The 132963-nt window shown below is 50.9% G+C and overlaps 1 protein-coding gene, 1 long non-coding RNA gene and 1 other non-coding gene across 6 annotated transcripts; all 3 read left to right on the forward strand.

Annotated features, from left to right (window-relative positions):
- The first annotated feature begins 17774 nt into the window (after window positions 1-17774).
- Window positions 17775-20118, forward strand: LOC142859810 (uncharacterized). The gene is made up of 2 exons (XR_012912256.1): window positions 17775-18183; window positions 19982-20118. It is a non-coding gene; the product is annotated as an uncharacterized LOC142859810 (long non-coding RNA).
- On the forward strand, window positions 18220-18406 carry LOC142832058 (small Cajal body-specific RNA 16). The gene has a single exon (XR_012907149.1).
- Window positions 20119-56897: 36779 nt separating the features above from the next.
- On the forward strand, window positions 56898-100227 carry Sec14l1 (SEC14 like lipid binding 1). Of its 4 annotated transcripts, XM_075990203.1 has the most exons (18): window positions 56958-57065; window positions 57306-57454; window positions 58911-59003; window positions 82012-82161; window positions 82251-82382; window positions 84216-84344; window positions 84733-84970; window positions 85805-85914; window positions 87348-87537; window positions 89462-89550; window positions 90411-90481; window positions 91412-91583; window positions 91878-92012; window positions 94183-94317; window positions 96212-96463; window positions 97376-97554; window positions 97806-97907; window positions 99760-100227. In XM_075990203.1, the coding sequence occupies exons 3-18, from the start codon at window positions 58941-58943 to the stop codon at window positions 99773-99775; spliced, it is 2163 nt and encodes a 720-aa protein (XP_075846318.1). In that variant the 5' UTR covers window positions 56958-57065; window positions 57306-57454; window positions 58911-58940; the 3' UTR covers window positions 99776-100227. The 4 variants fall into 4 exon arrangements, with proteins under 4 accessions (XP_075846319.1, XP_075846317.1, XP_075846318.1 ...); XM_075990204.1 differs by lacking the exon at window positions 57306-57454 and having other exon boundaries at window positions 56898-57065; window positions 98253-100227; XM_075990202.1 differs by lacking the exon at window positions 57306-57454 and having other exon boundaries at window positions 56898-57065.
- Window positions 100228-132963: the final 32736 nt, after the last annotated feature.

The following is a 132963-nucleotide window of genomic DNA, read 5'->3' on the forward strand; positions in this document are numbered from 1 at the left end:
TTAGTTTTTAATTGTGTTTATTTTTATTTTATGTGTGTGAGTGTTTCGCCTGCATGTATGCCGGTGTGCCTGGTGCTCACGGAGACCAGCAGAGGGCATCGGAACCATATCGGTTACATGTGGCTGAGTCTCCATGTGGGTGCTGGGAACCAAGCCCAGGTCCTCTGTAAGCACAGCAATGCTCTTAAAGACTGAGCCATCTCTCCAGTCCCTAATTTTATTACTTTTTAGGGGATTAGGGGTGGGTATGTACCCTTGAGCGCCGTGCCCTCAGTGTCCAGAAGGGGGCATTAGATCCCCAGGAGAGGAAGTTACAGGTTGTTACAGTCACCAGCCTGAAGAGGGTGCCGGGAGCTGAACTCGGGTCTTCTGCAAGAACGGTAGAGGCTCTTGGCTGCTGAGCCATCTCCCCAGCTGAAGCCCCAGGCCTTGCACTTTTAAAGGCTTCCCTGATGATTCTAATATTCAGCTAAGAACCAGGAGCCACTCTCCCAGATTTGACTGGAATCCAGGTCGGTAGAGGGCATCAGACCCTGTGCGACTGTCAGAGAGACTATGACAAGCATAGAAGACATCTGCCAGGGAGTGAGAGCCAGGCCGTGAGAACCACACACAGAGAGGCGGCGGGACTGAACCCAAGGCCAGGGCTAACTCCTACCTGAGCCCATGCTTCCTAAGGGCCCGTTCTGTCCCTCGCACTCAGGGCCAGTGATTTCAGCAACATGGTTCAGCTGGTCAAGACACTCGCCATCAAGCCTGACAGACTGAGTGGATCCCTGGAATCTGCACTGCGGGAGGAGAGAGCTGACTCCCACTGGTCCTCGGTCTTCACATGAACACTGTGGCACAAGCATGCCCACACACAGACCCACGCATGCACATAAAAATAGATAGATAAATGGAAAAATGATCTTAAATTTTTCAGCATGAGTATGTGGCACACGCCTTTAATCTCAGCACTCAGGAGGCAGAGACAGGCAGATGTCCGTGAGTTCTAGCCCCCTGATCTACCTAAAGAGTTCTGGGCTAGCCAAGGGTGCTCTGTAAGAACCTGTCACTAAAGAACAAGCAAAAACCAAAACCAAAGCACAAGCAAATTGTATTTTTTCCACCTGCCTGTCGAGTGCTGCCTAGGGCCTATTGTCTGAATGCCTGTCCTAGCCCTCAGGACTGATGGTGGAAATGCCCCACCCCCACCCCGGTTGCCGTGGTCCATCCTACATGATGCAGCATTGAGCCAGACTCCCTGTATGCACAGGCCCTCATCAGACCCCACAGTGGTACCGTGATTGCCTGGAACATGGAAAGCCCTGGATTCTACCCAGAACACAGTGAAGGAGAGGAGCGGGGAGGAAGAAGAGAAGGAGGGAGAGGAGAAAAATCAAAGGCAGAATCTCTCTCTCTCTTTTTTTTTGGTTTTCGAGACAGGCAGAATCTCTTGTCTGGGCGCAGGCTCTGGGCTCTGGCCAGGGATGAGTGGGGACCAGCTGGAGGCCTTCTTCTACTTCCTCCTCATTTTTCTCTTCCCCCTCAGCGACAGGTCCATGAACTTCCTGCACCTCAGGGCCCCTTGCAGCTGGAGGTCAACAGAAATGGACTGATGTCTGTCCAATGCTTTGAACCCCAAAGAGGAGCCTCCTGGACATGTCGCCTGGAGGCGGGGGGGGGGACATCTGCCTCCTTAGCAGGTGATTGTTCACACGGATCAATGTTTCTTTTCCTAAGTATTTATTTATTTCAGTTTTTTAAAGACTCTCTGTGTACTCCTAACTGCCCTGGGATTAAAAGATTGAGTCACCACTTCCTGGCAATATTTATTTTTTCTTATCTTAATGTGCTTTATTTGTTTGCGACAGGGTCTCCTGTAGCCCAGGCTGGCCTCCCTCCACCTCCTCGGCGCTGAGATTACAGCTGTACACTTCACACCCAGTTTGTGTGTGGAACCGGGGGTTGTGCACAAGAGGCGAGCTCCCTATCGACAGAGCCACATCCCCTAAGACATGGCTGAAGCGCACAGTCTGACGGGGTTCGACAAAGGCTTATCCCCATTGTATCCCTCACCTCTTTTGAAATGCAGGCTGCTTCTCTCATCCTGGAAAGTTCTCTCTTGCCTCCTCCCACTGGGGCTTCACCAGCACCTCAGAGCAAACACCCGTCCACGCTCAGTCACCACAGTTTACCATTGTAACCGTGTGTTGTCGTTTGTAGAACTCCACTGAATGGAAGCGTGCAGAATGCGCTCCTCTGTGCCTGGCTTCCTTAACTCAACATAATGCCTAATAATTATCTTTAAGCGAATCTGATTTTCCAGGAAACCTGCCTGCACTGAGGAGGCTTCTAGATTTGGGATCTTCGTATTTCTGCCCTGGCCTAGCACATCTTCTGTGCCTGCCTCCTCTTCCAATTGATACAGAGAACTTCAAAAGGACATCTGTGGGCGTGGGGAGGCGGCTCAGCAGGTAAAATGCTTGCTGGGTAAGCATGCAAACCTGAGCTCAGATCCCAGAACCCATAGTGGCACAGGTCTGTAACTCCGGCTTGGGGTGTGGGGAGAGACAGGCAGATCCCAGGCGTTAGCCTGCTTATCTAGCTGAATGAATGAGTTATCTGTTCAGTGAGAGACCCTGGAGCCGGGTATGGTGCTGCACTCAGAGGCAATGGCAGGCGATCTCTGTGAATATTGAGACAACAACAGAAATAATAGTAACGTGGACAGCTATATAAATATTGACCTCTGTGCTGGCTAGTTTATGCCAACTGGACACAAACTAGAGTTATCTGAAAAGAGAGAACCTCAACTGAGAAAATGCCTCCATAAGATCCAGCTGTAGCCGCTGGAGAGACCATGGCTCAGTGGTTAGGAGCACCGGGGTTCCATTCCCATCACCCACATGGCAGTTCACAACTGTCTGCAACTCCAATCCCCGGGGATCTGACACCTTCACATAGACATATATGCAAGCGAAACACCAATGCACATATGATAAAAATAATTTTTTTTTAAAAAAAAGCCAGCTGGAAGGCATTTTCTCAATTAGTGATCGATGGGGGAGAGCCCAGCCCATTGTGGGTGGTGCACATGCATACACTCGCACCAACACACACACCCGTGCACAGAGCCTCTTGGACCCTTAATCCTCACCACTGATCCTGGGGCCACACAAAAGGCTTAGGCCTCTCTAGGCAAGATGAGTCCAGACTGCAGACCCTGTAGCTAACCTAATGTGAGTTCCCAGATTGGGGTGGGAATTCACAGTGAGAATTGGTCTTCGGGGGCTTACAGAGCAGCACTTCCCGAAGTGTATTCTTTGGAACCTACACTGTAGTGATATTTGTGTTTTAACAAACAGAGCCTGCCTGAAGATCAGAGTGCAGAGCTAAGCCACTAGAGGCCAGGTGGTGGTAGTTTACACCTTTAATCCCAGTATTTGGGAGTGCCACACCTTTAATCCCAGCACTAGGGAGGTGGAGACAAGAAGGGATGTGGCTGAACAGAGAGAGGAATGTAAGGCAGGAGAAGACAGGAGCTCAGATGCAGTCTGAGGATGCGGTCTGAGGATGCGGTCTGAGGATGCGGTCAGAGGATGCAGTCTGAGGATGCAGTCTGAGGATACAGTCTGAGGATGCGGTCAGAGGATGCAGTCTGAGGATGCGGTCTGAGGATGCGGTCTGAGGATGCAGTCTGAGGATGCGGTCTGAGGATGCAGTCTGAGGATGCGGTCAGAGGCAGCAGTCTGAGGTGCAGTCTAAGGATGCGGTCTGAGGATGCAATCAGAGGCAGCAGTCTGAAGCAGTCAGAGGACGCAATCTGAGGAGGCCTTCTGAGGATTCAGCAGAGGCAAAAGGTCTCTCTAGTGACTGGCTCCACAGCTTCTCTGACCTCTCAGGACGGCTTTACTTGTTAAAACACAAACAACCACCACGCTACACCTCATCAGATGCGTGACTCTGAGAGAGGTCTGTGGTCCAGCATCTCCCAGAACCATCGTCCCTCACCACCTTTTATCTCAGAGGACAAGAACTCTGTCACACTGGGCTCAACCCAGCATTTCCCAGGCTCTTTCAGACGAGGGCATCCTTTTGTCCTGCAATTTTTCTAAAACTCGATAGAACATTTCGGGGGAAGGGATGAACTTGAAATTGAGCAATGTTTGTAGCCCCTAAATCTTCTCGTTTCTTCACATTTTTAGCTGAGCTTTGTTTTTACCTTTAATTATGCATATACATACACAGATGGGGGTACGTGCATGTGAGTGCTGTTCCCCACAGAGGCCAGGAGAAGGGGGGGTCCTCAGGAGCTGGGTTACAGGCTGCTGTGAGTTGCTGGGTGCTGGAGCTGAACCCCAGTCCTCCCAAGATCAATGTAGCTCCTCCCTCCTGGGCCATCTCTCCAGCCCCTCGTATCTTGTCACACTGAGATTCTGGACATTTCCTAAGCATCTTTCTAATCCTCAGTGGGTTCCATTAACGCCAGGACTTGCTCTGAGCCCTGACTCTGGAGGACTAGTTTACAATACCCCCACCCCAGTTTGAGTCTCTGAACCTCGGTTTCTTCTCCCCTGGCTTCCTACCTCGGAGACGTAAATTTGATGAGGAGCACAAGAATGCCTGCCCCACAAATGCCCTTGATGACGGAGCTATTGTCAGTAATTATCTGTTTAAGAACTAGAAAACCTTCTCTAACACATCCCCTTTAGTTTTGTCTCACTGTCGGCTCCAAAAGCCCCTGAACCTCATCTGACGGTGTTGATTCTGTCTCAAGGAAACTCAGGCTTGTGAGTCAACAGCAATAGAGGATTCTCCCAAAGTAACAAAACCTGGCCTAACAAGCCTGGGAGGTTCCTGTCTGAGCAAAAAGGATGCAGTATCAGTGACCAGGCCGACTGAATTACTGCAACCCTACCCCCCAGGCACAGAGAAAGCCTCTCAGAGAAGAGACACAAACAAGGAAAGAGAGAAAAAGGAAGGACACACAGGCTTCCATCCTAACCCAATAAATGCTCGTCCTCGACCCCCAGAGGACCCATGGCGACCTGCTGCTCTCTTTCCTCCTTCCGCTCCTCCACCAGTGAACGCCCCTAGCTAGGTAACCATGCCCCACCTCCCTCCCTGGTAAAATGCTTAGGGCTCTGGAAAACTGCCAGATTCACAAATGGTACACTGTAATGGTGAGCTGTCATGGTGAGCTTGACGCCATCAGGTTGGCCTGTGGGCATGCATGGGGGGGGGGCGCTGCCTTAATTAAGCTAATTGACGGAGGAGACCCAGCTCACTGTGGGTGCCCCCATTCCCTAGGCAAAGGATCCCAAACTGCCTAAAAGTGGAGAAACCAGGCTGAGTGCAGGCAAGCGAGCAAGCACGTGTGTGTTTATTTCTCTCCACTCTTAGCCGGGAATGGGATGCAAGGAGCCGTTTGAAATTCCTGCCTCCTCGACTTCCCCACAGTGGTAACTGCAACCTGGAATCACAGGATACAACCCCCTTTCTCTCCTAAGTTGTGTACTGTCAGTGTATTTTATCACCAGAAATGAAACTGGGACAGGAACAGAGATGATCCCTTATCCCTTCAAGAAACTCTATTCCCCTTTATGTGCACCAGGACCTGAACCCAGGGGTCTGCACACACTCAGATGCCTTCTCGCTATGGGTCAGAGCCAGCTAAGATACACCAAGATTTCAGATCTCCAGCCAGGTTCCCAGTCATCCTGACCACGACTTTGTGGTCCCTCTGCCTAGGGCCCTGGGAGTGTGCTAGCCTTGGCATCCTGGTCTTCCTTCCCCAAGGACAGCACCACCTGTACCCCGGAGTTTTCATGTCTTCAGCCCACCCCAATGGTACCCACTGCCCCTTAGAGGCTCAGACCGCTACAGCCTCAGTCTTTACTGCCATCTAGTGGCTCCAAGGCTCCCTGCAGGGAGGAGGGTTCTGAGCAGCGAGACCAGCATTCGAGGCAGCAGAGTGGGTGTGCAAACCTAACTTAGAAACTAGTTCAGCCTTCACAGCCCAGTCTCAGGGCCTCTGGGCAGGCAGCCAGGGGCTTTGTTTCCCCATAGTGCCTGCTCTAACCCTCTGTGGGTTTATACCCACAGTGTCAAGTCTGCTGTGCCTTTAGTATCCAACACTCCAGGGAAGGACATAATCCTGTCCCCACAGAGGAGAAATGGGTTTGGGAGCCAGTGAGCGAATCAGACCGTTCGTGCAGCCATCCATTCAGAAGGTTTTATGCTGGGACCCGGAAAAATGGCTCCGTCCGTAAAGTATTAGCTGAACAAACACGAGGACCTGGATTTGAACCCAGCAGCCGTGCACAAAGCCAGCCGTGTCAGCAGCTTTGTGAATGCAAACACCTGGCTTGTGGTTGCCGCCGAGTTTGTCTCCCGGTGCTCGCTGTCTTACCAGAAGATATAGCAGAACAGCTTAAAGCAACAGAACGTATCGTCCCATCGTCCTGGGGACCAGAAGTCCAGATTCGTGGTGCCAGCAGGGTGGTACCATCTGGACACAGTGGTGGGGGCGTGCTGAGTTTCTACCGCTGGTGGCGATCCTAGGTCTCCTTGTAGGTGTCTTGGTCTGGTACCGTCGTCACATACGCGTCTACACGTGTCTGTTTCTTCTTGGTGGATGCCCGTGACGTCTGGTTGGAGCCCACCCACTTTGACATATGGCCTCCTGCCCTGGGGAGTTCTGTGTCAGCTGGACACAGCTACAGTCATCTGAAAGGAAGGAACCTCAGTTGAGAAAACATCTCCGATAAGATCAGGCTATAGGCAGGCCAGTAGGCATTTTCTTAACTAGTGATTGGTGGGGGAGAGCCCAGTTCATTGTGGGTGGTGCCGTCCCTGGGCTGGTGGTCCTGGGTTCTATAAGAAAGCAGGAGTGTGAGATCCTGTGGGCCAATCACATCGATCTCCAGATCAGCTGTGCCTGCTCGTGAAGCCCGTGAAGCCCGTCAGCATGGACCAGGAGGCTGCTGGCATTCCCTCGCAGAAAGGAGAGCACTGTATGTAATTCTGCCCTAACTGATGTGGAGGAAGATCTCTCTCAGGAGCCACTAGAAGGTCTAGGCTTTAGAACGTTAGCTGAAGGAGTCTCCATGTGCGTGGCTGTGGGGACTCCACCATTCGTGCTGGGGGGAGACTGCCCAGTGTGGCTGCTTTGGGGTTACCCGTGCCTCACCTGTGCGCTGGAAGTTCAGTAGACTCTCCGGTTCACCAGGGAGAGCTCCGGTTTGTCCTGGGGGCCCCTCAAGGAGAGACTTCTCACAGATATGAAGGCCGAGTAGGGCGGACCTTGTTTCAGCCTTCTCTGCTGCTTCATCCATGGTCAGCTAAGCTGGGGAAACTGAGGCAGCCTTCTGCTCTCTTTGTCCCAGCAGCTTTTCCAGTGACTGTTTTGGTGTCCTATGCTTGTTAAGCAAGTCTCATGATGATTGACTTTAAACAATGGATTCTCATTTTCTCAGGATTCTAGGGTCTGGCCTCTCTCTCTTCGTGGCTTGCAGATGGCTGTCTTCACCTGTCTCTTCAGTGTGCCCCGGTGTCTGCCCACACTCCCTCTCTAGTTTGACGTGTGGCTCTCTCATGGGTCCTGGCCTCTCTGAGGGGGGCCCGGCTGCCTGGCCAGGAAGCCTTGGAGACCCACTTGCCTCTATCTCCCTCCTGCTGAGATTGGGGATGTACATGGCTGCCTTCTCTTTTCTATGGGTTCTGGGAATTGAACTCAGGTCAGCATCTTACTGACTGAGCCATCTCCCCAAACCCATCACATTCCCACTTTCTAAGAACACAGTTATTGGATGATTCTTCCTCTTCATTGGATCGCCTCTGTAAAGGCTCCACTTCCAAGCTGCTGTGGGTGGCGGCTGTGGTGGCGCACGCCTTTAATCCCAGCACTCAGGAGGCAGAGGCAGGTGGATCCCTGTGAGTTCGAGGCCAGCCTGGTCCACAAGAGCTAGTTCCAGGACAGCTAGAGCTGTAGTTACACACCGAAACCCTGCCCCAAAAAACAAAAAAAATAAATATATAAATAAAAAACAAAAAGGAAAAACTAGACTCCACTTCCAGGGCTGGAGAGATGGCTCAGCGGTTAAGAGCACAAGGCAGAGGACCCGAGATCAGTTCCAGCACCTATGGCGGGCAGCTCACAATCCCGGAACTCCAGCTCCAGGGCCACCCAGGGCCTCGAGCGCCTATTCTCATACACACACTCATGAGCACACACAGAACTGAAGATAAAATAAGCCCCTATTTCTAAACGAGGTCACAAATCAGGGGTACTGGCGATTAGGACTTCAACCTATGCATGTTTGTCACAGTCGGTGACATCTTTTGCCTAAAGCCAGGAAGGTGCAGTTGGAGCTCCCTGGCGGATCACCATGCCCGCGGTCACGACCGCCTCCCTCTGCCACCACACAAGGGTCTCTGGAATTGCTGGTGTTGCAAAAACATCAAGAACATTGCAGTCCAGTGAAACACACAGCATCCTAGAAGCCAAGTGGCTTGGAAAATGTGTTTAGGCTTCAACAAAAGACAGCAATTAGGCAAGCCAGCAAGACATGGTGCTAACTGGCGGCCACACTCTGTTTCCTCCCTCCAGCTGCCTCTCAGAATCAGAAAACAACCATATACGTATGGAAGCCATGAAGTTAAACGTTTTAAAAAATGGGCTAATGTTCTCCGAGCCCATGTTTCTAAGGCAGCCTTTGTTCCGTATTCCCAGCTTTCTCATCAGCAGCAAACACCGTCTCGGATTGACAGGGGCACAGGAAGATAAGCGCCAGGAGCAGCCCTGAACACGTCTCCAGCAATTTTCTCTTCTATCTTATCGCAACCTCCAAGACACATTATTTCATCTGAAGCGTGGTTCCAATTTTGGAGGGAAAAAGGCCTTTCATCTCTTCCATCCCATTTTTTTTCTCTCCGTCTCCCGGTCCTGAGGGAAGCTTTAGGGATGAACATTCCGCCGCTTGCCAGGGCTTTGGATTCCCACACTCACGCCGCGAGCAGTGTTGAGGATCAATCATCCCCTTCCCGGCTGAAGCAAGGCTCCAGCACAAGCGGAAATTACAGTGGGGTCTAGGGCCATTGTGGCTTGACAGGAAGCAGGTGGGGGATGCAGAGACGTAGGAAGGACCCCTCTCTGTTACCCACTTCCACCTAAAAGTGCCAGGGTGAGGAACAGTGATGGCCCTACATAGCACTTAGCGTCTGAGAGCTGCACTTGAACTGTGCTCCGGTGCAGTCTCTGTCGGCCTCTCAGGGCTAAGGCTGCAATTGTGTCTCTGCTCACCCGCGACCGAAGGCTTTGTCAGGCTGTCTCACAGCTGTGATTAAGAGGCCCCTTCAGTGTGGAGATTGATGGCCCTGAGGCTAAGCTGTCCTGTCCCTGCCGAATCCTCACAGCAATCTGACGGGTGACAGTGGTAGCTAGCCTCGGGGACAGTCTAAGCCACTGAGACCTCGGGTTATCAAGGCCATTTAAGCAAGAAAAGATCTGCAAACACCTTGTAGCCCAGCAAACACCTTAAGGAAACAGTGACTTGCTATCAGCCTGCCTTCATTCGGCTGAGCTGTCGAGAGCTGGAGAGAGGGCTCAGGGGTTCAGAGCACTGACTTCTTTTACACAGGACCCTGGTTCAGTTCCCAACAGCCACACAGCCGCTCACAACAATCTATAACTCCAGTTCCAGGGGATCCAACACCCTCTTCTGGCTGTGGACACTAACCACACATGTAGACGCGCATGCAGACATAACAGTCATACACATAAAATAAAAATAAAATCTGCATTTGTATTTTAATAAATAAAGCTTGCCTGAAGTTCAGAGTAAAACAGCCACACTGGCCAGCCTTACAGACCAGGTCACAATAACACACACCTTAATCCCAGTAGCCACACAAGTTGCCACAGAAACTGGGTGGTGCACACCTTTAATGCCAGTGGTTCATGCCTTTAATCCCAGCCCTAGAGAGGATTATAAACTGGGAGGAGACAGCTCTCAGTCAGCTTCTAAGATTCCTGGAGGCAGAATCGCCATTCCGGTCACGGGAAGAGCCAGCGGCAACCGAATCGCCATTCCAGTCACGGTAAGAGCCAGCGGCTGACCAAATCGCCATTCCGGTCACGGGAAGAGCCAGCGGCTGACCGCTTTGTTTTCCAGATCTTCAGGTTGAACTCCAATTTCACTCCTTGAATTTTTATTTTTATTTTTTTTTTAAATTTTTTTTCAAAATATTTATTTATTTATTTGTTATGTATACTATTGTATGTATGCCTACAGGCCAGAAGAGGGCACCAGACCCCATTACAGATGGTTGTGAGCCACCATGTGGTTGCTGGGAATTGAACTCAGACCTTTGGAAGAGCAGGCAATGCTCTTAACCACTGAGCCATCTCTCCAGCCCTCCTTGAATTTTTATTAATCATGCTTCAACTTTCCCCAAGGGCTCAAACATTAAATCCAGTCCCTAAAACCCAAGTAAAAAGCATGGTGGTGCACGCCTGCCTTCCCTGCGCTGGGGAGGCAGAGAAAACCAGGCCCCTGGGGCTCCCAGTACCTGGCCAGTGAGGGACCCTGCTCAAGCAAAGTTGATGGTGTTTCCAAAGATGTCGTCTCAGGCTGTCCTTTGTCCTACACAAGCACACACATGCACAATAGCATACATGTGCACACATGTACACAGATGCTCATGCAATGCATTCACAAATGCACATATATTCTCATGCACAGTACAAACACATGCGCACACAAGCTCATGCACATGTATACACGAATGCACACACATGCACATAGACATGCACACACATGCTCACGCAATGCAACATATACTTGCACACACACATGCTCACATGAATGCACAACATGCACATACACAAGCACACACACATGCTCATGCACATATGAAAGCACACATGAATACATGCACATATACAGGCATACACATATTCATGCACACACATGCTCACACAATGCAACATATACATGCACATATGCATGCTCACATGAATGCACACACATGCTCATGCACACACACAGATGCACACACCTGGACATGCATATATACACTCACATGCACAAACATGCTCATGAACATGTACAAACACATACACACACGTGCACATGCACGCATGGATGCGCACACATGCACACACACACCTCTTCCCAACCCTCGTGGAGTCTGACTCCTCCAAAGGTAGCAATTAACAAATATGTACGTGATTCCTGCGCACCGCCATGCTGGGTTGTGTCTCCACAGGTTTGTGTGTTGGAAGTTATAAGTGGTCATGCCTGCTGGGAGGTGTTCAGAACACCAGGATATACTCACCGGCGGGATTGTGGAACCCCAGGGTCCTTCTGGCTTCCTGTTTGCCAATGCAATCTCTCCCTGTACCCCATGAGGCCCTTACCAGAGCCAAGTCGATGCCAGAGCTCTGGGACAGGGGGCTAAGTGAACCTCTTTTCTTTACCACAGTACTCACCTCTGGAATTTTGTTATGACAACAATAACAAAAAACGACCCCTCTCAGCGGCCCGTCAGCAAGGTGTCCTACGGGGACAGCGTTAGAGCAGAGTAGACACTGGTGTTCCGTTGACATTTTACCTCTACTCTATCCTGCAGAGGATACTGATGTGGCCTCTTGTAGCATCTCTCCCACTGGGTGCTCAGGTAGAGAACCCTGGTCCAGGTGGGGTGACCTTTAGTGACCCGTGTCCGGATTCGGTGGCTCTCCTTTTCCCCAGCTCCACAGGACTTTCCTCACAGGCCTTCCCAGGAGCCAGAGGAAATGGCGTGTACCAGGACTGTGGTCTCAATCACCCTCTTCCTTCCGACCGTCACTTATGTGAGGAGACCTCGTGAGAGCAGAAAGCCGGGTGACATGCCATCTTCACACACCAACTGCCACCAGCCCCTGACTGCTGAGTCTGCCTGAGCACTGGCATTCACCAACATCCCTGCTGAAGCCTGAAAAATGGGAGCCTCTGGGGAGAGAAGAATGGAACCTTAAATGATTTCAACTGTCTGCAGAGTCTCTCTCTGGCCTCCTTCCACCCCCCTCCCCGTGAGAACGCCCCTGAGTCCTAGCCTGTCACCCGTGTCTATCTGCTCATCCCTGCCTGAGCTCACGGGCTGTATCACCGTGTGACCGCCATGTAACCGCCGTGTGACCCATGTGACCACTGTCCATCAGGTGCTGGGCAAAGGTGACTCAGGGGACACCGCCCAAATTAGTTCCATTTGTATGTCAACATGAAATCGAAACCGGTCTAATCCTGGAATGATTTCAGGGTAAATATTGTGATGTTCTTGAAGTAGAGAAAGCTGTGTGCAAGAATAGGTCTCCTTTTGTGCCTATGACTTAATTTGCATTCTAAGCAGGCTGTGGGGCCTCCGCTAGGCCTTAACTCCTGAGCTCTGGGAGAGAGCTGGCAGAGAGTGGTGGGTCTGGGGTGCCGGGTCTGGAAGACCCCTCTCTTAGCATCACCCCAGCAGCCAGATCCCACCTAGCTCTCTCTCCCCACCCCCACCCTCATGGACCTGATCTGCCAAGGCCTCTTTCCTGGTTGCGTTCTCTTACTGTGCCAAACACCATGGCCAGCAGCAACTTAGGAGACAGAGGTTGGCTTAGACTTTTAGGTCACAATTCGTTGTTGAGAGGAGCCTGAGGGCGGGCCTGCGAGTTGTTACACACAGCGTTGCTTCTGAGCAGGGAACTCATAGCAGAAGTTTACACCATCTATGATGGAGGAACACTGCCTGCTGGTTCCCTCAGAGACCCATGCTTAGCTAGCCCAGCACCACCTGCCCAGGGAATGGGGCTGCCCACGGTGGGCTGGGCCCTTCTGCACCTGTCCTGTAGCCACACCTGCTGGTCAGTCAGCTCTGAGCACTCCCTCAAGTGAGACTCCCTTCCCAGGTGACTCTAGGTTGTCGCTGAGTGACAGCTAAGGCTCACTAGGACAGCAGGGTGTGGTGGCCACACCTTGAATCCCAGCACTTGGGAGGCAGAGGCAGGAGGGTCTCTGTGAGTTTGAGGCTGGCCTGGTCTGGACAGCCAGGGATACATAAAGAGATTATGTCTTGAAAAATCCAAAGACTGGGACACCTCCTCTGCCAAGATGGACTGTAACTTCATCGTAACTTCAGAAGCTGTGAGCCAAACACCACTCTTAGGTTCCTCACCAGCCCATCAGACCCTCCACTGGGCAGCCTCTGTCCTAAAATGGAGATGGGAATATGAATTGTTTGTTTCGACTTTAGACTAACAATGCACTAATGTAAATGTACTCACAAATGTCACCCCACCCGTGATTAATGTAAACACACACGCAAATGTCACCCCACCCCTGATTAATGTAAACACATACACAAATGTCACCCCACTTGTGATTAATGTAAACACACATGCAAGTGCCACCCCACCCGTGATTGTTTAACTGAAATGCAGATTTAATTGAGCTTCCTGTATTTTATCTAGCATGCCTATTCCATTAAGGATGGCTGGAAGAAAAAAAAAAAAACAAAGCTGCACACCTCTTCTCTCGCCCAAAGCAGCAATAAAATGTGGGCAGGAGAACCACTGATCCAGGAAGCAGAAAAAGTACTTGCTTTCCTCCCAGGCAACCATTCTGGGGCACATGATCTCGAAACTATCAGGTCTTCCAAGGTATGTCTTGCTCTGATTGGCTCAGGCCTGGGCAAGTGAGGCTCTGATTGGCTGAGACCCTCCCTGAGTTAATTCTTCCAAAGGAGGGAGCGTGGTTTCTCTAAAGAGGACCTAATATGGGGGCTGGAGAGATAGCTCAGGAGTTAAGAGCACTAGCTGCTTTTCCAGAGGACACGGATTCGGTTTCCAGTACCCACATCACTACTCAGAATCACCTGTAACTGCAGTGCCAGGAGACCTGACGCCCTCTTCTGGCCCCCATGGGTACTGCACACGAGTAGTACACATACATATAAACAAATAAATCTAAGTTGGGCGTGGTGGTGCATGCCTTTAATCCCAACACTTGGTAGGCAGAGGCAGATAAGAGTTCTTTGAGTTCAAGCCCAGTCTGGTCTACATAGTTCCAGGACAGACAAAACTACATAATGAGGCCCTATCTCAAAAGTAAATGACTAGATAAATCTAAAAATATTTAAAGAGAACATAATGACCATGTCTCTGTCTAGCAAAATTCCTCTATGTTGCCTTCTCAAATGGAAGCTACTGGCTCTCCAGGCCCGACTGTCTCTAGCCCTTAGCCCCTTCCTCATTCCCTCTGTCAGTCCCCTGGGCATCTTGCTGGGCTCCCTCAGTGGTTTCCTGCTACCTGGGAAGACCCCTCCCACTTTCCCTAGGACCTGGTTCAGGCCCCCTTCCTCCCAGGCTCCCTTCTCTGGCCTCCCTCTGCTGCCCTAGGATCTCCCTGAACAAACCCTATGGGGGGCTCCAGGCACAGATCTGGAGGTTATTTGTGGACAGGAATTGTTTAGTTGGGAAAATTAGAGTCTGTTGAAAAGGAATTATGTGAAAGAAAGTGCTCAGCTGCAGAGGTTCCTCCTCCTTCTGGCTTCCTTCTCCCAAAGATTAGCACATCCTAGCCAAGCAGGAAGCAGAGGATGAAGGGATAGAGAACTGCCCCCTGTAATCTACTTCTTCCAGTAAGGTTCCACCTCCCAAAATTTTTAGAACCTGAAATTGAACCAGTGTTTGGAGACCAAGCATTAAAACCACAAGCCTACATGGGACTTTTCACATTCAAGCCATAGCAATGGGAAAGGACCCAGACAGCTCCCTTTCAAAGGAGATCAGACTCCAGTCGTTAGTCTTGGCAACAAGCACCTTTTCCTGCAGGGCCATCTCATCCACCTACTCGGATATTTTGTTTTAAAATTGGGCAGAAGGTCTAGGGATGCAGCTCAGCACAGGAGTGCTTGATTCAAATGCCAAGGCCCCAGGTCCTATTCCAGTACAATAAATAAATATATAATATAATATAATAGGAAAGGAGCCCTAATCACAGTGGTGCAAGCCCTACACAGCCAAGCAGTGAGGATTCAAGATCAGTAACTGAGCCCATGACGCCCGAATCCTGCCCTGTGCAGGGTCCTCAGTACACACAGCAGCGACATTCTGAAGAAGCACCCATCCCCCCTCCTGCAGACAGTGCTCCACCACTGCAGGGCACCCCGCAGCCTCCCCTGTGCACCCTGCATCTGCAGTAGAGACACAGACACCTGCAGCAGCCCCTCCCCTTCTGGAGATAGGAACTCACTTCTGCCATGTTTAGGAATGAACCCACCACCTTGCGCGTGAGCCACATCACCAACCTAAATCCCTCAAACTCCTATGTAAACTCTCCAGCCTTTCCACTGCTCATGGGCACACCTGGACAGAATGCCTCTTCCTAGGACCAACTGGACTGCAGCTGAAGTCAGCTAAAACCCAAGCAGCCGACTGCACCTGTGAGGGGGCTTTTGCTTGCCCATTTGAGGCGAGAAGACCCACCCTAACCCTGGGCCACACCTGGTGGCAGCCCACATAAAGTGACGTGGACGAAGGAAGCTCTTGCTTTTTGCCTGCTTGCCCTCATTCTCCCCGGCAAGTTCATCTATCCTGCCGCCAAGGCTTTCCTGTGCCGGTGTTAGAACCTGAGCCTTCAGGATTCCGGTGTGTGCTGATGACCAGCTGGGCCATCCAGCCTCATGGACTGAACCGTTGGACTCTTGGCCTTTCCATCGGGAAACAGCCATTGTGGGACCAGCTGAACCACAGCCTCTAGGCCACTGTAATTGAGCCCCCTTTTGATACATAGAGACCCGTTCTCTGCTCTCCCTCTGAGAACCCTAACCAACACACGGTTCCTATGTCAGCTCCCCTCATAGTGATTTGGTTGATCTACCCTGGCTCTCAGGGCTCTTTTCTTGGGAGTTCCCGCTGACCCCGTCAGGATATTTTAAGGCCACTCTCTTGCCATTGCTTTTGGGGTGTCTCTAGCCTGGCTTCACCTGGAGCCCCAGTTAAAAGGCTTGATTTGCCAATTCCCTCGTAGCTAGTTGTGATCAAGCAGGTGTTGGCTGCCCTCTGGTCGCTGCTTTTAGCCTCACTGGGCTGCCAGAGCTCCTTGCTCTGTGGCTCGTTCCTCCACTTTCAAACCCAGCAGCTGGATGTCGTCAAATATTTCCCTCTCTTCTAAGCTGGGAAACTCCACACTCTTCGTCCTCACACACCTCTCCGTGGGCTATTTAATGCATTTCTGTGAGAAGAGGCGAGCCGGGTTTTTTGTTGTTGTTGTTGTTGTTTTTCTAATGAGGCTGAAAGGGGAAAGTAGGAGGGAAGAGAGTCATAGGCCAGGACAGAGGTCTGGTCCATTTCTGACCTCGAAAGGTACGGTCTGACAGGCTGCACTTCTCAGAGGCACCACCAGGGGGCACACGGGACCGTGGAATGCATCTTGTGTTCCGCGGCGTTCTCCGCTTATGCTTGCCCGGCCCTGCTAACGTTGAGAACTGTCCTTCTCTGCCTCCAAGTGGCAGAAACAGCTCAGCTGGTCCACATGTCGCCATCACAGGGCACCTGTAGCCCGTGACCTGGGAGGTTCAGACAGGAGAATCGTTTGAGCCAGCCTGGGCAACACAGGGTAGGAAGCCCGTCCCTCAAGTGGAGCTCACTGACTGGTGTGTTCCTAGCCTAAGGACACAGGGGACTGGAGACTCCTCCCGGGGACCCAACTTCTACTCCCACCACAAAGGGGCCGATGCCAGCCGCCGAAAGCCACTGTTCCCAAACCTGTTAGTGCTGCTGAACTTGTCCTAATAACATTTTCAATGATCAAGTAAGCTGATAACTGGAGAAAAACCAAACAAAGTTGTTCCAGCAGCAAAACCAGACAACCAAAGCTAAGTGAGGAGCAGACGAAACTAAAACAATAGGGCAGAGAAGGGGGGTGGGCTGTACTGGAAACCTCCCGGACTTTCTCTCACAATAGTTTCCAAGTGTCTTCAAGACTATCCGATGGATAGACTCATACCAAGAATCAACAGCAGCCAAATAGGATGCTACAACACTTGAAATCCCAGCACTGGGACGCAGAGGCAGGAGAATCAGGAGTTCAAAGTCATCCTCAACTACCTATGAAGTTCCAGGTCAGCCTGGGCTCCATGCGACTGTGAAAGAGAATTCCTGGAAAGAAGGTGTCCCTGCACAGACAGACTGACTGGACACATCCCCATTCACACACACACACACACACACACACACACACACACACACACACACACCGTTGAAGGCTTGTTTCCAGATCCACTCCCGTTTCAGAGGTGCGACTTTGGGGGAGTCATCGGAGCAGGAGGGAGGGTGCTGACTTCATGGACGGTCAATTGATCCCAATGAGGGGTTCATGCTGTGATGGAGGGTTACAGGTTTGCAGCAGGATCGGCTGGGATTCAACCCGGTTTGCCACACCCGGGATGGTTTGCAGAGTTCAGAAAAAGCTACTTGACCCCTCGGGAACTTCAGCTTTTAGGAATGTACCATCGGCCCAATGTCCTGTACAGGGCTGAGGGAGAGGTAAAGGAACAGCGGCCAGCTCCTGGTGCCCACGGGTAGGACGTCCCTCCCGCTTGTGCCCCTCTAGACGAGGCCCGGCAGCCTCGGGGTCTCTAGCTGCTGGGACCCCGGTCGGACCGCGCGGCTCCTTTAAGGCGTCTTTGGATGACCGAAAGGCCAGAGCGACCCTCTAGCGGCAGTCTCGATGGTAAGTCTTCACTTCCGGTCGGAAGTGCGTTTGGGGAGCTGCTTCCGCCGGGGGAGAGGAACCCGCGCGCTTCGTATTGAGGGGGAGCTAATCTCTGTGTCGCGGCGTGGAGGCGCCGTGGGTCCTGCAGTCGGGGCTCCGGAAATCCCTCCTGGGGCTCGAGAAGCCGCTCCGTCTGCGGAAGCCGCTTCCGGGAGGAGCCTGACCCTGGCTGGGCGCGCAGGCGGCCGCGGGATGGGCGGCGGGTGGCAGGGCTGCGCGGTGCCCGGGCGTCTCCAGTGTGCCTGCCACACACACGAGGCCATCCACTTAAACTCAGTTGTATGCCTCTTTTTCCCCACCTAGAAAGCGAACTATCCAGCCCCCCGCGACTGAACGAAGTCATGCAGTAACGCTTTTCTCCTCCGAGGAGTTTCAGGTGACCTCAGCGTGGGTGACCCAGGTATGTCAGCCCCGCAGCTCCAATGTCCTGAACTGGACGGTCTGGGGAAAGGCTCCTGTGTGGCTGAACCTGCCCGAGGTGGGTGCAGCCTTGTACCAGACAGCCCGACCTTGACCTAAAGAAAATCCCCAGAGGAACACGTTCCCTGGGGTTGGAATTTGCAGTAACAGGTGTGAGCATCCTAGCAGCAGTTTGGTGATCATGTATGATACTGCAAACAGGACCCTTGCTAGCACCGTCGGATGTCGCTTATTTCCTTCAAAAGTAAAGATGTGATCCATTGTTCCAGCCCTCCTTATAGATTTAGCTTTTTAACATGTATGAATGTTTGCCCGGCGCCCTCAGAGGTTAAAGGAGGTGTACCAAAATCCCCTGGAAGTGGGATTACAGACGTGAGCCCCAGTGTAGAACTGAACCCAGGTCCTCTGTAGAAGCAGCAAGTGCTCTTAACTGTTGAGCCAGCCCTCCAGCGATAGCATCGCTACACTCTAAGATAGGGTCTCATTTAACCCAGGCTGCCCTGGAACTTGTTATATAGCCAAGGATAGCCTTTAAACTTCTGATCCTCCCTCCTCCACACCCAGATTGTTGGGTTGCAGGCACCCTCTACCACACCTGGTTCATGTGCTGGGGATCAAACCCAGGGCTCCCCCCCCCACACACACACACACAGGGTTTCTCTGTAGTTTTTGGTGCCTGTCCTGGAACTAGCTCTTGTAGACCAGGCTGGTCTCAAACTCACAGACATCCGCCTGCCTCTGCCTCCCGAGTGCTGGGATTAAAGGTGTGCACCACCACCGCCCTGCAAACGCAAGGCTTTTTACATGCTAGGCAAGTACTCTACTTACTAGGTACATGCTCCGCTCCATGTCAAGTTTGAACAAAAAGACGTGTACATTTGTGAGTTCAGACATTACTCTATAAGACACAGTACGACCAGACAAATTCTGATGATAGAAATATTTCACCCAAAGCTGGGCGGTGATGGTGCACGCCTTTAATCCCAGCACTCAGGAGGCAGAGGCAGGCGGATCTCTGTGAGTTCGAGGCCAGCCTGGTCTAGAAGAGCTAGCTCCAGGACAGGAACCAAAAGCTACAGAGAAACCCTGTCTCGAAAATCAAAAAAAAAGAAAGAAAGAAAGAAATATTTCACCCGGACTCCCAGGCAACCAGGGGCCTCCCGTAGCTGTCTTTGTAGTGAGGGACTAGAATTTGTATTTTACATAGCTACATGGGACCAGTGGTCACCATGTTGGAGTTCCCGGGTCTGGCACACCTCCAAAAGCGTGGTGACAGGAATCTGCCGTAGTTAAGGCATGCTTCATGCTTTCAAGGGCCTTGTGGGCCTTGCTGGGGTGTGGCTCGGTGGTGGAGCATGTGCTTAGTATGTCTGAGTCCCATAGACCTCAGATGTCCAAGTAGACATCAATAAATAGTGTACGACAGCAGGAAAGAGACCACACGTGAGGACACGCCAGGACTGTGGTCCTGCCAGGGAGGTACAGACGGGACAGGAAGTACAAGCACTGAGGACAGGGATGGAGGGGAGGAGGAAAGTCAAAACTGGGATGAAACCACAGGGTCCTTTGTCACCAGAGGCCCTGCTCATGGCTGTCGACCCGCAGGATCCCCAGGAAGGCCCACAGTTAACCCTGAAGAGCGGAAGCTCGGGGGGTCACTGACCTGGGGAGTGGCCAGCCCTGGGTGCCAGTGGAAGCCTTGGCACCTCATACACCCACCTGGGATGAGGCGGTGTCCTGTGGGGTGAAGTCTGATGGCATCTGCTTTCTTGTTTCAGGTCATCCGACTGGAAGATTATAGTGTGCACTGAGTGAGAACCTGGGCCTGCTGCGTGCCCCTGAACCTGCTGGCGTGGTGCTCGCCAGCTGAAGACTGCTTTGTGTGGTGACTCTAAATAAATGGAGTTTGGCCACACTCTGTTTGGATTGCTTGTCTGACAGTGTCTCGCTGTGAAGCTGACTGGCCTGGCCACCTGCCACTGCCTCCCAGGTGCTGGGGTGAAAGGCATGCACCACCACCGCCCAGTTTCTGTGTCCAGTGTGGGTTTGTTTGGCCAACGCGTGTTAAGTGGCCCTGTTCCCAGCTGTTGGGGGTACAAAGCACACAGCTAAAAGTTTTATAGGGAGTGTAGGTGCTAGGGGCACAGTGTTGTCCAGGAAAGTAAGGTGTGAGGTTTCTGGGATCCACGCTCCTCTCATCTCCATAGGAGTTAGCAGACGGACTCTGCCCCCCGTGTGCCCTGGGGTTACTGAAACCCACTGGTATGCCTCTTTTTCTTTTCTTTTTTTTCCTTTTTTTGGTTTTTCGAGACAGGGTTTCTCTGTGGCTCTTGTAGACCAGGCTGGTCTCGAACTCACAGAGATCCGCCTGCCTCTGCCTCCCAAGTGCTGGGATTAAAGGCGTGCGCCACCACCGCCCAGCTCCTCTTTTTCTTTAAAGTATGTGTGCGTGGGTATTTCTTGCTGTCCTACCTTGCAGGTAGGTGGTAGGGACCCTGTATTTTCTGTAGGGTCAGGGTCATGGCATCTGGGGGTCATTCTTTTGTGTTTCCTCTGGCCCAGTGTCCAGCAGGATCAGAACTACCGTTGTCCCCACTCTGCCCGATTGCTCGTCTAGGGGACCGTGTCACAGACTGGGTACGCTGCTGGCAGTGGAGAGTTTGGTTGTTTACAGGAACAAAGCCAGTGTGGCTTGTCTCCACACTGTGCTCCGGCTGTTTGCCCGGTGTGGAAGATCAGCTTGCTGTGCCTGGGCCTGTTTGCAGTCTTTTCCCATTATCCAGCTAACTCCTGAGACCTACCCAGCTGTAAGGTTTTCAGCTTTTGCAACCAACCAACATGAAGGACTTAAAGCTAAGGTGGAGGCACCATGGGCGTTTCTGGTGTCCTGCAGCCCTTTAGGTGACCTAGGAAGGGCTCAGCATGGAGGCAGAAACACCTGGGTCTCTCTTCGTGTCCCAGCTCTGGCACCAGCCGCCCTGTGGGCCTGAGCATGTCCCCTCCCTGTGGACCGGGAGAGCCCAGATACAGGGATGTGACAGTGGGTCCCTCCCATGAAGGAGCCCAGTGCTTCCGAGACGGAGCTGCAGTAGCGGCAGACCCTGGCATGGCCTCAGTGTTCGCATTTGGCTCTCACTAAAGCATCCCGTTGGCTACGTGCTGTCGCTAGAAAAAGACTGTTTGCTGCCTAAATTAACGTGTCAAGATGCAATGTTCACTGGAAAAAATAGTTTGTGCTGATCTTTCTGGAGTAGACTGTTTGGTGGCATGTCCCTGACTCATCCTAGAGCAGGGTGTCTTTCCTGCCCACAGAATGTGGCGTCTTCATGGTGGCTCCAGTCTGCCCCCAGAACTTGTCTGGGCAGCTGGTCCTCAGGTGGCCAGTGCCATCCTGGTTTGCCAGTTTACTCAATATCAGCTCCTAGGCCCCTCTGAGCAGGGTGTCTGATTGATAGCCTGGGGAAGGCTGATGGGTGGAGCTACTCAAGAGCCCACGGTCCTTCCAGTTAGCCAAGGAAGGGATGCAGCAGACAGGTTCACTGGGCTGGGCTTTTGAGACAGGATCTCACATTCAGTTCTGGATGACTTATTCCAGGCTGAACTCCCCACCATCCTGCCACACCCTCCCCACTGCTGGGATTACAGGCACAGCCTCCAGACTATCCTGCTGGGTTTCTAAGACAAAACACTGTAGTCCAGACTGGCCTCAAACTCGTGGTCAGGCCTCAGCCACCACGCTGAGTGTCTTTGGGGATTCCTTAGGCAGAAGTTGGCCCAGAGCAGGGAAATGTGTAGTGGAGAGGCAGTCACGAGGCAGGGTGGCCTGAGCTGCAGTGCAAACCCTCCCGGAAGCACACTGCCCTGAGGTGGCCTCTTCCTCTGTTGTCAGTATTGAGTGCAGGGCGGTAGGCTCCCGTGACTAGCCTGCTGGCTGCCGTTGGGGCTCAGGGGAACACAGATTCCAGGAAGTTGGAACATTTCACGCAGCTGGAAGAGTTCCCAGCCACCCCCTGCTCCCCCAACCTTGGGCCTGCCTAGCCACTGACTAGTTGACACCAGACGACACAGGCATGCTTGAGATGAGGTCTCCGCCTCTCCTGGACAGGCCTGAATCTCTGGCCATCTCTGGATTCCATGAGGATTAGGGCCGGCCCGTGAAATCTGTGGTCAAGAAGGCCTTAGTGCTGAGAGATAGCTGAGTTGGCAACGCACTTGGTGAACCCAAGGACCTCTGTCTGATCCCACAACCCAAGTAAAAGCTGGACGTGGTGGCACGTGACAGAGGCAGGCAGGTCCCTAGAGTTCACTGGTCTCTGGAGTAACCTACTTGGTGAGTTCCCGACTGGTGGGGGAGGAGGGTGTGTCTCAAAAGCAAGGTGGACAGCACTTGAGGAAAAAAAAAACCTGTGACCCACAGGCAAAAAGAAGTCCTTAGATAGTTGAAATTGTTGGCGAAGTGGGATTTTTAGCTTCTCGTCTCGTCCACTAGAGGGCGCAATTGTACGCCGGGCACTCTTCGCAGCAGCTGATCCTTCAAAGCCCAGGGTTCTTTTTAAGCCAAGACTTTTTTCAGGAGAAAGCTACGTGGGAGCTGCAGCTGCAGGGAGGGGCCCTTGCTTAGGAATCCATCAGCTGGTCCCATTTGTGCTCAGTTCCTGGGAAATGCTTGTGTCCCGGAACAGCTGACCGCGGCCTGGGCTCGTACAGCTGGGGTCAAGGGCATATGCTAATGTGTGTCTCCACACAAAGACACTCCACTGTATCCTGTGTCGTGCGTACCAATGTGTGGATTCCCTGAGCCCTAAAGGTTAACAGTGGTTCTCAGCCCGTGGGTCACAATGCCTTCAGCAAAACTCTATCTCAAAAATTATTTACATTACCATTCATGACAGTAGCAAAATTACAGTTATGAAGTAGCAGGGAAAATAACTTTATGGTTGGGGTCACCACAACACGAGGAACTGTATTAAAGGGTCTCAGCGTTAGGAAGTTTGAGGACCGCTGGTTCAGAAACATCCGAAGCAAGAACACCCTGTACTTGACGTTGAAAGTATGAGAGGGAACCAGCGTGGTTTAGATTGCTGATTTCCGTTCCCCAGAAAAGGGATGTAGGAAAGTAGAGGCAGGATGAGGAAGTGTGGTCCTCTGAGCCTGGTTAACGCCTCTCTGATGTATCAAACACATTTAATTGAGCTTCCTGATGGATCCCAATGAAGTTTAATTGGACACTAACTGCTGGCCTCACCAGGCTACAGATGCCCTCTGGGAACTTCCGATCCCTGGGGGAAGATGGGAAAATCAGAAGAGAAGGTGTGGGAAAGGAAAGCCAGGAGGCTGGGGAGGGCGGGATTGGGGTTTCCAGGCCTAGATAGGGAAGCCAGGAAATGCCAGGGAGGTGACCTTTAGCAAAACCTAAGGTCAGAGAGTAAGTGGGGAAGGCAGGAAGAGCCCCTCTCAGACAGAAGGCCGGCTCTGTAGACAGACTAGAAGGGGTTTGGAAGTGCTGGGCCGGTCTCCTAAGGGCCAACACTCCAAAGAGGGAGGCTTTAGCTTCCTGGGAAATGGAGCTAAAATCTGTCCAAGCTTTCTTTAGAGGGTGCAGGAAAGCTCACCCCTCATGAAGGAGCTTTTGTGAGAAGCCTTTCTTCTTATCCTGAAGAACAATGCCCACTGAGAAGACCCCCAGTCTGTTCCTGAGGGATGTCAGGTAAAGTCAGTCAATGCCACACAAAGCCCTGTCCGTTCACCATATCTAGAAGCCTGCTGCCTCCAGCTTGCTGCTGCTGGGGTGTGTGTGTGTGTGTGTGTGTGTGTGTGTGTGTGTGGTGCCGCGCCTGCAGTTTTACTCTTTATTTTGAGATAATCTCGAGATGTCGCAGAGTTTGGCCTTCAGCTCACCGCTCTGTAGCCTAGACTGCCAGGCCTTGGACTTGTGAGTGACCTGCCATGTTCTCCAGGGGTAGCTGGGATCACAGGCCTGGGCCTCCGACCCCAGCTGGTGCCCTTGCTCCTTCCTACCCCTGCCTGCCCCTGTTGCTCATGGGTGGGAAGCCCTTAGGATTTAGCGTTTCAACGAAAACTGGATGTGCTTGTTTGGCTTGAGTCGCTGTTTAAAGTGCTACAGAAAACCACAGAAAGATTCTCTTAGAATCTGCACAAGTGGAGGCCTGTCTGGGCTCTGCGTGATCCACAAAGACTAACTATTTGTTCTGGGTTTTGTTTCCAGATCAATTATGCAGCAACAGCAGAAAACTAGCTCTGTCTTTGCATGTGTGTAAGTCATTGGAAGGTCATTTGTCCCCAGACTGTCAGCAGGGAGCATTACATAACTGTTAGGCAATACGGATAGAACGCAGCCCCCATCAGTCACCTTGGGCAAAGCAACTGTGTGACAGCGAGACCCTGACTTTCTCAAGTACGCTGTCTTGATGCGATGGGCTTAAACCGCCCCCGAGAATGCTAAGCAAGCTCTCCACCACCAAGCCCATCACTAGCCCTGGGATCCTTCCTGCCCAGATCGGAACGTGTGCTTTTGATCACTTTGTAGCCGTCCTGTCTTCTACAACCTCCTGGGAAGCTTAGCTGTCATAGGAACCCCCTCCTATGAATGTCCCGTCTTGGACCAGAGTCCTTCACCCTTTTGAAAGTTCATGGGGAGAACAGGAAAGAAATATGAGGAGGTCAAACTGACGTAAAATCCTCATTTCCAACATGGCCGCTCTTCTACGTGTTCAGGTCCCCTTTCTGTTTCCAAGGGAAGATGATAGGCTCATTGGATTCAGCTTGCCCTTGGCTGTTGATATCCTCACTGGCAGGCTTGGGGGAAGCCTTTGCTGACCACTGCCTCTTCCAAGAACCGCCGTTCTTAGGACTCTAGGCTTCCCCTAATCCGCTGAGTTAGCCACGGCAGTGGGACCTATGCTGTACCCTTTCCTTGGTTTTGCTCGCTGTCCCCTAGCCTGCTTTGTTCCTTGGGCCAGGAGGCCTTTGACCTTCTTGCTAAGCCTTCCCACACTTCCTCCTGGCCTCAGGGCACAACCTCCTTCTGGAACAATCAGGAAGCATGACTAGTCCCTCCCATTTCTTTTCTCTGAAGCTTAGAAACCCATTGAGATAATTTAGTTTAATGTGTGTTAAAATTCTGTGAGAGGAGCTGGAGGGAGCTGGAGAGAGCTCGGTGGCTCACAGCGCTTGCTGCTCTTCCAGAGGACTGGGTTGGGTTTCCAGTCCATATATTCTTACTTTGTTTTCACATTCCAGTCCATATATTGTTCAGCTCACAATCCCATGTAACTCCAGCTCTAGGGGATCCAGCACCCTCTTTTGGCCTCCACAGGTACCTGCACACACTCACACTCACACATTCACACACACGCACAATAATAATAAATTTTTTTCAAGACAACAAAAAGTATTCTGTGCCACTTTTGTACACCAGGGTCCCGGTCCTGAGGGACCAATTCGGAAATTTATGTTATTGTGGGTGTTTTGTGGGGAAATTTAGAGGCTGGATTATCATTCTCTGGCTAAGTGGAAAAGAAGCCTGGCTCACAGTGCCTGTATATTCTGATGAGCAGGTAACTAAGTGGTTTCCTTGGCAACTTCCACATCTTGCCAACCTCTTCCCAGAAGGAAGGTATGCATGCATTAGACCAGGTGCCAGCCAGGTAGGCTCTGTCACAAGCCTGCTTTAGACCAATGTAAAACCACTCTCTTGGTTAAATCTCTGTACTGGTCCTGAAGGCCTGACTTGTTGTAGTTTGGCAGAATGGACTAAGGTCTCCTTGGGACCTTATCAAAATACAAACATTTCCTTGTCCTTGGAGGAGGCCCGAGGCTCCCCTTCCTCCTGGGCCTGCCTAAGGATGAGAGGAGTCTGTTTTTCCAAGCTGGCTTCTCTTATTCAGAGGGGTACGCATAGGCCCTCCAGAGCCCTAGCCTTACTGTATATATGTGGATGCTCTGGCATTTTTAGATTTACTTATTTTTGTGTTTTAAGAGTTTTGTCTGCATCTATGTATGTGCACCATATGCATCCAGGAGCCCATGGAGGCCAGGAGAAGGCATTAGGTCCCCCGGAATTGAAATTACAGACAGTTGTGAACTGCCATGTGGATGCTGGGAACTGAACCCTGGTTCTCTCCAACAGGAACAAGTGCTCTTTCTTCTTTTCCTTCCTTCCTTCCTTCTTTCCTTCCTTTCTATTTATTTATTTATTATGTATACAGTATTTTGTCTGTGTGTATGCCTGCAGGCCAGAAGAGGGCACCAGACCCCCATTACAGATGGTTGTGAGCCACCATGTGGTTGCCGGGAATTGAACTCAGGACCTTTGGAAGAGCAGGCAATGCTCTTAACCACTGAGCCATCTCTCCAGCCCCCTCCTTCCTTTCTTTCTTCCTTTTTGTGGGGTCAGCTTTTCTAGACAGGGTTTCTCTGTGTAGCCTTGGCTGTCCTGGAACTCTCTCTGTAGACCAGACTGGCCTTGACCTCCCAGAGATCCACCTGCCTCGGCATTTTGCGCCACCACGGGCCACAAGTGCTCATAACTGTTCCGCCACCTCTCCAGCGTGGTGCGTGTTCAGGAAGGAAGGACTGGCTAGAACTGGCTGCTCACCTGGGCTTCTGCATGATTCAAGGTGGTTTCTCAGGCCTTGGTTTCTAGTGAAGTCACAAGAAGCCCTGTTGAACGGCCCAATGCCTGCGGTTGCTGAATAAAACCAGAGTCTTGTGGGGCGGGTAGAATTAGCAGAATCTCTTCCTAATCCACAAAGCCGGTCCACAAAGGTCACAGAGGAAAGGTTCTTTTTGCAACGTAAGCCAAAACCTCAGGGCACATGATAGGCGGCTGCTGATGGATGAGACAGTCTCCCTCTGCTGTGGTGTTGGTCAGAAGTGAGTCCAGCAACCACAGAAGCACAGTGTGGCTGGCCAGCAGACATGACTCTCAGTAGGTGGAGACACATAGCCCCGAAGGGAACAGTCTCCTGGATGGTGGCATTTGTGAGGGGGATCAAGGGTTCCGGGGAAACCGTACTGAGTGGGAACCTGGAAGAGACCTTCCTCAGCCCTGAAGAGATGTAAAGACATTAGGACAGACAAGTGAGTTAGGGGTGCCCTTCCCTTTTTCAACAGGGAGAATTATCTTTAATGTTGATTTCTTTACCCTCCCAGGCCAGCCAAATCGTTAGCTTCCGTCTGGACAGTCCTTCTAGAGGACATTAAGCAACAGTTGTGTCCTGAAGCGGCTTCTAGCTGCTTTGTAGCCTGTGCTCTCTGGGACCTTGAACCACAGACAGACTACATCACCCCAAACCACAGCTGGGCGGTCCTGCCGGATGTGATGTGACCGTATGTCCGGCCAGACTAAGTGGCTTCTCGTGGGAAGTACAGCCCTGTCCCCAAGTGACACTTCTGGCACGGACAAGATTATAGATTAGGTTTCCTTAACCGTATCCTGCTCGGAAGGAGGGCAGCTCTCGTGGGTCTGTGCAAATTGCTGTTTACCAGAAAGGGCAGAGAAACCCGAGGCCCGCGTGCCTCTGGTCTTCTTGGAGCAGTCTGTGGGCAGCACCAGATAGATGTGTTTTATTTTCACTAAACACAAAAGGCTCTGCTTCTTCTAAGCCCAAATCTTAGTTTTGCTATAGTTCTGGGTGGGAAACCCTGCGGTACCACTTCTCAATTTCTGTTTCCTTTTTTGTGAAGTGGATTCCCCAGCTCCTTTGCAGTTGTATCGAAGGGGGCATGAGATAAAATAGGAAGGATGCTTACTGAAGGGGGGGTGGCCAGGAAAGCAAAAGCAAGGTGGTGTGTGGCGTCTCTTAGGGGAGAGCAGGGCACTTGTTCAGATGCACAAGGTCCTGTGTTCCATCCCTGTCACACACACACACACACACACACACACACACACACACGTAGAGGGAGATATACTTCCCACCCACTAGTCCAATAAAGCCTGGCATGGAAGAGATGGCAAGATTTAAGAGTTCAAAGTCATCTTCCTTTACCTAGAACATTTCAGGCCAGTCTGGCAACGGGACACCTTATCTCAAAACAAAAACAAAACAAAACAGAAACAGAAAGTGTTTTCTTCCAGAAAGGAGTGGCAGTCACTCTCTGGCTTACGTAGGAAGTTATGAGAAAAGAGTACAGGGTTCAGAGGATGCGGAGAGGAGGAGCTGGGGGCCTGGAAGGTTTGGTGAGGCAGGGACAGCTAGTGGAGGGGATAGGGATACCCAGGGGAGGGGGCAGGGACAACCAGGGGAGGAGGAGGGTAGGGACAGCCAGTAGAGAAGGATATGGCTTTCAATTTTTAAAAAAAAGCAAAACAGTATGTTCGGGGAAATATTTTGAGGCCCGCATTCAGATCTAGCAACTACAGGTACGGGGTATGCAGTTGAACAATGAACAATATCACACACGGCAGGCTATGCTTAAAAAGTTTGAGAGTTCATGCATAATTGGTCGTGCCTGTGTTTCACCTGGCCTCCCTTACTCTGAAGACAAAAGAGTCTCAAGACGTCTGAGGGATGCGTCTTTGCCACCAACAGGTTCACAGCTGGCAAAGCTAGTTTTTTATCGGCAACTGAATTTCAGGAAGCCCTTGTATTAGATTCCCCATTGCTGTGATGGATAAGAGGCAGATTAGGGGCTGGCGCCTCAGGTGATGGCCCAGCAGCTAAGAGCACCTGCTGCTCCAGAGACCATGAATTCAGATGCCAACACCCATGTCACGTTGCTCACAACCACACCAGTTCCAGGGGGTCACACACATGCTTTTTATTATTATATTTTACAGAAACTTAAAGGTGGGAGGGTTTATTTGAGCTCACAATCTGAGGTCCTATCCACCAAGGCGGACAAGGTGGCAGGAGTGTGAAGTAGCTGGTCCCGTGACTCCTCAGTGCAGACAAGGACGAGCCTGGGAGCCCTTGACGTCCCGTTTCAGTCATTCAGGGTGGGTCTTCCCTGCCCTCGCCGAATCCAACCAGAAGTGTGTCTCCTGGGTGGGTCCGGATCTAACCAACAGCCACGAAGACCAGCCCTCCACCCTTTCTGAGCTCACAGTGGTGGAGTCGAGTTTAAAAGAGACCCTCCCTACCCTCAAGATGCCCTTTGTGTTTGTTTGCTTATGACTCTCCTCCACGTTCCTATTCTCGGTCGATTTATGGAGTTGCTTGTCCCCACCCATCACTGAGAGCAAAACATTTACCAGGGAAACGTGTGGGGGGTGGCTCTCCCTCCCCCAGGTCCCAAACTTGGGCCCAGCCTCCAAGGAGCCAGCACACAGACCGTTTGAGAGGCTCTGGCAAGAATGAGCCTCTCCCTCGGCCCCGGCTGACCCTCCAGCCTGAGATCTCCCTCTTCGGGTTCTCCAGCTACAGTCTTTCCAGCCCTTCTCACTTTTCTTCACCAAGAGGTCTTTTTCTAGGCTGAGTGTCGTGGTGTGCGCCTGTCAACTTCCTATACACAGCAAGTTGAAGGCCAGCCTGCTACTTTACTTTCTTTGTGTCTAAACCCAGAGGGACCAACCCTGGGATTTTTTAAAGAATAGTTTACTGGGCTGGAGAGATAGCTCAGAGGTTATATTTAAAAAAAAAAAAGAATAGTTTACTTTTCTGTGCATTGGTGTGAAGGTGTCAGACCTCCTGGAACTGGAGTTACAGACACGAGCTGCCATGTGGGCTCTGGGAATTGAACCCAGGTCCTCTGGGAAGAAGAGTCAATGCTCTTAACCACTGAGCCATCTCTCCAACCTAAAAACACTAGGCTTTTCATTCTTTGGGGTAGGGAGGCATCACAGGTGCTAGGGACAGAATCTAGGGCCTTGCACATCCTAGGCAAGCACCCTGCCTGAGCCATGCCCCAACCCTGTTTTCTAACTCTATTGTATGGTGGCCCCCACACTGGGCCAGGCAGCCTTCGGCTGGGGTCTGAGACTCCACAGCTCTGTAGCAGGGCAGGGGGCGGTGCTGGGAAGAGGCCACAAGGGCAACAGCAACCAGGAGAACCGGAGTGGTTTTCTCTGTGCAGGTCAAATCCCAGCAGCTTCCTGGTCCTGAGCTCTGGCTGGACTCAGCTTTTAGTTCTCGGTCCTCTGAGGGCCAGATAACAACTTCTCTTTGGCCTGGTGACAGGGAAACTTCACTGTAGGTGACTTGGGTTTCGTCTGGTCCTTTGGGGCAGAACACAAAGCCAAGACAGACCCAATGGTGTCCCTCTGTCTTACTTCCAGAAGGAAACCAATCCTGTGACAGCCGGAGCTGGGGCCTCATGGGACAAACTTTCTGCCTTTTGCTGTGCCTTTCTCTCTCTCTCTCTCTCTCTCTCTCTCTCTCTCTCTCTCTCTCTCTCTCTCTCTCTCTCTCCTTCTCTCCTCCTCTCCCCCTCCTCAGCTAGGAAGTCCACTCCAGGCTGTAGCAACCGTCTTATCCACTGATGAGTCCTTGGTACCCAGCACGGCCCCTGAGTGCTCATCACAGTCACAGTGTTTATTGATGAAGAGTGAGTGGCGGCCTGTGACCTTGGGCAGTCACTGGCCCCACATAAGCCCATTCTCCTAACACAGGATTCAAGTGGGAATGTTGGCGAACTCTTTGGTATTTCGTAGGCCTGTACTAAATTGTGGGCTGGCGGTGTGGTTCAGTTGGTAGAGTATTTGCCTAGTAATTACAGAGCCCTGTAACAGTGTCTAGCCCAATAAATAAATATGTTATGTTACTCTCTCTGTTCTCTTTCCGTTGCCTGGCTTTTCTCATGCTAGATTCTACAACCCCTTTAGACTGATTATCATGTCAAAAGGATGTGGGCTCCTTTGCCAAGAGAAAAGATAGTTTCCTTCTATATGATATTTCTAAAAACAGCGTCTCACTATGTAGCACTGGCTGTCCTAGAACTCTCTATGTAGACCAGGCTGGCTTTGAACCCATAGCAATCCTCCTGCTCCCAAGTGCTGAGATCAAAGGTGTGTGCCACCACATGGGCTTCTACGCTCATTTTCAGTAACCAGGGAGCAGCAGATCACACTGACAAAAAGCATAGATGAGCAAGAGAAAAGATGTGGTTTTTTTTAAAATATTTATTTATTTATCATGTATACAATGTTCTGTCTGTGTGTATGTCTGTAGGCCAGAAGAGGGCACCAGACCTCATTACAGATGGTTGTGAGCCACCATGTGGTTGCTGGGAATTGAACCCAGGACCTTTGGAAGAGCAGGCAATGCTCTTAACTAATGAGCCATCTCTCCAGCCCCAAGTTGTGTGTTTGTTTGAATGACTATTCAAGTATACAGGAACTCACAGAAAAATTTACCTTAAAACAATCATAATGTATCTAGGGCTTGTGGACCACTGAGCAAAGGAGGGGATTTTAGCTGAATATGGGAGATATTCTTCAGAAAGTCTCTTTAGGTGAATTGCTACATTTATTTCCCAATTTTTATTTATTATTATCAGTGCATATGTGTGTATGTATGTGTATGCATGTATTGTGTGTATGTATGTGTGTGCATGCACGTGTGTATGCACGTGTGTATGCATGTGTGTATGCACGTGTGTATGCATGTGTGTATGCATGTATGTAAATGCCTCACACCCCACCACCGCTACACACACACTATGTATCATAACACAAATACAAACGCACCACACACCACGCAATATACACTACACACATATACACACCCACACATAGACATATCACAAACACACGAACACATCACATACCACACACGTGCGCACAGTTTTTTCTATTGATTTCCATCCTGCTTTTTGCTCAGTTAATGAAGTCAAGGGAGTGAAAGAGAAACACTAAAAAAACCAAACCCACGAAGTGGAAACTAGTCCTTCTGCAGACCGCGTCAGAACAGAAGAGGGCAGAAGAGAGAACACTGAGAGCTGTGGGAAGGTCATGACCTTCTCACCTTAGGGGAGGGGCTGTCTCACAATCCCTGGGGTTTCAGCAGCCCACAGCGTTTTCTCAGGGGAGCAGGGCTAATGGCGCAGCGCCAACACCACCCACTACATCTGCAGGGGCCTTTGAGTGGCGGACTTGGTCGCTGGCCGCATCATGGTCTCTGAATGTGACCGTGTGGGCTTGACATTTGTGTTGTGGTTTATAGACACCTCAATTCCATCACACCTGGGTGCACACCTCTTCCATGGGGGGATCTATTCAGCAGCCATTTTCCAGCCTAGTGGTAAGTAGCCACTAAACAAGCTCTTTTTTTTTTTTTTTTTTTTTTTTGAGATAGTCTGGCTAGAATAGTCTAGGCTGGCCTCCAGCACTTGATCCTCGCGCCTCAGCCTCCTAGTACCGTGATCACAGGTGTGCACCATCACACGCTCTAGGATCACAGGCGTGCACATCATGCTCTCTGGGATCACGGGGGCGTGCACCATCAGTCTCTAGGATCACGGGCATGCACTGTCACAGTCTCTGGGATCACAGGTGTGCACAGTCACACTCTCTGGGATCACGGGTGTGCACCATCACAGTCTCTGCGATCATGGGTGTGCACCATCACAGTCTCTGCGATCACGGGTGTGCACCATCACAGTCTCTGCGATCATGGGTGTGCACCATCACAGTCTGGGATCATGGGCGTGCACCATCACAGTCTCTAACTACATCTGCTCAGTGAAGTCTCTGTCATGCTGGGCACAGCACTGTGAGCCCTTCCACTGTTCTCAGCCAGGGTCCTGTGATTTGTGTTAGAGTAGGTCACCACAACCCAAGTCAGGCATATGGGAGATCCTAGGCAAAGGAGCTTGGGCCAAGAGGCCTCCTTTAGGTTGGTGGGAGGGTCCCTGACCCAGGTGCACCCAAGTCCTTCCTTCTTACGGATAAAATACAAAAGAGGGAGCCTGTTGTACAGACACATGACAGTTCATATCCCTGATGATCTCTCATCTTAGCTCTGTTTAAGTGGTTGTTAGCCACACCTGTAATCTCAGCACTCAAGAGGCTGAGGCAGGAGGGCCACAGGTTTGAGGCCCACCTGGACTAGATAGAAACACACCGTTATACAATTTTTGTTTGTTTGTTTTTCGAGACAGGGTTTCTCTGTGGTTTTGGAGCCTGTCCTGGCACTGGCTCTTGTAGACCAGGCTGGCCTCCAACTCCCAGAGATCCGCCTGCCTCTGCTTCCCGAGTGCTGGGATTAAAGGCGTGCACCACCACTGCCCGGCCATTATATAATTTTTGATGTTGTTGTTTTGTTTTGAGACAGAGTTTCTCTGTGTAGCCTTGGCTGTCCTGGAACTCTGTAGACCAGGTTGGCCCCGAACTCACAGAGATCTGCCTGCCTCTGCCTCCCGAGTGCTGGGATTAAAGGCGTGCACCACCACTGCCCGATGGTAAAAAGTTATTTATTACTGCTATATATGTGCATGTTGGGGGGATGCAAGGGCCAGAGCACACACGTGGAGGTCAGAGGACACCCCCTGTGGAGCCAGTTTTCTCCTTCTGCCTTTATATGGATTCCCAAGATCAAACTCAGATTGTCGCACCTGTGTGACAAGCACCTTGGCCCACACAGCCATCTTGCTAGTTCCTACAGTCACTGCTTCTGTTAGGGGAGACCTGAGGGTTAGGGGAGACCTGAGGGATGCCTCGGATTGTCTGGGGAAGCCAGGCTTACTCTCAACAGACAGAAATTCTCAGCTCTTTCCTGGGAAAGATCTTTCTTTTGTGTTAAAGATAGGGTCTAGATAGCCAGGCTGGCCCTGAACTTGCCATGCAGTTGAGGATGACTTTGAATCCCTGATCTTCCTGCCTCCACCTCCCTAGTTCTGGGGTGGTAGGTGTTGACCTTGTTTGGCGAGAAAGATATCTTCAAGGTCACTGGCTCTGGTCCTGGCCCTCCTCCAGTGTTGGAACACGTGTGCCGAGTGTTTCACACAGTGCCTCTTATCGCTTTCCACTTGGCGCGTGACTTGGAGATTGACCAGGTCTTTGGGAGCTTTTGCACCCTGGGACCCCCAGTGAGGCTGGCAGCGTCACCCGGTCGCCTGACCATAAGCGGCTCGGAAAGGGGCTGGAGAAGATCGCGTCCACACAGCGCCAGAAGGCAAAGTGCCCGTCTCTTAACAAAACAAAGCAAGCTAATGTCCTACCAGGGCTCTTTTAAGGAAGTGACGTCATCACACCTCAGGATGTGTAGGCTCCGGAACATTTTCCTTGGAATAAACTGTGTCCCTGGGGCTTCTTAATGAGTCCTTTCTGTCTAGACTGCACAATGGTTGGAACCAGCTGCCCGGTTTCACTCGGTCCTGTTATCCAGAGCAAAGGTGTGGCTTGTTTACTTGATTTTTGCTGGGGGACATTCTTTGTTCTCCAAGGGACACAGAAGAGTTCCTATCTTAGAACGTGTGAAGACCTGAAAAGTGGCTTTTCCACGGAAGTCATCAGGCTGAATCACTGAGCTCTGCTCAGAAGAGGAAATGGATTCTTGACTGCCAGGCCACGGAGGCATCGAGTGCGCTATACTTGGGACTGAGATGGACGGAGCTCTTTCTGTAGCCCAGGGCCCTGCACCTCTTGTGAGAGCCTTGGTGGCTCAGTGGTGGCTTGGTGGCTGTTGGACGTGGCAAGGGACACTTGCCTGGGGGTGATAATGACACCCAAGGAGCCAGCCAGTAGGCTGTAGATGGATTTTTCCCCTTTGGCAGACCCACAGCTATGACTAAAGGAAGTTGGATGCATCTTGGATATTTAATTCTCCAAAAAGCCCCAACTGGAAGCAACCAAAGATAATTAAAGAAATCTGGATACAGTTGTACAGTGGGAAGATGCTCAAGCTATTTTGATGACCGAGGGGCGAAAGGTTTCAATATACTCTATGATTCTATTTATAGAACAACAGAATATGTTGGTTTTTTTGGGGAGAGAAACTTAATTGAAAAGATACTCCCATCAAATTGACCTGCAGGTCTACAGGGCATTTTCTTGATCAATGATTGACATGGGAGGGTCTAGCCCACGGTGGGCAGCGATACCCCTGGGCAGGTAGTCCTGGGCTATATGAGGAAGCAGGCTGAGTATGTCACAGGGAGCGAGGCAGTAAGCAACACTTCTGCTAGGCCTCTGCTTGGTTCCCGCCCTGGCTTCCCTCAGTGATGGACTGTAATGGGGGGAGCATAAGCCAAATAAACCTTTTCTTGCCCAAGTTGCTTTTGGTCGTGGTCTTTATCACAGGACACAGAATCAGGCTACAGTAGCCCCTTCCATAGTGCTAGAAGTCAGAAAAACAATGGTGTTGGGGAAGGTTACAGCCTAGGGGGACGTTTTTTGGGACCTGCGCTTGTTAGGAAGCCACAGAGCAGCACAACTGGGTGGGTGTTTAGGCACACACACACAACCTGTGCACCCCACTGAACATAAATTCTAGAAGAGGAAACATACTGGGACTGCCTCACGTGATCCCATTTGTGAAGTCTAAGGGCAATAAACCAAAGCTCTGGAGGCAGGGGCTGCAACTCCGGTGGCATCGCCATGGAAACAAGACGCGGTGCCACAGGCGAGTCATCCAAGCACTCAGGAGGTGAAGGCAGGAGGAGCTGGTGTTCAAGGTCATCTTCAGCTATCGAGTGAGTTCGAGGACAGCCTGGGCAACAGGAGATCCTGCAGCAAAGAAACCCCTTTCTAGGCACTCTGTCGTCCCCTGAGAGCCCACGTTAACAACTGACCACGCATTTAATGGTAAACAACACATTGATTATCTTGCCATTTTGGAGGCGGGACGTCTGACTCGGGTGTCCGTGAGTCATGGTCTAGGTACAGGTAGAAATGAGGGACTGTCTGGGTCCCCTCATCATCCACGTGGGTGAGTTCCTCAGAGCCTCAACTGAGTCATGAGTTCCGAGGGTTAGGAAGCATCTTTGGTGGATGGTCAGTAAAAGTTACAGGGGGCCACTGTTTAGACTTCCACGCTGGACCCCCAGACGACAAGACTCAAATTCGAAATGGAGTCACTGGCTCTAAAGTCTCACATCACCAAGTCAGAGGAGTGAGACAAAGGGACTTCTCAGCAGCGGCAATAGGACACTGGAGATCCTCCAGCTGCATTCCAGACTCCCGCCAGTCCTTACAGGTGGCAGCCTGCTGAGCCACCACGCGCGTTTATGGTGCTCTGACGGTTTGGTTGTTGGTTTTTGGTGTTGTTTGTTTGTTTGCTGTTCTTGTTGTATTGAGATAAGAGTGTCTCTTTGTAGCCCTGGAACTCTCTCTCTCTGTAGACCAGGCTGGCCTCAAACCCACAGAGATCCTCATGTCTCTGCTCATACTAAAAGAACCACCCGGGTTCTTGTTTCTGTGTTAGAAGAGAAGTAACTTTGATGGTGTTCTCGTTTTGTTTGGTGCCTGAGCAGTTTTGCTGGCAGGTGCGTATGTGCACCACTTTTGTGCCTGGTTCCCCACGAAGCTCAGAAGAAAGTGTCGGATCCCCTGGCACTGGAGTTACAGATGGCTCTGAGACTCCATGTGGGTGCTAGGGACTGAGCCTGGGTCTTTTACAAAAGCAGCCAGTGCTCTTAACCCGTAAGCCATCTCTCCAGCCAGAGAAAGTAGCTTTGAAATGATCGTTTTCACAGGCACCTGTGCAAGCCTGAGACCTCTGAACATTATCCTCCCTTCGGTGTCTTTTTCTGCCTTCTTTCACCTATCTCTGTCTGTAAAGCCCTCATCCTGGGCTCGGCTCACTGTAATGTTCCTGCTGCCTTTGAAGGGCAGTGCTATGGGAATTCACACCTGCTGCGTAGAAAAGCTGGTGCAAGCTGTGCACTTGAGCATGGGGGCATACACCTCCAGCGTTCAGGAGGATGAGGCAGGAGGATTGCTGTGAGATGGAGACCAATCTGGTCCACATGAGACCCTGTCTCAAAAACAAACAGCCCCTTCCCCCAAAGAACCCTTTGACTATTTGGTTGTGACTTTTGTCCTTGGGAGAGGACATTATTCTGCAGACCACAGAAAGGTGTACAATAAGCTAAGAATGATAATCTCTAACTGGTCATATTTTTCCATATCTTCCCTTTTTTTATTTTCAGAAGTTTTCCTGGAAGCTTTAGAGATGAAAACGTGACTCTCGGTTACGCACACTGGTGATGTCTATGGAGTGCGTTGGTGTGCCTCTCTAGCAGCGAGTGGTGAACCTGGCAACTGTGTAAGGCCTAGAATGCCCTTGAGGGATCAGAGAAAGAATGTTTACTCAGCATGCCCAGGACCGTAGGCTTATCCTGGCGCTTCAGACAGTAATACTAAACAAAAGTAAGCCTCTAGGCTTGAACGGGTAGACCGTTGCCATCCTGAGAAACTGGTTCCAGGAATTAAGGGCCTTCTCCACCACCACCCTGTCCCCTTCGAGACAGGGTCTCTCTCTCTCTCTCTTTCTCTCTCTCTGTTTATTTTTATTTATTTATTATGTATATATACAGTATGCCTGCATATATGCTTGCATACTGGAAGAAGGCACCAGATCTCATTACAGATGGTTGTGAGCCACCATGTGGTTGCTGGGACTTGAACTCAGGACCTCTGAAAGAGCAACCAGTGCTCTTAACCTCTGAGCCATCTGTTCAGCACCCTCTCTCTCTTTCTCTGTGCAACAGTCCCGGCAGTCCTGGAACTCATTCTGTAGACCAGGCTGGCCTCAAACTCACTGAGATTCACCTGTCTTTGCCTCCCAAGTGCTGGGATTAAAGGCGTGTGCCACCACTGCCCGGCCATTACCATCTTTTTAGTCCCTCCAAAACTAACAATCTGTTTCAAATCATCAACTTTAAATTATAAAAAATTTAAGGTAAAAGATAAGAGATAAAAGGATGAGGCAGATGGATCTCTGTGAGTTCAACACCTCCACCCCCAAAAAGGATGATTTATGATAGAAGAGTAAAATTAGGTAAAACATATCAATTCTATTTGGGGACAGAATATGGGTTATCTGTTGATTTTTTTGTTTTTGTTTTGAGACAGAATCTCATGTAGCCGAGGCTGGCCTCTAGGTTACTGAGAATGACCTTAAACTTCTGACCATCCTGCCTCCACCCCAGAGCATTGGATCCCTGAACCCAAGGCAGCCTGAACCTATAACCCCAGCAGTGGGAGAAGTTCCTGGGGTTCGTTGGCCGGCCAGTCTAGCCAAATCTGTGTGCTCCAGGTTCAGTGAGAGATCTTGTCTCAAAAGATAAGGTGGACAGGGGCAGAAGGACCCAAAGCTGACCTACGGCCTTCATATGCACACCAAAAAGTAAAGACTGTGGTTCAGAAGAAACATCGGCAAAGCTGAGTGTCCCTTCCCAACCCTGAGGGCTGCAGTCTAAGTGTGTTTGTGCCGAGCTATTCCAGGCAGGGGTGAGAGCCTCCAGGCTCCAGCCTTCCACAGTTAAACACACCATAGTCAGTATTTTTCCACCCTGCGCATTTGTTCCTGCTTCTGCTGGGAGCACCAAGTCTCCTCCCACTCACAGGCCTCAGAACTTCCCTGTTCTTCTCAGTGCTCCTCGGCGCCCTCAGTGCTCCTCGGTGTCCTTAGTGCTCCTTGGTGCCCTCAGTGTTCCTCTGCCAGCGCCCTCCGTGCTCGTCGGTGCTCCTCCGTGCTCCTGGTGCCCCTCAGGATCCCCGAGACATATATACTGACTGCTAAGAACACGTGCAGAAAGAGCAAAGGCAGGCAGGGAGGAAGAAGGCAAGGTGGGTCTACTGGCCTCTACCAGATCCCCTTTCGAGTGGAGATCTTTCCTACAGTATTAATCACATGGCCACATGCCCTACTCTTCTAGAGTTCAAAGCCTTCCTCAGTCTTGACGGTGTTTCTCAAGAGCTCACAGTGGTACAGGGGTGTTGTGTTAGGAGTGGCGGGGCTGCGTCCCCAGCACCCCGCTGCCTGCAAGGCTAGCTTTACCCGAAATAACAACACACAAACTGTATTCATTTAAACACTGCTTGGCCCATTTCTATCTAGCCTCTTCTAGGCTAATTCTCACATATTAATTTAGCCCATTTCTAATCATCTGTGTTGCACCCCAAGGTGCGCTTACCAGGAAGATTCTAGCCTACGTCCATCCTGGGTCAGAGCTGAATCGCGTCTGCCCGGGAGAGCGGAGCATGGCGTCTCTGTCTGAGGCATCTTACCTCACTTCCTCTTCCTCCCAGCATTCTGTTCTGTTTACTCCACCCACCTATGTTCTAAGCTATGAGCCCAAGCAGTTTGTTTATTACTTAACCAATGAAATCAACAGATTGATATATGACACTCCCACATCACAGGGGAAGCACCCTGTTTCTCACTACCCTTTTTCTCTCCGTTTCCGGCGGTAGAGGTTTTTCTTGTTTTGTCTCCATTCATTGAAAATGTGCTGTACAGACACTGCACCCTTTCCTGCTCCTCTGAGAGCTGACAGCCCAGCTTGCACATACACCGGTGAGCCTAGGCATGGGTCATTCTTTGCAAACCCCAGCGGTAGGTGGATATGTCTTTTTAAGTTCTGGATTGAGCCCCTAGCAGCTAACTGTACTGGGGCCAGGGTGTTCTTGTTGGTGACTGTATTTGGTCTAGACCCTTTGAGGGGCAGGCCCTTTGTTTTCATTTATGTGGAGTAAAGGCAAGGGTCTGTGTTTTCCATCCCAGATGGCTCCTTCCTGAAGCCGCCTACCTCCTGGAAAGAGATACCAGCTCAAGTGTCCCTGGGTGTCACCAGAACCAAAGCAGCATGTTCTTCGGCCTCAAAACACAGGAAAGAAATTGTTGTTTCCAAAATGGAAAGGCACAAAATCAGCCTGGCGGAGGTTGTTCGTGGGAGACACTTCCCAAGTGCCTCAGAGTCTTTGGCAGATGAAGCAAGAACATTCATGTTTAAATATGCCTTCTCAAGGCTCATTTGGTAGTTAGATTGTTGTGTGGCAATGGAGATATTTGACAGCCTACGAAAATAAATACCACACCAAGACTTGGGAGTGTGCGTATTGATAAAGCACTGTCATAGAATGCCCAAGGCCCAGGGTTCCATTGCCAACAACCACAGGAGAAATCACTTCCCTTGAAGCACGGGGTGGTGGATTCTAGTTGTCAAGATAAACTAGTTTGCCAGAGGAACGTTACTCCACAGGGTGAGCCTTGCCAGACCCCCAGCCAGCCTCAGAGGGAGGAGGCGCTCACCTCCCTTAGCTTTGGATGCTGAAGGAGCTTTGGGAGAGACTTCAGGCAGCGGAGAGGGGAGAACCAGGGAACCGGGGCTCTGAGCTGGCTGCAGCCTGGGCACTGGAGGGTGGCGTGTGGCTAAAATCTCAGAGTTGTAGCATCTTTTCATAGCGAGCCCTGTCTGTGTAACAACGGACAGAAACTACTGGAAACCTGGGACTTTTGAGCTAAGATTTGAAGGAATCTTTCTCTCCCCACCAGCCCCCATTATCTTTCCCCCCTCCTTCCCCCTTTCTCTCCCTCCTTCTCTCCCCATCCCTTTCCTTCCATCTCCTCCCTCTCTCTGCCCTCTCTCCCATCTCTTTCCCTCTTCCCCCTCCCTTCCCTATCTACCTCGCTTTTGGGCTGCCAGGGATTCTAGGACTAAGTCCACACACACTATCTCAGGCACACCGCAGTCCAATGAGGGCCATTAGTTGTTATTTGTTTGTTTATTTATTTATTATCTATGCAATCAATAACAGGATGTTTCAGCAATCTCAGATTTCACAGGCTCTCCCAGCAGCCTCCTCTCATCCCTCCTGGGACCCACCTTGCAGGATGCTTAGTGGATGATTACAGGCATGAATGGGGTATGGGCTATGAGTGAACTTTAGAATGTGATCCTATCCCTCTCCCATAGCTCCCTCCTCCCCACTTTGGGTAGCTAGACTTGGACCCAGGACCACGCCCACATTTAATCTTTGCCACACCCAGTTCAGTAAGGGGATATTTGCTTTTTATTTACTATCCCATACAGAGTGTGCGTGCGTGCTTGTGCATGTATTTGTCTCTCTCTGTGTGTACATGTGTGTATGTGTGCATGCATGTATGTATGTGTATGTATGTGTGCGTGTGTTTGTGTGTATATGTGGTGTATGTATGCATGTGTGTGCGTGTGTTTATGTGTATATATGGGTGTATATATGGATGTGTGTATGTGTGTATACGGGGTGTGCGTGTATGTGTACCTGCACGTATGTATGTGTGAATATGTTTGTGTGTATGTATGGGTGTGTGTATGTGTAACTCTAGGCCTTGGCCATGCTAAGCAAGTGCTCAGCTGCTGAGCCAGTCACATTCCTAATGAGAGGCTTGTTTTGTGGGTTTGTGTGTCTGTGCCTGTTCATGTACGTGGAGGTCACAGTTCAGAGGTCAGGTGTCTTCCTTTATAGCTCGCCACCTCTTTTTATTTTCCTTTTCTGAGACAGGGTCTCCCTCTGTAGACCAGGCTGGTCTGGAACTCATGGCAATCCTCTTGCCTCAGCCTCCCGAGTGTTGAGACTGCACATGTGCACCACATACCCTACTCCTTCACTCCACCTTTACAAATTCAAGCCGAAGCATCCTGTCTTGTGTGTGCTAAGGGATCCACCCAATGACTTTCCTGGGGTAGGGATCTTGAAGTCGTCTGTATGTGGGGACACTCTGGAAGGCTTGCAGAGATCCAGCTGACACCTCCATCAGACACGGTGGGTTTGTGGTCATCGTGTGGTGGTGAGGATGCTTCTCTGTTAATTTATTAGTTTGTGTCTTTTACGCAGTCTCACTGTTCCCCAGGCCAACCTGGAGCTAACTCACTGTGAAGGTAACATTCAGTGTCCACACAAGCTGTCCACACAAGCTGTCCACACAACCTGTCCACACAAGCTGTCCACACAGTGTCCACACAGTGTCCACACAACCTGTCCACACAGTGTCCACACAAGCTGTCCACACAATGTCCACACAGTGTCCACACAGTGTCCACACAACCTGTCCACACAGTGTCCACACAAGCTGTCCACACAGTGTCCACACAGTATCCACACAAGCAGCATGGTTGACTGGTGAGAGTCACCACTTTCAGCAGAGCTGATGAACTATCAAGAACTTCTCGGGTCAAGCCTGACACCAGCGCTTTCCCCATGGAGCGTGCCTGTCTCAAGTGAATTACTCAAGAGAGCTGGCTTCTTAGTGACCCTGGATATCTCCTTCCGAAAGAAACACTGCAGAGATCTGGGGAATGTCAAAGACTTCGGTTACTACAGAGCTGGGGGAGAGGGCCTGGCTGGAGGGTGCGCAGTTAATATCCACTGGTCAAGATGACCAGGTTTAGAATTTCTTAGAAGGCCGGGCGGTAGTGGCACACGCCTTTAATCCCAGCACTCGGGAGGCAGAGGCAGGCGGATCTCTGTGAGTTCGAGACCAGCCTGGTCTATAGAGCTAGTTCCAGGACAGGAACCAAAGCTACAGAGAAACCCTGTCTCAAAAAACTAAAAAAAAAAAAAAGAATTTCTTAGAAGGTGGAGGCTCATCTGAGCTGTACTGGAAGACATTGCCACTGAATTAGCAGGGAAAGACTCACCCAGAGTATAAGCAACATGGCTCCATGGGGTAGAGGCAGGGCAGGAGGGGATGGAGGGGAGAAAGCCAGCTGTGATGGTTAATGTCTGATTGTCCATTTAACAGGATCTACAGTCACCTAGGGGACAAACCTCTGGGCACTGGGTTGACTGAGATGGGAGGCCCCTCTGGCACCATCCCATGGGCTGGCTCCTGTCCTCCACGGGGCCTTCTTCCCGTCCACCATGGCAGGTTTTCTGCCCGACACTGCCACGTGTTCTGCCAACTACACAGAGCCAATGGAGAGCAGCAAACCCTCCAAAACAGTGAGACAGAATGAACCCTTCCTCCCCCGAGGCATTCTGTCAGGAATGGCAATAGCCTTTCATCCCGCTCTCTGCGCCCTCCCTAGACTGCAGGATTCTCACCCTAGAGTTGGCAAGATGCAGAGAAGGGAAAAACAGTTTGGCTTTCCACAGTGGTGCCAGGAGGGCACAGCCTAGCAAGACCCTAAGCACAAAACCGCTCTGATGCTGACCGACCCTGCACAACGCCGACCCTAAAGCTCCTTTCGGCCTAGAACCAGGAACCAAAGGCTTGGAAGTTGGAGGCAAACTGTGTGTCATTGGGGGTGGCTGACGGCAGGAATAACCTGATTGTTCCAGTCTGGGTTCATGACAGTCATGCCAGTGCCCATGTGGCTGGAGGCGTGCGTGCGGCACCTGGAGCCATGAAGGATGAGGGCAGCAAGCAGCTGCTAGAGACCCAAGAGAAAGTTTGTTTTCCCAGTGTCCTCTCCTCCACTGGCTTCTCTCTCAGCACAGCACCCCAAAATTTGTCTCTCTTCTCCTCCACGAAGATTACCCACGAGCTCAGTCAGCTTCAGCTGTACATCCGACCAGCTCCCTCTGAATAAATGCCTTCAGTGGGCAGGCAGACAGCGAGGCTGTTCCATGCCAACAGGACTGAATGCCACCCTAATTACAAGGGGTGGCAGAGGAAGGCAGGTGACTCACATCTCCGCCCCGCGTGGGGACCATCCTCTGTGTCTCCCACGTCCTCAGTGAGAATGGGCACTTTCTGGTCTGTAATATGATCCCGGGTGCCACCAAGCGCGAAGGTAACAAAAGCTCAGGGCATTTCCAGCTTCGGGTCCAGGAATGCCACTGGACCTAGGGAGAGCCTGGGCCCCAGCAGAGTCTGAGATAAGACGGGATTCCTAAGTCAAGGTGATAATTATGCCCCTTCCTATAATTGTACTAATGCGTGTGATGGCACGCCTACGGGCCGGCCACCTAAAGCTGCCACCTGTATTTGGTCTGTAACACACATGCCACTCCGCAGGGAGTACAGGCTTCGATAGACGTTAATTCCGGGGGGCTTCAAATAGGACAGAAATAACTATCACCTCCCAAGAACCATCCCCTTGCTGACAGCAAGTGGGGGCAGTCTGGCTTTGCCAACTTACCAAGCAGGGTCCCCATGACCTAGCTCACTGAAAAGAACCCAGCACTATCTACATGGAGACAGGCGGGAGAATCCAGAGGCCGCCTGTCTTTAGAGTCACAGATGAACGCATGGGAAGAACACCCGTGCTCTGAGGAGTCGGGAGGATGAGTCTCAAATGCTCAGCACAGAACAAGAAAGTGAGCCCAGAGGACAGTCTCTCGGAGCTGGGAGCTGCCTGGGAAAATAGACTAGGAAGCAAGCATTGGGCCAGCAAGAGGGCTCAGCTTTTACCACCAAACCAGATTACCTATATTCAATGCTCAGGACCTGCATGGTGAAAATAAAGAACCAAGTCCTTCAACTTGTCTTCAGACCTCTGTGTGTGCGCACGCGCGCACACACGATCAATAAAATATAATAAAAGGTTGAACATTATGTCTCAAGTATGGCAATGATTAACATTCTTTTACCCACTTCTGGGATTTTTTTTAAAGTGTGTATTTGATGACATAATGCAAGCTGAGGGCACAGGAAAGTACCTCCCAGAACATAATTGCAGGCCACTAATGGTGTCTTCATCCAAACACGCCCTGACGTTCCAGAAGCACATACTTCTGCTGTGTACGTCATCCTGGATTACATAAACTGGCAGGCTCACACCTACAGGTGTCACCCACCCCTGCAAGGCTGTGACAATCCCAGAGACGAAAGGCTCTGCAGACACATTCTGATCCCACGCCAAGGAAAAGGCAGAAGCTCCAAACGTGAGGAGTCTGACCTTGGCCTGACCTTCCCTCCGAGTCAGCCAGTCCTGACAGTGTCCTTCATAAAACATTCATTTTCCTGTCCAGAGGGTCATCAGTCAGGTACCCATTCTGAAAAACATCTTGAAAAGTGAGCTTCAAAGGGCCCTGGAGAAGGGAACCACTGGGGAGGGACTGTTGAATGCCCCTGCCCCCTGAGTGCTGGGATTAAAGGTGTGTGACACCATGCCCCGGTGTTTTAGTTTTGACCCAGGGTCCTAGGGACTCCTGGCTGTCCCTGAACTGGTTATGTAGCCAAGGGTGACCCTGACTTCTTTCTGCTCTTTCTGTCTCTACCTCCTGGGCTGGGATTACAGGCACACACCCTGGGTTCACGTGCAGTTGAGAAAGGACCCGGGGCTTCACGCTCGGCAAGTAAGCACTTCACCAACGGAGCCACGCCCCCAGTCCGTTTCATTTGATTCTTCTATTTTACCTGTTGAGGAAGAAACCTCAGGGCCTCCTACCTGCTAGGCAAACCCCCTACACTGAGCTACCTTCCCAGCCTCTGCCCCAGAGTTCTTAGACGGTCCCACCAAATTCTTATTTTATTATAAGTATTACTTTACAGCGTGGAAAGCTGAAACCTGCTTGTCACCCAATGTGAGGCATAGAGTCAAGGGATCACGTGTTCCTGCAGGAGACTCCGTCTGGGAGCATATTTCCGAGAGGAGGCGGCTGGGACGAGGAGTCAGTTGGGCTGGCACAGACAGTGGTATAGGGAGCTGGGTCCTGAAGAGGTGCTGAGGCAGGTCTTGGCAGCTTTCGGGGTAAGCCAAAAGTTCCTCAGTGTGACTGGACCAGTGGTTGATCCTGGCTTGAACACAATTCTACGAGCTTTGCCTTCCATTATCAACCCCTTGCTTGATTTAGCTGGAGTGGACTATGTTGATTGCATTTTCTGCCCTGCCCCCAGCCCCCTGGCTGCGACAGACAGAACACGGGTATCTGAAGGCAGGGAGAACAGACTTCTGGAAATGAAGGAAGAATGAATGAAGAAGTTGGCAAAGATTTTTGGCTAGTGGCCACCATTTGTCGAGGTCCATGGTATATATTATCTTCACCCCTTCCTTCCACAACTGTAATAGAGACCTTAGCATTCCCATGTATTGGGGAAGGAAAAGAGCCCAGAATGATTGAGTAGCTCAAGGCCACATAGCCCCTAATGGTGACCCAGGGTTCCGGATCCTCCCTCAGTGCTCAGAGTCTGTTCTCCCCACCGCAGCTCCGCACAGCCTGAGCCTGCCTGCAGGAAGGGTGGGGAGCTGCTTTTCTGCTCTCAGACATCCATCCAGCTAGACTAGAGACGCCACAGTTCACTTGAGTGTGGCTTAGCAAGTTAAGACGCTTGATAGCCATATCCTTAGAAAACAGAGAGCCTGGGCATGTTGCCCACAAGCGGTGGCGAACTGCAGAGACTCCATCAGAGATGGCTTAGGGGCGCTACTTACCGCGTGCATGCAAACACTGTGCTAGTTGGTGCTTTTGTTTTGTTTTGCTTTTTTTTTTTTACCCTAGCAAAAGTAGGTGTGTTGCTTTTTGTACTGAGGAATCTCATTCTGTGCCTCTGTAATTGCCTTGTTTAAAAAAGATGGAAAAGCAAGCCAGTCTGACTGCCTGGGAGGCTGTGGGTGGCTTTTGTTCTCTCCTCCATGGCTTTCTGCAAGGAGCCTGCACACATGTTGCTTCTTGCTGCAAGGAACAGAAAACCTGGACTCTGAGTGGGTTGCCCAGAAATTCTAGACTCCAAGTGGGTTGCACATTAAGGGCCTGACAGTTCGCATGACAGAAAGCCTAGTGACAGAGGGCCCCTGGCACAGTGGGAGTGGCCCTGTCGCTAAAGACATCCTTTGTTCCGCTGGGCCTCCCTGTGGACAAGCCTGGCTGTGGCGAGCAGGGAATCAGAGTCCATGCAGCACAACGGGGCCTTCCTTCTGGTGTTTCTCTTTTTGTTCTGTTTTGTGTTTCCTAAGAGTCCTGGGCACCCCCATACTGGGTCACATGCTCTCCAGGCGAGTCCTGCAGCAGGCTTTTTCTCTTGGGCCACTGACCAGCTCTCAAATCATGACTTAATATTAGTTATGGATGCTTGACCTTGTCTTATGCTCATTTCTTGCTAACTCATAACCTGTTTCTTTGCATCTATGTTTTGTCTCTTTTTACCTTCCTTTCCTTCTGTATGTCCTACTCCATATAACTGCTGGCCCCAGGCAAATTGCTTCCCTCTCTTTCTCCCTCATTCTCTTCTTCTTCTCTCCTGTTTATTCTCTCTGGCCAACAGCCCCACCCATTCCTCTTCTGCCTAGCTATTGGCCATTCAACTTTTTATTAGACCAATTGGGTGCCTTGGGCAGGCAAGATGAAACAGATGCAACACATCTTTACATAATTAACAGAGGCAGCAGAAACAATCACACACCTCACGGAGTTAAAGCAATATTCCACAGCACAAGCAAATGTAACACATCTTTACCTAGCTAAAGTAACACGCCACCATAGAAGCCCTGGAAGGAGATACTTTAGACCCTGGGCTCCCCGCTGGAGTCACTCACAGGTGAATGCCTGACCAAAATTATAGCCTTGCAAGAAAGCTGTGGGTGAGGAAATGCCTTGTGGAGGATCCGTGCTCCTGCCATGATGCGTCTGGTTGTTGCTTTTGAGACGGGATGACCTTGAACTTCTGATCCTCCTGCTTCCATCTCCCTAGTGCTTGCTTAACATCCATAGGGCCCTGAGTTCTCTTCTCAGCACCACAGACGCTGAACATGGCGGAGCACACCTGTAGGCCCAGTACTTAGGAAGAAGCCTAAGAACCGGAAGTGTTAAGGTATCTCAACTACATAGTAGGTTCAAAGGCAGCCTAGTATACCTGAGTCTCTATCTCAAATGAAAAAAAAAAAAAGAATATTAGGAGCTGGATAGTGGTGACACATGCCTTAAACTCACCACTCAGGAGGCAGAGGCAGGCGGATCTCTGTGAGTTCGAGGCCAGCCTGGTCTACAGAGTGAGTTCCAGGACTGCTAGAGCTACACAGAGAAACCCTGTCTTGAAACCCCTCCCCCACAAAAAAAAGTTTATAAAATAGATAAATAATAAAAGAAAAGTACATTAAGAAAAAAAGCTTTGAAAAAGCTCATTGCTCGTTGTGGTGTAATAATTATAACCGTCTGAATGTCACATGTGGACTGGGAAGCTCCAGCTGACTCCAAAGTTCCAAATTACCTACAGGGACTAACAACCAGAGCTCTCTGGTCCCCAGTATCCCTGGGCGTGGCATGGGCTCAACGTCCTTGCTGATTGCTGACTGCAGCCCTGCGCTGCTCAGAGGCTGACCTCTAGCCAAGCCTCTACCCTAGCCTGTCGTGAGGCGAGGGTCCTTCTTCACTGCATTGTGGGGGCATCAAGAACAAGCGGAAATGTGTCCTGTTCCTTTAGCACTGTGGCCAAGAGAAAGACGCGCCCAGCTCCTAAGGTCAGTACCTGGGAAGTCACCCAAAAGACCTCCAGATCATTGTGGATTTAGGAGCCAGGTGTGGTGGCCCAGTTCAGATGACCAGTGGTCTTATCAGAGAAAAGAGGCAGAGAGGTAGACATTGAAGTGGTGTGGCCACTTGCCAAGGAATGCTGGGGAGCGGCAGAAACTAGTCAAGGTTACTCCAGAAGCAAGCCCCTCAAGGCCTTAGAAGGGAATGTATTTCTCCTTCTCCAAACCTTCAGGTTTGTGGCTCTCTGTCAAGCAGCAGGACAAAACTGGTTCACCCACCCAAGGCTCTGAAGCTGAGCTGCCTGCTGTGTGTGAAGTTCAAAGCGGTCCTCTGTGTCCTGGGGGCATGGAGGAAGGTCAGGAAGGCTCTTGGTTTTACGTCAGTGAGGTTACACAGTTCTGGGCTACAGTGGAGCCCCCAGGTAATGAACATCCCACAGGACACTGGCGGTCACAGATTAGTAGCCGGGTAGCACTGGACCAGAGGCTCTGAGACCGTGATGTGCTATTTTAAAGTTGGGTGAGCTTTCTGACCTTGGAGAAACTGTGTACCCAGCCAGGCAAGAGAACACTCTCTTTGTGAGCCCAAGTTCCCTGTGAGTTCAGATAGCACACAGTTAATAGAAAGAGGCTTACAGAACACAGCCCCTGTACTTTCTTCCAACCTGTCTGGGTTGAGAGTCACACAGCAAGCACGAATCCTTGTTGGTCGCTGGAACAGTTTTTGTATTGTTTTCTGTTTGGGAGAAATTTAAGATGGAGAAAGGATTTATTTAAATGTAGAGGGTGTTGTTGGTAAGCAGCTAGAACAGTAGGCAGGGCGATAATAATAACCTCTGTGTACAGAACATTCTGGAGGCAGAAGTTGTAGGATGCGTGGATGTGGGAAGTATTTACAAAGTGGTTTTTGTGGGGTATATATATACACACACACACACAAATGTTTTCTTTTCTTTAAATCTTTTTTTGGTCTGGCTGGGCGGTGATGGTACATACCTCTAATTCCAGCACTTAGGAGACAGAGGCAGGTGGATTGCTATGAGTTCCAGGACAGCCTGGTCTACAGAGTGAATTCCAGGGCTACACAGAGAAACCGTGTCTTGAAAAACAAAAACAATTTTTCCCCCCTGTCTGAGATAGTTCTGGTCAATCCCAAGGACCAACACAGCAGAAGGCAATCACTGACTCCTGCAAGCCGTCTTCTGAACACCACAGGCTCACCGTGACACACATGTGCAGCACACACACAAATAAATACACAATGTGTACAAATTTTAAAATAGATACTGCAAATATATAAGAGGCCAGGTGACAGACTGTGGGAGCTGGACCTCTCCTTCTACCATGTAGGTCCTAGGGATTAAACGCACAATGTCAGGCTTGTTACCAGCTGAGCTATCCCTTTCTTTTCCTTCCTTCCTTCCTTCCTTCCTTCCTTCCTTCCTTCCTTCAGTTTTCTTCTTTAATTTATTTATTTTTATTTTATGTGCATTGTTGTTTTGCCATGGGTATCAGGTCCCTTGGAACTGGAATTCACCGACAGTTGTGAGCCGCCATGTGGGTTCTGGGAATTGAACCCAGGTCTTCTGGAAGAGTAGCCAGTGCTTTTAACCACTGAGTCATCTCTCCAACACCCCCCCCCTTCTTTCTTTTTACAATTAATTAATTATAAGCCCAGCAATGGTGGCACTCGCCTTTAATTCCAACACTTAGGAGGCAGAGGCAGTTCCAGGACGGGCAGGGCTACACAGAGAAATTTTGTCTCAACAAAACAAAACAATAGCAATAGTAATGGTTATTATTATTGGGTGAGGATGTGCGGATGCTATGGCGTACTTATGGAGGAGGTCAGAGGTCAACTTCGTGCGTTGGTTTTCTCCCTCTGTCTTTATGTGGGTCCTAGGAAGCAAACTCAGGTCCTCAGGCTGCGAGCCTTCACCGGCCAGTTTACCTCACCAGCCCAGCAAACACACTGAGGTAACACTTTGTAACACTTTTTGATGCCAGGCTACATCGTTTCATGAAAAGCTTTTCTCTTCTTTTCCTCTGGAGGAGAAAATCCCTAAATGCTGCCATGGGTTTCCCAGGCCCCGCCAGGGCCCCACCCAGGTCAGTGTGAAATGAATGAGTTGCTTTATTCTCTAAAAGCCACCCTGCGTGTAGGGAATCTTTCCAAGGCAACACAGAGGAGCCTGGCCACGCATAGCACACAGCGTGAGCCTCCAACACCCTGGACTGAACTCGTGTTTGGCCTGAGGTGCTCCGCCCACAGGCAACTTGCAATTTCTCGGAAGAGACAGACCCAAGTCTTTGACAGTCAGTCTCCACACGTAACAGGAATGCAAGGCTGGTGGGCCTGCGGGAAGAAGCCTTAGAAGGGGTTTTCAGGAAGAGGGAGTGGTCTAGGACTGTAGCAGAAACGGCAAGGTTCAACTGAGTGTCTGTCCTCGGGCAAAGACCCAACACCTTGAAGGAAATTATTTTATTTTTATGTTGCTGAGGGTCAAACTAAGAGCCTTATATAGGGCAAGCAATTTACTGATAGACTCCCCAAATCAGCGCTTTGGAAGCCTCTTCTTTCTCTCCTCTTTCATTTCATTTGTTTGTTTGCTTGCTTTTGAGCGAGGTTTTAGCCCTGGCTGGACTGGAATTTTCTCCGTAAAACAGGCTCTCCAGACAAGGTCTTTCCATCCCTGGCTCCAGCGTGCACAGATCACAGTGTGCACCATTGTGCCAGGCTAAGCACCCGGCCCACCCTCAACACCAGTGCTGAGCTGAGTGAATTCAGCTTTGGAATCCAGGTTTGCTGAATTAACAAAGGACTGAATGGGGAACTGATGAATGGAGAGGAGAGTGAAGTTATTCTGAACAAAGGACAGTGGGGGGCAGAATTCGCAGAGGGCCACCAAGGGCGCCTTTGTAGTGGGAGCTGCTTCCCCTAGTCCACAACCCTTTGAGCAGGAGAGTAGGGACGTTTGTGTGCTGGAAAAGGACTCCTGCCTGCAACACGAGGGCTGCCCTGAGAAAGGGCGGCGTCGATGGAGAGAACCCAATACAAGCGCTTTGCCTCTTTAGACCAAAAGGAAATATTTTAAAGCTATGCGAGGCTGGATGATGCCTTTTGCAGATCGGGCTTCTTGGCCCGAAGTTTTTGCAGCTTGGGAATGATGCAAGGCATTAGCTCAAGGCTGCTGGGTGGCTGCCAGGGCTCAATTAGGAAATTGTGCCTGTAGGGTAACCTATATTCACTGTATTTTTCCAGGCTGGAAAGTCTGCCGGATGGCCCGTGCCTTGCAAGGCTTCCTTTAACTCATTCACCACCAGGTGGGAACAGGGGCTCTTCTAGAAGTGGGTTCACCATCAACACAGGCGCAAACAGAAATGTTGGTCCTATGTGTAAGGACACCAGAATGGGAAATGATTATCCGGGGCCTCTCGGAGAAGCCTGGATCACAATGTGATCCTGATTCTTAGCAACCCAACACAGAATTGTTCAAGGGAATCTTGTTCTTTGGGCTGGGAAGAGGTTGGGCTCTGGAGGTTGACTAGTGTCTTTCCTGGGGTGACCCACCCCTAATCACAACCTCCAGTACTCTTGAGGCACCAACTCCTCTGCTTCCATTGAGAGGACTCCTAGCAAAGCACACGGAGATAGTGGCCTAGAAACCAGCATTCTTACCTCTGCGTGGGGAAGGCGTCACCTGCTGTGGTACTGAGATGCTGAGGCCCGTGAGGGTATGCATCCAGGATGTGAGCCAGAAGAGCCAAGGAATGATAGCCTCGTGCCCAGGCTTCTGATGGGGAGGGGGTTAGCGCAACAACTCAGCAGCCCAGAGGAGAAAGAACCTTGTTATGGTTGCTGGGACTTGGGTCATCCTCGGCCTTTGTCCCACGGGCACTTGTCAGCATCCAACAGGACACCTGAGATGTTTAGGAGTTCTCTCATGATGATAAGCCTCTGGTGAGAGGAAGAGAGGAGGTGTGTACAGACAAGAGCACAGAAGCAGCCCTCCTCTCCACAGTTGCTACCTGATGGAACTCACTGGCTGTGTGGTGGGACTAACACAGCATTAACCCACCCTTGTCAGCCCACGGGTGACATCATTCATTCATTCAGGGAATCTAAAGAAAGGAGAAGTGCCACTTGAGCAACCCTGGCAACCCATAAACACTTTGGGTGGTTCTCTTCTGTTTTTGTTTTTGTAAGAAGATGAAGTTTGGTCACATGACTTGAGTCTTTATATCATATCCTGATCCTTATTCCCTCTGCAACCCACTGAGGTCTGTCTTCTGTCCCTGAGTCCTGATGAATTCCTTACTACTGTGATGTTGGGGGAGCCTATGCTGGGGGAGCCTGTCATGTTGCATTTGTTTAACTCTGTGTTACTTTGCTTGTCTAAAACACCTGATTGATCTAATGAAGAGCTGAATGGTCAATGGGTAGGCAGGAGAAAGGATAGGTGGGGCTGGCAGCAGAGAATAAATAGGAGAAATTGTGGAAGAGAAGGTCGAGGGGCAAGAGAAGGAGGAGAGGAGGACATCAAGGGCCAGTGGGCCAGCTACACAGCCAGACACGGAGTAAGAAGGAAAGAAAGGTATATAGAATAGGGAAAGATAAAAATCCAGAAGCAAAAGGTTGCTGGATAATTTAAGAAAAACTGGCTAGAAACAAGCCAAGTCAAGGCTGGGCATTCCTAAGAAAGAATAAGCCTCTGTGTGATTTATTTGGGTGGTGGGCCCCACAGTGTGTGAAGAGTAAAAAAACCAACTGCACTCGTGTGTGTGTGTGTGTGTGTGTGTGTACACTCTTTGGGATAAAATACCCACATTGCTAACTTCATCTTGTCCTTTGATAATCCCTATTTCATCATGTTCCCTCAGTGAGGCCCCTCCTCAATGCTCAAGCTTGTTTCCGGGTCTATTTCTCCTATGACATATCTCTCTCTTTCTGAAGGTGTCTTAAGTAGCCCAAGCTGGCTTTGAACTTGGTACATAGCTAAGGATAAATAACCTTGAACTTCTGATCTTCCTGTCTCCACCTCCTGCATGGACACGTCTGGGCCACCACATCCAGTTTATGCAATGCCAGGGATGGAAATGGAACCCAAGGCTAGACAGGTACTCTATCATCTGAGCTACATCCCAGTCCTTCCTTCCTTTTTTTTGTTTTTCAAGACAGGGTTTCTCTATGTAACAGCCTTAGCACTCCAGGAACTAGCTCTGTAGACCAGGGTGGGCTCAAACTTAGAGAGTTTCACCTGCCTCTGCCTCCCGAGTGCTGGGATTAAAGGCAAGGCATGTGCCACCACTGCCCAGTCCTCCTTTCCTTTTATATCAAACATTTTCAGGCTCACATTCAAACTCAACCAGACTAGCTAGTTAACTTTCGTCGTTAACGAGAGACCGCCGGCTGCCCTCAGCACTCATTCTCAGCTCTTTTTAGCGAACAGAACTATTCATTTTTACCCTGATATGGAGCAACTTGGAGTGTAGGTTACACTGCATGACCAGCCTTCCTGCCCATTAAGTGTGCTCCTGTGAATGAATTCTGGCCAATGGAAAGTGTTATTTCAAGACAGGACGTTTGCTCTTCACTCCATCCTGCTGGTACTTGGAGGTGGCAGATTCCTTGTAGTGATGCCAAGCCACAAGTCAGTGGGGACAGATGTCCCTATGTCACTCCAATGAGACCCTTGCATCCACATGGCTTAGTCCTCAGGAATGAGACTTAGACTTCCTGTGCCAAAGTGACTTACCATTTTTATATCATGGAAATTCTTGTTACTTAATATGAGCATCAGCGTTGGTTTCACAAGATTTATATAGAATTTACTCTAACACAAGAGTCTCATTTTGGCAAATAATGGTGGGTCCCCCCCTCCATTCCCAGGACAGACTGCTCTTCTGAGCTAACAGTTCCCTCGCTGTTTGCTTTCACTTTCACTCAGCAAGACTGGGACCATTGCCTTAAACAATATGCCACAAACACAACCCAGTCCTATTAGATCTGTTAGACCTCAGTCCCGAGTTATGCCTTGAGTGAGTGGAAAGTCTTGAACCTGGAACCTTCCCTCCCACCCAGACACCTGTACCGTGTGACTGGTCCACCTGCAGGTTACTCGGACCTTTGTCTGAGGTGCTGACGGCTGGCTGGTCACAGAGTTAGAGGCCAGCTCTGGGCCTCATTCACACAAGCTGAGAAACCAGTGTCTCTGACTGCCACACTTTCCCTATCGGCTTTCGGTCATGGGCAGCCAAACGGGGTCACAGCACACTAGCACACTTCCCTCCGGTGAGAGTCGTCACCAGTGGACAGGGGGTGAGAACTCGGGGCTCGTGTGCAGAAGATCACAAGCCCCAGAGCCATTCATCAGGTCCCTGTGGATGTCTGGCACCTGAGCAGTCACGTGGATTTCCAAATAACCAAATGGGCTGGGTGTGTAAGCTGAGTGGCAAGCTATCTGCTTGGCCTATGTAAAACTTGGGTTGAACATTAGTGCCACAAAACAAACAGACAAAACCAGACCACACCCTCTCTCAAATATAGCATGTTCTACATCTAAACAAATGTTTTTATTTGGAATTGTTACTTTAGTGTAGCCTGGTGAGATGGCTCAGCTGGTTTTGTTTTATTTTGTTGGGTTTTGTTTGTTTTGGAGACAGGATCTCACTATGCAGCCTTGGCTGGCCTGGAACTTGCCACACAGCCCAGACTAGCCTCTAATTCATAGAAATCCACCTGCTTCTGCCTGACGATGAGATTAAAAACATGTACCACCACGCCCACTGAGGACCAATCTTATTTTATTAATGCTCTTATTCCTCCCTCTCTTCCCCTGGATTGTTTTATAGTTAATTCTAGATGTTAAATCATTTCAGGTAAAAATATCTCAGCATGTACCCCTGAAGGCATATTTCTCTCTTAATTTTTAAAAATTATTTTAATTTCTTTTTAGGTACACGGATGTTTTCGCCTGCAGGTTTGCTTGTGCACCACAGGCTTGCAGAGCCAGAGGAGGGCAGAAGAGGCTTCAGGACCCTGGAGACTGGAGCTATAGATGGTTATGAGCAGCCAAGTAGGTACTGAGAATCAAATCCATGTCCTCTGGAATAGCAGTCAGTGCAGTTAAGAGCATAAATTGTCTGGATAAGTGAATTTCCCAATTCCTCTTAATCTGTCAATTAGACTTGCCCTCATCTTTCTTTAGAGATTATTTGATAAAGAACGTTTGTTTGTATCCCTAAGGTCTGTGCTTTTCAGATTGTTCCCCACGGTGTCATTTAGCCCCACCCTCTATCCTCCATTTCCTGTAAATTTGTGGGTGTATCTGTAGACTAACTAGTCAGAACGGTGGGCTCTGGACAAAGCCATCTCAATAGGTGCTGGCCATTCACTCCTCCCAAGGGGCTCATTTTACCAACCTGTCTCTTCCAAAGTAAGGGGAATGATCCCTACATGAGGGACACGTCACCATCCGGTCTGAGTAACGTGGGTAGCAAAACTGGAAAATGATGGTTTGAGTTGGAAAACAGTGTGATCCAGCAATGAATGACAGGCCTGTGTGGTGGGTAAACAGGCCCTGAAGGAAATTCCCAAACTCCTCTATGCAAAGACAACCGCCCGGGGTGACGAATGTGAACGGAACAACACAGACATTGATGGAGAAATTGTGTGTTGCTTCTAAAACCAGCTTCGTAGTGTGGGTGGACGTGCCAGGAGTCCGCTTGTAGTCCCGTGTCCCTCCCCAGGACCCCTAAACTTTCCTGTGTGTCGTTCTCAAGTTTTAAAGTTGGCGATGCTGGAAAGTAAGACACACCGAGCACCCCACCGAGGGCCCTCACCTTAGCTCCATCCATCCCACAGCCCGACACTTCCCAGCCATCTGGATGGGTTGACAAGGGTGCTTGGGTTCCACCCAGATCTTCTCCGCCCGGTTTTGCTCCCGTCTCCATTACTAGACCAGAATGCGGTCAGGGTACCATAGGGGTGTAGGAGGATTCTGAAAAAAGGAAGCAACATGAGGGAAGCTCCACACGGAGCAGGAGCACAGCAGCCAAGATGGAGAACCGGCTGAGCTGACGACCCTCAGAGGTCCAAGTTCCAGCTCCGCGGAAGCACTCCAGTCTGGGTTCGCATTCGAATTTTCCACGCGGTTCGCGGCTGACAATTGCGAAGCCCCGCCCATCGCTATCGCCCCTCCCCTCCCCGTGACGCAAGGAGGAGGAGCCTCTGGGGCTCGCTTCGCCTCTGGGCAGATGACTTCCTGAGCTCCTCCTACGCACGCGCCGCTCGGGCACTCGCGCCGGCGCAGTTCGGCACCAGCCGGGCGGTCCCCTCCCCCCCACCCCCTCCCTAGCAACGGCCTCCCGCTCCCTCCTCCGCCCCTCGGCCTGGTGTGCGCACGCGCATTCCTTCCGGGGTTCGCCCCTCCCTCCCCGTCACCCGTAACAACCACTCGAGCCCTCGCCGCGCCCCTCGGCGCTCCCGCCCCGGCCCCCGTCCCCGGAACCGGCGGTCTAGCGGCGGCAGCCGAGCCTGTGGCACGGCTCTCTCCCCGCGGAGCCGCCGGCATGAACGCATCCCGCCGCCCCGCTTCCCCGACCCGGTCCTTTTGACAAGAGGTAAGCGCGCATCGTCGTGGAGACCTAGGAGCGCGGCCGGGTTCCCGCCCCCGTCCGGATCCCTTTGCCGAGGTGGCCGCGGGCGCTCGCCCTCTCCGGGACGGCAGAGCCGGCCGGGTCTTCAGCCGCTGCCGCCCCGATCTGGCCCGCCCCCTCCTCCGTCCAGCCCCGGCCTGCTGGGAGGCGCTCCCCCGGGGCCGACCCTGGGCTGATTTTCAAACACCAATCATCATGCAATAGAGGCAGCCCGGGCCTCCCGTGCCATTTGGCGGTGGTCAACTCCGGATGCCCGCGTGGGGAGCGGATCTGGACCAGGCTCCCCAAACCGAGAACCTGCCCGAATTCAGGGAGCTGGCGAGCAAGCTGGTCCTTCAGTGTAGTCACTTTGGGTAAGAGTTTCTTAATACAGGCATCATGCAGTGCTTGCATCCTCTCCCCTAACCGTCAGCACCTGGTAATCATCCTCCTTTTATTTGGGAGATAACCCGAAAACTAATTTTCTCAATTAAAAAAATGTAAACGATGATTAGATTCCCCAGCGAGCGACAGCATCGTAAGGTTTACGAGAGTGAGTGGAACGCGGTCTCCGCGCTCCAGGACGCGTCAGCGCCTGAATCAAGATTAATGAAGGCTTGAGTTTGGAGGAGAACCGAGGAGTTTGGCTCACGGCCTTATGGTTTGAAAGCCGGGAGTGTAAGATCATCTCACAGAGATGGAATCAGGAAAGGCGAATCGGGCATGCTTGAGGTCACCCAGAGTTACTAGCCTTTGTAGTTTTCCAACTGTTGGAAGGGTGGTTTTCCAGCTTAACCTGCTTGCTTCTTCCTAGTGCTGTGCCAAGCAAACCCGGAGTAGAGAAAGTTCCAGACCTGTTTAAAGCGTGTAAACATTGTAGAAGTGCAGCTATACCGATTGCAATTCTCTGAAATATATTAGCGTAGGCTTGTTGTTGTTTTTTTTTTTTTAACAGCTGGAAGTTGGGATAGTTAGATGCTCGGTTTTGAACTTTTGAAGGTCTTTACACCGTGTTTAGATAAAATAGCATCTTTACTGATTGAACCTTAGCAGGACTGGCGGTCTCTCTGGGTTTTTCTTTCTTTTTCTTTTCTCCCTCTCTTTTAAGTAGGTGAGCAAAATGCTCCAGCTGACTCTGAACACAAGGGTGTTTACTGAGAAAGTCACCCTTGCCAAGCCCTGGAGTGATTTTGTATGCAAAGGAGGGTTCCTTGACCTCAGGCTGGAGCCTGTAATTGATTACCTTTGCAGGGCCAAGGCTTTAGGAGGACTGAGGTTTTTGGAGCCCCTTCAGCTGAAGCTGGGCAGCTTCCTTGCTGTTTGAAGAGAGACTATGAAATTGGATCATAGAGTTAGGAAACAGGAAGCAACAGAAGTTCCCTTTAAAACCAGTTCTTAAGTATTCCAAAATTTGAGAAACAGTGGTCCTGCCCAGTGTCTGGTGTCACCCCCCCCCAGGCCCGTGTCAGCTGCTTCCCCCACACCCCACTTTTTGTGTCATCCCCAAAGCTTATGTCTTAATGTGTTACTATGTTTGTTTGGGTCCTTGTAGAAGTTGTTCAAGAGAACATAGTTAAATAATCGAATCCTTGAATCCTAGGATTTCATTGGTGTGGAGGACTAGATGCGGGGGACAGAAGGCCCCCCTCAGACCAGGGTGGCCCCATCCCGCCCCGTCAGACTGTTTCGGCATACCGACTTTAGTCTTTGTAGTGTGTTCTTGGGATTATAACCTGTGGTGGTCTCTTTAGGATGTGGCGTGATACGCAAGTTCCGACTCTCTTACTTTCTGTAATGTAGATATTTATTACACATATTTTTGTTTTTCAGGAGTAAGAAGATTGCTATTGAATTACAACCATGGTGCAGAAATACCAGTCCCCAGTGAGGGTGTATAAGCACCCCTTTGAGTTAATTATGGCTGTAAGTACCCCACGTTTCAGTTTACTCTGGCTTCTTTTTAAGATTAAATGTGGATGATCTGCAAATCTCTTCTTTGTTATCATTGTTTCCTTTGCTCTGCTGTTTCTGTGTTTGTGACTTGTGCCCAGATTTTTCTATGGTTTTTAAAATACAAGCCTCTGAAGCTGCAGATCTATGCGTTTGTGCTGTTGCAATGTTTCTGGGGTGATGGCTGAGAGCTTTCCTCGTTCTCCCTTGGAGAACACAGAAGTGGGATCCTGACCCAGCACTTCCTGTGGATTTTGCTGGTTTTTCTTTGTTCAAGTAGCTGCAGACAGGGAGCATGGTTTCTTCCATGTGATGCTTGTTTGGGTGAGAACTCTGGTCCTGAGGGAAGTCACCTCTGGCGGTCTCAGGATTGAGTACTGTGTGATGAAGTTTTCCCTATGTGTTAGTAAGCAGCGCTGCTACCTAAGTTTTTCCACCAAATAAGTCCATGATCCAAACCCAGTTCCACAATGAGGTAGCTAAAGTGTTTATTTGTCATCTATCTGAGCTGGGCTGACAACATTCACTAGGTTAAGAGGCCGAGCCCTGCTTTCAGTCTCTTGTAAATGACCGCAGAGCGTTCATGTCACAGTTAAGATGTGAGCCCCATATGGCCATACATGGCATACTCAGGAGAGTGCACCTACCGTGGAAATCACACACGAGGTGTACCTGTGCCTTTGGCACCAAGCTCAGAGCATGCACCACCCAGTAGGGGATGAACTCTGCTCCAGTTGGGGCCCTGTGCCCCTTCCTGTCAGAATGAGTATCCCAGGTTGGCCTGAAACTTATGATCTTGCTGCCTCAGGCTTCCAAGTGCTGGGAACTCTAACTGTGCACTGATATTCCTGGCTGCTGCCCTCCTTCCTACCCCTGGGTGACTGTTACCTGTTTCTGCTCTGTATGTGGAAATGCTCAGGAGTTCCTGTTCTTGGAGCTTCTCCTCTGCAGTGTGCTCTGAGATCAGTTAGATCAATAGCCTTGAAATGCAAAAGAAAAACTAACATCCTCTCAAGGGAACATTGCTTGCTCTTTTCCCGATTGAAGTATTACCTGTGCACAGCGAAAGGGCCTCAGTAGCTGTGCAGTTGATGAGTTTTAACAGTAGTCTCCGCCCACGCCTGTCGGGGTAGGACATTTGCATCCTTGACCACAGACGGCTCCTTGTACAGCTTTGTCAGGTGTGGGCCTTGCTTGTTGTTATGTGTGGGAGCTTTGTATCCTAAAAATAGTTTTGTATTTCCCCTAAATATTTTACGTGAATGATTAGAGAGAAAGACACTCTTCTGTTTACATGCTGGCTTGGCCTCTTGCCCCCCCTCCCCCCTTTCTTCTGTTTGCATGCAACCCCCCCACCCCCACCCACCCCCCGGACTTGAAGGGAGTTTTGTTAGAGGATGCATGCATGTGGTAGGAATCATACAGAAGTTCAGGAATTCCTGCTGGGACAGGCTGGAGCCTGGTGCTGGAGGGTGGCTCTTGGCAGCAGTTGGCTGTCGCTGGAACTTCTCCCTGTGGGACCACCTAGCTCCACCCGCCACTGACTCTGCCTACTCCTTTCCCTCCCTTGTGGCCTGCTGAACTGGCTTTCTTGTTGCAGTGGCCAGTTTGTGTCTCGTTTCCTTCTTCACATGCGGGAGAGAGGGACTGGACAGAGGCTGTGGTGTTCAGTGGGAAGTCACTTGACTTTGTTCAGTCCGCAAGGCTGCTGAAGTCGGGGAGCACCTGTGTGGGGAGGCACCAGGATGGAGCTGGCAGGTTATGTTGGCCAAAACTTGGTGTGTGAAAAAACTTGATGTGGGCTGTTAAGCTGGCTCCAGGGAGCGCTGGGGAGGCACTTGCTGCCTAGTTCAGTGATATGACCCAAGTGGCAGAAAGAGAGACCTGGTGTGAGTTGTCTTCTGACCTCCACACCCGCGCTCTGGCAGCATACTGCCCTTCTCCTAATAAATGTAAAGAAAGAGTTTGTTTTTTCGAAAATCTCGGTGTGAGTCTGTGGTCAGAGGCAGAGGTTAGCCTCTTCTAGCCCTGGATTTCATAAAAAGGTGTGTGGGTTGCTCAGTGTCCAGACTTCCTGATTTCCTTTATTGCTTTCAAAATTAGGAAGTTTGCTTTGCAAATTCTATGCATGACTTTTGCATAAACTCAAGTTGGTAGCCACCCCAGTTTTAAAGTCAAGCCGATTGTAAACTGCTTATGTTTTTGGCAGTGGCTAACTTCCTCTGGGGTTAATTTTTTTCTTAGGTGTGAAAATAAAATATATTTCCTTCCTCCTTCCAGAACTGGGATCCTCTGTTATCCAGTCTTACACAATGCCACTCTCCCTTTCCTGCTGCGACTTGGAGCATAAGAGCCTCAGCATTTGCTGTGCTTTATTTGTTTATTACTATTATTAATATCATTAATTGGTTTTTCGAGACAGCGCTGGCTGTCCTGGAACTCACTCTATAGACCAGGCTGCCTGCCTTACGCAAAGATCTGCCTGCCTCTTCCACCCAAGTGCTGGGACTAAAGGTGTGTGCCCCATGCCCAGCGTTTTCAGTACTGTCCCACTGTAGCTCAAGGGGGAGGGGAGCGCTACCCAGGTGTGTTGTGGTCTCCCAGGCGAAGGCTGGGAGTAAGGAACTACACCAGTTAGAGCTTTGTTCCTGTGAAGCCCGCGTTTGTGACTGAGGGAGCATCGCCTAGTGAGACAGGAGTCACACTTTTTAACTGCATCTCTATAGAGTTAATGAAAATTCACTGCTGGCTTGAGCGTCAACAACAAACAGAGCTGAAGTGAAGGTCTTGACATTCTGAGGTGTTTTAGTCAGCCCTTAGCCTAGAAATGGCTGCAGAGAAAGGGCCAGCTTCCTACTGCGGGGCTGAGGGCAGTTAGTGGGGGAGAGATGAGAGTCGAGTTCAGCGCTCTTTTCAGCACCCACGCCCCTGATAGTGCGCATCCCAGCGCATTTAGTGACGGCTCTGCTCCTTGATGATGTCCACATCCTTAGGGCTCAAGCCAGACACATTTCCTGGACTGGCTTTGTTCTTGCTTGGCTCCCTTGCCTGCACAAAGGGTTAATAGTCTCCTGGGAGGACCTGTGTGCTCCACAGATCAGGGGTCAGGACCAGGCAAAGGTTGACATTCTGCAGGGGTGTGGGTGTGGGGAGGCAGGGGCGGCAATGTTTTGCTTAGAAATTTTAGGACAAAGCACAGGTTTTAAAGCTCGGCCAGGTATAGCAATGTGTGAAGAGAATCTCAAATTCAGCCTGGACTGGGTGCAGAGTGAGACCCTGACTCAGAGATTTAGGTACTTCCTGAACTGTGTTAAAGACCCGCTGGCTGGACGGCTGGAAGAGGGGAACTCTGAGGGCCAGGGTGTGAGGCCCTGCTGACTGGATATGGAAGAGGGGAACTCTGAGGGCCAGGGTGTGAGGCCCTGCTGACTGGATATGTGAGAGGGGAACTCTGAGGGTCAGGGTGTGAGGCCCTGCTGACTGGATATGTGAGAGGGGAACTCTGAGGGCCAGGGTGTGAGAGCCTGGTCTGTTTCTGTCAAGGACAGCTGTCCCCGTGGACAGCTGAGATGTGTAATGGAAGGGCTCTGATGGCTTCTGCCCACCCCGCACTCACACATGTCCAGTCCTGCTCCTGCCCCAGCCTCCCTCCCCGTTTCCCTCCTGTCCACACTCCAGCTTCTCTGTCCCTGGTAGGACTGCTTGCCACTGAGCGCAGACACGCTGAAGATAGTGCCTTTGGGTCACACAGTTGATCCCCTCTGCCTCTCAGTCCCAGCACCTGTCCAGCCTGAGCCTTTGTCCCTTAAGTAGCAGTGACCCAGTTATTCGTTCATTTACCTCCTCAGCGGTTGAGCCCTTCAGGGCTCCTGTGGACCCCACCACTGTGGGTTCAAGAGGCGATTTCCCGCTGCCTGCTGCTCCTTCAGGGCCCTGCCTGCCTGTGTCCGGCCCTTTAAAATCAGTCTGTTCTGGCATGGTCTGTGAGCCTGGTGCCTCTGCCCCTCTATGTCTTTTTATATTCCCTTGCCTCACGTGTTTGCCTTCCCCATCTGTCTCTTCAGATCTTGTTCAGCGTGTCCTGCCCTGCTTCCCTGAAGCCTCTCAAGGCATGCCTCCTGTTCCCTTCCCTTTCCTTCCCCCGGATTCTTTTTTCTCCCGTTTGCTGCTGAGGGATGAACCCAGGCCGCACGCACCCTGGGCACGTGCCGCACTGCCTGCCGAGTCTCACCCACACTTCCGACTTGTTCTTAGTGTTATGTCAGCATTAGGCGCTTGGCTTGTGATTGCATTTGCTTTGCAAAGCTGCTGAGTGTTCCTCAGAGAGGGGTGTCGCCAATATTTCCCTTGTCTGAAAGCACAGGCATGTGGGGCCTGAGTAGCAGATTTCTGCTTGTTCCCCTGTACCCTGAGGACGGGCTCTGTCTGGATTTGGTGGGAACTCAGATCTGAACTGCAACTGTGACCTATTCTCATAGGCGTTTGTTTTCTCCATGAGAGAGGCACAGTGTCCTGGTCCTTAGGTTGTCCAGGGTGTCCCTAAAGAAGGCCCCTCTGTGACGATGAAGTGCTGTGCTTCTTTATCGTTTGAGATGCAGAGCCATTGGTACCCACAGGAGTGCAGTTGAAGAATAAGAAGCCTCCCTTGCAGGGTGGTTGTTGATCATATAGTCCACCAGACACATCCACGGCTGCCCTCCTCTGTTTCTTCCCATCTCACAGCCTCTCTCTAAAACAGCTGAAAGGAGGAGAAAGGTTGGCACAAGTCTCCATGCAAATTCTGCCGGCCCCAACTAATTTGTGAATAGCCAGTGATGGACAGCCACACCTCCTCGGCCTTTTTCTGTTACCCCTTCACCTACCTCCGCATACCAGACAAAAATGAGCCTCTCTTCAGTGAATCTTCTAGATCAAATGGCATTTATATTTAAGCTTTGTTATTCCAGCCATATGTAAACAAGACAAGGGGGAGCCCATGTTTCCTATTAGTCCCTGTGGACTCTGGGGCTGCTGGGCAGAATCTAAAGCTAGAGTGCGTCCTGAGGAGGTGGCTCTGCTCCCTGAAGGTGAGTAGCGTGGGCTGCCTGCTGGGGTCTGCAGATCAGTTGCAGTGTTGAGTGTGCAATGTTATCATCCAACGTTTTATTTTATTGTTTCTTACATTTGTTTTTAATGTGTGTGTTTGCCTGCATAGATGTAGGTGCAGATGTGTGTGCTTGGTATACTCATATGGCAGAAGAGGGCATCAGATCCACTCAGATCTGGAGTTCAGATGGTTGTGAGCTGCCATGTGGTGATGGGAATTGAACTTGGATTCTCTGCAAGAACAGCCAGTGCTCTTAACTGCTGAACCACCTCTCCGGTCCCCTTTTGTCTTCTTGAGCTGCATTTTCTTCCCTTCACTTTAGGTTTCATCCTTGGGTCTTTTTCTGTTTCTGATCCAGTTTCCAGTTTTGTGGTAATTAGACCCCATACTGCAGCTGGCTGCTGTTTGACCTTCAGATGGCCTGGTGCAGCGAGTTCCTCTCTCCTTTTTCTGTGGATTTAGACTCTCGATCTCCCTGCCTCCATCTCCAGAGGAGCTGAGATTATAGGGCTGCATCCCCATGCCTAGCTAGAGTTAATTTCTACTCTCACAAATGAGCACATTGCTCCAGAGGGGACCGCCTTAAATCACCCGTGCAGCCCAGTTCTGGAGAACAGGCCCTTCCCTCTGGTGGCGTCGAGGGTCCCAGTGGGTTGTTTGGAGGGTGTACTGTGCTCTCTGGTGAGGTTGCTGTTACTAGTTTGCATTTGGGGGGCTAGGCCTTCCCCGCCTTGACCCCACCCCTTTACACTCCAAGTCATGTTTACCGTGGGGGGCACATTGTGGGTGCTAGTGTTTTTGTAGAGAAACGAGACAGGATCAGATTTAACTCTGACAACAACAACAATGAAACAAAACAAAAAACCTGCCAAACATTGCATTATGGGAACTGTCAGGAATACACAAATAAAGAGAATCGTAGGCTGCCATGTACCCATCACCCAGTTCCTAAGTGTCATCTTCAGTGATTTTCTACTGTTCTCTTTGTATTCAAAATCAGATTGCTTGTGTATTAGTAAGTGTTTCTCCAGCTTTAAATAGACCATGTCTTATCACTGCAGTCAGTAGCCTTCCTTCCTCAGTATCACGGGTTCCATCTCCTCTTCAGTCAGTACCCGTCTTTTCTTGGCCACAGGTTCTACCTCCTTTTTAGTTACCTAAAAAGAAAAGGTTTAGGGCTTACTTCAATGGGTCTCAACCCCTTTGGGGTCTCTATCAGCTATCCTTCATATCAGATATTTACATTATGATTCATAATAGCAAAATAACAGTTATGAAGTAGCAATGGAGTAATTTTATGATTGGGGGCCACCACAACATAAAGAACCATATTAAAGGGTCGTAGCCCTAGGAAGGTTGAGAATCACTGGCTTACTTGCCTCCTGTTTCCAGTAGAATGGTTTGCATTTGGGTGCCTGTCTCTCGGTCCCTATATGTTCCCTGTTCACAGCTCCTTTCCACCTTGCTTTCATTCTGCCTCTGATTTGCTAGAGAAACTGGGTCTTAACCAAGGAGGCAAAGGGGGCCCAGTCTGAATCCAGTCATTTAACATTTAAACATGTTTTCCATCCTCCAAAGATGGGGGGGGGTTAAAACGTGCAGTAAAATCACCGTTCCTGTTCATTCCCTTGCTGCATGCAGGTGCTATGGAGGTGCACGCCAGGCGCCCGGTCTTCAGGGTAAACTGGGCCGTCCTATTTATAGTTTCTTTCTGACCCAGTGACTTGGGTGCACGCGTGTGCTCAGTGCCATGGCTTTATTGGCACAGTTTCCATGCAGTGTATTCTGGAAGCTCTTGGGGAAAGGCTGGTCTGTGGGAGGTGGGTGTGACCAGGTGTCCGCTTGTGCTGGTCACTTGGGCTCTGCCGTTTTCTACACTTCTTTCCTTCCAGCCCTTCCTGGATCTGACTCTTGAATAGAGAGCCAGGTTAGAGTGGGCTGGCTGCTGTTACAATCGGCCTGGACTTCTTGTGTGTTTCTGTGGTGCTGTGGTAAATGTAACATGGCAGATACTGCCTGTCCCCCTTGGAAAGGGCTGCTTGGAGCCTGGGGTGGCAGTCTTCATTTAAGGGAAATTGTATGCAGTTCCTGGAAGTCCCAGCTGCTGAGGAAGCTGATGCAGGATGCTGGTGATGTCCTGCTGATGCAGGATGCAGGGATACCAAGTAGGATCTCTTGAGGCTAGAATTTGAGACCAGCCTGGGCAACATAGTGAGAGCTTGCTTGGAGGAGGGGAGGAAAGGAAGGGAAAAAGCTGCTTTTTGTCTGTCTATCTGTCTTTCACAGATGTATGCTGCCCTGTTTGCATCTAGGGGTTTGGACAGTTACTAAGGTCGTCTTGCTCTTTATCCTGGAATGTACTAAACAGCCTTGTCTTAAGAACTTAAGAACGAGTGAGTCCTGGGAAGGGTGCTGGTGTCTCGACGGAACAGGCGACTTTATCTTTTTCTTGGGAAATTGAACTGCACTAAGCTGCATCCAGGCCTTGGTCCTGAAAGTTGTGACAGGGGTCACCTTGGAGCATCTTTTGGTCAGATGTGTTTGTGATTTACACTTGGGTCATGTCCCAAGAGAAGGATGCAGATCGAAGTTTGTGTTCAGGCTGAGATTGGTGGTTTCTGTCGCTGCTTGAGGAGCATGCTCGCCACACAGCACACTGCTTCTCTGTGTCCTGCTGGGCACAAGGTTTGTTTTAAGTAACATTCTTGACTCAGTGAGTGGTAATCTGATCTTTATGAAAAGATCTGAATCTGAGAAGTTATTAGTGACTCTGTTTCCTCGGTAGCTGTTATTCTGTGATGCCAACCACAAAATGCGCGTTTCTCTTCTTGCCTGTGATATATTAAAGCCAAGGCCAGAGCTAAAAGTTGCAGGTGCATATATTCAGAAGTAAGTTGATAAGAGAATAATGGGATGCTGCAGCATTGCGTCCAGACCCCGCCACCTGCGTTTTCACTGGTTAACAGCATTGTTTAGAACACGGTCCCTGCCTCCCTCCCTCCCTTTCTTTCTGATTTTTCCAGACAGGGTTTCTCTGTAGCTTTGGAGCCTGTCATGGAACTAGCTCTGTAGACCAGGCTGGCCTTGAACTCACAGAGATCCGCCTGCCTCTACTTCTACTAGTATTGGGATTAAAGGCGTGCACCACCACCACCCAGCTTAATTTCATTCAAGACTGGATAATATAATCCATTGTGTATATACAAATCCATTTATTCATTGATGAACATTTTGGTTGCTTCTTTCTTTTGGCTGTGAAGTATAATGTACATTTTAAACATTTTAAAAAATTCAGCGTGTCTCTGTGTGGAAGCGAGAAGACAACTGTCCGGAGTTTATTTCTTCCTTACACCGCGAGGTCCCAGGGAGCATCACCACGTTCACGTCCTTTACCCTCTGAGTCATCTCGCTAGCCCTGACACTGTTCTTTTTGGTTTTGTTAGATTTATTGTTATTTTATGTGTATGAGTGTTCATCTACATGTATGTATGTGTACCAAGTGTGTGCCTGGTGCCTGCAGAGTCCTAGAGTGTCAGATCCCTTGAAATGGAGTTGTGGCTCTTGTGAGCCACTGTGTGGGTGCTGGGAACCAAACCAGGTCCTCTACAAGACAGCAAGTGTTCTTGCCCATGAACATCTCTCCAGCCCACATTGTACATTTTAAAGACAACTTTTACTGTAATAATAACCAAAAAATAGTAATAATTGCATTCCTCCCCAGGTGTGTTGTTTGTTTGAAGACAGGGTCTTTCTCTGCAACCCATTCTGACCTCAAGTTCATGATTCTCCTGCCGTGGTTTCTTGAGCTCTGGTGTTATAGTGTGCAAGCAAGCCCAGCCCCAGCCCGGGCTTCACCTCGGGTGGACTCAGACCTCGGTCAGTCATTCCAAGGGCAGGTGTGATCATATCTCAGCTCATCTTTTTGTAGTGGAGACTCATACCCAGGGCCTTTTCCCTGTGGTACTGCTTCCCCGTTCAGCCAGACCCCTAGCGTGCTGTGGAAGTCGATGACAGCTGTCCTCCATAAGGAGAACTGGGGACCACAGTGACCAAACAGTGGCTTTCCACAGGTGGCCCTGCCCCTCGAGGGTTGGCGACTTCCTGTCTTTGAGACTTAAGCCTGAGCCCAGCAGGCTCTGCGATCAGCAGAGTGGATGGATAGCAATGTCTGTAGGAACTTTGCCTCACTTCCGCCAGCCCTGTCCCTGGCCTGCTGACTGACTACACGGCTTTGATTCTGGTTCATGACACCAGATAATATTTCCATAGCTCACTGTTCTTTTATGTGGGCAAACACATGACATTTTTAAAGCTGACAGCTGCAATTCCCTGGAACAGCAAATGCTTTTCTGAAGGCCACGGATTATCTTTTACACTGTGAAAAGTCAAGCAGCTCTGCCAAGTGAATGGGCTGGAACTTGACCTGAAGGACTGCGGAACTGTTGGAGGTGCATTTATATTGGTTTGTTCTGTTTGTTGCATTTCATCTTCTTTTTTGACACAGGCTCTCTCACCCATGCTGACCTCCATCTCAGCATAGGAGAGAATGACCTTTAGATTCCCATTGAACTTCCTGCCTCCTCTCAATACTAAAATTATAAAATTATAGGCATGTGCCACGCACCTGGTGTACGAGGCTCTGGACTGAGGCCAGGGCTTCCTACAGGCTCGGAAGCTAGGAGAGTAACATCCCAACTGAGCTGCCCCCAGCCCCAGTGGCCTTGTGGTCTCTAATGGGGACTGGCTAGTGCTGGGCTTTTACTTTGATAATCGAGGAGTGTGCATCAACACACAGAGATCTTCCGCTTTCCACGTGTGGCAGGTGCCGTCAGGCAGCAGCAGTTGCTTCATTGAATTTTCTATGAGCAGCAGATAATGCTCTTGCCATAGCCAAGCGCTAACACAGGGTGGGTTAGCATGCTGCTGCTGTGTTAGAGCCAGTACAGTGCAGGCTACTTTGTGGGCCTGAGCTGCAGGAGTGAGGGTTTAGACAGAGGGAAGGGGAGGGAGTAGTAGTCCGCAGCCTGCTGAGCAGAGAGAGCCAGGGAGAGTGTCTTCTATCAAGGAGCAGCTGGGCCTGCATGGGTCTGTGTCCCAGTTATCATGTTCAGCTGAATGAGTGCTGCTACTTCAAGTTTGTCCTTGTGTAAGGTGCCCCTGCCCCCCAGTTTCCTTGTGTGATTGTTTTTGATGCCGCCTCTGGCTCTGTTGGCCAGCTTGACTCAAACTCCTGGCTGAAGCCATCCTCCCACCCCAGTCTCCTTGAGTGACTGGGAGCGCAGGTGCTGGTACACTGGTCTTCTGGTACACGGTACCCATTTAAACGACATCATAATAAAACAACCGCTCAGCACGCGGGATCGAAGGACTAGTCTATCTACAAGGGGTTGTTATCTGGGAGTAAGGGTGACATGCACCTGTAATCTCAGCTCATGGCATGTAAAGATGGAGCGTCTGAAACCAGTCTGGGCACACTCTAAGACTCCCATCAGCAGGAACATGCCCCGGGCACAGAGGTGTTGCTTTACTCTCAGGAACCCATGTCGGCCAGTGTGATGACCCTTCTCTCCCTTTGGTGCAGCACTGGCTGCTGTGGCCCTCTGAGGTTGCTGTACCAGGAAGTTGGCCTCTCAAGAGCATGTAGCCCAGGCTGGCTTCAACCTTGTGGCCTTCCTGCTTCAGCTTCCAGAATGCTGGGGTTACAGGTGCGAGCCAGCACGCATGGCTCAAACGCTTCGAACTTGAAGAAACTTAGAGAATATCAGTTCTGTAGCAGTAAGGCCAAGGAGGACTGTGTGTCGTAGGGGGGTGGGAAGTGGTTCCGTGCACCCAATAAACCACCTTCTGGAGAGGTGACACAGCTCATTGCTCTGTGCTGGTTCGCAGGTGTGCAGTGGGCAGCAGAGCCATCGCCACAGGCTGTCTGAGAGGCCATCTGTCTTGGCCTAGAGACCAGCCTGGCCTCTTGTGTGGCTGACAGGGAGCCTGCTGCTGAACCAGCTTTTGCAAAGCGAAGAGAAAAGGTCCGGGATTATGAGGCAGCATGGGAGCATGCTGCCGCGCCACGTTACTGCCCAGGCTGCGCACACATGTAAGGTTTGAAACTGCCCTCTGAGGGGCTGCCCCAGCCTGCTGTGGGCTGACGGTGTGCTGCAGACCAGAGTGAGCCCTTTGTGCACACAGCCTGAGCCCTCCTCCAGCCCTTTAGATGTTGGGCAGCATTCAGTTGTCCAGGGGCCAGTCTGCAGTCTTGCTTTGGGAAACTTGAGCTGGGCATTGGTGGCGCACACCTTTAATCTCAGCACTGGGGAGGGCGAGGTGGATCTCTTAAGTTCCAGGCCAGCCTGGTCTACAGAGCGAATTCCAGGACAGCCAGGGCTACACAGAGAAATCTTGTCTCGAAAAACAGAGAGCGTTCCCCACTTTTCTTCCCTTGGTCTCTTTCCCCCAGATCCCTCCAGGCTTACCTGTGCCCTGCTGTGCCAGTCAGTGCCCTCCTTCCTCAGTGTTTCATGGCCCCCTGGGTTTCTGTCTTCTAGGTGGCACAGCATGTGCCAGTCGAGGGCATTCGGAAGTTTCAGGCTGTGATTTGTCTGTCATTACCTTCCAGTTCGTCTTCAAGTGGCAGGCCTTGGAGGAGGGCCGCTGAGTGGCTTCTGTGCTAGTAGAGGGGGTAGAATTCATGGAGTCAGCGGGAGCCATAATGCTGCTGCTGGGGTCGAGTCTCTAGTACCAAGTCATGCAAGATTGTCCAGAAGGCTTTGTCTTGAGAACAGTTGCAGACTTGATGCGGCTCCGGGAACCCAGGCTAATGTTGACACTTATTCAGGCCATCCCAGAGCCTAGTTCCTGACATGAGTCCAGATTGTGTTTCTTCATTGTGTGGGGAAATGTTAGTACCATCAGCAACAGGCCTGCTTCAGGGTGGTCTGTATTAGGGGCACATTCTAGAGGGCACCCCATCACTCAGAGCCCCGGGCTGTGTATCCTGAAAGCTCTCTCTGTCATCTCCACCGTCAGCAACAGTGACGTGCGCTAGCTCATTGTCCAGCGCAGTCCTTGCTGCTTTCACTGCTATGAAGACAATGTTTCAATGTTTTGGTCTCAGTGCCGAATGAACAGGATAATGTGTCTGGCTTCTTCTTCTGATAGGGGAGAGACCAAGATGCTGATGTTGACGTCTGGTTTCTTTTCTTACAGTTGGCCAATTACATTTTAAAGTAATGGTTTCCAATAAAGCCTCATGGGTTTTACATCTTACACTTAGGATCATAGGGAGATCATTGCCATGTGAATTTGGTGACCACAGGTTTTTTATATGGTGTATTTTCAGAGAACAGCCGAGTGAAATCCTTAGTTTGGCCAGGCCCAGTGTTTTTAGCCTGAAATATCAGCTACTCTGGAGACTGAGGCAGGAGATTTGCAAATTCAAGGTTATCGTAGGAAACTTACGGAGACCTGGTTTCCAAATAAACAATAGAAAAAGAGTGGGGATATAGTGCCATAATGAAGTGTTTGCCTGGCGTGTGGGAAACCTGTCCAACATGCAACACTCCAGGGAGGGACCCACAAAGCAGAGCCTTAGCTTGTGAGCTGTCAGCACACTTTGAAAGGCTCTCCTGGCTCTGCAGAGCTCTGCTGGCCCCCTGCTTCCTTTCCTGCGGAAGTTAGTGCAGTCATTGCATACTGTGCTGTGACCCTTTCCTGGGGCAGGCTCAGAAACACCAAGCATTTTCTTATCTGTCAGCAGTGCTTTGAACTGAGGAAGATAAATCGGCAGCTCGTGAGCAGTCACCTTTCCCAGGACACTGTGGGTGTCCCCCTCATGTGGGCATGCGCACACGTGTGTATGTGTGTGTCCCTTGATGCCAAGCCTTCTCTTGTGGTTTGAAATGGTGTCTCTCTATCCTGGGGAGAATTGAGCAGGGTCCAAATCCCCGAAGAAATTGCTGTAGTTCCTCACTTTAAAACGTGGAGGTGGTCGGAGCTCACCTTTAATCCCAGCACTCAGGAGGCCGAGGCATGTGGGTTTCTGAGTTCGAGGCCAGCTGATCTACGATTCATAACAACAAAATTAAGTTATGAAGTAGCAACGAAACAATTTTATGATTAGGGAGTCACTACACCATGAGGAACTGTATTGAAGGGTCCCAGCGTTAGGAAGGTTGAGAACCCAGCCCTGGAGCCTCCATTGAGCCTCTCTCCTGATCCTGTGCTTTCCCCACTAGTGTCCTGTGTGGTGTGGTTCTTGCTGTTGAAGCCTGATGACTTCCAGTCTGCTCAGACCCGGACTCCCCGCCCCAGGCACTCTGCTGTGTGTCTCTGGGCCTGATGCATACTTGACTGTCAGCAATCTGCCATTCAAACTGTCCTGGTCATTTAAAGTGAAATAGAAGCATTTCTCCTCTCAACCTCAGTATAGTGCTTCTCGAAATATTGCTCAAATATCTTAATAAATGGTGTGCATCCCACCTTGACTCAAGCGTTTTGTCTTACGGTAATAAAGGGGCTGGGACCCCTGCCACAGAGCTGTGTGAGAGTAGATAGAGATCATAGCCCAGAGAAGCCAGCCAGAAATATCAGGGATAGTTACCTCAGGACTTAAATAGGTACAAGGTGTGGCATCTCCAGGCTGTGCCTGCCATGTCAGTCTCGAACTGTTCAGACAGCAAGGGGCTCATAAATAAGGACACACCTGAGTTTTTCTAATTAAGATGGAAAAGCAGAAAATGTAGTTAGCCAGGCGTGCTTGGTTATACTTTCAGTTTTATTCAGTAGCCCCCTTCAGTCTGTCACTGTTACGAACATTTCTTGGTGGTCTTACCTGGGAATTCTTTTTTATTAGATTAAAAAAAATACGCTGGGGCTGGGGAGATGACTCAGAGGTTAAGAGCATTTCATTGACTGCTCTTCCAGGGGTCCTGAGTTCCATTCCCAGCAACCACATGATGGTCCACAGCCAGCTATAATGGGATCTGATGCCCTTATCTGGTGTTCAGGCAAAAACATGCAGACAGAGCACTGTATACATAATAAGTAAATCTTTTTGGAAAATTATGCCTCTGTGTGATCGCCTACATGAATGCATGCACACATATGTAGGTGCCTGGTGCCAGCGGCCAGACCCTCTGAAACTGAAGTTATTGATGGCTGTGAGCTGCCATGTTGGAGCTGGGAACTGACCCTAGGTCCTCTGAAGAGCAGTCAATGCTCTTCATTATGGAGCCATCTTTGGCCCTTGCCAGAAATATTTCTGGGTGTGAGGTCGGTCCGGCTGCAGCACCTGTTACCCTGTTGCGAGCTAAGGTTGGTTTGGCTGTTGTGGCTCGCTAGTCTGATGTCCCCTTCCTACTACACTGCCGCATGCTGGAGAGGACAGTCTTCCTCAAACGGGAGGACTGGTCTTCCATCAGGGGCGTAGCTGCACTCCCCTGCTAGAACTGCCTAACAAGCTCTCAGGAATGCAAGTAGTTCAAGATGGACTATCTATCTAGACACCCTTGTTAAATAAGGCTTTAACTGCCGAGTTAACTGGTCCTTATTCGGTTCAACCAGAAACTGCAGAGCAGTCTCCTGCACACAACCGTCCTAAGCAGATCTGAGTGGTGCTTGTCACCTGGATGCAGGGTGGGCAGGAGGTCGGGCTTGGATGCATTGCAATTCTGTCCCCTTCCCCCCCAAAAAAACAGGCACAGTGACTTTGTAATCCCAACACTCAGGAGGCTGAAGCAGGAGGATTGCCATAAGTTTGAGATCAGACTGGGTTTTTCTGTGTAACGGCTCTAGCATCCAGGACCTCGAGTTATGAACCAGACTGGCCCCGAACTCACAGAGATCTGCCTGTCTCTGTCCCTGTTCCCGTCCTTCCATCCTGTCCCTGCGCCCCTTCCAGCACCCCCTCCAGTTAGCGCTGTGAGCCACCAAGCCCCCTGACTCCCAGCACATTCACATTTTAGTGGAAACTTTGGAGAGGGGGCGTGCCCTGGAAAGCCCCTGCCTTCCCGGGCGGCCTTGTAGGTTGAACGTAGGACTTTTCTGAACTGGATCTCCTGGAGGTGTGCTTGTCAGCACCATAGCCTCTGTGTTTCTCTAGGATGAAGCTCATATTTAAACTTCACATAGGTTTCATTTTAGAGAAAATGGTTTGGGGTAATGGCTTGGTTTCTGTCAAGGTTTTATATGCATGTCTTAGTTTTCGTCTAGGACTGATGATGGCGCGAGGGGCCACTGTAGTCACCTAGCCAACTCCATATGCGTTTTATAGTTATGAGGTCGGCCATGTAGAGTTGAGCTCGGAAATACGGCTGTTCAGACTGGGCTGCGTAGTGAGGTGTGCCGTAACTAATTAGGTTATGCCTTTCAAAGAGGCTCAAGTTTTTTTAAGAATTTTAGTTTCTTTAAATGTATTATTAAGTATGAACACAGTGTTGAGCGTGGGCTCAGCAGTCTGTCACAAGAGAATCAAGAGTTTGAGGCTAGCCTGGGCTACGTGGTGAACCTCAGTGTGAGCAGTCGGCAGCCCTGTGACTTGGAACCTGATTTGTTAGCACTAGAGGTTCCACAGGGTCTTGAAGTGAAGTCCTGGCTGGCCCAGCACTCTGTGTAGATTAGACAGACTGCTCTCAGAGACTGCCTCTGTCTCCCAAATGCCACTGAGCCTGGAAAGAGGTACATTTTTCTAGTGGCTTTCTGTCAGGGACCACACAAGCCTATAGAAGAATGAGGTGTGACATAAAGCAGTTTTCCCTGGGGAGCTGTCTAGACTTAGGTGGCCATAAGCCTTCAACCCTCCCCAGTGGCGCTGGGGTCAAACCCACAGCCTCCCTCTTAGGCAAGCTCTGTTTCTGAAACATTTGTGGTCCCTCAGGAAACCATGTTTGGCGCAGGAATCAGAAAGTCTTCTCTGGAGTCCACCAGCCGCCTGCCGCTGTATTGTCTTTCCCGACAGGTGGGACTGGGTCTTTGGTCAGTCTGCCTCACAGTCTTGAATGTGTCCAGTGTTTCTTTGTTGGTGGCTTTGGGTAGGTTACGGTGTAGATTATTTACTTACTGGGCTCCCCCCCAGGGTTAACCTGTCTGATAGTCAGTTTTTGTTCATATCAGGTGCCCGAGAACATCTCAGTTGTCCAGAAAACAGCTAGCTTGGTTTGTTAGCCAAACTGGGTGTGAACACAGTTCTTTTTGGGGTGGAGTGGAGCTGTTCTTTAAACAGAATTTCTTTGAAATAAGTTTCCTGGCACCGTGCAGCACTCAGCTCATTAATTCCAAGTCGATCCGCCTTCACTAAGCGTGGTTTTCTTTAGCACAGTGCTAGCTTTTCATATGTCAGCATCGGATCCAGAAGTTGGTTAAGGGCTGAAAGCTCTGTACCACCTCCTGAGCTGCCTCAGAAACCTGTGAGAGGGGAAGAGTGGGTGTGGAGGTGGGAGGGAGAATTCCCCAGGAGGCAGCTCCTTCTGGGCCAGGCAAGCTGATAAGGCCCCGGTGTTTTTATTATTGCTGCTTTAAACACAGTGTGCAAATGGTCGCAATAGCTTCCTCTTTCCCAAGCCAGTCTTCCTTTAAAGGAGCCTCAGAGAATTTCTTCCCTCTGCAGAAGTGATCTGTGTTAGCGTGGTTCTTCCCAGCCGTCCTGACTTTCATGTTGCTAAGTGCTGGGTGTGCCATGGAGACTGGTAGGGGCAGCTCTGTGGCCTGCCGATGCCCCCTGGCTCCTATGTGGCCCTTGGGGTAGAATGGAGCTTTGGCAGTAGGAGGCTTCCTGTGCAGCCTCCATGTCCAGCCTGTGAACTGGAGTGTGGATGGAGACGTTGAGAGGTTCTGCCCTGCTGTCCTGCTGGGGCTGGGATTCTGACAAGCACAGGTGTGTTTTCATGTGTACTGTGTGGGATTGCTGCGTTTAACCAGTCACATGAAAGACAGGGGCCTCCTGGGTAGTGACTTTTCCTCCTTCCCTCCCTCCCTCCCTCCCTCCCTCCCTCCCTCCCTCCCTCCCTCCCTCCCTCCCTTTCTCCTCCCTTTTTTCTTTCTTTCCTTAAGAAAAGAAAAAAAGACAAGCGATGCCCAGGCTGGAGCCCTATGCCCTGGCCCTGGTGTCTGGGATTTTTGTTTTTGAGATGCTGGCAAATAGGATCTAGGGCCTCGTGTTTACTGTGAAGGTACTTTCCTCTAAACTGTACCCTCAGACCCATTTTTTTATGTTTAATTTTGCCTTAGGGTCTCACTAAGTTGCCCAGGCTCACCCTGGACTTGTGATCCTCCTGCCTCAGCCTCCTGAGTGCCTGGTGTTACCTAGCAGGCAGGCTCCTGACTCCTCAGTCGTATCAGCACGTGCACAGTGCACACGCTGGCTTGGTGTGACACAGTTTCCCTCTATAGCCACCAATCTGTTTTAGACATGTCTGTTGTTGTCTTTTAAGACGTTGAAATTTTGTTTAATTTTTATGTTTTATTTTATGTGTCTTAGTGTTTTGCCTACATATATATCTGTGCACCACATGTGTAAAGTCCCTGCAGAGATTAGAAGAAGGTACCAGATCCCCTGGAACTGGAGTTACAGATGGTTGTGAGCTTCCTTGTGGGTTCTGGGACCCAAACTGAGGTCCTCTGTAAAAGCAGCCAGTGCTCTTAACCACTGGGCCAGCTCTCTAGCCCCATGTTTTTTCCCTTAAAAAAATATAAAATTTTTGGGGACTTGATCGGGGGAGGGGGAGGGAAATGGGAGGCGGTTGCGGGGAGGAGGCAGAAATCCTTAATAAATAAATAAATAAATAAAAATATAAAATTTTTTAGAATTAGGATTTTGTTAAGTATTTTTCTTAAACGAACCTCTCCGCTGACGGCAAATAATCCCAATCAGACCGAATTAAAAGACATCCATGTTTAATAGATGACCTTACTCCTGGGTGGCCCCAGGAAAACATGGAGAGGGGGAAGAAAGAGAAGGGGAGACCATGTTTTCATTCTCTGGGGGCAGTTTAAATAGCCTGTGGGAGTGGTCTTGACCTTCCCTGGGGAGGGGTCACCCTTTGGTGGGCTTTCTCGGAGGTGGAGTTTGGACTGAGGCAACTTCCAGGGGAGGAAGTTTATGCCAGAAGCTGGGGTAAAGCCCCCAGACAAACATCCAGACTCTTTATATAAGGGGGTGTTAGGGAGCTGAGGTGATGCTTCCCACCAAACAGATTTCTCTTGATTTCCTCATGGGTAGTGGCGGGTTTAACTGTTGTTTTGAGTACTGCCTGGGTCCTGCACGTACGATTGTATCCCGTCGTTGCTTCTTGCCTCCCTTCGGATAGAGGTAAGACGCCTGCTTGCGTCTGTCTTCAGGGGCCACTTATCCACTAGGGTGAGAGCTAGCTAGGAGCCTCATCGGCTGCAGCTGCTGCTGAATGCTAGATGTTGGTGTCCCCAGAGAGACCAATTTCACACAACCTTCCCAGTCTCCTTTCCCTTAGCCCCTCCCGGAAGTCAGTTTCCTGTGCTCAGTGTTGGGGACTCATTGGCCAAGCTGAGTGAGAAACAAAGGCAGGAGCTATTGGCTTGTGTGGGAAACTCTTATTCCATAATGTAGAAGTCTGGTTATTAACGAGACCTCGTTTCAGGCATGGAGGTTCTTATTTTCATGGGAATGAAAAGAGAAGCAGGATTTGGTCCCTGCCCTGTGGCTTGTATTGCCATCTGTCAGGATGGAAGGAGCTGAGGGGGAGGAGCTCGGATGAGCACACAGAGAGAGGCTCTGCACCTTTTAGCCTCTTCTGAGCCTGAGAGCCTAGGTGCCACCTGGTTGGCCACCTAACGGTACAAGGGAGGGTCTCTGCCACGTGAGACTGCACAGGTGGGGGAGGGTCGCTGCCACGTGAGACTGCACAGGTGGGGGAGGGTCTCTGCCACGTGAGACTGCACAGGTGGGGGAGGGTCTCTGCCACGTGAGACTGCACAGGTGGGGGAGGGTCTCTGCCACGTGAGACTGCACAGGTGGGGGAGGGTCTCTGCCACGTGAGACTGCACAGGTGGGGGAGGGTCTCTGCCACGTGAGACTGCACAGGTGGGGGAGGGTCTCTGCCACGTGAGACTGCACAGGTGGGGGAGGGTCTCTGCCACATGAGACTGCACAGGTGGGTGACCTAGGAATGGAAGGGCTTCAGTGTGGTTTTTGTTCCAGGCTCCATCGTGTGGAGTCTACTCAGCTTCAAGACGGCAGTGGTAAGGCCAGGCGTGTGGTGCACACCTGAGAGCCCAGCACTCAGGAGACAGGCAGGCAGGCGGGTCTCTATGAGTCTTGCCATGTAGAAAGACCCTGTATCAAAATAAAATAGAAGAAAATAGAAGAAAGACCTTGTTTCAACTGCCACATACTCAAAAAAAAAAGTGTGTTTTGAAAGTGGCTATTTAGATATTGACAAAGAGCCTCCTCCCTCTGCCGTTTCTGGATAGGTTCCTAGTTTGCTCTTTAAGAAGAGCTGTAGTTTGACAGAGAAACCCTGTCTCAAAAAACAATAAAGGAAAAACAAAAAACAAACAAAAAAGAAGAGCTGTAGTTTGGAGCCTCATGTCCTTAGTTTCTTGGTGTGTCAGTGATAGAATGTGCAAGGCCTGCTCCCAGCCCTTCCTCCCTCCCTCCCTCCCTCCCTCCCTCCCTCCCTCCCTCCCTCCCTCCCTTCCTTTCTTTTTTCACTTTTTTGAGACAGGGTTTCTCTGTGTCTCCCTGGCTATCCTGGAACTCGCTCTGTAGATCAGACTGGCCTTGAACTCACAGAGATCCACCTGCCTCTGCCTCCCTAGTGCTGGGATGAGAGGTGTGCGCTGACACTGCCCAGCCCCAGCCCCATTTCTAGAGCAAGGCTTTTAGCATCACTGGGAGCCGAGCATGGCAGGTCTTCCCTAAACCCCTTGCTCACTCAGTCGGGGCCTCCTGAGGTATGTCTGCGGAGTGATCTGAGCAGGTAAACTAACTCCTAGACGCTGTTTGTAGTGACATGTGCATTCTGGGTGACATGTGAGATTCTGGCTGTCACGGAGCTCAGGGTGCATTTGAGTGGAGGAGAGAATGAGCCCATGGGAAGCTAGACGTGTAAGCACCGCAGTGCCACGTGCAGGCTCCCTTCCTGCCAAGCCGTCCTCACATGACTCCCTGGGTTTCTGAACACGGGACTCATTGCTATCGGCACTTCCTCCTCCCACCGTTCCTCAGCAGGCTGCCTTGTCCCTAAGGAGGACTTCACCAGCGATAAGGACCTATGTGTCCTTGTGTCCCTGCTCATTGCGGGCTCCCCTCCATTCTCAGACCCTTGGGATACCTTGCAGTTCCCTGTCTTTTCAGAACGTGCTATTCCTCACTGCTGACTGTAAACAGCTCTCTGGGTCCCTGAACTAGTGAACCAAGGCCTGTCCTGTGTGTCTGCACACCACTGCACCACCAGGCTGGTGTCCTGGACCCTCTGCAGGGTGCTGCTCACTCCCTGCCTGCTCTTCCGCTGACCACGCTTTCAGATGGAAATGACCTGCAGTTTCACAAAGAGCAAACGTCATGATCCAGGAAAGCCAGGACTGAGTCGAGCTGTAGCCATAACCCAGGCAGAGGGGTTGATCCTGCTGTATTCAGGGCTGAGGTCCCCAGCATTCAGGTGGGTGGGCCTGGCGGGGTGAGTGGCCTTTGCTTCCCAGCACGCTGGTGCTTTGGGGGCTGCACTTGGTTGCAGAAAGTCTAAGCAGCAAATGTATTTTCGTAACCAGTGTCACATGTTTCTCCTGAAATCTGCTGTTGGTTGTGGTTAGAGACATTGCCATAACTCCCTTTCCCTATTTTTAGTTAAATCTTACAGAGGCTTGGCACCTGCCAGTCTTGTGTGTTATCTGTAATACCTTCTTCATAGAGGGCGGACGGCAGAGTTAAGTGTGGGCTATCCCGAGCCTGGTTATTACCTCCAGCAGTGTCCGTAGTTCTCCAGTCTCTGATGTAGCTGCAAATATTTTCAGTCCCCTGGTCCCCTGGACTGGGTTTTTTCCGCCCGCCTGTTCCTGAAGTGGGTTAATTTCAGATGTAAGAGCTAGCTAGAGATACACCTGAACAATGGGCCAAACAGTGTCTAATTAATATAGTTTCTGTGTGATAATTTGGGTCTCGGTGGCTGGGAAACAAAAGTATAGTTTCTGTTTACACTCTAGATTGCTGCAGAGTCAATGACATATAGTGCTTAGATACTTTTGTAGAGTTCATAAGTGATATACAAGTCTTTCCCTGAATTTTTGTTTTGAGATCATTGTTGATTCATAAGATTTAAAATAATACTATGGTGAGCTCCTATGAGCTCTTCAGACATGTTTCCACCGTGGGAATGCCTTACAGAATTACAGTCCATCAGCAATGTCAGGTCCCGCTTAATGTGCACGGGCAGCGGGCAGCGGCACCCTGACAGCCACGCCTTCTTCTCCACTTCCTAAAGCCCCTCCCAACCTTTGGTTTTCCGTTGCTGTAAGTTTATCTTTTCATGAATGGTACAGGGTCATCATTAGTTACATAGTTAGTTTGAGGCCAACCTGGGATATACCAGAGCCCAGTCTCAGCTCAAAGCAAACAGTTCAAGTGGATTCCTGTGGGTGTGGCTGTTTAGATTGTGGACAGTGTGTGTGCAACCGTAGGGCCATTTCTTTTCGTGGGTGTGTGCTTTCTAGAGGACGTGGTAGTTGCTGCTTTGAGCTTGTATGTATATGGCCCTACTGGGCTGCTTCTGGGTCATATGGTGACTTCATGTTCAGGGTTCGGTTTTGAGAAACATGTCTGCTCTCCAGATTGGTGGCATCAATTTACATTCCCACCAGCGGCGTCTGGAGGTTCTTCTCTCCACGGCTTTCTTAGTATTAGCGTGTGCTGTGTGTGTCCATCTGATGGCACACAGTGTACGGCACGTGGTGGCCTGTGTCTTCCAGTGACTAATCTCTTTGCTTCCCGTTTTTGTGTGGGGCTGTCTGCATGTGTCTACCCTCCTTGCTAGCGCCTGCTTTTCCCTGTTTTTGAGATGATGTTGTCACTGCTTAGCCCAGTCTGTACAAGAACTCATAATCCTCCTGCCTCCACCTTTTAGATGTTGGGATTCCTGGCATACAACATAATGCCTAGCTTTTGCTCATGTTCTGATTGGATTTTGATTATTGAGAGGATTTTTGTTTTGTTTTAGATCATGGAAAATATTTAACAAAAAAAGAGCATCCTAATTTTTTCTTTCCTTAGAATTTCCACATTTGTCAAAAATGGTTTAGGCAGGCTGGGCGGTGGTGGCGCACACCTTTAATCCCAGCACTCGGGAGGCAGAGGCAGGCAGATCTCTGTGAGTTCGAGGCCAGCCTGGTCTACAAAGGGAGTTCCAGGACAGGCTCCAAAGCTACAGAGAAACCCTGTCTCGAAAAACCAAAAAAAAAAAAAAATGGTTTAGGCAGAACCTGAGGCGCAGTTCAGTCAACCCTGAGGTGCTCAGCATGCGCTGCCCTGGGCTCATCCTCCCACCCAGAAGGAAGAGGGAGCGAGCTGGTGTGTCTGGGTCTGTCTGCCCACTAGTCTTCTGTCTCTCCCAGCAGCGCTGCATGACCCTGATGCCGGGCCGAGGAAATCCTCCCCGTCTGTTGTTAGCTGTGATGGTTCTTTTGCCTTCCACATAGATTCGAAAGTTGTCTTTCATTTAACAAAAAGAGCCTGCTGGGGCTTGGCTCTGTGTTGGACTTGCATACCCATGTGGGCAGAATTGCCATCCTCACTCCGCCAAGGCTTCTAGTCCATGAACTTGGATCTTTCCCCGCTTCCAGAAGATCTGTGTGCTGCAGGCTGTGAACAAAATGCTTTCTTTCTGAGGGCGCAGCAGTGACGGCTGCCATTTCTTTTCTATCACTGCCGTTTGTCCACAGGCCTATGAGAGGAGGTTCCCTACGTGTCCTTTGATCCCAATGTTTGTGGACAGCGACACCGTGAGCGAATTCAAGAGTGAAGATGGGGCTATTCATGTCATTGAGAGGCGCTGCAAGCTGGATATCGACGCTCCCAGGCTGCTGAAGAAGGTACTGGCGACGGACACTTTACAGGCGGGTGGACCCATGCTCACCCAGAGCTGTTAGTAAACACTTTTTCTTCTTGTCTCTTCTTAAAGATTGCAGGAGTCGATTATGTTTATTTTGTCCAGAAAAACTCCCTGAATTCTCGAGAGCGCACTTTGCACATCGAGGCGCACAACGAGACGTTTTCTAACCGGGTCATCATCCACGAGCACTGCTGCTACACGGTGAGTCGCGACCCCAGTCTCGGGCTCCCAGGCCATGTGCGACCACTGTTGAAACAGGACGGCTCTTGGGGTTTTCACCAGCTGCTGCTTCTCCTTTGGGATGAGCAGCACAGTTGAGGAGTGGTGTAGCATGCTGTATCCTTGTGACAGTCAGGGCTGCCAGCTGATGCCGTGACTGTTGTTTCTAAGGCAGGGACTCACTCTGTGCCTCTGTCTTCAAAGTTGCCATGTAGACCAGACTAGCCTTAACTTGCCACTCTCCTCTTGCCTTGTCTCCTGAGTGCTGGGTTATAAGTGTGCACCGTCACACTCGGCTGAGTGCCGGATTGTAAGTGTGCACCATTGTGCTTGGCTGAGTGCCGGATTGTAAGTGTGCACCGTTGCACTCGGCTGAGTGCCGGATTGTAAGTGTGCACCGTTGCACTTGGCTGAGTGCCGGATTGTAAGTGTGCACCATTGCACTTGGCTGAGTGCTGGGTTATAAGTGTGCACCGTCACACTCGGCTGAGTGCCGGATTGTAAGTGTGCACCATTGTGCTTGGCTGAGTGCCGGATTGTAAGTGTGCACCGTTGCACTCGGCTGAGTGCCGGATTGTAAGTGTGCACCGTTGCACTCGGCTGAGTGCTGGATTGTAAGTGTGCACCGTTGCACTCGGCTGAGTGCCGGATTGTAAGTGTGCACCGTTGCACTCGGCTGAGTGCCGGATTGTAAGTGTGCACCGTTGCACTTGGCTGAGTGCCGGATTGTAAGTGTGCACCATTGCACTTGGCTGAGTGCCGGATTGTAAGTGTGCACCATTGCGCTTGGCTGAGTGCTGGGTTATAAGTGTGCACCATCGCACTCAGCTCTGGATTAGATTGTATTTTCTGAAGCAGGGTCTCACCGAGTAGCCCAGGCTGGCCTGAATTCATCCTGTAGCCCAGGCTGGACTGGGATTCACAGAGGCCCACCTGCCTCTGCCTCCCAAGTGCTCAGACTAAAGGCAAGTGAGTAGTACAAGGCCAGCTTCCTGACTGGTTTTAAGTATGAAGTTGTTTGTCTTTTTCCTGGCCCAGCTTCTTGACTGTAGGTGTGTGTTTGAAGCCAGGGTTTGAGTGTCCTTGCGTGTAGGGCTCTGACCATCTGTCCGTTGTGGTCCTCACTGCATATACTTACTTCAGGAACTTCTTTCTCAGAGTGTGAGAGACACCCTTCCTGGTCCCTGCTTGAGCGGTTAGCCTCCTGCCCTGTCCACACAGAGTCCACGCATGTCACACTTGTCTTCCCTTGGTTCAAGCCCACAACCTCCTCTCCTGCAGAGGAGCCCAGAGCCCTCACAGTCACCTGTCTGTCCCTCCTTCCCACTCCTTGCAGGGATTGTAAGTGTGCGATGGTGCACACTTACAATCCCTGCAGCCAGCCCTGTCCCTTCTCTAGCCTTCAGCCCCACAGGGCCTTTCTCCATAGTGCTCCTGTGACCTTCCCACCTGTCTGTGGCTTATCTGTCTCTCCGGGAGCCTGAGCAGCACACAGTGTGGCTCTCTCCGGGAGCCCGAGCAGCACACAGTGTGGCTCTTTTTCTGTCCATGTTCAGCATCACAGGAGCTGGGTGAGTGGATGAAGGGCTGGAGCTGAAAGGCTGTGTGTTTGTCACTTCCAGAAAGTTGTGAGGTTGTGATGAGGGCCTTGGAGTGTCTGAGTCCATCTGGGCAGTTTTCTGCCCTGCCTTTCTCCTTCCCCATGATAGTGACACCATTAAATTTGCTTCTTCTGGGTACTGGTCAGCTAGCTGGGGAGCAGATGTGATGCCTCCATTGCTAGCGCGGTAATGGGATTGGGTTCTCTGCCTGCAGGTTCACCCTGAGAACGAAGACTGGACCTGCTTCGAACAGTCTGCAAGTTTAGATATCAAATCCTTCTTTGGTTTTGAAAGTACAGTAGAAAAAATTGCCATGAAACAATATACCAGCAACATTAAAAAAGTGAGTGTCTTTCTTGGGATTTTATGGAAAAGGAGGCGGCAGTCTCTGAGAGAGTGACCACAGTCTGGTTGACTTTTAGCTTACTGTTTACTTGTTGAGACAAGATTTCCCTAGTTCACGCAAATTCCTAATTCTCTTGCTTCGGCCTCCCATGTGTCAGGGTTACGGGTGTTTCCACTGCTCTCAGTGAGAATTATTTGGGGGTGAACAGGTGAGGGGTTGGGGGATTGAACTCACTTGGGGTCATGTGTGTGCTAAGTTAGCATTCCGCCACAGAGCTGTGTCCACAGCCCCCAGATTCTGGTTTGGGGAATGTCTTAGAAGCTGGTGAGGGTAAGATGTCTGGGTAGTGGACGCATGCTCACAGGATACCTGTCTTGTGTCGAAGGGGAAAGAAATCATTGAATACTACCTGCGGCAGCTGGAGGAGGAGGGCATCACCTTTGTGCCCCGGTGGACCCCGCCCTCTCTGCAGCCCTCGTCAGAAACACTGTCGTCAAGCAAGAGTCAAGCCACATCTTCCGCTGTCCTTGTCCCAGATGCTGCTGCCCTCAAGGAGGGGCTGAGTGGGGAAGGCATCAGCAGCCCAGGCCCAGCATCTGAGCCTGTGGTAGGAACCCCTGACGGTGAGCCTGGCACAGTCTGGGGACCCGGGACCTCTCTCCTCCCCACGGCTCTGTCCGTGACAGTCGGTCTTGCACAGAAGAGAAACCCATCCGTGTCTGACTGTGTTTCCTGAGCCTCCCACTTAGAGAGCACATCTGTTTTATTCTTGTTCGTTAAATGGAAGTTATTTCTAGTTGTCCACTGATTTGGACCAGGAAGTGTTTTCCATGTGTTTTGATTGATGATAGTGACAGCGTTTTTGTCACCCAGGTCCTGTGCCTCCTCTGCGCAGCTCCCACTCTCAGCCCCAGGGACCAGTCGGCTGCCTCAGTTCATGTCTACATTTGCTGGGCACAGCGCAGTTGAGTGGTCACACAGCTAGTGACAGGGCTGGGCCAGGGTTTGTGTGCAGTTTTCTGTGTGCTAAGCACATATATAAAAACACAAGTTTTTAATTTCTAGTTATAGAAAGTTTAGAAAATGGGGGAATCAGAAAACATTGTTAAGATAATGGTGTCTATCATTCTTTCGTTCTGCTTGCCTTTGGACAGTCAGCTGGGGAGAGAGTTGGGGCTGTGCATTTGAACTTAGGCCCTGTGTTGAAGATGAGTGTACATTGTATCTATTAAGCCATCAGCCTGTCCTTGTAGTACTGAAATTACAGGCGGAGGAGGCTCGGAACCCGCCTGTGTTTATCGGGGATCTGATCTTAAAGACCGCTTACTTACCTGTGGTTATCAGTGATGCCTCCCTAAAAGGCTGCCCAGGACAGTTGCTGCCTTGCCTCCACTCCAGCCTCACTGAGAGAAGGGTTCTTTCTCTGTGGAAATAACGCCATGTATCTTAAATTCCAGACAAGCTAGATGCCGACTACATCAAGAGATATTTGGGTGACCTGACCCCGCTCCAGGAGAGCTGCCTCATCCGACTGCGCCAGTGGCTCCAGGAGACGCACAAGGGCAAAGTGAGTGCTGGCTGCCGTCAGCACTGCTGACTGCGGATCCTGCAGTCTCTGGTCTCACTGGAGGCTACAGAGTAAAGATCTTGCCATGTCTGTTGACCTGTTCCTCCCACCCAAAATACCACGAGTGTGTCTGTGGCACCAGATCCTCATGGCAGGCTTAAGATGCCTTCCACACGCGGGTAGCTATGTTCCCTGCCTTTCACAGAGAAAGGTCTAGCTTAGAACCCACGACATGTCAATCAGTAGAACATAGTGTCTGTCTGTGTTGAGGAGCTGGAGCGTGTTTTAAAGTGCTGGCCTTGAGGCTGGAGAGATGGCTCAGTGGTTAAGAGCATTGCCTGCTCTTCCAGAGGTTCTGAGTTCAATTCCCGGCAACCACATGGTGGCTCACAACCATCTGTAACGAGGTCTGGTGCAGAGTATTGTATACATAATAAATAAAAAAAAAAAGTGCTGGCCTTATCATACAAAGAAATCCTCTTTTCCGTGACACTCTAATACACGCATGTCATTATACTTTGTTATTCAGGAGAATGTCGCCTGTCCTCCCATCACAGTGGAGCTTTGATTCTGAGATTGGGGGAGACCCTAGCCCCACAGGAGTGAGGTTTATGAAAAACAGGCCAGATAAAAGGAGCTGGGCATCATGTGTGGCTTGCCTGGGTTTACAGCTGCATATGGCCAGTTGTTAGGGAAGCAGCCACAGAGGAGCAGCTGCCCTGGACAGCTGTGTAGTGGCTGCTCCAGCTCCTACTGCCCTGTGGTCTACGCAGCCAGGCAGTGGAGGGCTCAGGCAAGTAACTGAGGCCTTGGGGCTGCTTCCACCTTACTTTGCTCAGCTGAAGTCGGGGCAGATTTTCCCAGTTCTGCTTTTTTATGGCACCAGTGGTGACTTTTCTGGCAACTTTTTTGGTGGCACAAGGGATGGACCTGCTAGAAAAGCTTTCTACTCCAAGCTGTGCTCAACCTAGGAATGCTGCTTCTTGGCATTGTGGACAGTGTGGCTCACTGTTGGCAGTAGGTAGGTGTCTTAAGTAGGGTTTCTGTTGCTCAGAAGAGACACCATAACCATGGCAACTCTTATAAAGGAAAAACATTTAATTGGGTGGCTTATAGTTTCAAAGGTTTAGTCCATTATCATCATGGTACCACATGGAGTTCAGGCAGACATGGTGCTGGAGAAGGAGCTGAGCTGAGAGTCCTACATCTTGATCCATAGGCAACAGGAAGTGAACTGACTCACTGGGTGTGGCTTGAGCATATATGAGAGCTCAAAGTCCATCTCCACAGTGACACACTTCCTCCAACAAGGCCACACCTCCCAGTAGTGCCACTGTCTATGAATTTATGGGGCCAATTACATTCAGACTACCACAGTAGGTAGACTTTCCCCCAGCACCTCCCACATAGCCTGGAAATCTCTCTTCTCCTAGATCCCGAAGGATGAGCATATTCTCCGATTTCTGCGTGCCCGGGATTTTAATATTGACAAAGCCAGAGAGATCATGTGCCAGTCTCTAACTTGGCGGAAGCAGCACCAGGTGGATTACATCCTGGACACCTGGACTCCACCCCAGGTCCTTCAGGATTACTACGCTGGAGGCTGGCATCACCATGACAAAGGTGGGGCGAACCTGACATGGTCACAGCTCTGTGCTTGTGTCACCCTGTACCACGTGACTGGCTGGTGTAGTTAGAAGCCCATTCACCCAAGTCTGGACAGCCAGATTGGGACGTGGTGTGAGGGCCTTACCTTCCGTTCTCAGGAGAGCACTGCAGGATGTGGCACAGCTCAGTAGCACAGTAGACAGAGCTGCCTGCCCAGTCTCCTGCTGCAGACGGTGCAGAAGGGCTCACTGAGGGCCGAGGCCCAGCACCAGGGCATGCCAGCCACCCCTGGAACCTCCCCCAGCCCCTCATTCGCCTCAGCCTTGTGGGAGGATACGCTGTGCCGACCTACCTCTGGTTGCTGACCTAGAGCCTGCCAGCTGTGCAGGGTGGCACTGTGCTCACGCAGATGTGACAGGATACTAGAAAATGTGCCCCTCCCTCCGCTGAACATGTCCTTTCAGATCAGCAAGTCCTAAAAACTTGTTTTTTACTTTGGGAATGTAGGTCTCCAGATTAATTGTAGCTTTATTAATTTTTGCTTTTGTTTTTATTTTTTGGGATAAGGTCTTATACTGTAGCCCAGGCTAGCCTTAAACTCTCTTAAATAGCTAATAGGAACTTTTAACTCACCTTTTGATTTTGTTTTCAATATTGTATATAATTGAGTAACTTCTGGGTTTCTGTTTGACATTGGGTCTCTTTATGTAGCATAGGCTAACCCTGAACTCTAGATCCTCTTACATTAGGATCCTGAGTACAGAGACACAATACTGTGTACTTTGATGTCCATTACTTTATTAATTTTTGCTGAAAATGTAATTTTTATTCCACTTCATGGCTCAACTCTTGAAGGTTAAAAAGTTTTGGTAATAAGATCTTGACAGACCAGCTGTGGTGCCTCATGCCTCTAATCCATCATTTAGGAGACAGGCAAGCAGGCAGTGAATCCAGTCTGGACAACACAGTGAGTTCCAGGCTAGCCAGAGTTACAGCTGAGACCCTGTCTCAAACAAAAGATTTAAAAAAAAAATGTGTCTTACTAAATGTCAGTAGAGTCAGGTGTGGTGAAGTTTGTAATCCCACCCCTTGAGAGGCAGAGGCAGGCTGATCTCTGGAGCAAGTTCCAAGCCAGCCAGAGCTACAGGTAATGGGCTGCAGGTGATGTTCCCCAGGGGTCAGGTGTTGGTCCCAGGCAGGATGACAGCCGACCTGGTGTGTTGAGGTTGCTGGCCTGGGTCCAGGGTCACGAGTGTAGGGTGTGCTCTGGCCTGCGGTTGTCTCTGCTCTGGTGGGTGATGACAGATTCTATCATGAGTTAAGTGGTCTGTTCACTGACCCTCTGGGCTAGGGAGCCATACACCCAGCACGTGTTGGCTGTGGTACTTAGTGGGTTTCCAGATGTGTGTCCTTAGGAAGGAAGGCTGACTTTATAAAAATCTTGACAATAACTTCTTAATAATTTATGGAAAAATTGTTTCATAATTTAAAAAAGCCTCTGTGTTCATAGAAAATATGTGGCTATGCTGACGTCCCCTGCGGTGAACACTGAACTCAGCAGCAGCCATGGTCATTCATGTCGGGGAGCCAGGCGGCTGCACCCAGCTCAGTCCCACTTGGCCTGGCCCAGCCCAGCCGTGTGGGCCCAGGTCCTGTCTGTTGCTATCAGCTGACTTGGTTGCCCCTCCCCGTGGCATCCTTACACAGAAGCTTGTCTCCCTTTGCTCCTCAGAGTAGGCCAGGGCTCCACGTGTTTTCTTGCTTATCTCAAGCAGGAGCACAGAGCACGCTTCCCTGGGCAGCATTTTGTGCTATGCCAGGGACAAATACAAAGTCTCACAGGAGGAACCTCTGGTGTGGAGCTGCTCCTTGGCCCTTGTGAATCCTCTCAGAGCCATGCCCTGCCACTCACCCCAGCCTCCTCCTTGCCTCTCTGCAGACGGGCGACCGCTGTATGTGCTCAGACTGGGGCAGATGGACACCAAGGGCTTGGTGCGAGCCCTCGGAGAGGAGGCCCTGCTGCGATACGTGAGTGTTATGGGGAACACGGGGCTGCATGCTGGCTTCATGCTTGCTACCAGCAGGACTGGGGCATTGTAGCTGACTACTGGGACAAGTACGCATGCTCTACGCTTGGGGAGATGTGTTCTGCACAAAGGCTTCTGAGGAGGACGCACAGCGCAAACCCCAGGAGACAGTTCCCACTTCACACCTCCTGCCAGATCTCTTTCTGTTGACCCTTCCCTTTTACAGGCTGATGGCCTCTTTCTTAGGCTGCTGAGCTGTCACCTGATTCCAGGCCACCCCTGGACCTCCCCAAATCTGCTGCACCTCTGGCCCAGAGAAGAATCTGTTTTTTCAGTTTGAAAACAAACTAAGACATAAAAAAACAAATCCCATCTCCCTCAGTATTTATACCTCTTGTTTTGATGTGTATTCTTTTAGGTGCCTGTGCCCCAGCCATGTGTGTTTTTATGTGTGTGTGTGTGCACGCACACACACACACACACTTACTGCTCTACCCAAGAATTCTTATACCCCCCCCCCAGCAGCTGTTTTCCCTGCCTCTGTCTTGGCTGATATGGGGAGACCAGGGTGTACCCACACTCCTCACCCGTCTCCTCCTGTCCAGAATAAGTCTGTCTGCAAACACCCCCACGCCAGTTCTCCCTGCTCAGGCGACTCTGAACTGGTGTTTTCTTTGGCCTGCCTGCTTTCTCCTGTTGATGCTGCTGTTTACTCTGCAAGTGAAGCAGTCATTGTTGCCTTGTGGAGTGTGAAGAGGTGCCATGGCCGTGTGTGGCTGTGTCTTGCTGCCTTAACCCCTCTGTTAAGTTTGATGTTTCTTTGCCTTTGGACTGACCCTGGCCATCGTCATTTGCTTACAGGTTCTTTCCATAAACGAAGAAGGCCTAAGACGATGTGAAGAAAATACCAAAGTCTTCGGCCGGCCGATCAGGTTGGTGGGGCCTTATCTCCGTCCATGTAAAGAACAGGAACTAAGTTCTTTAGTTGATCTTTGGCACCACAGCCTGATAGCTGACTGTTTCCAAGCAGTCTGGAAGGTTGGAAAACAAGTGATAAGGTCAGTCCCAGGGACAGTGCCAAGATCTCATATCTGTCAGCCCTGAGTTGCCGCTCTGTGGTCCTAGGAGTCAGGACCACGTGCGGTTTGCCCGTTGGACTTATTCCTCCCACCCCCAGTTCTTCCTGATGAACCAGCTTCTAATTGTGGAATACTATTCTGAAAACGGGCAGAGAAAACTTTTAAAAGAAAAACACTTAGAAAAGCCAGGCATGATAGGTCACTCCTGTAATCCCAGCACTTGGGAAATGAGGCAGGAGGATAAGAGTTCAAGGCCAGCTTCAGCTTTGTACAATTCAACACCAGCCTGAGCTACATGAGACCCTGTCTCGGGTTGAGCAGCGTCGGTTCTGCCGGGCCAGGTTGTTCAGGGTCCTGTTCACAGTGCCTGTCAGTTCCAGAGGCGGCGGTGTACCTGCGAGTACGGTTGTCCTTGCAGTTTACACTCCGTGTGTCAGTGCCAAGTGTCTGCCTTGGTGACAGGCTGGGGAGGCAGCATCAGGATGCTCAGCACTGAGCAGGTCTGAGGGGGCCTTTTCAGAGCTGGGGTCTCATTAGCCAGGCTGTCCTTGAACTCCTGATCCTCCTGCCTCTGCTTCCTGAGCCTTGGGGTGTCAGCAGTTCATAGTCTCGCTACGCTGTCAGGACTTGACCTTGTGGGTCAGGCTTTGCTCCTGTCGCTGCCAGTCTGTGCTTCGTGCTCGCAGATAAGAGTGTGTGCTTATATCAAAAGAAGAAAATGACATAGGACGCCATTTGCCAAGTTACCATCTGTTACTAAGACACATGCTTGGTATTATCTAGCTCGTGGACCTGCCTGGTAGACCTTGAAGGACTGAACATGCGCCATCTGTGGAGACCTGGAGTCAAAGCTTTGCTGCGCATCATCGAGGTGGTGGAGGCCAACTACCCGGAGACGCTGGGCCGCCTGCTCATCCTCCGAGCCCCCAGGGTCTTCCCTGTCCTCTGGACACTGGTGGGTTTAGATGCTGTTCTGTAGCCATCGGGGCATGCTCAGTACCTGTCTCCCACTGAGGTCTCAGCTAGGCAGGAGAAAGCAAATAAACCCAGATATAAAGTGCTTCTGATTCTTTAAGAGGGAAAACAGGCGGGATTTCCCTGAGGGTCCTAGTGCTTTGCCAGGGATGTCACAGAGTGTCTGAGAGCCGCGACCCACCTGCCACCTCACCCATGCATGCTGTTGCGGTGCAGGCTTGATCCCCTGAACCACGCAGCAGATGACGTCACTGTTTTGTCTGATTGGTTTCAGGTTAGTCCATTTATTGACGACAACACAAGAAGGAAATTCCTCATTTATGCGGGAAATGACTACCAGGGCCCTGGAGGCCTGCTGGATTATATCGATAAAGAGATAATTCCAGATTTCCTGAGCGGGGAGTGCATGGTACGTATCGGGCAAGCACCCATGCCAGGGCCAAACACTTGTTTGCACTGAAGGTTTTCTGAACTGGGTGGCTGCTGGTTTTGCTTGGTTGAATAGACTAGGCCACTGAGGAGTCTGTTGCTAACGTGGTACATTAACACTCAGGAGCGTGTTACAGGGTCCGATGCCCTGCAGCTGCCTTTATTCACGCAGCCTCTGTAAAACACATCTTGACTCTTCAGAGAAGCTGTACGTGTTTCAGAACTACATTTTTTTTAACTTATCTCTGTGTGATGTGAGCATGTAGGCCCGAGATTGACCCAGTTGGTCTCCGTCTTGTTAACTGAGGCAGGGCCTCTCATTTGAACCCAGGACGCACTAATCAGGTGAGTCTGTCTAGCCAGCATGCTCCAGGGTCCCTCCCTCCCACCTCTCAGGAAGTGGAGTCCAGCAGTCCACTCAGCCCTCAGCATTTACAGAGACGCTGGGCATCCAGACTCGGTCCTCAGTTGCATGACAACTGCCTCACCTGTTGGCCATCTGCTCAGCCTCAAAACACCTGTGAGATGGAGAATCGACCCCCAAGACTGTTTCTCCTTTCCTTAAGTAAACTCACATAATACTCAAAGTTGAAAATAGAGGAATTGCTTCTGTCCTTTGTAGGTTGGGGGTGTTAAGGGCATGAGGTATGGATAGTTAAGCAGACACTGCTGGCCTGCCCTGTGCTGGGTGCAGGAGTTTGATGCCAGAACATGGAGGTCGTGCCCAGAAGCCTGACGTGAGGGTTCAGGGAACAGAAGCCACGGAGACAAGTGCCTGGCTCCATGACACACAGTAGCAGTGGAAGCAGCGGGGGTCAAGTTCTTAGCAGGCTCTTGTCATACTTGACCCCAATGGGGGTCTTCTGAGGTGTGTGTCCTGGAATTGTCTGGCTGTGAAGAGTTGAACTTTCAGTGTGGTTTTTCCAAATGGCCGGAGGAATTTAGGAAACAGAAGGGCTGAGCTTTGGCTCCATGAGGGAGATTGACGGTGCCATCGCAGTACAAAGAGCACGTACTTGCGACCAGAGTGATCCCAAGCATGGTTAAAGCATGAGCCAGGCTGTGGTAGCCATGAGTGCTGTCAGGACAAGAATTGAATTGGGGCAGAAGGCTCAGCGCCCTACCGTCAGTATTTACTGGTGCTGTGATGTGCTCAAAGTCAGGCTAAGGCCTCCCGAGGCCCGCTCTCAACTCTCCCCAGTGGCTCCTCAGGCTGCCTGTCAAGAGTCGTTCATGAATTCTGTTGACTTCCCTGTGGGCAGGGGTATTGAACTTTGGGCCAGGCTAGTGTGTGTTTGTTTTCCTTTGTAGTCTCATTATTAGCTACGCTGGCCCTGAACTCACAGCCCTCCCGTCTCCACACCTCAGTGCTTTAGTGCAGGCCTCACTAGCAGCCTGTCCACACCGCAGTCTGTGACCTTGGGTGACTGCAGGGACTTCCCTGCTGCTGCTGCTGCTGCTGCTGCTGCTGCTGTGCTACGGGCTGAGAGCTGCAGTTTTGCTCTCTGTGGAGTTACTTCCGGGTTGATCATCTTGGAAGCGCTTAGATTTCATGCACTTGTATGCGAGTTTGCTCTATTAAGGTCAGCTAGAGAATCTACAGTGAGAATAGCTTCAGAGTCAGCCCAGCTTTTTCAAGTCAGTTCAGGTAATGGTCTTTTGTCAAGTTTTGGCTGATTCATTAATTGTTTGATCAAGGTTACATAGGGAGCTTGCTTTAGCGCATCTTGATTTCCTTCCTTCCCTTTTTGTGGTGCTGAGGATGAACCCTGGAGCCTGGTGTGCATTAGACTGTGCCGCTGGGCTGTGCCCCGAGTGACTGTGGTTTCTGTGGGTGGCTGTTGGGAATGGATCTCTGCTCAACTGATCGCGCTTCTTTTCCAGGGCGCTGTAAAGTCTAATACTCGAGTTCCGTCCCTCACACATGTTAGTGTGAATCCCGTGCTAAACCAGCTGCAGCTAGTTCTCATTTATCCAAAGTAAAAACACTTGGATCTAAGTGGGCTGCACAAATATTTTGCTAAGTACTACAGAGTATTTGATAACATTGGCAGTGTCCTCCATAACCCAGTTGCCTCAGGAGGTGGGCGTGTGGGATGAGGGGCTGCCTGGCCTCTACATGTCTCTCACTGCCATATTTTCCTTTCTAGTGTGATGTACCAGAGGGTGGACTGGTCCCCAAATCTCTGTACAGGACTGCAGAGGAGCTGGAAAATGAGGACCTGAAGCTCTGGACAGAGACCATCTACCAGTCTGCCAGCGTGTTCAAAGGAGCCCCGCATGAGGTGCCCGCCTTCAGCTTCTCCCACCTACCACCGGACAGGCAGCACTTCTCTTAGGGTCCTTGGCTTCTTTGTCTGGTCTTGGCTTTAGGTTTTGTTGGCACTGGTGTTGGGAAATGGCAGCACTGAAGGGCAGAGCTGCCTTGGGACGCTGCTATCTGACCAGAGTGAACCTTGAAAGCTCATTAGCCCATCGACTGCTATTTCCCTGAGATCCTTGACCCCGTGCAGAACAGGTCTTGCCTGGGGAGGGCTGTTTCCAGCTCCTGGATTTGGTTTGATGGTTTCATGGGACAAGTTTTGCTCGATAGTTTTTCTTGACTGGGTTCTGGTCATTTGTCTTTTGAAGGGACTGCCAGGAATGAGAAATGAGCGCATCTTCTTTCCCTTCTTTCCAGCATGGGGTGTGGTGGCAAGGGCAGAAGCAGCAAAGCTCCTGTTTGGCAGGCCCTCCCCCGTCCCTGTGGCGTGAGCATGGCTCTCCCTGTCCCTGTGGCGTGAGCATGGCTCCCCCGTCCCTGTGGCGTGAGCATGGCTCCCCCGTCCCTGTGGCGTGAGCATGGCTCCCCCGTCCCTGTGGCGTGAGCATGGCTCCCCCGTCCCTGTGGCGTGAGCATGGCTCCCCCGTCCCTGTGGCGTGAGCATGGCTCCCCCGTCCCTGTGGCGTGAGCATGGCTGGCCCACCCTTTGCTTAGCTCTAGGCACGCATGTTGCTGTGTTCTTGGTGGGAGGCAGCACTTATACAGAACAGACCCCTCCGTCCATGGAGTGCTGGCTCCATGGATGGCTTTCTGCTGTGGCAAGCCTCTGTTCAGCTGCCGGGTGCTGTCCAGACAGCCGACTGATAGATACATAGAGGCACACTGAGAGTGAGCCTGGGGCTGTGCTGTGAACGAGCAGGCACAAATCCAGTGTGCCTCCCTCCCTCATGATCCCATGCAGGGGACCTTGGATGTTTGGCTGTCCCAAGAATCATTTGCCTTCATCTCTCATGTGGTGGGCAGGCTGGGGTGGATGAGCTGTTTACCAGGCAGCTGTCAGTCTTGTCTTTGTTGCAAGGCTCAGGGACTCACTGTGGCTTCTGAGTCGCATAGCACCTGTCAGTGTTGACAGTAAAAGCTCCATTCTGCCTTGGGGTGTAAAGAAAGCACACATCAAAGAATACTGCTTAGAGTGTTCCCATTGCCGGTCGGCACAGGGCCCACGGTCTCTTGAAAGAGTGCTCTTGGCAGCCACTCTGACGAGGAGAATATGCTGCCCCCTTTAGTGCAGCCTCTGCTTTGACTGGGGCCCTGTGCCTTCAGAGGGTCATGGACGGGTTGGAGGAGCAACTGCATGGCTGCTTCTGCTTTGTAGCCTCACACCTTCCTCCCAGACCTGCCTCTTCCCTCTGGGACTTCAGATGAAGGATAGATGTCAGGCTTGGGATTGGCACTCTGTACCGACGGCAGTCACCCCCAGAGCACATCTGATCTCTCCACCCCCTTGCATGCCTTGCGCCGGCATGAGGCTCTACCAGGGCATCCTTCTGTCCATGCCCTCTTCTGTAGGGCCTGCCATGTCTCCCTAGCTTGAGGCAGTTCACGGAATCCCATGTCCGTGCTCATGAGTGTCCCTAAGCTGTGTTGGAAGATGAGGAGTGGGACTCTTCAGAGTCCACATGGAACTAGCCATTTGCCTCATCGGTTACACATAGTCGGAACGAGAGAGAGCAGTGGGTAGGCTGGCGGTGGGCATCTGGATGCCTAAGTACCCTGAGGCAAAGAGAACTGCCCACTTGATGTGTCCTGCCCCTTTGCCAGCTCACACATCTGAGCCATAGAGCCAGCCATTCCTGCTCCAGCTGAGGCCAGGCCTCGTGCTGTGGATTGCTGACTGATGAGATCTCTTTCTCCAGATTCTCATTCAGATTGTGGACGCCACCTCAGTGATCACCTGGGATTTTGACGTGTGCAAAGGGGACATTGTTTTTAATATTTATCACTCCAAGAGGTCTCCCCAGCCACCCAAGAAGGACGCGCTGGGGGCCCACAGCATCACCTCTCCGGGTGGGAACAACGTGCAGCTCATAGACAAAGTGTGGCAGCTGGGCCGGGACTACAGCACGGTGGAGTCGCCGCTGATCTGCAAAGAAGGAGAGAGTGTGCAGGTGAGCCGCCATCTGCCGCCCTGCGTCACTGTCTGCACAGCTGGGCCTGCTCAGTCAGACCCTGTAAGGTGCCCGGGCACAGTGGAAGGTCTGAGACCAGAGCAGTGAACCTAGTGAAATGAGTGGATTTCCCAGGACTGTCTGCACCCAGGTGCCACGAGAAACTCAGGAAAGAAATACTTTGTAGGCACACATCCAGGTCTCAGTGACCTCACTGAGTGGACTCGGCATGGCTTTGCCTCAGAGGAAGAGACCAGGCAGAAGCAAGAGAGGAGCATGTGCGAGGCCACTACAGCTCTTGCTAGGACACACGACAGCTCTGTACTGTGCTGGGCTGGTTCCTGTTGTCCCTGGCAGGCCTCTCCCTTCCTGCTGGCTCCCACAGCGCCTCTGGTAGTAAATGCCTGCCTTCCTCCCACACTCCCACAATGCCTCTGCCCCACACCGTGGCTGCCTGCTTTCCATCTCTGTATGGTTTGCAAATGCAAGCTGCCTGCACATCCGTGGTCTTGAGGCAGCTTGGAAGGGAATCCTCCCCCATCTTAAGGTAGGGAGCCTTTGAAGCTGGCTCTCGGAATGGAAGGAGTCACTGGAACAGATTGCCGGGTGTGACCGGAGTGTGGCCTTGACATCTCTGTCCAAAACACAGGCCCACCTGACAGCCACCTCCCTGTCAAGCACCTGCTGCCTAGTGGTCTCAAGGGGCTGCAGGTTGCTGAGGGCAGCAAACGTGTTGTGTGCTGCCTTCCCAGCACCTGGCAAAGGCCTCAGCACAGGCTGCATCCAGTAGGTAGAAGGACGTTGCCAGGCTGTTTCCTGATGGCGAGCTCTCAGAACACCCTCCCCTTGAAGCTTGTTAGACCTGTTTGAAGGTTGGCAGGATGTCCTGAGCTCCCCTGCTCTCTGCTGCAGGGCTCCCATGTGACCAGGTGGCCGGGTTTCTACATCCTGCAGTGGAAGTTCCACAGCATGCCAGCGTGTTCCGCCACCAACCTCCCCCGAGTGGACGACGTGCTGGCCTCCCTGCAGGTCTCCTCCCACAAGTGCAAAGTGATGTACTACACAGAAGTGATCGGGTCCGAGGATTTCAGGTGTGTGTGGGGGGGGGGCTGCCTGGTCCCTGTCTGGGCTCTGTGGGACTGTCCGAGAGGAGTGCAGTGGCGTCTGTGGACAAACCACAAGGCGTGCATTCCTCCCATGGGACATTCATGCCCCATTCCTACTTGGCAGGTGCTAGTGCAGAAAAGCAGATAGAGATGAGCCTGGGTCCAGCAGGCATTGTGGGCATCTGGGTGGCTCAGGGCAGTTCCTCACTCCTTGTTCTTTCTTGGTTTCTTTGCAGAGGCTCCATGACCAGCCTGGAGTCCAGCCACAGTGGGTTCTCACAGCTGAGTGCCGCCACCACTTCCTCCAGCCAATCACACTCCAGCTCCATGATTTCCAGGTAGTGCTGCGAAGCCAGTGCCTAGTGCGGAGGGACGGAGGACGCCTCGGCCTCCTCGGCTGCTGTGCTCCACCCACCCCAGGATGCGCAGACTCCTCACCCTCTAGATAGCAGCTAGCTCTCCAGATGGTATACTAGCACTTGGTCCCAGACTATCATGGCAGGTAGCTGTAATTCTACCCTAAGTTTCACTCAGTAGCCATAGATTTTGTATGCAGTGTGCACAAAATCAAACCAGAGCACAAGGGCTCTCGAGAGAAAAGTAGTTTATCTACAGTAAGAGACTGACTGGTCTCACATGTCGATGCAAAACGTTTTTCCAACAAACTCCACCTTGTCCACTAGCGAATGACTTGTATGACATCCTGCAGAGACGAGCCGCCTCCTCCACGGAACTGAAGCTGCAGCAGGCAGCCCTTACACTGCGCCGGAGTCCTCGTGGCTCCCTGTTAGTGGAGGTGGCCTGTGGATTCAGGACAGCCCTTGAGGTCCCTTTCCTCTGAGGACTCAGCAGCCTACAGGAGCACCCGGTCCTGGGGTGGAGCCAGCCCACTCCTAAGCAGACACGCTGCCCAGGAGGGGCTCTCAGGCTCCCCACGACTCCCGACAACACCGCCATCATTAAACATTGCTTTCTTTTTCCTCCTCTTCAAATCTTTTGATATTTTTCAGAGCAAAATTTTTCTGTCCATGAACTTGGGGAAGGGGAGGGTTCTATTCTCCGCTGAATGCTGTTTTTCCTCCCGCAGGTGGGCAGCTCTGTGCCCGCCAGTACCTAGGGTCCTCAGCCCTCAGCACCCAGGATCCCTAGTCCTTAGCACCCACCCAGTGTCTTCAGCCCTCAGCACCCAGGGCCTTCAGCCCTCAGCACCCAGGATCCCTAGTCCTTAGCACCCACCCAGGATCCCTAGTCCTTAGCACCCACCCAGGATCCTCAGCCCTCAGCACCCAGGGTCCTCAGCCCTCAGCACCCAGGGTCCCTACCCCCATAGCTCCCAGGATCCTCAGCTCTCAGCGGGTGTTGGAAGTAGTGGGTGACACTTCCTTCTGGAAGTGTGGCAAAAGAGACTCCAAGAATGCTCTCCAGGGTGGCGCATGGCTTGTAGTGGCCTTGGGCGTGTGATGGATGTTGGGGTGTGTGCAGGTGCCATTTGTGTGCATGAGGGACAGGGGGTGGGGTGGGGGAGCATGGTGGGACTTAATTTGTTTTATCAGCATTTTATAGAAGCAGACCAGAGGCTGGCTGGCTTTGTCTTTTTCTTTCTGATCCCCACTTCCCAAAGCCTGCTGTCTGAGCAGGCACTGACTTCACAGCTTTTATGGGAAAGCTTATTGCTTACAGAGCTGTCTGGAAGTTGCAGGTGGCTGATCTCCATGAGAAGGGCCTGGGATCTGTGTGTGTGTGTGTGTGTGTGTGTGTGTGTGTGTGTGTGTGTGTGTGTGTGTGTTAAACGTGTCTAAAGATGGGTGCCAAACCCACACGGCCGTGAATGTGTACGACAGGTGTGGAATCATGTGTTGATGCCGCTCGGAGGCATAGATGGATGTCTGTGAGCTTTGTAGAGGCTGTGGCATGTCAGCCAGCAAGCACGAGGAGAGTCTCCACAGCAGCCTGGCTTGGCCAGTGAGCCTGCTGGCTCCCAGCACTCGCGTTGCTGGCCTTTGTGGCCCTTCGCCATGCATTCACTGTGCATGGGGCAGCCATTTCTAGACAGCATAGTAGGGCTATAGTTACTACGTCCACGCTGCTTCCAGTTAGGGCTTCCCAGCTCCAAGTTAAAGGACCTGAAGATGGCCCTGCTCTCTCTTTCTCTCCTGTCTCCCTTTCCCTTTCCCTCTCTCTGTGTCTCAGATGGCGATTTTGCTGACAGCCTCCAAGAAAACGCTTCACGCGACAGTCCACATGTGCCCAGAGATGCTTGTGGGACTGTTTGAGTTGCAGCCATGTCTCAGGCTGAAGATCTGTCCCCTTAGTCCGTTCTGAAGTGGCCCTGCTCAGCGCCTCAGAACTGAGCTGAACGCATGACCACACACTCACAGGGCACTGGCTGCCGTGGGAGGGTGACTGGGTGTGATGTGAGTGTGTGCCGTGCACGTGTCCTAAAATGCTGCTGTCTCGCCCTCCCACCCAGTCCCAGCTCTCTGGGTTCTCCCTCTGTTACTAGTGTCTTAATTCTCTCTCCTTCCTGAACCCACTATTTGCATATCAGATTCTGTAAATGTTTTATAAACATATTACCTCACTCTTGGTAATACAATATTGATAGTCTTTAAAAGATTTTTTATTGTTACAGTAATAAATGTGAACTGTTTAAGAGGAGCGTCCTTTTCTTCTTGGAAGTCTTTGCAGGGTATTAAGATTTGGGGCGAGAAGAGGCTCGCTGATGCCCACAGGCAAGGGAGGCCAAGCTGCTGAGTGGATGCTGCGGTCACTCTGTGCCCCTCAAGGTCCTGCTGTGCCCTTTGCAGTTCAGCATATCAGATGTGACTGGCACAGCCTGGCTCCCTCTGTCCTCACGCTTGTTAGTGGCAAATGGATTTCTCGGGGCAGTACCTGGGGAGGCCTGGGTGACCTAATCTTTACTCTCCTGTCTCAGGTCTGCAGAGGCAGCAGAGCTCCGGACAGCAGGGCACACACAGCTCAGGAGGTCATCACAGGCATGCCAGGGTGAAAACTGGAACCTCCCCAAAGGGAGGGCGAGTTCTGGCCTACTTGGGTCCTTCTACATGGGATACAAGGCAGGAGGCTTCCAAGTGTGGTTCATAGCCTGGCATGGGGGTCCTGCTGGGGAATGATTTCCCTGGGCAGTGCCCTGATAATCCAACCCTCATGGCTGAATTTACAAGGTTCCCATGGTTGCTCAAGGCAAACCCGTCTCTCCTAGCCTTGGCTCCAGGCTCACGTTCTTGGGGAAATGAGATGACCTGAGGATAAGCAGGACTTCCAGGTGTCTGACCCAGGTCTTACCTGTACAGGTAGGACCACCCTCAAGTGGCATGCCCTAAACTAGGCCAGATTGCCAGCCTGTTCTCATCCTGAATGAGAGCTGTGTAGCCTAGTGTAACCTGAAACTCATTCTGCAATCTGGGCTGGCCTGAAACTCCCAAGGGCTAGCATTACAGTATTTACTGCCATACCCAGCACCATGTTTTCTTTGATGCCAGATCCCTGAGGAACTCTGACCAAACTAGACCTCGGGGTACCTGTAGTTCTGAAGGGACAAGGGAGGCACTCTTGTCAATAGATCTCGGGGTACCTGCAGTTCTCAGGGCTAGAGGAGACATTCATGTCGTGAAGCAAGCCAGCTGAGCTCGGCTCTGCTTGGAGTAAGGTCTTTGACGAGACGGCTCTGGTGCAGTTGTGAGCTCCATTATGGGGACCCATCTGGTGTAAGGGAAGAATGGACTCCCTCAGGCTGTCCCTGACCTCCATGCATGTGCTGTGTCCTGCGTGCGCCCACACGCAGCACATACAAATGTCATTTTGAAAACTGAAAACAGGATTTTGAGAGCTAGGCATTCTGGGAAGACAGAAACGGTGTTCCCATATAAATACAGTGAAGGTAAAACCTACAGCTGGCGGAGAACTAACCCTATGCTCCAAATGCTAGAACGACGGGTGTTTTTGTTTTTGTCTTTTTGTTTTACTTTCCCACAGTAATAGCTCCTGTGACTATCACTCTGCCACAAAACTGTATAGTAAGGTATGCTAGAATGCCCAAAACAACCGTGTCACAGGCAAATCACTAGTCAGGAGACTCCCCTGCACTCAGGAGAAAGCAGAGGCAGATGCTGTAACAGGAATGTCTCTGTAGCCTGGGGTCTTGCTGGACAGGTCCGGGGGCAGCAGCGGACTGGCCTACCTGGCCTGTTGTCCACTGAACAGCCAGGGGTGTGGGTGGCTGCGAGGCAGCTATAGGAGCAGATGGGCCTACTGTTGTGAACTTCACCAAAACAGCAGGAAAGGGATCCGTGTGAACTGTGAGCGCCTGGAACACCCACATAAAAACAGGCGTCAGAAAGCACCCGCCAACCCCATCCACCAAGCAGATGACCCCACATTAAAAACTGAACCCTAAACAAGATGGTGTCACACACCTTTAATCCCAGCACTTGGGAGGCAGAGGTGCATGGATCTCCGAGTTCAAGGCCAGCATGGTCTACAAAGCAAATTCCAGGAAAGCCAGAGCTGTACAGTGAAACTCTGTCTTGAAAAGATGAACAAAAACCCCAAACAAACAAACAAAAACCATTGAATTTTAGGCCTGGGATGTGGGTTGGCTCAAGGAGTGCTGGCCTAGCCTCTTGGAAGCCCTGGCTTCCATCCATGGCACCAGATGGAACAGGTGAGGTGGTACATGCCTGTGATCTCAGTACTGGGTGCCTGGCTACAGAAGACCTTGACTCAAGAAATAGCACACACCAAATTGTTTTTCCTCCCTCCCTCCTTCCTTCTCCTTCCTTCCTTTCTCCCTCCCTCCCTCCCCTTCCTTCCTCCTTTCCCCCTTCCTTCCTTTTTTTTAAACAGCCAACCACACAAACCAGGAAAGGAAGGAAACCTCTCCTTCCTGCTAGAGGACTGTAGTGATATTTGTAATTTTAGTAAATAAAGCTTGCTTGAAGATCAGAGAGTAAAACAGTCCCACTGGTCAGCCTCACAGACCAGGCAGTGGTGACACACGCCTTTAATCCCAGTGGCCACACTAGTTTGCCATAGAAACCAGTGCACACCTTTAATCTCAGCCCTCGAGAGGAATATAAAACAGGAGGAGTCAGCTCTCACACAGTCTCATTCTGAGATTCCTGGAGGCAGAATCACCATTTCAGACTGAGATAGAGGTAAGAGCCAGTGGCTGGCTGTTTTGCTTCTCTGTCCTTCAGGTTGACCCCCCATATCTGTCTCCGGGTTTTTATTGATTGTGCTACAGAGGGCATTCCAGTGAATAGCACATTTTTCTAAAGCTTTATTTATTATGTATACAGTGTTCTGCCTGCATGTCTGCCTACAGATCTCATTATAAATTGATCTCAGAACCTCTGGAAGAACAGCCAGTGCTCTTAACCACTGAGCCATCTCTCCAGCCCCTTGTTGTTTTTCAAGACAGGGTTTCTCTGGAACTCCCTCTGTAGACCAGGCTGGCCTTGAACTTAGAGATCTACCGGCCTCTCCTTGAGTGCTGAGATTAAAGGCGCAGGCCATCACACGCGGCTCTCCCTCACCACCACCCCCACTTAAAAAAGTAAACTAGAACATGAGAACATTAGGAATTGAGATAATCAGTAAATGAAAATATGAGGCGCTCAGAAGTGGGATATGAGACACTGGAAATGAAGTTATTTCACGCTGAGACACTTAACTCGCCAGAAGCATACGGTGAGGAGGAAAAACAGATAATCCCAAGCGAAGAGTGATTGACAGCTGAGAAGATGGAAGTGGGGGTGGGGATGGAGCCAGGACATCAAACAACCGAAGTCAAGAAATACTTCCCGGAAAGTACAGAATGAAGAATATCCTTAGAGGGCCGTTGAGAAAACTCAGCAGACAGGACTTGTCACCAAGCCTGAGTTCCATCCCCAGAAGGAAACATCAACTGACCTCCACACGTACTCTTGTTACACGTATGTAGGCACCTACACACACACACTTTAAATATTAACAAAAGGCCTTGGTGCACTTGGGTGGGAGCTTGGTGTTTTTGAGGGCTGAACTTAGGACGGGAGCAAATGAAAGACAATTTCTTTTTTTTTAATATTTATTTATTAAGTATACAGTATTCTTTCTGCGTGTATGCCTGCAGGCCAGAAGAGGGCACCAGATCTCATTACAGATGGTTGTGAGCCACCATGTGGTTGCTGGGAATTGAACTCAGGACCTTTGGAAGAGCAGGCAGTGCTCTTAACCTCTGAGCCATCTCTCAGCCCCGAAAGACAATTTCTTAAGGAAAGAGAGAACTGCACACTTTATGGCCAGCACCCTGACTTTGGTACCTAAGGGCCCTTGGGAAGCAGGCCACGGGCCTGACTCGGGAATCCTGCACCCAGGGCCTTTCCAGGGCTCTGGAGAAGCTGCTGGTATCTCCTTGGAGCACTGTATGGCTGGAGAAGTGGGTAGGATGCTTGGTGGCAGGTGTGTCTCACAACAACAGCCTTTTAGAATGCGGGTGTGTGTGTGTGTGTGTGTGTGTGTGTGTGTGTGTGTGTGTGCAAACACTGTGTTTAGTAATGTTCTGAGCTTCTGCAGTGTCCTGATTAGATAATAAGGCAACCACAGGAAAACCTCTAATGTTTTGTTTTGGAATAGGGTCTGGTTCTAACCTGGGCTTGCCTGGAACTCAGCATGTGAACCAAGCTTTAAGCTCACAGCAATCCTCCTGCCTCCGCCTCCCGAGTTGCTCAGCTAATGATGGGCTATTTTAAAGTCAGGTTCCCTCTGCTCTTAGCACAGTTTTCAATGTGGAGGCACAGCAGGGAGAGGCTAGCTAAGGGCTCTCTAGGCACGATGTGTACTAGACAGTTAAGAGGGAGTCATGAGCTGTGGGGCAGGGAGTTCTTGTAAGTCAAATAGACTTACCAACGGTTTAACAAATGGCCCAGACTGGATTGTTTCATCTACACACACACACACCACACACACACACACACACACACACAACAAAACAAAACCCCACCACCTTAAAACAGGAAGAAGGGGCTGGCTGGGCGTGTGGCTTGTTGGGCAGAGCTTGCCTAGCGTGAAGGAAGCTCTGGGTTTCGTCCCCAGCACCACTAAAGCCATGTATGACTCATAGTCTCAGCTCTTGGAAGACAGGCAGGAGGGTCACAAGGTCAGGGTCATCTCCTCTATGGATCTAGTTTGAGGCCAGCCTGGGCCATGTGAGACCCTGTCTTCTTTTTGTTTTTTTGTTTTTTTTTTAAATTTATTTATTTATTAAGGATTTCTGCCTCCTCCCCACAACCGCCTCCCATTTCCCTCCCCCTCCCCCGATCAAGTCCCCCTCCCTCATCTGCTCAAAGAGCAATCAGTGTTCCCTGACCTGTGGGAAGCCCAAGGACCGCCCACCTCTATCCAGGTCTAGTAAGGTGAGCATCCAAACTGCCTAGGCTCCCCCAAAGGCAGTAAGTGCAGTAGGATCAAAAACCCACTGCGATTGTTCTTGAGTTCTCAGTATTCCTCATTGTCCGCTATGTTCAGCTAGTCCGGATTTATCCCATGCTTTTTCAGACCCTGTCTTCTTAAAAACAACCAAAACCCACAAAGTGGCCGCCTATGGTAACCAGGACAAGTGCCTCCATCCAGCCTCCGCTGTCATTGGCACAAGGTGGATCCGGCACACCATGTCTTGTCTCTTCAACGATGCAGAGCCTATTTCCTTTCTTACCTTATAGTGAGGGTGGGTTTCTCGTGCCTGTTTCGTATGAGCTTTGGACAGGTCAGTGTGTCTTGAAGGAGGAACACAGCTTTTGTTTTCTCCCAGTCACGCGATCCAGGTGTTCAGGACAGGACAGGAGCTGCTCTGAAACAACCCACTGTGGCCCCAACACACGTCCCAACCATGCCAAGGACAGCAGTGCAGGGCAGGAGCTGGGGTGGGAGCATCAAGCCATCCCTCATTTTTGTTCCCGAGGGCATCAGGCTGCCCCAGTTAGAGCTGGGCCTCACTGCCGCGTGCTGTCCATGGCTGTCCTTTCTTCACGGGGGAGGCTTGGACCGTTGCTCACCCTGACCTTGCCTTCGGGCTTAACCAGGAACAGCCAACCATGAGCTTTCTGAGTCTGTGCCAGCCTTTAGGAGGTAGGGCCTCCTGAGAAGTCTTTAGGTGATGGAGATCTGCTCCAGAAGATGGTGGGGTCTCCACCCCGACTCTTGCTTCCCGGCCATCAATGAGTGCTTTTGCATCTTGCCATAAAAGGAATGGGGCCTGTCAGCTCTGGGCCAAGCCTCCACAACTCTGAGCCAAAATGAAACTTGCCTCTTTCTGGGGTTGCTACCACAGGTCTATCAGGATCATGACCCAAATCCCACCACCGAGAGGGGGATCTGTGAAGGAGAACTAATCTCTCTTGGTAGATTGTGTAAATCAGATATCCTCCCATGCAATCAGGCCAAGATCTAACTAAAAAGCTGGCATGACTCCCCCACCCTGCCTCCCTTGTGATTTTCCTGACCCTTCCCAACCAGAGCTCAGTCCTGCCTTTGGACTGGAATGCTAGCTCCTCTTAGCTTCCAAGTCGTCAGACACAGCACAGGAAAGCCATGTTGTTTCCTTTCTCTTCAGGGGAAGACATGCGATGACCATGGGGAGTGGCTCTTCGGTTCCGGAGCCCCTGGGAATGAGAGGGCAGGCCATTTATTGGAGTGAGCACCAGGTCCAGAGCTGGGGGAGCTTACAGGAAGATGGTGGGGTGGCCAGGGAACGCTGTACCCCGGCTTCGGGCTCTGCCTCTCTTGTCTCCCCCAGACTGGGCATCAGCTCCCTGAGGAGTGTGCGACTCACCAAGCTGGGGTGTCTGCTTTGTTCGTGGCTCTGTCCCCATCTAGAGCTGGAGATGCTCTGCCCTGGGGAAGCAGCTCTGACATTCCAATGGAATCAAGTTGAATGATTTCTTGCAGGCCCTAGCCTTGTAAGCGGGAGGTGGTCTGACCTCGGACCCAGGTACCTCTGCCTTCCAGGGCTCCTCCTTCCATCAGCGTGTGTGAGCAAGTGTGTTTTACTGGTGTCTGTAGAGGGCCCTGTCACCCAGGCTGAACTCATGACACACTGGGCGTTCAACAAACTTAAGTTTTTCTTCTGACTTGAAAAGAAATGAATATATTTCATGGACTCCTAAGAAAACCATGGGCCCCACGGAGAGGGCAGGCAAATCCCAGAGGCTGGGGAAGGAAGGCCCAGCACCCCGGAGGCCCCCTGGAGGGAAGGTGGGGGCACCTGCCAGTCTGCATCAGGATCAGCAGCAGGTGCCATGGGGAGGGTGTTATTTTCTTGCTGTGACCAAGTGTCTGGCAAATGTGACTTGAGGCAGGAAGAGTTTACCCTGGCTCACAGTTTGAGGTGCAGTCCGTAATGACGGGGAACCATAGTAACAGGGGCGTGAGGTGGCTGCTCACGTGGTAACGGGCATGAAGCAGCTGCTCACACGGTAATGGGCATGAGGCGGTTGCTCACGAGGCATCCATAGTCAGGAGGCAGAGAGATGAAGGCAGGTGCTCAGCTGCTCACTTTCTCCTTCTGATGCAATTCAGGACCCCAGCCTGTGGGACGGTGCCATGTAAGTTCAAGATGGGTCTTCTCCCCTCAGTTTGCACAGTCTAGAAAGTTCCTTGAAGACATACCCATCTCCTAGGTCACTCTGGATTCTGTCAAATTGGCTATATCTACCACTATGGGGAACAAGGTTGAACTGTCCCTGCCTGCTACCCACACATACCCTCAGCTCTAGGCAAGGACAGGGTGGAAAGAGACTCTTCCATGAGAGAGGCACCCCCTCTTCATGTCTCCTTCACCTCAGGTGTTGGCAGGGCTTCTTGTTCACCTGTAGCTACCTGGGTGGGAGCAAAGTTTGGCCCCATGCCTCTTTATGGGAACGGTGCCCAGTGGCTGGCTGCATGGGGAAGATGGAGAGAGTAGGGCTTCCCCACCAGTGGGGCAGGGTGGCTGGTAAGCAGCTTCTCTCCGAGACCCGATCACCCTTGCACCTCTGGCCACAGACTTAGTACTCCCTAGAGCAGAGGTTCTCAACCTGTGGGTCACGACCCTTTTGGGAGGGTTTCAGATGATCCTTTCATGGGAGTCACCGTAGACCATTGGAAAACACAGATGTTTATGTTAAAATACGTGACAGTAGCAAAATTACAGTTATGAAGTAACAACATAAATAATTACACGTAAATAATTGTATACAAGGAACTGTATTAAAGGGTTGCAGCATTAGGAAGGTTCAGGACCATCGTCTTAGAGGGAAACCCAGGCCCCAGCCTACTGTGAGCGTCTGAAGGACCCAAGACTGCTTCTAGAAGGCTTTAGAGACTTACACGGGGTTGAGCTTCACCCTCCAAGTGGCTGGGTATAGCTGCAAGCCAGGGAAATTGGATGGTGGGCCTGTGCTGGTGGTCCACAGACTCTTCAGTGGAGCTGGGGCTGGCGAGGCCTCCTTATGAAGTGTTGAAGACCGGACGCACTCCCTTCCTAGCCAGTGTCTACCTGGTTCCTCCGTATCTCCTTCAGTGTCCCACTTCTGTCTACATAAGATGCCTAACACATCAGGGCTTCCAGTCAGGACTCAGGGACCAGATTGGAGAGGAGGCTGGTCAGGGAAGAGGGATTGGGGGCAGTGATCATGGCTTGCCTCTCACAGCTGTCCCTGCCAGCCTGGCTCAAGGCTTCCTAGGGTCACTGCTGCCCACTGTTGGTACACAGGGGACCTCTACAACACCATCTGTGTAAGATGCACACTGGCTGCTCAGCCACTCCCTTTCGTTCCTCACCTCAAAGGTCTGCCAATCTCCCCAAAGGAGCAATGGATAAGTTCATTTCTGTTGACTGCCCGGCGTCTCAGAGGACCGCCACTAATCTCTGCTGTCTGTGAAGGCTTCGTGGTGTTTGTAAAAGGATTTGAGCTGGATCAGCGCTGACTCCAGCTCAGACAGTCCAGTGCTCACCCCTTCCCTGCAGGGGCCTTGCCCTGCACCTGGGGAGCCACCATAACACTGTAAGTCACTGGCCAGCGTCTTTTCATGTCCCCCGTGCCTTGCACAGACTTATGTGCAGCCCAAAGGTACTTGGGAAATTGGCTTGTCAAAGTGTCACCTGGAGCACCACCTTGCTCAGCCTGGCTGTCCCCGGGCCCCTGTCAGGACATGGCCTATTAGACAACCTAACCTACCAGCTTATTAGAGTCTTTCTCCAGGCCTGTCCTGAACTCATTGTTCCAGATCCAGCCTTATTACACATTGGGGAAACTGAGGCTCCAAGGGCCTGGGGACTATGCCCATTGTCTCAGCTAATAAAAGAGAAAGCAAGAACTGGCCAGGAAGTGCCCTGGGACTGCTGGCCATGGCATTCTGCTGCACCAAGGTCCAAGAAACTAGATACCGGAGCTGGAGAGATGGCTCAGTGGTCAAGAGCACTGACTGCTCTTCCAGAGGCCCTGAGTTCAATTCCCAGCAACCACATGGTGGCTCACAGCCATCTATAATGAGACCTGGCGCCCCCTTCTGGCACGCGGGCACACATGGAAGGAATGCTGTACATATAATAGATAAATAAATATTTTTTAAAAAAAGAAAAAAAGAAAGAAACTAGATACCCCCGAAGGCCAGCGCAGATCCTAGTAGGGGACAAGGCTGCTCGGGAGGCAGGAGCCCAGCCCTGTCCCCGGGCTAACATGGTTGCTCACCTCAGGACAATCTCCACTTCAGGCAAATGAAGGGCTGACTTCATTTTCCCTCAGATTCTAAACACAAACACCCCTCGACCCCTCCCATCCCTCGACCCCTCCTACCCCCTTGACCCCTCCTACCCCCTCGACCCCTCCCATCCCTCTTGACCCCTCCCATCCCCCCTCGACCCCTCCCCCCACTTCCCCCTCCTCCACCCCCCCTTTGTTCCTTCTGCTCCTCAAGTGTAGGCACTGAGTGCTATCCAGTGCTTAACCCCCAGTGCTTACCCGGAAGAGCAAGATGGAGGGAAGACTGTCACCCACGGTACTGGCTGTGGAGGAGGAAGCAAAGCGGAAAGGCAGGACGTGCCTCGTGAGGAGAGTTTGACTGTGGCCTCACCCCTGCACCCCCTCAGCCAGTCCCCAAGCTTTGCCTAAGAGCCGACCTTGCCCTTCTTCCCTAGGACGTGGCACAGTCCTTTGCCTGGGATCTAGAACAGTCCAGAAACAGCCGGTAGTGATGGTGCCCTGCCTGTCCCTGCCTGGGGCCACAGAAACAGCTGGTACGGACCAGGCCAGAGGAGCAGGTTTCTGTGTGGTCTCAGCTGGCTTCGGCTTGGAGGAGAAGCCTTGTCTTTAGTGATCAGGATCCCAACGGAGAGCCCAGACTAGCCTTGACCTTGTGACCCTGTGACCCACAGTGGTGGAACACCTGTCGTGCAAGGGGCCTCTTTTCCAAGCGGTCTTCGCACTGATGTTGCGGGCCACCCTGTGGGTCCTGTGCCAGTGTTTAGTCAGCAAGCGACACCATACCATCTCCGGGAACAAATGATTTATTTTGACTTCCTTTTTAAATGCGTCAGCATGCCTCCAGATAACTGTGCGGTTTGAAATTTTCTAAAGAAAAACGGGGAGGAGCACACTTTGACAGTGGGTTTTGTGGAGCCCCAGCTTAGCCCTGCTGCCGCCTGCTCTGGAGGAGGAGCTCCACCCTGCAGACTTGAAGAGGTAGTGAGCTTTTATTTTAAATCCAGAGCCTGGAGAGATGGCGCAGCCGTTAAAAGTGTTTGCTGCTCTTTGAGAGGACTGGAGTTTGGCTTCTGTGTCTACGTCATTCTGCTCACGACTGCCTGATACTCCAGCTCCAGAGGCTCAAACACCCTCTTCTCCATGGGTGCACACACACATGCACGCACGTGCACACACACATACACACACACACATGCACACGATTTAATTAGAAGCAAAACCAAATCAGGCATGCTGTTAATCCCAGCTCTCAAGAGGCAGAGGCAGACAAATCTCTGAGTTTGAGGACAGCCTGGTCTAAATAGTGAAACCCTGCCTCAAAAAGTAAAAATAGAGATACATAAACAGAAAATCACACCAGGGAAGGGGGTGTGTACCAGCACTGAAGAAATGGAGGCTAGGGATGACAAGATGGCTTACCAGGTAGACATGTGCCACCAAGCTTGATGACCTGAGTTTAATCCTAGGATTCCACATGGTGGGAAGAGAGAACCAACTCCCCCAAGCTGTCCTTCACATGTATGTCATAAAATGTGCACCCCACTCCACCCCACTACATAAAAAATAAAGTAAAATGAAATGGAGGTAGGTGGAGCGAGGGGCACAAAGCCAACCTCAGATACATAATATGTTCAAGTCTAGCCTGGGCTATGTGAGACCCTGTCTCAGAAACACAGAACTCTCTCTTTTTCTGTGTATGTGTGTGTAGAAATCATGACTGTTGCTTCCTCTATTAATAGAGACATGTAAGGAGCCAGAGAGATGGCTCAGTAGTAAAGAACGCTCATTGTTCTAATCCACTCGGTAGCTCACAGCCTTCTGTAACTCCAGTCCCAGGGATCTAACACCCTCTTCTGGCCTCTGCAAGCATCAGGCATGCATGCGGCGTGGAGGCCTCAGGCACACATGTGGGGTGGAGGCCTCAGGCATGCATGCAGTTTGTAGAGGCATCAGGCACACATGTGGGGTGGAGGCCTCAGGCATGCATGCAGTTTGTAGAGGCATCAGGCATGCATGCAGTATGGAGGCCTCAGGCATGCGTGCAGTGTAGAGGCACCAGACATGCATGCTGGGTGGAGGCATGGGCATGCATGGTGTGTAGAGACCTCAGGTAGGCATGTGATGTGGAGGCCTCAGGCACACATGTGGGGTGGAGGCCTCAGGCATGCATGCATGCATGCAGTGTAGAGGCCTCAGGCATGCATGTGGGGTGGAGGCATGGGCATGCATGCAGTGTAGAGGCCTCAGGCATGCATGTGGGGTGGAGGCATGGGCATGCATGCAGTGTAGAGGCCGTAGGCATGCATGTGGGGTGGAGGCATGGGCATGTATGCAGTGTAGAGGCCTTAGGCATGCATGTGGGGTGGAGGCATCAAGCATGCATGCAGTGCAGAGGCATTACGTGCAAGCGAAACATCCTCGCACATAAAAAACTTTAAAGTGTAGGAAAAGCATAAATGAGCACTTCTGTAGCTGGCCAGCTTTACCAAGGAAACGGAAGAGGGAGAGAGAGGAGGTGGATGCAGGACGTAGTCACCTGGACATTTGGGGAAGCCCCTGTTAGCCCTCTCATTGGTGCACTGAGTTCCCAGTGTCCACTGTCTGAGCTCCAGGTTGGCCAGCACCTCCTTCCTTCCTCCCTAAGGTCCCCAGAGGCAGGCTGAGTTCCCCACTGGAATGTCACTGCCCCTCAGGATCACCATCTGGCTCCCCAGTTGGTGGGTGGGGTTTATGTCCTTTCTAGTTTTCTCAGCTTGGAGCTGCTGGAACCCTGGGCACCATCACCTGGGGTACAGGGCAGCCCTGGGTCCTGTGAGCTGCTCTTACGTAGACAAACCTGCCCCTGAATTGAGACTCACTTATGAAATCCAACACCCTTGTCACTGTGAGGTAGAAAGTACAGCCTAAGGAGGTTGAGATATTTGCCCAGAGGAACACGGTGAGTCCAGGACTGTGGCGTCGGCTCTGGGCCCCTGGTTCTGGGCTTGCAGACTGCTCTCCAAGCTTAGCAAAGACTGAGGCAGGTGTGATGCGCCTGATTTTGAGGACCCTTCAAAGGCAAGTTCCCACGCAGCAATTTCTGAGACTGCAGGTGTTCACAGAGGCCGTGCACGAATCTCTTTCACTCTAGAAAAGACACCTACAATTAAATACCAGCTACCCCCACCCTCCCACCCCCGCAGAAGCTGAAGAAAGCTGGGCGTGGTGGCGCAGCCTGTTGTCCCCGCACTCAGGATGCTGAAACAGAAGAGTCACAACAGGTTTGATGCCAGTTTGAGCTACACAGTTTTGGAGTAGCCTGGGTTACAGGGTGAGCTCATGGGTTTCCATTTCTTTCCTTGTTGCCGTGATAAATACCCTGAGTAAAAGCAGCCCAGAGGGCCAAGGGTTTATTTCAGCCATGGTCACGGCGGGAAGTCAAGCTGCTGGCCACATCACGCTCACCATCAGAGAGCAGATGGCAGCAGGCGGCAGCAGAGTGCCCTTTCTGAATTTATACAGCCCAGGATCCTAGCTCGGGAGTGGCCCTGCCACAGTCATAAACGGGCTCCTCGCAGCAGTTGAGGTGGTCAGGATGATCCCAGCCAGGCACGTGCAGAGGCATCGCCTGGGTGAGTCTAGATTCTGTAAAGTTGACAGTTATCTACGGTGTCTCAAAAACAAACATTTTGTTTGTGCTTTCTGTGCCTACAGCGACTCTGTCCCACCCAGCGGCCCGTCATTGGTGGAACCCCAGGGGCTCCTGAGACAAAAGTCCAAGCAAATGGGGACCAGAAGCAAAGGTCCTGCCTCCAACCATGCAGAGCCAGTGCTGCTTCTGACTGGCTGCTACGCTTTTTCCAGCACCTGTATTATCAGTGTTAACAGCAAATACTCAAACCTGGAAACCGTCGGACGTATGGCCAGCGTCTGTGGACCAAGCCAGCTGTGGTCTACTCATCCATCCCCGCCAGGTGTCTTTCCTTGTCTCCCGGGGGGAAACCATTGAACACCCTGTAGTGAGAGCCCTTTCGTGATGGCAGATCTCACTCCTGGTTACTTCTTTTTTTAAGAAAAAAAATCTATTTATTTATTATACAATATTCTGTCTGTGTGTATGTCTGCAGGCCAGAAGAGGGCACAAGACCCCATTACAGATGGTTGTGAGCCACCATGTGGTTGCTGGGAATTGAACTCAGGTCCTCTGGAAGAGCAGCCAGTGCTCTTAACCACTGAGCCATCTCTCCAGCCCTCATGGTTACTTCTTGACTCTCAGTTTAATGATGGAAGTGATGCATGCTGAGAATTTTCTTTCTTAATTTTTTTCTTGTGTGTGAGAGAGAGTGCATGCGTGTAGCCGGAGATCAGCCTCGGGTGCCTTTCCTCGGGAACCACCCGCCCTGTTCTTTGAGTCTGGGTCTCTCACTGGGGCTGCCAGCGAGCCCCAGGGCTTCTCCTGGGTAATGTGTGGCCTTTTATGTGGCTTCTGGGACCCAACTCAGGTGCACCATACCCCAGGAGTCACCTTCCCATCCCTGGGGAATTTTATTTAAAGCAAGAGCACATTTAGTTGGGAGTTCTGGAGGAGAGCGAGCGAGCGCCCAAGCCCCAAGGATGCGGTGTGTCTATTCTAGGAAGGGCACAGGAATTCATTCACGCATTTGATTTTATAATTGTACGCTTAGTGGCTCTGGAGCAGAAGATGCAAATCAGAGCGAAATTACATGCTAATGGGCAGCACATTGGTTCTATTTTCAGCCCCTCCTCCTGCTCCTCGGGGGTCCATCCAGCCAAGCAGATGGGTGCTCTTCTCTCCGCTATTACCGCAGCCCTCGGGTCAGACCGAGTCCTGCCTTTTGACTGCAGATCATGGCAAGCTGAACCAGTCGTCTGTGGATCAAGTCACGGGAGCCTCAGTCTGGTCCCTTTCCCTCCTGTCCTCTGCTCTGTCTGTGACCACCGAGTGACCTTGAAGCTGCACGGGACCCTCCTTGGATCCCCAGCGTGTTATCTCAGGGTGGTGTGTTCTCACTCAGGGAGCCCTCAGCCTCCAGCCTGGCATACACACAGCGGCACTCTGTGGTTAATAGCTGCAGCTGGAACCCGTGAGTCATTGCTGACATTAGCATTAGCTCAGGGAGTGTTGTCACAGCCTGTCACAGCCTGTCCTGAAGGGAAAGGACGGGGGGCGGGGGGAATGCGGGGAGAAGGCCAGATCTGATGGCCCAGCCTCCACAATCATTCCGGTCAGCAAACTCCTGGTCCCAGGATGCACAGGCATGGTGACAAGCAAGGGTAAGCGGCGTTAGCCCGGCCACGTGTAGCTTTGTATTCCTGGAGGCCCAGTGAGGAAGTCCCTCCAGGAACACCAGAGACCAAGGAACACCATTCCCACAGAGGAGCTCCAGGGTGTGCAATGCCCACAGCTGGGCAGACCCCCACCCAGCTAACCGTACCTGCTCCCTGTATCTCCCACTGTGAGAGGTCTGTGCTCCAGCCTGGAGCTCCTTTTTCCTGTGCCAGGCCCCCAGGAATCCAACCCACCACCCTGAACAGGTTCCATGGCCTCCCTTATAGACTGGTTTTACTTTTATTCCTGTGTGGCTATGTGCACATTGAGTGTAGGTGCTCCCAGAGGCCAGAAGGGGGCACCAGATCCCCTGCAGTTCAAGTTACAGAAGATTGTGATGGGCTATGTGGGTGCTGGGAATTGAACTCAGATCCTCTGGAAGAGCATTTGGTGCCCTTAACTGGTGAGCCATCTCTCCAACCCTTCACTGCCCTCATGGCCCTCTTTACCTGAGCTATGCTGAGCAGCTGTGGCTCGTCTCCATGGAAATGGGGCTGTCACAGTGCGTGGAGATGGATAAGTTGTTTCCCGGGTAGGTTGAGTCAGGGAGGCTGCTGAACGGCTCTGAGAGGTTGACAGACCACTGTGACGGAATGGATCCACCCAATATTAGCCGTGCTTCAGGCTCAAATTCTCGTTCTCTTCATAAAGGACAAACGTGGGTCCTGTTCTTAGCTCCATGTTTCAGACTGAGTTAGTCATGGTGATTCCACGGGACTGCTAGTGCTGGGGACAGCGGTGAGATGGTGTCCACTCAGCTGACCAGGGAGTCTGATTTTCTACTTCTGACCTTTGGAGGCAGGGGAGAGTGAGTGAGCCTTGCTCAGCCAATGCAGGCTGGCCATGTGCCCCTGCCATTCCCCACCATTCCCTGCTCAGTTCAGCCTCAAAGAGAAGCAACCTATTACTCACTAAGGAGATTTTATCGTCTTTAAAGAAAAGTGGGGGGTGGTGGGTGGGGAGGGTGACAAGATGGTTAAGAGTAAAGGCGTTTGCTGCCAAGACTTAAGGCACAAGTTCAATCCCTGGCCCCACACGGTCAAGGAGGGCACTCACTCCTTTCAGCCGGCTGTCAGCCAGTCGTGGCTCACAAAATACGTAAATGGAATGTAAGCTAACAAATACTAATCTCCCCTCCTTGAAATGGCAAGACACGCTGGGCAGTGGTGGCGCACACACGCCTTCAAGTCTTTAATCCCAACAGTTGGGAGACAGAGGCCCACGGATCTCTGAGTTCCGGAACAGCCAGGGCTATACAGAGAAACCCTGTCTCAAAAAGAAAAAAGAAAGAAGAAGAAGAAAGTGAAGAAGAGGAAGAGGAAGAGGAAGAAAAGGGAAGACATCAGTTAAAAAAATAAAACCCAGCTCTATTACAAAAACCTTAAGCAAACAGAGATTAAGAAGGTGCCTGTCAGCCTGGATCTGTCAGCTACACTTAACAGTTGCTAACATTTTTGCTTTTTTTTTCTTAAATTAAAAATAAGGTATCATTTTCTTAACATTTTCCTCTAAATATTTTTAGACTTTTTTTTTTTTAAATGACATTTTCAGCCATGTGTGGTGGTGGCATATGCCTGTTATCCTAGCTCAGGCTACCGTGGAGACAGAGGGATCAGATGTTCAGGGTTCTTCTCAATTACCTTGTGAGCTCAAGGGCACGCTGGCTCCATGGGACCCTGTCTCAAAAAACAATATCAAATTTAACTTTTAAAATTAAAAAATATTGCTGAAGATTATGAAAACTGAAAAATGACATTTTCTTAGCTGCCATGCTATGTCAGAACTCACATGTACTGCCTCCACACCGCCTGTGTTCAGATCTGCCTTCAGGTGCTGCCTGACCATCCCACGGGACTCAGCCAAGGGCCTTGCATGGCCTGTGGTCATTGTATCTCTCACCTTTAGCCTAGGAGGAAGTCTGCGCTGTGGTCTGGATGTGTTTGCAGAGTGTCCACCAGCAGCTGTGTGCTAGAGGCTTGATCCCCAGGGCAGTGGTTGCTCTCAAAGGAAGCAAATCTCATCATAGAACGCTGGGATTCTGTCTATGGCCATACCACCTTGAACGTGCCTGATCTTGTCTGATCTCGGAAGCTAAGCAGGGTCTGTCCTGGTTCATACTTGGATGGGAGAATACTGGGATTCCAGATGTGCACCATTACATCTGGCTTTTATTTACGTGGGTCGCACGCATGGAATTCCAGTCTTCAGGCCGGAGTGGTAAGTGTGTTTACCTGTTGAGCCATCTCAGCAGCCCGACCTCTATATAAGCTACCCGACCTTGAGGATTTGGGAGTAACACAAAAGTGACTATGACAAGCAAGCCTCCTCTGCTGGGCGTTCTGTCTTGGAATGGCAGGGTGGGCTCTGAAATTTGTCCCCTGGCCTTCTGTTTTCACAGTGAGTAGCAAATGTGGTCATCGCAACAGGAAACAAGTGAGGTTCATTTCTCATCCCTTTTTCTCTTATTAAAAAAAGTATGGCCAGGTGGTGGCGCACGCCTTTAATCCCAGCACTCAGGAGGCAGAGGCAGGCGGATCTCTGTGGATCTCTGCGAGTTTAAGGTCAGCCTGGTCTACAAGAGCTAGTGCCAAGACAGGCTCCAAAGCTACAGAGAAGCTCTGTCTCAAAAAATAAAACAAAAAAAGTATGATTGTATGTGAGTGAGTATATGTGTGCATCCTGGTCCCTGCCGCAGAGACTTTGTACACGTGTGCACACGCGTGTGTGCACGCACACACACACACATGCACACACACATGCACACACACACATGCACACACACACATGCACACACACGCACACACTCGGCTTGCAGCGCCCTTTCCCAGCCCCAGTGTGAGTGTGTGCATGTGAATGCATGTGTGTAACAGGAGCCTCTGGAATAGGTGCGGTGCGGGGTCATGGATGGTCTCAGTAGTTGCTGTCTATCTCGTCTTCCTAGCTAGGTCCCATGTTCCTCTCATCTGTGGGGAACATAGTCACACTCAACATATCAGAATGGGTCATAGCCCTGCCTGGCCCCAGAGTTAATGGCTTCTCAGCCTGGGGTGGCTCTTCCTGACAGTCCGGATGCTGGTGTGTCAACCTGGGGAGGGGCCCAGATGTCAGGGCCAGCCCCAAGTTAAATGCTGGCTCGCTTTTCTCCTCACCCAGCTTCTCCGTGACACGATGTGTCTGGTGACCTGCCCCTCTCTCTCCATTAGCACACCAACCCCATAGAACCACATGACCTGCTCTGGGACTCAGGGACAGCTAGGAGGAGATGTTGGGGTTGGCTGGGTTGAAGGGTCACTTAGGACCCAGAATGAGGGGGACAGGGATATACCCAAGCAAAGAGCACCTGAGGGGGGAGAAACAGTGGGTAACAATGAGAAACCTCCACAGTAAGGACCCCAGCAAACAGCACCAATGGATCGGAGGGGTAACAGTGACCAGGGAAGGGTCCATCTAGTGGCCTGTCCCTTGAGATAGCATAGTACAGTGCCCCCTTTGTCCGCTGTCCCTGCCAGCAAACACAGGCCCTTGTGGGACCAGCCTCATTTCAGAGACAACACCGCCACCTGCTGGAGAATGTGTGTATGTGCCGCTCAAGGAGTTCCTATAGCTCCAGGCTTTGGACAGCACCCCCAACCCCTCCAGGACGTCCCAAGAGCTGGGGGACCTACCTACATTTAGCTCTGATTCCTACTGAGGTTTAAAGTCCAGAGAGCTGGAGACTGGAGGAGCACACGGGATCAGAGTCCCAGGAGGATGGCTTCAGAAGCGCTCAGCCTGGAAGATGGCACATCCATCTGGGTCTCACCTCCTCCAGGAAGTCCTGCTTTATCCCCATGAGGGTGGCACTATTGCCCTGTGCTTACCTGACCGGTAACTAGTTTGTCACCAACCCTAGACCCATCAACCTGAAGGTCATTTGGAATCCACTTCATTCACCGTCCTAAATCTTGACCAAACTTTGTTTGTGGGTCACGGTTTCCTGTAGCCCAGGCTAGCCTCAAACTCACTGTATGTGCTGGCTAGTTTTATGTCAACTTGATATAACCTAGAGTTACCTGAAAGGAGGGAACCTCGATTGGGAAAATGCCTCCGTGAGATCCAGCTGTAGGGCATTTTTTAAGTTAGTGATTGATGGGGAGGGCCCAGCCCACTGTGGGTGCTGCCATCCCTGAGCTGGTGCCTAGCAGGTTTTCTCGGTACCACCAGCTCCCAAATCATGGCACGGAGACTTATTGTGAAATCTCAGCCTTAGCTTGGGCTTGTTTTGAACTAGCTCTTATAACTGAAATTAACCCATTTATAGTAATCTACGTTTCGTCTCGTGACCTTTTACCTCTCTTCCATCTTGCACTTCCTGTTTCCTCTCAGTGTCCTCTCTGGTGTCTCTCCCCCCACCTAGTTCATCTTTTCTTTTCTCTCTTCTCAGAAGTCCCGCCTAACCTCTTCCTGCCTTGCTATTGGTCATTCAGCTCATTTTAAAGCCAATCAGAAGGCGCCTTGGCAAAGACACATCTTCACGGTGTACAAAAAGGTTATTCCACAACCCTGTTGGTCATGGGTTCTATAAGAAAGCAGACTGAGCCGGGCAGTGGTGGCGCACGCCTTTAATCCCAGCACTAGGGAGGCAGAAGCAGGCGGATCTCTGTGCCAGCCTGAGCTAGTTCCAGGACAGGAACCAAAAGCTACAGAGAAACCCTGTCTCGGAAAAAAAAAAACAGACTGAGCAAGCCACGGGGAGCAAGCCGGTAAGCAGCACCCTCCATGGCCTCTGCATTGGATCCTGCTTGCAGGTTCCTGTCCTGTTTGAGTTCCTGTCCTGACTTCCTTCTTTGATCAACAGTGATGTGGAAACATAAGTCAAATAAGTCCTTTTCTCTCAAACTGCTTTTGGTCATCCCGTTTCATCACAGCCATAGTGACCCTGACTGGACAGCATGTACCCCAGGATGACCTTTAACTCCTAACCCCCTCCTACCTCCACACCCCATAGTGCTGGGGTTATAGGCCTGCACCACCACACCCAACTCAGGACTATGGTGTCACCTGCAGCCTTTAGTTTTTCACAAGGTTGAGCTGTGTGGAGCAGCCAGGTCAGAGGGCACTAGAAACCCTTTCTTGTTGGGGCAAACTGACGGTCCCTTGGAGAACCAGGGAGGTAAGCTGGGCCACACCAATGCCTTGTCTTCTCTTCTCATAGGGGTGTTCCATGACCCCTTTCCATCTGTGAGGTCCAGGAGCTGCCCCAATGCTGGTTACATCTCCGATGGGGGGTTATCTTGTCAGATGTTCCTTTTGGGGGGTGCTGGCTTGTTAACCTCCATGTCTCCTCCTGTCTAGGTGGAACCACCATGTCGTCTTTGGGTACCTCTGAGATGGCAACAACCCATGCTCCTGAGGACTAGACACTCAATGGTAGGAGAAGCCTGGACAGCCTGACTCCAAGTCCCCCCGCCCCGCCCCACCCCGCCCCGCCCCCGTGGACCTCTGCCATTCTAGGCCTTCCTTCCCCTGCATAGATGGATCAGCATCTAATTACCTACAAGGGACTCCTCACCTGTGTTTTCTCCACCTCTATGGTGGAAACTGTCCCTCAAGTCATTCCAGGCCCAGGTTCCTCCTTACCGGGTAACCTTACACAATCAGTTTCTACCTCTGCCTCAAGCCTAGATGGTCTGTCCTGGAAAACAAGTGTCACAGTATCTGATCTAAACGGGGAGCCAGTGCCTGGCCCCACCCCTCCTCCAGGTCCTTGCCTCTTGCCTGGCTTACTAGCCCAGGCTGCCCTCCCCCCAGGCAGCTTAGATGCCACTCTACTTGCTGACCTTGGTCTTTGCCTCTGGGCTGCCTCCCTTCATGTGCCCCTCCCTCCTCTGACTTCTCGGCTTCTTTTCCTGTTATCCCCTTGACTGTTGGTACCCCCAGGCACAAGCTGACTGTGTATCCCCATCCCTTCTCGTGACTGTCTTCAGCATTGTAGATCTTGGCAGATCACAGTCCCTCCCCTCCAAGCCCCCCTCCTACAATCTCCACCTAGACTCCCCTGAGCACCCCAACTTGAGGCCGTCATCACACCACCTCTGCCCACAGCTGTGGCTGCACACAGCCCTTCCTGCTTCTCTGCACCCCTGTCTCAGAGGGTGGCCCCTGCCGACTGCGTGCCTGGGCTGCTCTTGGACACACCTCTCTCCCTCTCACATCAGGCAGGTGCCACAAGGAGGGACATTTGCCCTGGCCGATTATTCCCAGGGCTGCTAGTGGATTCCCTCACTGAGCACGCTGCCTGGCTTGCTTGGTGCTGGGGGGCGGGGTTCGATATTGCACTCAGGAGAGAAGGGAACCTGCTTCTGCCATCCCCTGCTGCTGGTTTGTGAATTGGGCCCATTATCTCTTCCTGTTGGGTGACTGGGGGGTATCAAAAATACCCCACTGCTAATTGTCTCTGTGGGTTGCTATTTACCTAGTGGAGGGCTGTGCCCAGTGGGGAGGACAGACATAGGGAAGAGGACAGGGAGAGGGGAATCTGCGCCATCTTGTCTCCATTGAGGGATCTATTTGATTGTGTGGTCAAGTTTGGGTTTGACTACATGAATACCAGCACAGGGTCCCGGTGTTATTTTCTGTGCAAAGTGGCAGGGGCTTCCTCTACTGAAGTCAGAGGACACAGTCTGGCCTCCAGGGTCAGCGATTCCTCTGGGCAGGGACAAATCTCTGCAGCCGAGTGGGCCACAGAGCTTGGATTCTGCCCGGAGTTGGCCAGTGTTGGCTCTTTCACGGCCCAGCCTGTGAGAATCAGCTGGACCATGAGAGACACTGGCTAAGGGAAGGGGGGCAAGTGCTCCATTTAGGGAGTGGGGACAGAGGGCGGTGGAGAAATTCTAGATAACAGACCTCATGGGAGGGGGTGATGGAAGTTGCCAATCTCCTGTATCCCCAAGACACCTATCTTTATACGGCAACCCAATGCCCAGTCGCTAGTCCTCAGGGACTCAGGAGATACAGAGGGGTTTAAGCTGAGCATCTTTTTTAGGGAGTCTGCTAGACACCCGTCAGGGCTCAGCTGAAGACCTGCTCAGCCACTGGGCGATGTGAAAACACTTTATTGTTTTTTGAGACAGGGTTTCTCTCTGTAGCCCTGGCTGTCCTGGAACTCGCTCTGTAGATTAGGCTGGCCTCAAACTCACAGAGATCCGCCTGTCTCGGCCTCCTGAGTGCTGGGATTAGAGGCGTGTGCCATCACCGCTCAGGGAAGTGATGTAAATTTCTTGGTAGAGAGCTTGCCTAGTATGCACAGAGTCCATGGTTCAGTCCCCTAATACCTTATAATGTGGTGGTGCAGGCCTTTGGAGGCAGGAAGATCAGAAGTTCAAGGTCACCCTCAACTCCACGGTGAATTTGAGACCGACCTGGGTTGCATAAGATTCTGACTAAAAAAAAAAACAAAGCAAAGCAAACTTTAAGTTACCTTCGACTCCATATTCCCTTGCGAGTATAGGAGGTGTCTGTTTATTTTTACCTGTATGGGTGTTTCACCTGCATATATGTCTGGGTACCTTATGTGTGCAGTACCTATGAAGTCCAGTAGGGGGCATCAGATCCCTTGGAAGTGGAGTTACAGACAGTTGTGCTGCTATGTGGGCTCTGGGAAGCAAGCCCTGGTTCTCTGTACCAGCAAGCCAGTGTTCGTAACTGCTGAGCCATCTCTCCAGCCCCATGGGTTTTCTATGTCCCCGTGCTGGGTGGGCTGGGGGCAGGCAGTTTAGTTAGCCTCTGCTTGGCCTGTTGTGACTCCAAAGCTCTGGGGAGCTCAGCCTTTGGGGACTCAGTTGGTCTGTGGTAGGAAACCCTCTGGGTGCGCTGCACTGTAGACCTGGAGCACTCCCAGTACTAGAGCTACATTGCACCTCCCTATTATGGGCGCCTGACCCAGGGAGGGTGCTGCCCCCGTCATAGGAAGGGAAACTGAGGCTCAGACGCACTTGGGACGGAGCGGGAGATGGAGCCAGCCAGACCCCAGCTATGGCAAGATGAATCTCCCTCCCCTATGGAGGTACAGTCCTGCCCTACCCTGCCCTGCCCTAGCCTGTCCCCTCTTCTCCCCATCTCTCCTGTTAGGACCTGTTGTCCGCTGCTCCACCTTGCTAGAGCCCGTCTCTTGTCCCCCAGTCCCTCCTGCGGACGCTTGTCTGTGGTCAGCTGTGGGCAGAGACCCAAGTTCTAGGTCCTTTGCATGCCCCCAGCTCCGCTTCTCCATCCCTAACCTGTACTTGGGCCCCAAGGCTGCCTCCTCTTCCAGGCACTTAGCTGTCCTGGAAGCCTGTAATCCCAGGGTTGAGTCACCCCCAGTGGCTAAGCCGCCTGACGCAGGTGCTGCGCTGGCGTGAGCCCGACCTTCACCTGTGGTCAGGAGCTCACATGCTCTTTCCAGGAGGTCTGGATGGTAAATACATCCCAAGACACACAGTCCGGCTCTTCCATGTCCTCACCCTGCCCAACCAGAACTCCCAGCCGCAGGAGGGACCGTCTCCACTCCCAGAGATAAAAGCTGACATCAGGAGTTCAGCCCTGGCCCTGGATGAACTGAGGTAGGAAATAAAGCCGAGGTCTCCATGACACAGGGAGATTCCTGCCGCTGGCTGGCAGCTGCCTTACTTGCATTAGTGAACCGTGCGGCCTGGGGCAGGTGGCCTGAGCCCCCCCCCACCCCCCGAGATTACAGGCTTCCAGAGAGACCAGGGGATTGCTTCCCTCCTGTAAGTGCGCATGAAGAGGTCAGAGAGACAACACCTTTTGCCCTGTGAGTTCTGGAGGGGGAGTGTCAAATTCATGTCAGTAGGTTTGGAGGCCAATGCCTGTACCTGTAGGATCTCCCGAGTGACATGGCACCCAAATGCCAGCTCCTGTAAGAGGAGCCCCTGCCAAGTGCAGTTGTGTCTTTTTCTATCCAGAGGGGCCACCATCTTCAGGTCACTAGTGCAGTCGTCCTCACAGACAGTTCATAAATGCATAGTGTCCCACGGGCCTGTGGAATGTGGTCCCTGCGTGGCACTTGGCACCCTCGGTGCTCAGGAGAGTAGAGAAGGAATCACACTCCTCTCACTGTGTCTGGCTTCCCTGTCCCTTCTTCCGGCCTCCTCAGTACCTTCCAACGACCTGCCACAAGAGGAGCAGTGGCCTTCCGACCACCTGGAGCTAGTTACTAAGTATCTCTAGCCTTTCTAGAAAGTTTGAACTTCTCAGAGAACACTATTTTGTTATTGTTTAGAATTTCAGTCCTACACAAATTTTGTTACGTTCATGTTCGGTTAAATTTACCAGCATTTTCCTGTGTTCATATTCGGTTAAATTTACCAGCATATTCCTGTGTTCACTATCTTTTTCTAGGAGTTCCTAGTGGGTTTTCTGTACCACGATAATAGGTTTCTCCGTGATAATAGGTTTCTCCAACACAGTAAGCCAGATCAAGCCTAATTGAAAAAGCAAAAGAACAGGCTTATTTGAGTGAAGCAACTCCCAGGTGAGTTTTCCAGTCCCCGAGGTGAGGGCTGGAGAAGTCACATGCCCGAACTAAAGCAGGGAACTTATACAGGCTGTAGGTGAGAGACGAGGCCACAAACTGGGTCAAAAGCTGAACGCTTTAAGTAGGGACTTGGACTGCTGGCAACTTCAGGGGAGGAGCTGCTGTGGCTGCCAGGAATACAGAACTGAGCTTTTTGGCGCCTTTTCTTTATTGGAGATTCTCTGAGAGGGTGGGGTTTTGAGAGAGAGTCAAGCAAAAGTGACCTGAAGCCTGGAGGTTCCAGCCAGCCAGTTCCATTTCTTCCTACCGAAGCTCACCTCTCTCTCTCTCTCTCTCTCTCTCTCTCTCTCTCTCTCTCTCATTAGTTCTGTAGACCAGTCTGGCCTCAAACTCAGAGAGACGGGCCTGTCTCTGCCTGCCGAGTGCTGGGATTAAAGGTGTGTGCTACCACCACCCGACATGGTGACGTTTTCTTTTGCTGTCTTTTTTCATGGTCTTGTCTTTCTCAGGAGTTCACTTCACCACTCCTGAAGCTCACACTTTGGTGACTGTTTCAGAGACAGGTTGTAAGCAGGGAACTCTTTCTCAAGATTTTTCTGTCTGAACACATTCACTTAACCACACTCTCAAGAGATAGTTTAGCTGGGTATAGGAGTTTAGGATGCTTCCTGTGTTCCTTTAGCCTTCACAATCCTGATCTAAGCTCCAGTAAAGGATGGGAATTCTATCCATCATTTCTTGCTAAGTAGCTGCCTTAGGGTGACAGCTGCTGTGAAGACACAGGATGACCAAAAGAAACTCGGAGAAGAAAGGGTTTATTTGTCTTATGCTTCCACACCATAGCTTGTCACTGAAGGAAGTCAGGAAAGGAACCCAAATAGGGCATGAACCTGGAGACAGGAGCTGATGGAGAGGCCATGGAGGGATGCTGTTTACTGGCTAGCTCAGCTTGTCTTCTTAGGACCACCAAGCCAGGTGTCCCCACCCACTGTAGGCTGGGCTCTCCCCATCAACCACTAATTAAGAAAATACCCTACAGCCCCTTCTTAAGGAGGCATTTTCTCAGTTGAGGCTCCCTCCTCTCAGCTGACTTTAGTTTGTGTCAAGCTGACAGAAAACCAGCCAGTACAGTAACCAGCTTGTTTGTTTGTTTTGTTCATTTTTATTGTCTCTGGTCGCTTTTCAGAGTTGTCTCTTTTTTAAATCTTTAAAAAAGATTTATTTATTATGTATACTGTGTTCTGCCTGCGTGTATGCCTGCAGGCCAGAGGAGGGCACCAAATCTCATAGATGTCTATGAGTCACCGTGTGGTTACTAGGAATTGAACTCAGGACCTTTGGAAGAGCAGCCAGTACTCTTAACAGCTGAGCCATCTCTCCAGTCCCCAAGCTGTCTCTTGATCCTCAGATGCAGCCCAGTTTTGTCAAAATATATCTAGAAATGGGCGGGTATTCTTTTATCCCCGGTGGCACACCGCATCAGCTTTCAGTTGTTGAGAAATGCTGGCTTCCCTCTTAGGAGCCGATGAGCATTTCCTTCTATTTCCTCTCAGGTCTCCGTCTGTCTTCTGGGCTTCTTCACCCTCACGTCTGACATTGGTTAGGTGGGTCTGTCTGCCCAGCTCTGGGCCACATTCTTGGTCACTCTACCCGCCAGCTCACTGCTCTCTTCAGACTGTCCTGCCAAGTAACGTTCCACGTGCTGAGTTCTGAATCTTAAGAATCGCGCTGCTGACTTGTGGAATTTCCAGAGGGTTCCTCTCCAGGACCACCTGTTTCTATTTCGCTTAAGCCAATCAGGGTTTCGACGATTTCTTATGGTCTTTGACGACGCCAAACATTTTTATTTGAAAATCTTCGGATTTTCTCTTCTTACCGTCACATCTGGAGTGCCTTAATCACCACGTGCTCAAGTTTCTCCAGTTGTCCTTAGGATCAGCTTTGCCCGTGGGTTTGGGGGCTGGATCACCTCCCCCCCCCGTCGCAATCACATGACTTGTCTCTTCCAGGGGCCCCCTTCCAGGATGATGAGGTCATTACTGAGGGAGACGCAGGATGTCAGGGTGTCGCTGAATCCCTGGCCCTGACGCTGCTCTGGAGACTCTACCCCAGCCTGGGCGCAGAGCTCGGCTTCATCCCCTGCCTCATTCTTTTTTATTTTTATGATTTGACTCTTCAGCTGACAAACCAGAAAGGACGATCTGCAGAACCTGCCAGAAAGCCACAGGTGCAGGGCAAATGACCAAAATGGACTGTTTCGGTGATGGGTAACACTGGCCTCTTGGGTGGGCTTGATGCAGATGGAAGTTCTAGACCGTCAAGAGACAAGCTCTGTGACTTAAGTTTCTTTCCGATTTGTGTGTGTGTGGCGGGGGGGTGCATTTTGCCTGCTCGTGAATCTACACGCCACATGTGTGCATATACTCCATGGAGGCCAGGAGAGGGCATCAGATCCCTGTAGAACTAGAGTCACGGATGTGTGAGCCGCCATGTGGGGGCTGGGTCCTCTGCTAGCGCACTCGGTAGACTTAACTGTTGAGCCGTTTTTCCAGCCCCTTCATTGATTTGTCTTTGTGCATGTATGTGTGTGTACATCTGTCCTCGAGAGCATGTGGAGGCCAGAGCACAGCCCAGGGTTCTGTTCCTCATTTGCTATCCACCTTATTTTGAAACAGGGTCTCTCATTGGCCTGGACCGCACCACTGAGGTTCGGAGGCAAACCCCAGGCAGCCCATCCGCCTCCAGGCACTGGGACTGCAAGTGTGCACCTCTGCCCGGCCTTTTAGTCTGGGCTCTAGATGTCAAACCCAGGCCCTCTTGCTGACAAAGGGAGCTCTTTAACAGCTGAACCCTTGCCCCGTTTCCTGCTTTTGTGAGAAGCGTGGCCTCATGGTGTAGCCCGGTCCAGCCTTGAACTCAGTGTGTAGCCTGGGCTGTAATAATCGTGGATGCTGGGACAATAGGCGCGCACCACTCCACAGGGCTTGAGAGACAAATTCTGGCCTGCAGCTTAACAGTCATTCCTGGGTCCTGGTCAACATCCCTGATCTCTGCTCCTGCAGCCTCTGCGGGTTTCCAGCTGGTTCTCCTGGACCTCTCCCCGTGTCTGTCACACTTTCAGCCTAGGCGCTACCATCTCTTCTCAGGGTGTGGGCTTCGAAGATGATGGCAGGGAGGCCAAGCACCCGTGCCTCGTTCTCTGAGAATGACTTACTTTTTATTAAGGCTGTGTCTTTTGGAGGGGACAGGGAGGTGTCTTGCTATATAGCCTTGACTGGCCTAGAACCTGCTATGTAGACCAGGCTGGGCTTGAACTCTCAGAGACCCCTCTGCTCTGCCTCCTGAGTGCTGGGATTAAAGGTACATGCCACCGTGCCCAGCCTTGAGGTTGCAACCAAACATTTTCTCCTTAAAGTTTCTCTGGCTCTGTTATAAGGAATGACCTGAAATATGGACTTTGAAATATTATCCTCTTTAATTCATTGACTTTTTTCTTTTACTATAAAAGTTCATTAAAAATAGAAATCAACAAAGTTTCCAGAGCCCTGGAATGTGATGAGTTTGAAGGTTAATTTTGAAAAACGAAACCGCATCCCACTGACCCAGCTCTGAGCCCAGCTGTCTGATTTCTTCTGGCCGACTGTGCACAGGCGTCCAATCGTAAATTACCATTCCCTCTTAAAAGCCAGCGGCAAGGAAACTTCTTGCAAGTTGAACTGTGTTGTTTTCCTTTGTTGGGGGCTTCTTTGTTCATTGAAGTTAATTGTTAATTGTTGAGAAACCATTTTATCGAATTATAATATTAGCAAAGAAACATGTACAAACCGTTAAGTCTGCAACGTGACCGGCGTTCACACGTGGCCACCCTCAAGTGGCCTCCTCTCGATGACGGGTGGGGGTGGGGACATTAACTTCATCCTACAGCTAAGGAAATAAGGTTTGAGGGAGTAAAGTGAGGCTTCCCTGGGAAGAGGCACAGGAGAGGGGCAAGGCCAGTCCGTGGGTCTGCTCAGTGGGGACAGGGGCTGGGAGTAAAGAAAGAAGGCATGGGTATTTAGGTAGGCTGGGCCTAGGAGGAAGGAGCAGGGAGGAGGAGCTATACGGAGGGGCCAGCTGAGAGCCTGATGCCCTGGTGCTGGCTCAACTGTAGTATGGGGAAAGATGGACAGATGTGTTACTTCCCCAGGCCTCGGTCCTTTAAAAAAACAAAACAAAGCCCGAATCTTCCTAATGGACAGGAAGGATCTCATTATGTTGCTCACTGCAGGCCTTCATCACCTGACTTCAAGCAATCCTCCTGCCTCAGCATCCTACCCAAGGGGCGTACATTTCCACTTTATCAGAAATATCTCTACGTTTGCCTTTGTAACCGGTCGAAGCAAGATCCTCACATGAGCTAGGCCAGTGCTCTACCCTGATCTATATCCTCAGCCCTCCAAAGACATATTAACAGACATACACCATAGCACCACTGTCTGCCTGTCTGTCTGTCTATCTATCTATGAAGGACAGGGTCTCCCGTAGCCCAGGCTACCCTCAAATTCTCTGTGGAGCCCAGAATGGTCTTGGACTCGTGCTCCTCCCGTCTCTGCTTCTGGAGTGTGGAGATAAAGATGTATACTACTACACCCTGTATCACTGTCTTGTGTGAGTTTTTTGTTTGTTTGTCTTTTGATTTTTCCAAGATAGGGTTTCTCTGTGTAGTTCTGACTGTCCTGGAATTCACTCTGTAGACCAGGCTGGCTTTGAACTCATAGAGATCTGCCTCCCTGAGTGCTGGGATTAAAGGTGTGCACCACCACTGCCCAGCTGTCTTTTATTTTTTTAAGGACAGTTTCATACACATATATAAGCACACGAGTGTGCATGGATGCCCACACACATACACAGGGGGGGGGGGAGGAGAGAGAGAGAGAGAGAGAGAGAGAGAGAGAGAGAGAGAGAAAGAGAGAGAGAGAGAGAGAGAGCAGAGACCCATCATAGGAACATTTTCAGTTTTACAAAAGCAAAGCAACCCTCATCTTCCCTGTCCTTTTTATCTCATTTGGTTTGGGTAGGCCAGAATTGTCACTCAAGGGTCTGGTCCTTAGCGTGGTGCTGGGGATGATGGCTAAGGAGTTGATGTCCAGGGTCCCTTTCTAGGAACGGCTACCCAGGTCTAGGGGTGGTGGCCGCATTGAGTTTCCAGGGTTATCAAATAAAAACACACCCTGCTCAGTAAAGTTTGAATTCATTTACATGTACAGATGTAAGGATGCATGTATGTAAATACATTTACATGTACAGATGCATGTATGTATACACACGTTTACATGTACAGATGCATGCATGTAAATACATTTACATTGACAGATGCATGTATGTATACACACATTTACATGTAAAGATGCATGTATGTATACACACATTTACAAGTACGGATGCATGTATGTAAATACATTTACATGTACAGATGCATGAATGTATACACACATTTACATGTACAGATGCATGCATGTAAATACATTTACATGTACAGATGCATGCATGTAAATACATTTACATGTACAGACGCATGTATGTAAATACATTTACATGTACAGATGCATGCATGTAAATACATTTACATGTACAGATGCATGTATGTATACACACATTTACATGTACAGATGCATGCATGTAAATACATTTACATGTACAGATGCATGTATGTATACACACATTTACATGTACAGATGCATGCATGTAAATACATTTACATGTACAGATGCATGCATGTAAATACATTTACATGTACAGATGCATGCATGTAAATACATTTACATGTACAGATGCATGCATGTAAATACATTTACATGTACAGATGCATGTATGTATACACACATTTACATGTACGGATACATGCATGTAAATACATTTACATGTACAGATGCATGCATGTATACACACATTTACATGGACAGATGCATGCATGTATACACACATTTACATGTACAGATGCATGTATGTATACACACATTTACATGTACGGATGCATGTACGTATACACACATTTACATGTACAAATGCATGTATGTATACACACATTTACATGTATGGATGCATGTATGTAAATATGTTTACATGTATGGAAGCATGTATATACACACACATTTACATGTACGGATGCATGTATGTATGCGCACACATTTGCACAATCAATTGTCGCTTGCCAGAAGTGTGCTTCATTTGGGCATCCTGTTCTGGGTCTCACAGCTCCTCCAGGGATGCTTGCACCGTTGCTGAGGACGGCCCAGAGTGGGCTGGAGAGCCAGAGCTTTCCCTGGAGGGTTCAGCAGACCCTTGTCACAAGTGCAGTGACCTTCAGCCACCTGCAGCTGTGGCCCCGAGGGCAGCAGCCTGTTTCCCAGCCTTCCTCCTTGCTGCTTGGCAGGCCCTTTATTTATCTATGTTTTAATGAAAACAAATTAGGATTTTCTCACCCTCCCAGGTGATGGCTCGCGTGATAAGAGGAGACACCTGGCTCCTCTGTCTGTCAGGCTCAGCCCCTGTGGAGAGGCCTGAGTGGGGCTGGGTTTCCAGCAGGCTGGCTCCCAGAAGCCACCTTTCCATCCCTCATTAACTCTTTGTTGTTTGTCTGTGCACTGAGAAAGGCTGGAGGGGCCTGGGATGGCGGCCAGGAAGAGAGCCACCAAATAATTCATGTGCTGTCCCAAGCACCACAGCTATGAGGTCAGTCTAGCTATCCCAGATGGTGAGGGATCGTGTCAAAAGTTGATGTGGGGCAAAACTATGATTTGGTCAAAGGCTCATCAGACCTGGGGAATGTTCCACGTCTCAACTGAGAGAAGCTTTTGGTTAACCCGAATAAAGTGTTCTGTTTTCTGAGACAGGGTCTCACTGTGTAGCCATGGCTGTCCTGAAACTCACTATGGAGACCAGGCTGGCCTTGAACTCACTGAGATCGGCCCACTTACTGCCTCCTGAGTGCTGGGGTTAAAGACGTGTGTCACCATGCTTGAGTCATGACAAGCTTTTGTTTTATGAAGCTCTCTGGGAGACACTACCTTTCCCTCCCTCTGGCTGCTCAAGAGTCAGGCCTGGGGCAAGAGAAGCCCAGAGGGAGGCTGAGCTAGTGGGGTGGGGTGTTTGAAGAAAGGATATCTAACATCTTCAGGTAGAGGTTGTTCACGAGTGACCTAGAGAGCTGAGGTGAAGTCTGTGGTGGAGCGCTGGTCTCTTGATGTCACATGACTGTCACCATCTTGGATCATAGTTGTCATCATCCCAGACCTTCACAGGGTAGAATCCAGAACATTCCCTTCCAGCAGAGAGGGAGGTCATCAGACTTCTGTCTCCTTTCTGCCCAGGTGCGTGTTATCTTGAGGATGCTGGAATATAGGGGAAGGGGAAGGTTGGCAGGGATGGGAACTCTTGGGATGCTTTCTTGAGCTGTCACTCATGCTGGGGTGGGTGGGGTTTGGGGTGATGCAGTTCCTGGAAAACAACCCCAGAAACAATGGATCTTAGGAATGGGAGAAAGGGGCTGGTGAGATGGCTCAGTGGTTAAGAGCACCAGCACCCACACGGCAGCTCACAACTATAACTCCGGTTCCAGGGGATCTGACACCTTCACACCATACAAAATAAAGTTAAAAAAAAATGGAAGGGGATGGAGAGATTGCTCAGTGGTTAAGAGTATTGACTGCTCTTCCATGTGGTGGAAGGAGAAAACTCCCTGTTTTATACTGGTGCCAGGACGTGTGTACATGGACACACACACACACACAACACACACACATGCACAATTCAGTGTAATAAGAAAAAGGTAACAAGTTAGAGATTGATGTTGACCTCTGACCTCCACACAACACACATACGCGTACAAAGCCATTAGAAGCTAAGTGTGATACTTACACCTGTAATCCTAGCATTCAGGAGGCTGAGGCAAGAGGATTGCCATGAATGAACTCCAGACTATACTGGAGTACAGAGTGAGACCTTGTCTCAAAATAAATAAATAAATCAATAAATCGAATAAAAAATAAGCCAGAAAGGAGCAGCACAGCTGGGGTTCCCAGCGGTTTTTCTCAGGTCCCAGCTTCCCTCTAGGGGGGTACCGGGGAAGTGTCAGCATGAAAGGCAGACAGACCTTCTCCTTTCTCATGCCCTGGAGTGACATCACACTCTTTATCATCCTCCTGGGAGGCAAAGGCGGCAGGAAGTGAGCAGGACCAGAGGTGACTGGGCCATGGGTCAGAGGCAGCTCCATCTGCAACTTTGAGGGTGTCAGCCAATGACCACCCTTGCCTGGTCTCCCAGGGAGGGACCCGCATGCCAGCAGGGAGCAGCTAAGTCAGAAACATAGATATCTTGAGTCTCTCCACTTACTGTAATTTATACAAGAATAAATTCACGCCTTTAATCCAGCACTTGGGAGGCAGAGGCAGGAGGATCTCTGTGAGTTCAAGGACAGTCTGGTCTACAGAGTGAGTTCCAGGACAGCCAGGGCTATTACATGGGAAAACCTCTCTCAAAAAACCAGATAGATAGACAGATAGATAGATAGATTGATAGATAGACAGATGATAGATAATAGATGATAGATAGATGATAGATAGGGCTGGGGACGGTAGAGGGAGGGCTGGGGACGGTAGAGGGAGGGCTGGGGACGGTAGAGGGAGGGCTGGGGACGGTAGAGGGAGGGCTGGGGACGGTAGAGGGAGGGCTGGGGACGGTAGAGGGAGGGCTGGGGACGGTAGAGGGAGGGCTGGGGACGGTAGAGGGAGGGCTGGGGACGGTAGAGGGAGGGCTGGGGATGGTAGAGG

The sequence above is a fragment of the Microtus pennsylvanicus genome, chromosome 11 (genome assembly GCF_037038515.1).
Source record: "Microtus pennsylvanicus isolate mMicPen1 chromosome 11, mMicPen1.hap1, whole genome shotgun sequence".
Lineage (NCBI taxonomy): Eukaryota > Metazoa > Chordata > Mammalia > Rodentia > Cricetidae > Microtus > Microtus pennsylvanicus.

What these genes read in the sequence shown, in the direction of transcription:
- Sec14l1 (XM_075990202.1), top strand. Translation starts at nt 58,941, where the DNA reads ATGGTGCAGAAATACCAGTCCCCAGTGAGGGTGTATAAGCACCCCTTT. An exon ending in TCCCTGTCCTCTGGACACTG is followed by an intron (nt 91,584 to 91,877) that starts GTGGGTTTAGAT and finishes GATTGGTTTCAG; the next exon opens with GTTAGTCCATTTATTGACGA. An exon ending in TCCTGAGCGGGGAGTGCATG is followed by an intron (nt 92,013 to 94,182) that starts GTACGTATCGGG and finishes TTTCCTTTCTAG; the next exon opens with TGTGATGTACCAGAGGGTGG.